Here is a 142,406-nt window from a genome sequence, read left to right as displayed (position 1 = left end):
TCTCTGCCTCTTAGTTCTTCCAGAAACAGGACCAGGAAATTCCTTTTCCTCCTCGCTTGTGGAATCTGACTCCAGCTGTTTCAGGGCCACTCCCAATAGCTGAACACCTTCCTCTGTGTCTTCTGACCCAGTTTTTGTCATCTTATGAAGTTTAACAAGGCCAAGTGCAGAGTGCTGCACATGGACCATAATAACCCCATGCAGCGCTACAGGCTGGGGGGAGACTGGCTGGAGAGCTGTCAAGGTGAGAAAGACCTGAGTTTGTTGGGTGACTGTGACTGAATATGAGTCAGCAGTTTGCCCAGGCGGCCAGGAAAGCCAATGGCATCCTTGCTTGTATCAGAAATAGTGCAGCCAGTAGGTCTGGGGAGGTGATTGTGCTCCTGTACTTGGCATTGGTGAGGCCACACCTTGAGTGCTGGGTCCAGTTCTGCGCTCCTCACCATAAGAAAAACATTGAGGTCCTGGAGTGAGTCCAGAGAAGGGCAACCAGGCTGGGGAAGGGGCTGAAGGGCAAATCCTCTGAGGAGCAGCTGAGCAAGCTGGGGGTGTTCAGCCTGGAGAAGAGGAGGCCGAGGGGAGACCTTATCACTGACTACAACTACCTGAAGGGAGGTAGTATAGAGGTGGGCGATGGTCTCTTCAGCCAGGTGACAGGTGATAGGACAAATGGAAATGGCACTAAGCTGTGCCAGGACAGGGGCAAATGAGATATTAGAAAAAAAATTGTTACTGAAAAAGATGTTGGGGCCTGGAACAGGCTGCCCAGGGAGGGGATTGTGTCACCTTCCTTGGGTGTGTTTAAAAAATGTGTAGAAGAGGTACATAGGGATATGGTTTAGCATAGGACAGAAACGGTTGGACTCGATGATCTTAAAGTTCTTTTCAACCTTGTGATTCTGTGATTCTGTGATCTTAAGGTCAACACAACAAACACACTCCTTTTTCATCTCAGAATTGTTACAACACTCCTTTCTCGGCTTATGCTCAGTACTATACAAACACTCTTGTTCCTTCTTTTCCTTATATTTCTTAGCAGTACTTAAATAATATATTCCTTTCTGGTATTCTAACTCCATCAAACCACATCGTTTTCTGACATTCAAATCAATTCTTAAATTAAAGAACAAATCCTCATATGCTATCTCATCCCATTTCTCATTTCTTGACAAAACAACATTAGTTGAAATTTAGTAGGATATTTCAAGATCCCATTTTCACACCATTTTCCACCATTATCCAGCTGATATTGCAGCCACCATTCATTACAAAACCAATATGATTTATCCCTAGTCAGAGGTATCCCCTCAAATTTCGTCCAATGTCCTAAGTTCCTCCAGAGAGGAACTTTCTTGGAAGCAGTGGAACTCATTTCAGTACCAAAAAGAAACTACATAGACTAAATTCCAAATACAGAACGAGGCATCTCTTCCCTGTGTTACTAATACCAATGTGTAGAAAAAAGCCCACGCTGCTCCTGTGTATCCCTCTGATACGTCTTATGCAGAGTTTAAACAAAACAAAGTCACACAGCTTCTGCCCCCTTTTCCTTTACAATACTTCTTTCAAGCAGCATTGCACCGTTGTGTCACTTACTGCCCGATGCAGGAGAGGGGCCAGTGAGTCCCCGATCGACAGGTCAGTGCGCACTGGATTCCAGTCGCTCTGCTTCTCCTTATAGGGTATGGCAAGAAGATCCAGGCAAGGCTGTCAGCCCTGTCCCATCTGGGTTGCCCAAGCTGTTGTCCCAAAAGTAGGGTCATTGCCCAGTGTGTAAAACACCAATAAACACACAGAGCAGCGGTGTTTGTTTTATTTCGTGTCTGCACAGGGATGGGTGCTAGGTGGTGATCCCACAAGGCTAGCACACCTCACACAGAATTTACAGCCTATTCATCTTGTACATCTTGGGCAGTAAGAAACCAGATGAGGTTCAACAAAAGCAAGTGTCAAGTCCTGCACCTGGGAAGGAACAACCGTTTGTATCAGTACAGGCTGGGGGATGACCTGCTGGAGAAGAGCTCGGTGGAGAAGGACCTGGGGGTTCTGGTGGATGACAGGGTGGCCATGAGCCAGCAGTGTGCCCTGGTGGCTAAGAGAGCCAATGGGATCCTGGGGTGCATCCGGAGGAGTGTAGCCAACAGGTCAAAGGAGGGGATCCTCCCCTTCTACTCTGCCCTGGTCAGGCCCCACCTGGAGTATTGTGTCCAGGTCTGGGCTCCTTGGTATAAAAAGGACCGGGATCTCCTGGAGAGAGTCCAGAGAAGGGCTACCAAGATGATGAAGGGCCTGGAGCATCTCCCCTGTGAGGAAAGGCTGAGTAAGTTGGGACTGTTCAGCCATAGGAAGTTCCGCACCAACATGTGGAAAAACTTTTTCCCAGTGAGGGTGCCAGAGCTCTGGGACAGGCTGCCCAGGGGGCTGGTGGAGTCTCCTCACTGGAGAGATTCAAGACCCACCTGGACACCTATCTGAGTGATATGTCCAAGGGAGCTGCTTTCGCAGGGGGGTTGGATCCAATGATCTCTTGAGGTCCCTTCCAACCCCTACAATTCTATGATTCTATGATTCTGTGATACATGATTAGGAAATGCCACCTAAATTTACACTAATTGGTTAGTAATTACATCATCATCTACTCTTGGTCAAGCATATTCAAAATAGCATGCATGCTCCTTGAAGGGCTGTGGGGGTCATTTGCATAGTCCTTGACTTGGGTGGGTGGTCGTGATCTCCCCCTGCCACCTTGACCTTTCCCTCAGTTTTTCTTGGCTTCAGGCCTCTCTGGCAATGCCTCAGCTTTGGCCCCTGCTGAGGCAGGATGTTTCCTCTTTATCAGTCTCTCAGCTCTTCTCCAAGGATACTTCTTAGCAAAGCAAGCTTCTTCTCAGTCCTTCTGCCCTTCTTCAAAAGCAGGGCTGTTTGCAAAGCAAGTTAATACATTTAACCCTAAACTATGCAGTGTCTCAGCACTGACCCAAACACACTTTTCATCCCTGTGAAAATCTTACTGTGTAGATATCAGAGAAAGGGATTCCTCTGCAGCCCATGGAGAAGACCATAGAGGAGCAAGTTGTCCCCATGATGCCCACGGAAGATGATGGGGAGCAGAGATCCCACCTGCAGCCCATGGAGAGGCCCCATAGTGAAGTTTGTGGAGGCACCTGAAGGATGCTGTGACCCCATGGGAAGCCCATCTTGAAGCAAGCTCCTGGCAAGACCTGCAGTCCATGGAGAAGGGGGCCCATGACAGAGCAGGTTTGCTGAGGGGACTTCGGAGTCAAAGGGGAACAAGCTGGAGCAGTTTGGGCCTAAGACAGTGCACTCCATGGAACTGACCCACACTGGGGCAGTTGGAAGAAGAGCTGAAGCTCCATGGGAAAGGACTAAAGTTGAAGTTTGTGGAGAACTGTCTCCCATGGGTGGGACCCAACACTGGAGCAGGGGAAGAGTGAGGAATGCCCTCTCCCCACCAAGGAAGAAAAAAACTCATGAGGAACTGACCAAAGCCCGCATTGCATTCCTCTGGCCCTGTGCCACCCTGTGAGGGAGAGGGGAGAGAAATGATGAATAAAGTCAAGTACTGGAAGGCCGCTATAAGATCTCCCCAGAGCCTACTCTACTCCAGGCTGAAAATCCCACCTCGCTTAGCCTGTCTTCATAGATGAGATGCTCCAGCCCTCAAATCATCTTCATGGCCCTCCTCTGGACCCCTTCCAACAATTCCACATCCTTCTTATGTTGGGGATTCCACAACTGGACACAGTACTCCAGGAGGTGTCTCACGAGAGCAGAGTAAAGGGGCAGAATCACCTCCCTCGACCTGTTGGCCACACTCCTTTTGATGTAGCCCAGAACAGTCTTGGCCTTCTCTACTGTGAGCATGAATTGTCAGCTCACGTAAAGCTTCTCATCCACCAGCACCCCTAAGTCCTTCTCTGCAGGGCTGTTTTCTATCATATCATGTCCCAGGCTATATGGATAAGGATTGCCCTCAGCTAGGTGCAGGATGTTGCACTTGTCCTTGTTGAACGTCATGAGGTTCACATGGGTCCAAATATCCAGGTTCTCCAGGTCCCTCTGGATGACATCCCATCCTTCCAGCATGTCAACTGCACCACTCAGCTTGGTGTCATCTGCAGACTTCCTGAGGGTGACCTCAACCTCAGTATCAATGTCATTGATGAAGACACTAAATAATACCAGTCCCAGTAGGGAACCCTGAGGGACGCCACTGTTAACAGATCTCCATCTGGACACTGAGCCACTGGCGACTACTCTCGTAGTATCTGGGTGGGACCATCCAACCAATACCGTATCCACTGAACAGTCCCCTCCTCAAATCCACATCTCTCCAGTTTCAAGAGAAGGATGTTGGTGGGGACCGTATGGAAGGCTTTACAGAAGTCCAAATAGATTACATTCATGGCCCTTCCTGTGTCTATCGATGCAGTCATCCCATCATAGAAAGCCACCAGGTTGGTCAGGCAGGACGTGCCATAGTGAAGCCATGCTCACTACCTCAAATCACATGCATATCTTCCATGTGCCTTCTTAGCATGGCTTCTAGGAGGATCTGTTCCATGATGTCCCCAGGTACACAGGTGAGGCTGACAGGTTGGCACTTCCCCAGGTCATCCTATTTACCTCAATTCCTCAGCCTCTCAATATAGATATTTTCTCCCCTCTCCAGCAGAAAAGGGGAGAGATAAAGCAACTTTTCTGGGCATCTGGCTTCCAGACACGGTTAAACCACCACACTAAAGGATTATGTGTGTAGCCACGTAGCAGAGTCAGTTTGGTCATCACAGCCCCTAAAGGACTTTCACTGAGAGAGTGAGGGGAAAGTTCAACAAGATAGCTAATTAAGGCAATAGCTATCAAAATCTAAGAATTGCCATTGGTAATAACACTCACAACAAAAGCACAAATACATGGTGATAGATCCTGCAGAATGCTATCCCAGGGATTCCTCATCAATAGGTGAATTCACAGTGCTTACCAAGAAGGCTTCCCTGTCTTAGGTGGAGGAGAAGGAGCATAGCCCACTGACTGCCACTACAAGATTTCAATCTCTTATCTGCCTTCAGGATTATTTATATTAATATTCTTTGTACCCTAAAGCTAGCGGTTCCCCTCCTGGGGTGACTGTAACATGAGCTGGTTAGAGAGTTGCGGATTACAGTCATATAGACGTATAGTGTGGATATCTTTAAGCTCATTGTCATAGACAGGCATTTCAGCTGTCATATTCATGTCAAGGATAATGAAGAAAAAGGTCTCACTCTAACACATCTGGCCTTCAGGATTCTGGGTTGAAACCATTTGTCTGTTTATTTGACATTCTTTAGCCAGAGCAGGACCATCTTGTGGCTGGTTAGACTCTGTATTTCACCACGTTGTTGTATTGAACATGAAAATTTCCATCCACATATTTCACACAAGAAATAAGCGGGCACCAGCACCTTTTACCTATTATGGTCAATTCTCACAGGGGGAGATGAAAACACTCTTTGTGCTGCGGTGTCTGAGTGTCCGGAAATGAAAGCGGGGGCTCTGCAGGGGCAGCATCCGCAGTGGGGGCTGAAGAAATGCACCTGCTCATCAGAGCCTTTCGCTGTGTGACAGGCACTGCTAGCCACAGCAAGGCAACAGGACCAGCCCAATGTGTGCTGAAAGCCACGGGCCAGGGAGCTCTTGATCTGCTGTCCCCAGCTCAGACGAGAGCAGACACTTCGAGACAGAGGTTGTTCCTGAAGAGCCCCCAAAGATGCTGGGGCAGGTGGGATGTGCCTTGCAGTCTCCTCCTTACCCTGCCTTCCTCCTTCTTCTGCTGGTTGGTGAGTTTTCTTTGCCTTGGGGCTCAGGTGTGGAGGGCTGCGAGTGGGACAGGACAGGACAGGTCCTGGGCACAAGGGAGGATGGGGAAAGCTGCATAAAGCAGCTGAGCAGCAATGAGGTGGCAGATCTGCTTTGATGATGGGAGGGAGATGATCGCTTCCTCCAGCTACCCACTGGATCGCTTCCCACTACCTCTAAGAGAGTTCATGTAGTAGCATGAAACTGGGCAGCTGCTCAAGTGCTTTAGGGAACAAGGGAAATCTCTCAGCAGTAATAAATGAACCAGAAACAAGATTGGGTAGGTGTCACTTTTAGTGACAAAAGAAAGGCAGGAGGGAGACACATGGGTGCTTCCTCACCAAGGACTCAAGAGTGGGGAGGTGGCCAGGGACACTTGGATGAACCAGCTCTCTGCCCTCTAACATAAACCTTCTCTGTCCCATGATGCAGGTGCTGGTGTGACAGTCCAGGACATCTGCAGCTCCCCAGGTGATGGTGAACACAGGATGGTCTGGACAAGGGAGGTGTGCAGGCATGGAGATGGTGTGGGAAGACTAGTTTGATCCTTAAGTGTGACACTGTCGTGTACCATCCTTGTGCCATCTCTCCAGGTCAGCTCGCTGCTCCTAAATTCTTTGTGATCCCCTTCAGTCCACAGAAGGGACAACAGATTTATTTTGAGTGCTCCATTGACCGTCAGGCTTCTGCTACTGAAATCATCTTGTGCAAGGATGGGGTGGAGATACAAAGAATGAAAGCACAAGACAGGAAGCATATCTATACTATGCAGCTGAATGTCACTGCAGAGAGTGCAGGGAACTACACCTGTGGGTACCAGCACCAGGGGAAGAAAAACGAGGTGAGAAGCTCTGCCCTCAGTGCTCCATGGCAACTGCCTCTCAAAGGTGAGACATGACAGGGGGGCATGGGAAAGCACTGACTGGGTCCACACAGAACCCAATTGAGTGTGGGGGTGCCATGACAGACTCCTGGGTGTTTCAGAGGCTCAGACCAGCTTTTCCCATGCATGGGAGAGAGTGACTAGGAGTGACTGACCAATCTAGTGGCATTCTACAATGCTGTAACTGCAACAGTAGACAAGGGAAGAGCAACAATATCATGTATATTGGTATCTGCAAGGCCTTTGACACAGCTCCCTATAACATATTTCTCTCTAAGTTGGAGAGATGCAGATTTCATGGGTGAACAATTCAGTGGATAGAGTTTTAGCTGGGTGGTCACATCAGGAGGGTGGCCATCAATGTCACGATATCCGGATTGAAAATGGTGACAATCGGTGTTCCTCAAGGGTCTGTCCTGGAACCAGTGCTGTATAACATCTTTATTAATGATATTAACAGTGGGATTGACTGCACCCTCTGTAAATCTGCCGATGACACCAAGATGGGTGTTGCACTTAACATGCCAGAGGGATGGGATGCCATCCAGAGGGACCTGGACAGGCTGGAGAAGTGGGTCCACCTGAACCTCATGAGGTTCAACAAAGCCAAGTGCAGGGTCCTGACCTGAACAAGGAAAATTGTCTTTGTCTATATAGGTGAGGAGATGATGTGCTGGAAATCAGCCCTGGGGAAAAGGGCCAGGGGTACCCATGGGTGAAAAGCTGAACATGATCAAGCAATGCTCATCTGCAACCCAGATGGCCAAGTGTATGTACAAGGGCATGTAGCAATAGGCCAAGGGGTGATTGTTTTGCATGAGACAAGGGTAGATTTAAGTTAAATATTATGAAAATTCCTCTTCAGTATGAGCATGGTAGATCTCTGGAACAGGTTTCTGAGATGTAGTGGAGGCCCCATCCCTGGAGATATTCCTGATCAGGCTTGATGGGGCTATAAGCAAACTGATCTAGTAAAGGTGTCCCTGCTTACTGCAGGGGGTTGGACTAGATGACCTTTAAAGGTCCCTTCCAACCCAATACACTCTATGATCTTGTGCTTCTACAGCCCATCTCCTGTCCCAGCAGCACAGACAATGAGAGGGCTGGTGCCAGGTGTAACTCAGAGCCACCGCTGTGCAGTTCATTCATATATTCATCACAGTGCTTGGTACATGGTGGATCAGGACCCCTCAGCTGCTTAGCCTGTGTAGTACATGCCAGAGCTGGTCACTCTCACCCTGTCCCTTTCTCCTCCCAGGCACAGAGTCCAGCTCCCAGGAAGGGCCATCAACCACCAGTGAGTGACTCCCTCCCTGTACTCCCAGTGCCCCCCAACATTGCATGGATGAGGTTAATTAACTGCAATCCAGGTTGCCTCTAAGGGCATCTCCTGCTCTCTCCTTCTCTCCATGACAGCAACATCTTCTGTCCTGCAATCTTCTGGGCCCCAGCTCCTCGACACCCTCACCACAGGCATCGTGGTGGGAGTGTCAGCTGCCTCCCTCTTCCTGCTCACTGTAGCCAGCTACTGTGCTGTGAAGAGAGGTGAGTGATTTGGGGCAATGGAGGGTAAAGTGCACTCTGCTGTGGGGCTGCTGCTCTGTGACCCCGGATGGACTCGTGTTGCCAGCTTCTTCTCCCTGTGTCAGGGAAAGCTGAACCTCTCAGCCCTTTCTCACCAGAGAGGAGTCAGGGTGCTGACAGGGGGAAGGTTCTTCCTCCAGGGTGATTGCACTGAGATTCCAGTGCAAGGATGGGGGAGCCCAAATGCATCCCTGCCCCAGGCAAAGCAGAGCTTTGCTCCCAGTCCTCTGGGAACAAGAATGGAGTCTCTGAGGTGGCCTGAACACTTGCACTGCCAAAACCTGCCAGTTTGGGAATCAGGACGTGCGCTTGCATAGGTTGGGCTCTTCTACTGCTCCTCTGAGGGAGCTGTGGATGTTCAGCCCATCATCTTCATTGTACAGCCCAGAACATGGAAAGCCAGGGCTTTTTAGTAACTCTGCCTTCCTGTCTCTCCCTTTCCTTCCCTTGTAGGGGTCTGCAGGTGAGTAGAAATTCTTCCTGACAGCCGGGCTGGTGGAGGCCCAGTGGTAGTCCATGGCCTGGGACAACATGGACAATGTCCATGGGTGGCTTCCCTGAAATGAAGGCCAGAAGAATCAGGGCTTCCCCTGGGCCCATCGCACGGTGACACAGGCCCCAGATCCCTTTCCCCCTTTGTCTCCAGGCAGCAGGACGTTCCCAACCAAGAGACCAATGAACACCATGAAATACAATGTGAGTACCACCTCCTTCCTAACAAACAGAGATTGGACCCTTTGTGTGGGCTGCCTGACCTCCAGCACCACCAGCACCCCTGTAGCCATCATTCAGCCATGACAAACTGTCAATAGCAGAAGACTTGCAGGACCATGAACCAAAATCATGTTCTATCCTCTTTATCTACTTCCATCACTGTATGGAGATGCAGGACATTCCCCAATTCCACTTGAAGCCCTAAAATTTAATTTCCAAGTGGTGTATGCAAAATAACTGCCAACTGAATTAGGACAGTTTTCTCCTGGCTGTGTTGCACCCCATAATTCCTGGCATGCACAGCCCAGATTCTGCCTGCAGAAGAAAGGTCACAATGCTCATGGGCCAACCCCATTTTCTGTCTGTAATCCAGCCCCATGGGGATTGGTGTCTTTTCATCCCTGTACTTTCATTTTACCATGATTTCTGCTTCAAAGTCAAGCCCAGCACTGGAATACACGGGTCCATTTATGGAGCCTGGTGTGGGAAACACCTCCCTGCTATCTCTGAAACTATAGGCTGCAACACAGGGTGACTGCTGTGGTAAGGGGTATGGGGACATCTCCCCACTCTCTGTGTGCCCCAGTTGATTTGCTTGGTGACTTCAGTTTCCCACACAGGCACAGAACAGTCAATAAATAAATTCCTCTTCCTACAGCTCCCAAGATTCAGCCCCACAACAACTCCCCTACAGGTCTGGAGCTGGGATTGGCATCCATCTACATCCTCCTTGCTGTTGCAGCCAGCTACTGTGCACTGATGAAAGGTGTGTTGTTTGGGGAAACTGAGGGCAAACTGTAAGGCCAAGATCACTCAGTGCTATACACCTGCTGCTGAATGAGGATTGAGAACTCATTCTGATTGAGAAACTGGCTGCAACTGGCCTGGACAAGTGGACCCTCAGCTGGGTTACAAACTGTCTGGATGGCCGGGCCCAAAGGGTGGTGGTGAATGGAACCAAATCCAGCTGGAGGCCGGTCACAAGTGGCGTCCCCCAGGGCTCAGTCCTGGGTCCAGTCTTGTTCAACATCTTTATCCATGACCTGGATGAAGGGATTGAATGCTCCCTCAGTAAGTTTGCAGATGACACTAATCTGGGAGGAAGTGTTGATCTGCCTGAGGGTAGGGAGGCTCTTTAGAGGGGTCTGAACAGACTGGACGTATGGGCTGAGACCAATGGGATGAGGTTTAACAAAGCCAAGTGTAGAATGCTGCACATGGGACAGAACAACCCCATGCAGCGCTACAGGCTGGAGCGATGTCAGGCAGAGAGGCACCTGGGGGTGTTGGTTGACTCCAGACTGAACATGAGCCAGCAGTGTGCTCAAGCAGCCAAGAAAGCCAACGGCATCCTGGCTTGTATCAGAAATCGTGTGCCCAGTAGTTCTGGGGTAATGATTGTGCCCCTGTATTGTGGTATTGGTGAGGCCACACCTCGAGTGCTGGGTCCAGTTCTGGGCTCCTCACCATCAGAAGGACATTGAGGTCCTTGAGTGAGTCCAGAGAAGGGCAACCAGGCTGGTGAAAGGGCTGGAGGGCAAATCCTCTGAGGAGCAGCTGAGGGAGCTGGGTATGTTTAGTGAGGAGAAGAGGAGGTTGAGGGGAGACCTTATCAGTATCTGTACTGTATCAGTACAGGCTGGGGGATGACCTGCTGGAGAAGAGCTCAGTGGAGAAGGACCTGGGGGTCCTGGTGGATGACAGGTTGGCCATGAGCCAGCAGTGTGCCCTGGTGGCTAAGAGAGCCGATAGGATTCTGGGGTGCATCCGGAGGAGTGTAGCCAGCAGGTCAAAGGAGGGGATCCTCCCCCTCTACTCTGCCCTGGTCAGGCCCCACCTGGAGTATTGTGTCCAGTTCTGGGCTCCTTGGTATAAAAAGGACCGGGATCTCCTGGAGAGAGTCCAGAGAAGGGCTACCAAGATGATGAAGGGCCTGGAACATCTCCCCTATGAGGAAAGGCTGAGGGAGCCGGGGCTGTTCAGCCTTGAGAAGAGAAGATTAAGGGGGGACCTAATTAAAGTCTATAATTATCTGAAGCAGAAAATGCAGGGGGAATCAGCCAGCCCCTTTTCAGTGGTCTGTGGGGACAGGACAAGGGGCAATGGCTGCAAGTTGGAGCACAGGAAGTTCCGCACCAACATGCGGAAAAACTTTTCCCCAGTGAGGGTGACAGAGCTCTGGGACAGGCTGCCCAGGGAGGTGGTGGAGTCTCCTTCTCTGGAGATATTCAAGACCTGTCTGGACACCTATCTGAGTGACATATCCTAGGGAGCTGCTTTGGCAGGGGGGTTGAACCCAATGATCTCTCGAGGTCCTTTCCAGCCCCTACAATTCTGTGAATCTATGATTATTCACCACCTACAACTACCTGAAAAGAGGTTGTGGAGACGTGGGCAATAGTCTCTTCAGCCAGGTGACAGGAGATGGGACAAGGGGAAATGGACAAAAGTTGTGCCAGGGCAGCGTCAGATTAGTTGTTTTCAAGTGTTGCCAGCTCCTTATCCCTGCTTCTCAGGCCTTTGCTTTTATAAGCTAGAGGGAGAAAAGATGTTGACATGAGGAGAATTTTTCCTGTAGGGTGATTGCATTGGGATGTCAATGCAGGGAGGGAGAGACCAAATGCATCCCTGCCCCATGCAGACATTTGATCATAGTCCTCTGGGCACAAGCAGAAAGGCTCCGAATTTGCCTGATCCCCTCAAAAGGGGCGTGGGGTTTTGTCAAGGCAGTGTCCCAACCTAGAGGAGGAGTGGCTGCTGATGAGCTCTTCCCACCATCTCCTTCTTCCTGCACATATATGTTCCATATTGTGACCTTTCTCTCTTGCAGGGCCATCCATGCCCCTCTGGGTCTCCATCCTGCGCTCTACCCTTACTTTCTTCCTCCTGGCCTCTGTCCCCATCATCACCCTCATCCTGAAGTCATGGAGCCACTCTGCCAGCAAGAGCAGCCAGACAGACATTCCCTACCCCATTGCCCACTGATGGCCTCATGGTAATGGGCTTCCTGATGTCCCCATGTCTCTTTGCCATGAGAGGAGCAAGAGCCATGCCAACCCCAGGCTCCCAGCTGGGGTCTGACCACTTAGTGTAGCTGCCCAAAGGACACGCTACCATTGTTCTGCTCTCTTTCATGTGGCCCCTGTTCTCCCCACAGATAAAGGGAATGAACCTCCCACCCTTCAGGATGCATTTCACCTCCACAGATGCCCCTCCTGCTCACAGAGCTCCGAGTCTCCATTGCCAGTTCCAGCCCTGGAAGGTGATGTTTGGATGATGGCATTGGTCTGCTCAGGAACACATGACTGTGTCCTGATTTCCAGGGATGCCTGAGCACATTCCTGCCCATGGGACGTGGTCACTGAGTTCCTGTTTTGCTTTTCTTGTGATCATGGCTTTTGCTTTACCTATTAAACTGCCTTTAACTCATGGTGTGGTTTTATATGGCAAGGTTCTGCTGGAGCGGGAATGCTGCTGTGTTGGCCTCTGCAAGAAGCTGCTAGAGGCTTCCCCTTGTTCTGACAGAGTAAATACCATCTGGGCTCAGGGGTGGACCCACCACTGACCAAGGCCGAGCCAATCAGCGATGGTGGTAGCACCTCTGTGACAACATACTTAACAAGCAGAAAACCCCAAACACACACAAGTGGTGGCTTTTTGCCTCCAGAGAAGGGAGGGAGAAGATGTAAGAATATTTGTAGAAACCAAGGTCAGTGAAGAAGAGGGGGAGGAGGCGCTCCAGAGATGTTGTCCCTCAAGTGGGGTCATTTCCTGCTGTGCAGTACCCCAATACACACACAGAGCAGAGGTGTTTGATGCTTCTGGTACAATCCTTCCCTAGCTTTCTCTAAAGCTGGCTTCCTTTCCTCATAGGCAAGCAAATGTTCCAAAAGGGCTCATATGTCTGTCCAATTAGGATCCTGATTCATCATTACAGTCTTGATAGTGCTTTACTATTAAGATCATTAATCTGGATGATTCTGGTAAACCCTGTGGGCCTGTTTCCAGTGCAGTTAGTCAGAAGTTGTGAATGATACGTGAACATACACTGGGGTTTTGTTGGATCCCACAGGCTGTCTCAGGGGAGCCTGGAGCACAGCTCTCTGTCTCTGCCTCTTAGTTCTTCCAGAAACAGGACCAGGAAATTCCTTTTCCTCCTCGCTTGTGGAATCTGACTCCAGCTGTTTCAGGGCCACTCCCAATAGCTGAACACCTTCCTCTGTGTCTTCTGACCCAGTTTTTGTCATCTTATGAAGTTTAACAAGGCCAAGTGCAGAGTGCTGCACATGGACCATAATAACCCCATGCAGCGCTACAGGCTGGGGGGAGACTGGCTGGAGAGCTGTCAAGGTGAGAAAGACCTGAGTTTGTTGGGTGACTGTGACTGAATATGAGTCAGCAGTTTGCCCAGGCAGCCAGGAAAGCCAATGGCATCCTTGCTTGTATCAGAAATAGTGCAGCCAGTAGGTCTGGGGAGGTGATTGTGCTCCTGTACTTGGCATTGGTGAGGCCACACCTTGAGTGCTGGGTCCAGTTCTGCGCTCCTCACCATAAGAAAAACATTGAGGTCCTGGAGTGAGTCCAGAGAAGGGCAACCAGGCTGGGGAAGGGGCTGCAGGGCAAATCCTCTGAGGAGCAGCTGAGTGAGCTGGGGGTGTTCAGCCTGGAGAAGAGGAGGCCGAGGGGAGACCTTATCACTGACTACAACTACCTGAAGGGAGGTAGTATAGAGGTGGGCGATGGTCTCTTCAGCCAGGTGACAGGTGATAGGACAAATGGAAATGGCACTAAGCTGTGCCAGGGCAGGGGCAAATGAGATATTAGAAAAAAAATTGTTACTGAAAAAGATGTTGGGGCCTGGAACAGGCTGCCCAGGGAGGGGATTGTGTCACCTTCCTTGGGTGTGTTTAAAAAATGTGTAGAAGAGGTACATAGGGATATGGTTTAGCATAGGACAGAAACGGTTGGACTCGATGATCTTAAAGTTCTTTTCAACCTTGTGATTCTGTGATTCTGTGATCTTAAGGTCAACACAACAAACACACTCCTTTTTCATCTCAGAATTGTTACAACACTCCTTTCTCGGCTTATGCTCAGTACTATACAAACACTCTTGTTCCTTCTTTTCCTTATATTTCTTAGCAGTACTTAAATAATATATTCCTTTCTGGTATTCTAACTCCATCAAACCACATCGTTTTCTGACATTCAAATCAATTCTTAAATTAAAGAACAAATCCTCATATGCTATCTCATCCCATTTCTCATTTCTTGACAAAACAACATTAGTTGAAATTTAGTAGGATATTTCAAGATCCCATTTTCACACCATTTTCCACCATTATCCAGCTGATATTGCAGCCACCATTCATTACAAAACCAATATGATTTATCCCTAGTCAGAGGTATCCCCTCAAATTTCGTCCAATGTCCTAAGTTCCTCCAGAGAGGAACTTTCTTGGAAGCAGTGGAACTCATTTCAGTACCAAAAAGAAACTACATAGACTAAATTCCAAATACAGAACGAGGCATCTCTTCCCTGTGTTACTAATACCAATGTGTAGAAAAAAGCCCACGCTGCTCCTGTGTATCCCTCTGATACGTCTTATGCAGAGTTTAAACAAAACAAAGTCACACAGCTTCTGCCCCCTTTTCCTTTACAATACTTCTTTCAAGCAGCATTGCACCGTTGTGTCACTTACTGCCCGATGCAGGAGAGGGGCCAGTGAGTCCCCGATCGACAGGTCAGTGCGCACTGGATTCCAGTCGCTCTGCTTCTCCTTATAGGGTATGGCAAGAAGATCCAGGCAAGGCTGTCAGCCCTGTCCCATCTGGGTTGCCCAAGCTGTTGTCCCAAAAGTAGGGTCATTGCCCAGTGTGTAAAACACCAATAAACACACAGAGCAGCGGTGTTTGTTTTATTTCGTGTCTGCACAGGGATGGGTGCTAGGTGGTGATCCCACAAGGCTAGCACACCTCACACAGAATTTACAGCCTATTCATCTTGTACATCTTGGGCAGTAAGAAACCAGATGAGGTTCAACAAAAGCAAGTGTCAAGTCCTGCACCTGGGAAGGAACAACCGTTTGTATCAGTACAGGCTGGGGGATGACCTGCTGGAGAAGAGCTCGGTGGAGAAGGACCTGGGGGTTCTGGTGGATGACAGGGTGGCCATGAGCCAGCAGTGTGCCCTGGTGGCTAAGAGAGCCAATGGGATCCTGGGGTGCATCCGGAGGAGTGTAGCCAACAGGTCAAAGGAGGGGATCCTCCCCTTCTACTCTGCCCTGGTCAGGCCCCACCTGGAGTATTGTGTCCAGGTCTGGGCTCCTTGGTATAAAAAGGACCGGGATCTCCTGGAGAGAGTCCAGAGAAGGGCTACCAAGATGATGAAGGGCCTGGAGCATCTCCCCTGTGAGGAAAGGCTGAGTAAGTTGGGACTGTTCAGCCATAGGAAGTTCCGCACCAACATGTGGAAAAACTTTTTCCCAGTGAGGGTGCCAGAGCTCTGGGACAGGCTGCCCAGGGGGCTGGTGGAGTCTCCTCACTGGAGAGATTCAAGACCCACCTGGACACCTATCTGAGTGATATGTCCAAGGGAGCTGCTTTCGCAGGGGGGTTGGACCCGATGATCTCTTGAGGTCCCTTCCAACCCCTACAATTCTATGATTCTATGATTCTGTGATACATGATTAGGAAATGCCACCTAAATTTACACTAATTGGTTAGTAATTACATCATCATCTACTCTTGGTCAAGCATATTCAAAATAGCATGCATGCTCCTTGAAGGGCTGTGGGGGTCATTTGCATAGTCCTTGACTTGGGTGGGTGGTCGTGATCTCCCCCTGCCACCTTGACCTTTCCCTCAGTTTTTCTTGGCTTCAGGCCTCTCTGGCAATGCCTCAGCTTTGGCCCCTGCTGAGGCAGGATGTTTCCTCTTTATCAGTCTCTCAGCTCTTCTCCAAGGATACTTCTTAGCAAAGCAAGCTTCTTCTCAGTCCTTCTGCCCTTCTTCAAAAGCAGGGCTGTTTGCAAAGCAAGTTAATACATTTAACCCTAAACTATGCAGTGTCTCAGCACTGACCCAAACACACTTTTCATCCCTGTGAAAATCTTACTGTGTAGATATCAGAGAAAGGGATTCCTCTGCAGCCCATGGAGAAGACCATAGAGGAGCAAGTTGTCCCCATGATGCCCACGGAAGATGATGGGGAGCAGAGATCCCACCTGTAACCCATGGAGAGGCCCCATAGTGAAGTTTGTGGAGGCACCTGAAGGATGCTGTGACCCCATGGGAAGCCCATCTTGAAGCAAGCTCCTGGCAAGACCTGCAGTCCATGGAGAAGGGGGCCCATGACAGAGCAGGTTTGCTGAGGGGACTTCGGAGTCAAAGGGGAACAAGCTGGAGCAGTTTGGGCCTAAGACAGTGCACTCCATGGAACTGACCCACACTGGGGCAGTTGGAAGAAGAGCTGAAGCCCCATGGGAAAGGACTAAAGTTGAAGTTTGTGGAGAACTGTCTCCCATGGGTGGGACCCAACACTGGAGCAGGGGAAGAGTGAGGAATGCCCTCTCCCCACCAAGGAAGAAAAAAACTCATGAGGAACTGACCAAAGCCCGCATTGCATTCCTCTGGCCCTGTGCCACCCTGTGAGGGAGAGGGGAGAGAAATGATGAATAAAGTCAAGTACTGGAAGGCCGCTATAAGATCTCCCCAGAGCCTACTCTACTCCAGGCTGAAAATCCCACCTCGCTTAGCCTGTCTTCATAGATGAGATGCTCCAGCCCTCAAATCATCTTCATGGCCCTCCTCTGGACCCCTTCCAACAATTCCACATCCTTCTTATGTTGGGGATTCCACAACTGGACACAGTACTCCAGGAGGTGTCTCACGAGAGCAGAGTAAAGGGGCAGAATCACCTCCCTCGACCTGTTGGCCACACTCCTTTTGATGTAGCCCAGAACAGTCTTGGCCTTCTCTACTGTGAGCATGAATTGTCAGCTCACGTAAAGCTTCTCATCCACCAGCACCCCTAAGTCCTTCTCTGCAGGGCTGTTTTCTATCATATCATGTCCCAGGCTATATGGATAAGGATTGCCCTCAGCTAGGTGCAGGATGTTGCACTTGTCCTTGTTGAACGTCATGAGGTTCACATGGGTCCAAATATCCAGGTTCTCCAGGTCCCTCTGGATGACATCCCATTCTTCCAGCATGTCAACTGCACCACTCAGCTTGGTGTCATCTGCAGACTTCCTGAGGGTGACCTCAACCTCAGTATCAATGTCATTGATGAAGACACTAAATAATACCAGTCCCAGTAGGGAACCCTGAGGGACGCCACTGTTAACAGATCTCCATCTGGACACTGAGCCACTGGCGACTACTCTCGTAGTATCTGGGTGGGACCATCCAACCAATACCGTATCCACTGAACAGTCCCCTCCTCAAATCCACATCTCTCCAGTTTCAAGAGAAGGATGTTGGTGGGGACTGTATGGAAGGCTTTACAGAAGTCCAAATAGATTACATTCATGGCCCTTCCTGTGTCTATCGATGCAGTCATCCCATCATAGAAAACCACCAGGTTGGTCAGGCAGGACCTGCCATAGTGAAGCCATGCTCACTACCACAAATCACATGCATATCTTCCATGTGCCTTCTTAGCATGGCTTCTAGGAGGATCTGTTCCATGATGTCCCCAGGTACACAGGTGAGGCTGACAGGTTGGCACTTCCCCAGGTCATCCTATTTACCTCAATTCCTCAGCCTCTCAATATAGATATTTTCTCCCCTCTCCAGCAGAAAAGGGGAGAGACAAAGCAACTTTTCTGGGCATCTGGCTTCCAGACACGGTTAAACCACCACACTAAAGGATTATGTGTGTAGCCACGTAGCAGAGTCAGTTTGGTCATCACAGCCCCCTAAAGGACTTTCACTGAGAGAGTGAGGGGAAAGTTCAACAAGATAGCTAATTAAGGCAATAGCTATCAAAATCTAAGAATTGCCATTGGTAATAACACTCACAACAAAAGCACAAATACATGGTGATAGATCCTGCAGAATGCTATCCCAGGGATTCCTTATCAATAGGTGAATTCACAGTGCTTACCAAGAAGGCTTCCCTGTCTTAGGTGGAGGAGAAGGAGCATAGCCCACTGACTGCCACTACAAGATTTCAATCTCTTATCTGCCTTCAGGATTATTTATATTAATATTCTTTGTACCCTAAAGCTAGCGGTTCCCCTCCTGGGGTGACTGTAACATGAGCTGGTTAGAGAGTTGCGGATTACAGTCATATAGACGTATAGTGTGGATATCTTTAAGCTCATTGTCATAGACAGGCATTTCAGCTGTCATATTCATGTCAAGGATAATGAAGAAAAAGGTCTCACTCTAACACATCTGGCCTTCAGGATTCTGGGTTGAAACCATTTGTCTGTTTATTTGACATTCTTTAGCCAGAGCAGGACCATCTTGTGGCTGGTTAGACTCTGTATTTCACCACGTTGTTGTATTGAACATGAAAATTTCCATCCACATATTTCACACAAGAAATAAGCGGGCACCAGCACCTTTTACCTATTATGGTCAATTCTCACAGGGGGAGATGAAAACACTCTTTGTGCTGCGGTGTCTGAGTGTCCGGAAATGAAAGCGGGGGCTCTGCAGGGGCAGCATCCGCAGTGGGGGCTGAAGAAATGCACCCGCTCATCACAGCCTCTTGCTGTGTGACAGGCACTGCTAGCCACAGCAAGGCAACAGGACCAGCCCAATGTGTGCTGAAAGCCACGGGCCAGGGAGCTCTTGATCTGCTGTCCCCAGCTCAGACGAGAGCAGACACTTCGAGACAGAGGTTGTTCCTGAAGAGCCCCCAAAGATGCTGGGGCAGGTGGGATGTGCCTTGCAGTCTCCTCCTTACCCTGCCTTCCTCCTTCTTCTGCTGGTTGGTGAGTTTTCTTTGCCTTGGGGCTCAGGTGTGGAGGGCTGCGAGTGGGACAGGACAGGACAGGTCCTGGGCACAAGGGAGGATGGGGAAAGCTGCATAAAGCAGCTGAGCAGCAATGAGGTGGCAGATCTGCTTTGATGATGGGAGGGAGATGATCGCTTCCTCCAGCTACCCACTGGATCGCTTCCCACTACCTCTAAGAGAGTTCATGTAGTAGCATGAAACTGGGCAGCTGCTCAAGTGCTTTAGGGAACAAGGGAAATCTCTCAGCAGTAATAAATGAACCAGAAACAAGATTGGGTAGGTGTCACTTTTAGTGACAAAAGAAAGGCAGGAGGGAGACACATGGGTGCTTCCTCACCAAGGACTCAAGAGTGGGGAGGTGGCCAGGGACACTTGGATGAACCAGCTCTCTGCCCTCTAACATAAACCTTCTCTGTCCCATGATGCAGGTGCTGGTGTGACAGTCCAGGACATCTGCAGCTCCCCAGGTGATGGTGAACACAGGATGGTCTGGACAAGGGAGGTGTGCAGGCATGGAGATGGTGTGGGAAGACTAGTTTGATCCTTAAGTGTGACACTGTCGTGTACCATCCTTGTGCCATCTCTCCAGGTCAGCTCGCTGCTCCTAAATTCTTTGTGATCCCCTTCAGTCCACAGAAGGGACAACAGATTTATTTTGAGTGCTCCATTGACCGTCAGGCTTCTGCTACTGAAATCATCTTGTGCAAGGATGGGGTGGAGATACAAAGAATGAAAGCACAAGACAGGAAGCATATCTATACTATGCAGCTGAATGTCACTGCAGAGAGTGCAGGGAACTACACCTGTGGGTACCAGCACCAGGGGAAGAAAAACGAGGTGAGAAGCTCTGCCCTCAGTGCTCCATGGCAACTGCCTCTCAAAGGTGAGACATGACAGGGGGGCATGGGAAAGCACTGACTGGGTCCACACAGAACCCAATTGAGTGTGGGGGTGCCATGACAGACTCCTGGGTGTTTCAGAGGCTCAGACCAGCTTTTCCCATGCATGGGAGAGAGTGACTAGGAGTGACTGACCAATCTAGTGGCATTCTACAATGCTGTAACTGCAACAGTAGACAAGGGAAGAGCAACAATATCATGTATATTGGTATCTGCAAGGCCTTTGACACAGCTCCCTATAACATATTTCTCTCTAAGTTGGAGAGATGCAGATTTCATGGGTGAACAATTCAGTGGATAGAGTTTTAGCTGGGTGGTCACATCAGGAGGGTGGCCATCAATGTCACGATATCCGGATTGAAAATGGTGACAATCGGTGTTCCTCAAGGGTCTGTCCTGGAACCAGTGCTGTATAACATCTTTATTAATGATATTAACAGTGGGATTGACTGCACCCTCTGTAAATCTGCCGATGACACCAAGATGGGTGTTGCACTTAACATGCCAGAGGGATGGGATGCCATCCAGAGGGACCTGGACAGGCTGGAGAAGTGGGTCCACCTGAACCTCATGAGGTTCAACAAAGCCAAGTGCAGGGTCCTGACCTGAACAAGGAAAATTGTCTTTGTCTATATAGGTGAGGAGATGATGTGCTGGAAATCAGCCCTGGGGAAAAGGGCCAGGGGTACCCATGGGTGAAAAGCTGAACATGATCAAGCAATGCTCATCTGCAACCCAGAAGGCCAAGTGTATGTACAAGGACATGTAGCAATAGGCCAAGGAGTGGTTGTTTTGCATGAGACAAGGGTAGATTTAAGTTAAATATTATGAAAATTCCTCTTCAGTATGAGCATGGTAGATCTCTGGAACAGGTTTCTGAGATGTAGTGGAGGCCCCATCCCTGGAGATATTCCTGATCAGGCTTGATGGGGCTATAAGCAAACTGATCTAGTAAAGGTGTCCCTGCTTACTGCAGGGGGTTGGACTAGATGACCTTTAAAGGTCCCTTCCAACCCAATACACTCTATGATTTTGTGCTTCTACAACCCATCTCCTGTCCCAGCAGCACAGACAATGAGAGGGCTGGTGCCAGGTGTAACTCAGAGCCACCGCTGTGCAGTTCATTCATATATTCATCACAGTGCTTGGTACATGGTGGATCAGGACCCCTCAGCTGCTTAGCCTGTGTAGTACATGCCAGAGCTGGTCACTCTCACCCTGTCCCTTTCTCCTCCCAGGCACAGAGTCCCGCTCCCAGGAAGGGCCATCAACCACCAGTGAGTGACTCCCTCCCTGTACTCCCAGTGCCCCCCAACATTGCATGGATGAGGTTAATTAACTGCAATCCAGGTTGCCTCTAAGGGCATCTCCTGCTCTCTCCTTCTCTCCATGACAGCAACATCTTCTGTCCTGCAATCTTCTGGGCCCCAGCTCCTCGACACCCTCACCACAGGCATCGTGGTGGGAGTGTCAGCTGCCTCCCTCCTCCTGCTCACTGTAGCCAGCTACTGTGCTGTGAAGAGAGGTGAGTGGTTTGGGGCAATGGAGGGTAAAGTGCACTCTGCTGTGGGGCTGCTGCTCTGTGACCCCGGATGGACTCGTGTTGCCAGCTCCTTCTCCCTGTGTCAGGGAAAGCTGAACCTCTCAGCCCTTTCTCACCAGAGAGGAGTCAGGGTGCTGACAGGGGGAAGGTTCTTCCTCCAGGGTGGTTGCACTGGAATTCCAGTGCAAGGACGGGGGAGCCCAAATGCATCCCTGCCCCAGGCAAAGCAGAGCTTTGCTCCCAGTCCTCTGGGAACAAGAATGGAGTCTGTGAGTTGGGCTGAGCATGGCAAGCACAGCTTGCAAGTTGCACACTTGCACTGCCTAAAGCTGACAGTCTGGGTAACAGAATTTGCGCTTGCATAGGCTGGGCTCTGCTACTGCTCCTCTGTGTTGGAGGTGTGGATGTTCAGCCCATCATGTTCATTGTACAGTCCAGAGTATGGGAAGCCAGGGCTGTGCTGTAACTCTGCCTTCCTGTCTCTCCCTTTCTTCCCTTGCAGGGGTCTGCAGAGAGAGATGCCAAAGGTGAGCAGCAATCCCTCCTGGCTGCTGGGCTAGTGGAGGGACAACATGGACAATGTCCATGGGTGGCTTCCCTGAAATGAAGGCCAGAAGCATCAGGGCTTCCCCTGGGCCCATCACACCATGACACAGGCCCCAGATCCCTTTCCCCCTTTGTCTCCAGGCAGCAGCACGTTCCCAGCCGTGAGACCAATGAACACCATGAAATACAGTGTGAGTACCACCTCCTACCTAATAACAGCTGTTGGAAACTCTGTGTTCAAACACCCTTTGTGTGGGCTGGGTGACCTCCAGCACCACCAGCACCCCTGTAAACATCAATCAGCCTTGACAAACTTTCAGTGGCAGAAGACTTGCAGGACCTTGAACTAAAAATACGTTCTACACTCTCCTTCCATCCCTGTATGGCCATGCAGGACATTCCCCAATTCCACATGAACTCCCAAACTTTAATTTTCCTCAACAAGAGCAGTTTTCTCCCAGATGTGTTGCACCCCATACTTCCTGGCATGCACAGTCCAGCTTCTGCCTGCAGAAGACAGGCTACAGCCTCAGAAACCTGACAGTGACCAACCCCTTTGGCTGTCAGGGTCTTTCCCTACACACTCTGGCTCCAGGCTGCAATCCAGCCCAATGGGATTGGCAGGGTTCCCCCTGCACATTTCCACTTCAATATGATTTGCGCTTCATAGTCAAGTCCAGCTTTGAAAGACACGGGTCCATTTAGTGATGCTGGATTGGAGAACAGCTCCTTTCTAACTGTGAAGCTACAGGCTGCAGTAATGGTGGGGGTTGGACTGTGAATCTGGGTAGACGAAATCTCCCCATTGTCCATGTGCCTCAAACTTTCAGCTGGGTATGGTGCACAGACACAGAGCAGCCAGTGGATGGCTGTTGGGAGGGTGAAGACAGAAAATGATGCTACAAGGTGGGAAATGCAGCCAAACCCCAGCAACCCAACTCCACACCCACAGGTCCCATGGCAGCTCACCCTGCTGCCAAGAGTGGACTGTATTTCTAGGCAGCTGCAGCAGAGCATTCAGTCTCAGCCCGGGGGATCTGCTCTCCAAAGGCAGCCTGGGGCTGTTCCTTACCACAGCAGGAAGCAAGTACTAACGTTCTGCCTTTTGCCACTCAACAGATGCCACCATTGCCCACGCTGGACATAACAGGGTGAGTTGTGGGTCAGCTACGGTGCCAAATCAGGCAGCAGGGCCAGCAGGGGTGGGATGTGTTGGAGTTGGTGTGCAGTGGTGTTTTGGGCTGGGGAGGCCCAAGGGACTGTTTCCACCAATGGATGTTCCCAGAGAAGAAATGTCTTTCTCTGTCTACACTAACAACAAAAATAATGACATAGTTTCCCCACCCATTCCTCTTTGTCTTTTTGTCTTTCCACCCATTCTTTTTCTTCATCATGTCGAATTTCAGCCTTTTGCTGGAACTGTCAATATTGCCAGGTTTACTCTCACAAGTTAGACTCACATCACCTCACACCTCAATGCCTTGTGTAGCATTTGGGAATGAGATAAACCCTTGGGGAATCAATGACAAAGAAGAAACAAGGGGCCTCAGAGACCACAGATTTATTAACATGTTTCATTCTCTCTCTGTAGCCTCGTGTGCCAGAGATGAATACCACAACGTATGCAACACTGAGCCACTCTCACAGCCAGCCCAGATAACGCTCCAGCATGGCCAGTGCACAGGGAGACTTGCCCACCTTGACCTTTTTTTCTCAGGCAGACAGATCCCACGCTGGTTAAATGGGGCTGGTGCCTCCAGTATGAGCACACTTGGGATTGGCTGTTACAAGCAAGGACAGGGAACCTTGGTGATACTTCCCCAGCCCCTCAGCCAACCATGTCCTCTACCTTTCTTCACATTCTCCACCTTTCCCTTCCCAACACCATTTCCACTCCCCAGGCAGATCAGGTTTTACAGGACCCCTTTCAGGCTCATCACCATGATCCTGCCATGTGCCATCCCCATCACTTGTCTTTACCAGTTCTCGCTGGGGTATTACCCCTGTCTAGCCTGGAAGGGCGACACCTACCCACAAGCCTTGTCCAGGACAGCATGTCCTCACCCAACTCATCTACCATGCCCACCTCTGTCCACACACATCATAGATATATTCTGGATGACCTTCAACAGATGTCTATCTATAACTGGCATGTGTGTTTACTATCTATGATGTAGAAATTTATTCTGTGTATTGTAAATCTAGATGTGAGCACCTGAAGCAGAGACATCTCCATCCCACTGTGCAAAGCCTAGGATGTCTGATGTCACATTCTGACATGTCTCTGCTAATAATGTTGTGCTATTTATGAAAACAACAGCTAATAAACATCCATGAATCTGTATCCCCAATGGCAGCTCTGTTTTATACTCTCAGCTAAGGAATGGGATTGAGCCAGAGAAACACAACACAATGGCAGTAGAGATATGAAGAGAGGATAGTGATATGCAGGGATAGAATGGGGAGCTGTCTCTTATCTTAGCACAGGTGAGATATCTACTGGTCCCTAAAAGATAACATTCACACTCCGCTACTGCCTCTCCCTTTTCATCTTGGGCCTCCTGGCTGGAAGGCTGTGAGGAAGAGAAGGACCTGGGGGTGTTGGTTGACACCAGGCTGAACATGAGCCAGCAGTGTCCTCGGGCAGCCAAGAAGGCCAATGGCATCCTGGCTTGTATCAAAACCAGTGTGGGCAGTAGGTCTAGGGAAATGATTGTGCCCCTGGACTGGGCATTGGTGAGGCCACACCTTGAGTACTGTGTGCAGTTCTGGGCTCCTCACCATAAAAAGGACACTGAGGTCCTTGAGCAAGTGCATAGAAGGGCAACCAGGCTGGGGAAGGGGCTGGAGGGCAAATCATATGAGGAACGGCTGAGGGAGCTGGGGATGTTTAGCCTGGAGAAGAGGAGGCTGAGGGGAGACCTTATCACCACCTACAACTACCTGAAGGGAGGTTGTAGAGAGGTGGGCGATGGTCCCTTCAGCCAGGTGACAGAAGATAGAACAAGGGGAAATGGCATGAAGCTGTGCCAGGGCAGGGTCAGATTGGATATTGGAACAGGCTGCCCAGGGAGGGGGTTGAGTCACCTTCCCTGGATGTGTTCAAAAAAAGGGCAGATGAGGTACTTAGGGATCTGGTTTAGCACAGGATGGGAATGGTTGGACTTGATGATCTTCAGAGGTCTCGTCCAACCTTGTGATTCTGTGAATCGTTGACTCTCTGATTCCTTTCCTTACATTGTTAAATCCCAACCCAACACTCCTTCGTTGCCCTCGTACCCAAATAAGTTCATGCCACTACAGCATTAAAATACCAGGAGGGGTATGATGCAGATCATGGTCTTGCATCTACATTTTCATCAGCTGATGGCTGCAGGTTTCCATTAATGCTGAGACTTGAGCTGGGAAGAGCTTTTCGGGTTCACAAGCTGGTTGGGTTTTGATGTCCCCATGTGAGCCCAGTGTACCCAGTGTAACAGCAACAGGGTTTCTGTTCCAAGCCTGGAGACAGACAACTGTTTGCTGGGGGAATTTCACCCAACACTTCTCCTGGGATAAGGCCAAAGCAGCTCTTCTCCTTGGGATGCCACTTCTTGCTTTTATTTACAGCTCACAGATCTTCCCTGCTTTTGCCATTTCACTCTCTCCCTCTCTCAAAGAACTTGTGTGGATCTTCACAAATATCTGTCTCAAGTGTTTCAGTGGAGACATGCAACTTCTTGGAGTCTTGCAGTCTTTTGAAAGCCATATCATGGTCATGGGAAAATCCTTGCTCCACAGAGTTTATGGAACTCAGGATCCTTCCCCAAAATACAATCACTATGGATGGGAGGGAGAGACAGCAAGGTCCCTGTGAATTCCCTGTCTTGAGTTAACTCAGAAGCTGCCTGCATGACCTCTTGCTTTCTCCTAAACTGGTATACACTGAATTTTTGGAGAAGTTTGTTTTGGATACCTTCAAAAACAAAATAACAGCATTACCCTCCTAGTGACCATCAGAGCCACAGACCTTTCAGCTGGGCTGGCACCATGGAAGGAGGACAAGGACAGCCCCAGACAAGGTAAAAGGAGGTCTTATAGCTGAGAAGAGCTTGAACAGCCTGAAAGCCTCTGTCAGAGCTGATCTCAACTCTGCCCAGTACATCAGTGTGTATATCTGGAGGGAGAACCTGAGTTAATGTCAAGCATCAGCAGGATAACATCCCAAACAAGGTTTGGAAGGGACGAGCCTCACATTTCCAGAGTAGATTTCAGAATGAGATTAGGACTATTTATCCTGAGTAAAACTAATACATAGAAAAATTGGAAGAGAAATTCTGAAGTAGCCTTTCAGCTCTGTTCATCAAAAACCCCAAGATGTGGATAAAGCAAGGCAAGACCCCTGCAACACATCACAAGGACCCTCAGTCTGGGTGGTGATCTTGTGTGCACGGCTCCATAAAACACCCCAGGCTCCAAGTGAAGAGCAGGGAGGTCTGAATGCACAACAAATCCCGCTGAGGCATCCCTCACCAGCAGAGAAGCCCAAGGACATGGTACAGGTGAGACATGCAGCCACTTTCACCCCCATCTCATCCACTCAGGGTGTCCACAGGAGCAGGTGATTGAGATGTGCTAATTTGGGTGCTGAACATCCAAAGCCTCCTATGCTTTGCTGGAAATGCTTTCCTAAATGGGGTGGAAAAGAGTAAGCCTGTCACCTTCATCATCCAGTCGAGAAGGCAGCCAACTGTGGTCACAGCCATGCAAAGATCTGCTCCAGTGTCACCCCTTCCAGGCCCTCTGCCCTCTCACACCTGTTTCCAGCCCTGGCTGGGAGATTTGCCCCCAAGATGTCAGTTAGAACTTTGCCACTGCTGGTGCTGCTGTTTTCAACTCTGCTCCAAGCCCAGCTCACGCCCTGCAAAGCCTCATGGGGACACACGTCTTCCTGTGAGAGCGGTTGGGTTGGTGCTGTTGACCAGCGAGGAAACCTCATTTCTAAACAGAAGAGCTACAACCGCCTGCACAAAGCAGTGGGCTGGGCAGGTGTTGCATGGGCGACTTCTGTGCATGCAGAGCGAGCAGGAGGGGAATACATTGCTGCTGAGAGAGCAGGGGTGCAAAAGGGAGAGCTTTTTATAGAGCAAGGTCACTGGTCAGCAAGCAGCTGCAGTGAGGAGCAGTGGCTGGGCTGTGCTCAGATGGTGCTCAGCCTGGCTGAGCATTTCCTTCATGGTGAGATCCACTGTTCTCTAAGGGGAAGTCCCAAGAGGCCAGGTCCTGAAGACCTCTTGAGATGCCAGGAGCGTCTCCCACACTCACGTCTCTGCCTATCATTTCTTCCCTGACCCCTCTCCTTTGGAGAGGAGCTCCCACATTTCCATCTGTCTTCTCCTGGGCAGTCACACGTGCCCAGGTGCAAAGCAGTTAAGAGACGGGTACATCACAAGCCCATTGTGACTGAACATATTGCCCTCTGCACATCCAGCACTGCTCCTTCTCTTCTGCACAGACAGGTGTGATCCACAGATCAATTCCCTCTGGGTAACTCCATCTTTATTGCATGCAGAGAGGCTGCTCCCATAGACATACTCCACCAACTGGACTTGGCCACCGTGTCACCTCTACAAAAGCTCCCTGTCCAATAAACACTCCTGTGGTGACACACAATGCAGCTTCTCACTGAGCTACACAACTCAGACCGTACAGCTCAGAGCTGTCCTGAATCCAGACCGTCTGACTTATCCCTCACCAAGCCACTTGGAATCCTTCAGCATCAGACCTGGACAACCAAGGAGTCCCTGCTGACTGGAGGTTAGCCACTGTGCTGCTCATCTACACTGAGTGATGGAAGGAGGATCTGTAGAACTGCAGGCCTGTCAGTCTGACATCTGTGCCCTGGGAGATTTTGAATCCTGAGTGCCACCATGTGGCAAGTACAGAACAACCAGGGGCTCAGGCCAGACAGCATGGGGTTATGAGAGGCAGGTGCTGCATGACTACCTTCACCATCTCCTCCTGTGGCAAGGTGACCTGCTTACCAGATGAGGGGAAGGTGCTCGCCCAGCAAGGACTCAGTGAACTGGGCTGTTGCTGCTGTTTTCAGTCCTGCCCCAAGCCCAGCTCAAGCCCTGCAAAGCACCATGTGGACACCCCCAAACCGTTCTATGATCCATTAGGGGCCCTTCACTGCCAAGATGCAGAGCTCTGAAATGGGTGAGGAGGGGCAGAGGCTGGACACAAAAGGGCAAAGGCACCTAGTGAATATGGGGAGTCCAGAAGGGATGTCTTGCCCGACATGGAGAGGATGTAGGCCCAGTGAGATAGAGGATGGATGTGGATGGGTGGGGAGGTGCTCTCCCAGCAAGGGCTCAGCGGTGGGATTTTGGTCAGGGGCATCTGGGTGAGCCAGGTTGCTGCTCCAGCAATTGAAATGTCTCTGCCCATGGTGCAGGTACCAGTCTGACCATCAAGGACACCTGCAGTTCCTAATGTGTTGGAGGAGAGACTGTCCCCTCCCTGATCAAGGACGTTGCATTCCTGCCCTCGTGAATACTGTACTTTATTATCCCTGCATCACTACCTTCTCCAGGTGACCTCCTGACTCCTCATCTGAGCCTTGACTTACCATCTGATCAGACTGATAAAATTTCTAGATGGTTGTGTCATCATGACGGGGTCAGCAGCTACCCAAGTCATCTTCTGCAGGGGTGAAAAAAAAAAGCCTGAAAGCTCAGCAGAGGCAGCTGAGTTACTTGGTGCTGCTGCCCATCTCCCTGGGGAGTGCAGGAACATACACATGTAGGGACCAGGGCAGGGACAAGAGCAACTGGGTGAGGAGCCCTGCCCTCAGTGTTCCCAGCACTTGGCTGTCAGAGGTGAGACAGGGCACAGCAGTGAGAGCAGAACACACAGGGCACCTGCCAACATGTGGTCCTGTTGAGGACTCACTTGTGTGCAGGCAGGCATGACATTGTTCTGGTGTCCTTCCCCCTGTTGAGATTCCCTCAGAGACCCTATGCACCCCACAGCCACCCATCTGTGGGGTAGAGGGACTGGGCTGAAAGCATCCCCCAAGAGACAGGTGTGTCATTGCGGCTGGAGAACAAATGGGGATGTGGTCTCAGCCTCAGCAGCCCCCAACATGCACCCCAGCTTCTACAAAAGCCTTGTGGAGACTCAAGCCTCCCACACAAAAGCTTCCTGTCATTCACCTGAGTTCCACAGTTTGCTTCTGAAGTGGGGGTGGGGGGGTGCTGCTTGCTACCCCCTTGGGGAACTGGGGACGTGCATCTATGGGCGACAGCCCATGCAAGAAAAAGATGGGGTAGGTCTGGCCCCAAAGATGTTTGTGGGTCTTTGTGGGACAAGGGGCAGGAGGGCTTTGCAGGAAGGATTCTGAACAGGAGGGACAAGCCAGCACAGCTTGTGCTGTCTGAGCATCCGGAAATGAGAGCGGGGGCTCTGACGGAGCAGTGTCCGCAGTGGGGGCTGAGTCAGGCCCCCCTCTCGTCACAGCCTCTCGCTGTGGAGAGGCTCTGCTGGCCACAGAAATACAACAGGAGCAGCCCAAGGGGCACTGTGAGCCCTGGGCTCTTGAACCATTATCCCCAGCTCAGAACAAAGCTGATACTTCCAGAAGAGAGGGTGTTCCTGCAGCACCCCAAAAAATGCTGGGGCAGATGGGATGGGCCATGCTGCCTCCTCTTCACCCTGCCTTCCTCCTGCTGCTGCTGCTCGGTGAGTTGGGGGATTCCTTTGCCTTGGGGATCAGGCCTGGAGGGCACAGGGGAGCATGGGGAAAGGTGTGTGGAACAGCCCTGCAGCAATGATGGGCAGATCTGCTTTGAGAAGTGGACAGAGACGGTTGCTTCCTCCAGCTAGCGTGCAGCTCTGCACATCAGGCATGCTTTTAGAATACATATAAGGGGGTCAGGTCAGGAATGAAACTCTGTAGAGGTGGCAAATGGGCCTTTTGGGATTCAGGGACATCCATCAGGAGAAACAAACCCACCCAAAACAGGCTAGGGGTGGAGTCACACAAGGAGACTGAGGTTATGCAGGATGGAGATGCACGGGTGGGAAGGTGCTAAACCAGATGGGCTTCAGCAGCGGGGACCCAGCAGGGGCTCCTGGGTGAGCTGGGTTGCTGCAACTCTAACCAAAACCCTGCCTGCCCCTTGACACAGGTGCCATTGTGACCACCCAGGACATCTGCAACTCCACAGGTGATGGTGAGCACAGGATGGGCTGGACAAGACAGATGCACAGGGGTGGAGATGGGGTGGGGGAAGAAGTTTATTCTCATGTTTTAGTTTTTAATCACAAACAACATCAACATTGTCCTGTGGAATACTTCTGCCATCTCTGCAGGTGACCTCCCAGTTCCTGAACTCTTCTTGAAAACCTCCAGTGCTCAGGAGGGGGAACAGGTTTTGTTTCACTGCTCCATCAGCAAGCTGCATCCTGCCACCCGAATTGTCACCTTCTGCAAGGATGGGCTGGAGGAGTTAAGCTTGAAAGCCCAACAGGGTCAGCTGAGCTACTCCATGGTGGTGAATGTCACCCTGAGGAGTGCAGGGACGTACACGTGTGGCTACCAGCACAGGAATGAGAGCAACTGGGTGAGGAGCTCTGCCCTCAGTGCTCCCCGGCACCTGACTGTGTCAGGGGAGACGTGGCATTGGAACACAGGCAAGTACCTTTCCCAGACCCCCAGTACAGTGTGAGGACCCTACTGTGCTCCGTGGGTGCTTGGGATTCTCATGGTCAGGGTATAGTTCAGCCCAGCCTTTGTCCCTGGGGAAATACCTCCCAGTCATGGAAGAGCATCGTGCTCCTCTCCTGCCCCTGCATCACGAAAAGGGAGAGTGGTGGTGCCAGATGTAACCCAGAGACACCACTGTGCAGAGAATTGATTTATTTATCACGACACTGGTACATGGTGAATCCTCAACTGCTTATTCTGTGCAGTACCTGCCAGAGCTGGCCACTCTCACCCTGTCCCTTTCTTCCCCCAGGCACAGAGTCCAGCTCCCAGGCAGGGCCATCAACCACAGGTGAGTGATTGCCCTGTGTCCCCCTCATCCAGTCAAGCTCACCAAAATGGGCTTGATGTTGTGTCAAGGGTGGAGACAGAGATGCTCAATGGAGAAAAACAGGTGGGAAGGTGCTAGTTCAGCAATGACCCAAAGGACAGATCTGGGCATGGGAATGAGGGTTGGATGGGTCACTGCACTTCCTATACAAAACCCTCTCAGCATTAATACCCAGGACATCAGAAACTCCTCAGCTGTTGCTGAGAACAGAATGGGAGGTGTGTGCAGATGGAATGGGATGAGGGAGCTGTTCTATTCCCTACTGGTGAGCCCCTGCAGAGGAGACTCTTCCCCTCTCACATCAAGGGTGTTTTCCAGCCCCATTATCACCAACACTGGCCTGTGCCATCATTGTGCCACCCCTCCAGGTGACATCCCAGCTCCTGTCATCTTCCATGCTCTAGAGGTGGAACAGGTTTTCTTTCACTGCACCATTGACCTGCTATCTCCTGCCACCCAAATCATCTACAAGGACTGGGTGGAGGACCCCTGGCATCCTTCCACTGGTTGAAGGTCCCATCTCCAACAAGGAATGCTCTAGTGAGAGATGCCCTCCCAAGGGGTCCTACCCTCCCTCCAAACCTTACCACTCATACAGATATGGGTATCATCTGTGCCCAGGATCAGCAAGGCAGGGTGGGGCTTGTGCAGGGATGCTGCATGGTCCTGCCTCTACATTTCTGAGAAAAGATCAGGGAATGTGGAGAGCTTTGCAAGACATGGATGGTTCCACTAGAGTCCAATGATGCAAGATGTGATCTGAAGTTGTGCTTGGTAACTGGGATGGTCCAAGTACAAGGCAGCAAGTCTCACAAGGTCTACATTTCATTTTTACCCAAGACAGTGGTCCCACCTAGGGGAGGAGTGGTTGCTGATGAGCTCTTCCCACCATCTCCTTCCTCTTAAAGCTGTCTTGTAAGTGTTGTGACTCTTCGCTTTTCCAGGGCCAACCATGCCCCTCTGGGTCTCCATCCTGCGCCCTGTCCTCACCTTGCTCCTCTTTGTCTCTGCCCCCATCATCACCCTCACCCTGAAGAGATGGAGCCACTGGGCCAGAAAAGCCAGCCAGCCTACAGACATCCACGTCCACGATAACCTCTGATGACCTCATGGCTCTGGTCTCCCTGATGTCCCCATGTCTCTGCCATGAGTGGAGCATGAGCCATTGTGGCTCCCAGTTGGGGTCTGACCACTTATTGTAGCTGCCCAGGGGATGTGCTGCCATTATTCTGCTCTCTTTTACACACACCCTGCTCTCCCCACAGATGAAGGGCAAGTGAATCCCCCAATTTTCATGGTGCATTTCACCTTCATAAATACCCCTCCTGCTCACAGAAAGCAGCGTCTCTATTGCCAGGTCCAACACTGCACCCCAGGAGGATACAGGGGTGGTTGGACAGCTCCAGCCACAGCCAGCCATGCCAGCAGCACACCCACCGTGCACATGATGCTGGGAGGGGACACAGACAGGACAGAGGACCCCAAATGACCAAAAGGATATCCCATACCTTATGACATCATGCTCAGCATATAAAGATGAGGAAAGAAGAGCAGACAGGGGTGCTGTTCAGAGTGATGGCATTTGTCTTCCCAAGGAACCGTTACACACGATGCAGCCCTGCTTACCTGGGGATGTCTGAGCACCTTGTTGCCCATGGGACACAGTGAATGGATTCCTTGGTTTGCTTTTCTTGTATGCACGGCTTTTGCTTGACCTATTAAACTGCCTCTAACACAACACACAAGTTTTCTCAATTTCACTCTTCAGTTCTCACCTTCATCCCAGTTTTAAAGTGCTTGTTATACTCTGAAACCAAAGGCAGCAGAAAAGGGGACGAGCTGTGGTTGTGGTTTGAGACTTCCCCACCGTCCGTGAGCCAGACACAAGTTGCTCAGTGCTAGTTGGCCACATGGGAACAGAGCAGCCAGGGAAGGTCAGCAGGTTGGGCAAGGGGAGAAAATGATTCCACAAGTTGGGTGTAATTCAGTCAAACCCCAGCATCCCTGCTCTGCAACCACAGATGCAATAGATGCAACCACAGATGCAACCACTGCTACCAGAAGTGGGGTGAAATTAGGGGCTAACAGGACAGGGCATTAACTTCCAGCTCCACAGGATCTGCTCTCCAAAGGCAGCCTGGGAATCATCTCTCTCATACACAGTGGCAAGTAGGGTTCTAACAGCTTTAGGTTTTGCCCCCAACAGACTCCACCATTGCCCATGCTGGACATAAAAAGGTGAGTTGTGGCACAGAGTTGGTGCCTAAAAGTGGAGCAAGGGCCCCAGGGGTGGGATGTTCTGGGTCAGGTAAGTACTCATGACTGGGCTTGGGGAGTCCCTACCAAGAATATACCTGATGCACTCAGAGGAATTGGCTGATTTGTTCCCAGCTTCTCATGCAAAGCACACAGCTCCCTTCCATGCTCCTGTAGCCCTGGGCCTGCTGCTTGTGCAGGGCTCAGTGCCCACAGATGAAGTAACATGGTTTACTCTTCTCTCTGCAGCCTCACATTGCAGAGATGAACACCGCAACGTTTGCCACGTTGAGCCACTCTCACAGCCCGCCCAGATAATGCTCCAGCCTGGCAAGGGCACAGGGAGGACTATCTACCTTGGCCTTCTCTCTCCTGAGCTGACCCAGCTCTTCAGTGGACCATGCTCTCCACCTTTCCCTTCCCAACCCCATTTCCACTCACCAGGCAGATTGGGTTTTCCAGGACCCCTTGTAGGCCAATAGCACGTTTCTCCCCATCACCATGAACCTGCCATGTGTCATTCCCATCGCTGGACTTCACCAGTTCTTGCTGGGAATTGTCATGACTCAGCCTGGGGGAGCAACACCTACCCACATGCCTTGTCCATGACAGCATGTCCACACCCAACCTGTCCACTGTGTCCACCTTTCCACAGGCATCATAAATGTATTCTGGATGTCTTTCAACCGAAATATATCTGGGTATCTGTACACATCAGCTGCATGACACAGCTCTGGGTGTGCTCTTCTATCTACACGCACCAATGCACATTTTCTAGATACAGGTACAGTCACACCTGTGCACAGATGTGCTCACCTGTCTCTGCCAATAGCTGTGTGTACTGATGATGTGGTTTTGCTCAAATGAACATTAAACAGCCATGAATTTGTACCACCTCTCTCTCATACCTCTCTCCTGACCAAAGACAGCTGTAGAGGTACAAAAAGGATGTGTGTGTGAGACACAAAGGAACAGGATATATACAGAATTTTTTTACAGAGAGAATGGTGATGTGCTGGAACAGGCTGCCCAGAGAGGGGGTGGATGCCCTGTCCCTGGAAGTGTTCAAGGCCAGGTTGGATGGGGCCCTGGGCAACCTTTTGTAGATCCAGGCTGGAGGTTGGTGTGCCTGCCTGTGGCAGGGGTGTTGGAGCTCTATGATCCTTGGGGTCCCTTCCAACCCAGACCATTCTATGATTCTGTGATACACAGGGAGCAAGACAGAGGAGCTGTCTCCTGAGCTCAGCTAAAACATCTCCCAGATCCTAAAAGATACATGTCGACACTTGGCTTCTGCCTCTCCCTTCTCATCTTGGTTCTGCTTTCCTTCCCAAGCCAAAAATCCCACCAAAAGGCAATTTGTTGCCTTTCTTGTACCTAAAATGGGCCATGTCATTGCAGTGTTAAAATACCAGGAAAGTTCATGGGGTCACCAGTGTCTTTTGGCAGCTGTATCACGGTGTAGTGTTTCAAACACCATCTCGCTGGGGCAGGAATGAGTGGCTTGTCTCAATCTGTCTTGCAAGAGAACAGAACCTGCAGAGGCAGCGTAATGGTTTTGGACTGGCTCTTGTCTCACAAGGGGCTTGATCCTGCAAGCATCTGTGGGGAGCTGGACTACGGCATCCATCCTCCAAAGGCTGCAAGAGCCTGTAAAGTCTTGATCTCAGAGCAGGAAGAGGGACAGGCAGGCGGGTCTCTGCAGAGACGGAGCCTTCTTGCTAAAATCCTGTGTGAGGCCACTGAACAGGGTCATTGCTCCATCACCCCAGTTGTAGGGGTTCAAATGACCACTCTGGACCCCCATTCCCCACCGACTCATTTCCAGAACACTCTGCAACTCAACACTGAGTCTGTGCAAGATATGCTAGGCCTCCCTGAAGGGTGGGGCCAGGAGCATCCAAGATACAGATACAGGACATCTAGTGCGTGCCTGCCATCCAAGGACTACAACTTCATGACAGTCTACCCTGGATCCCTGGATGCTGATATCTTCTTATTTATGGAGAATTAATTTATTTGGAATATCAATTCTGAAACGTGAATTTCAGCACTGTCCATCAAAAATAAAGCCAGAGGTGGAGAAGAACGAGAGGAGAGGACTTCCACAGCTCCAAAGACCCAAGGAACATCAGGCCCTGCATACAGGGCTTAAGCTAATGTCCTGGGCTGCAGGTGAAGGGGAAAGAGGTCTCCAGACAAAAAACTCTTGCTGAGGCATCCCTCATGAGCAGAGAAGGCCAAGGGCATGGTACAGGTGAGACATGCAGCCACCTTCACCTGCATCTCATGCACACAAGATGTCCACAAAGGCTTGGGAATTGAGATGTGCTAATGTGGGTGCTGACAATCCAAAGCCTCCTATGTGATGCTGAAAATGCCATCCTGAATGGGGTGGAAAGTTTCAGCCTGTCATCTTCCAGAACACACCCAACTATAGTCATAGCCATGCAAAGAGCTGTTCTGGTTTCGAGCTGGCCAGCCCTCTCCATGCCCACACCTGTTCTTGGCTGCTGCTGCTCTTTTCAGTTGTGAAACCTGTTTTCAATCCTGCTCCAAGCCCAGCTCAAGCCCTGCAAAGCATCCTGGGGACACACATCTATTTGAAAGAGCGGTTGGGCTGATGTTGAGGACGGGCAAGAAAACTTCATTTCTAACGATATGAGCCACAGCTGTCTGCACACAGGAGTGGGCTGGACAAGTGTGGTGTGGTTGACTTCTGTGCATGCAGAGCGAGCAGGAGGTGAATACATTGCTGCTGAGAGAGCAGGGGTGGAAAAGGGAAGGCTTTTTATAGAGCAAGGCTACTGGTGGCCCAGCAGCTGCAGCAAGGAGCAGCTGTTGGGCTGAAATGAGATGCTGCAGAGCCTGACTGCAAGTGTGTCCCTCACTGTGGGTTCCACTGTCCTCAAGGGGAATTCCCAAGAGGCTGTGCTGCTCAAGACCCCTTGAAAAACTGTGAGAATGCCCCTGTGCTCATCTCCCTGCTTGACATTCCTTTCCTGACCCCTCACTGGGTGGGATTGAGCCATGGGGAATCTGGGGCCATGGGTGGTCCCTGACACAGGTGTTGCCAATGCGTGGAGGGCAGAAGAGGCAGCTTGCTGTGAGTCACCATGGAAAAGGTGACCTGAGGGTTCTCAGACACAGCCCAGCAAAGGGAATGAGCCATGACAGACACAGTGAAAGGCCTGAGATGAGGAACAGGGGTCAGCAGAGGACCACCAATAGACTTCCAGGTTCCCCTATGCAGAAAGTCTCCTCTGGCCACACATGGGTTGTTTCCAGGCAAAGCAAACCCTGCAGACAACACCTCTTCAACTCTTCTGCTGCTCCTTCAGCTGCTCAGAAAGATGATCCTGTCCAGACAGGGATGGGATGCGGAAGGTGCTGTAGGATAGGGCTTGATGTAGCCCAGGGCATGGTTGGATTTGGGGCCTGCACGCATTGACGGCTCAAGTTGAGCTTTTCATTAATCAACACCCACAAGTCCTTCTCCTCAGGACACCTCTCAATCCATCCCTGCTCTGCAACCACAGACAGAAAGGCAGAGCCCTGCTACCAAGAGTGGGGTGAAATGAGGTTGAAAGGTGAAATCAGGGCAGGGCATTAGATGTGACCATGGGATTTGCTGTCCAAAGGCAGCCTGAATCCTGCCCTGTCCTACAACAGCAAGACATGGCTATATTGTGTGGGTTTCTCCCCCCTATAGACTCCACCACTTGCCCATGTTGGACATAACAGCATGAGTTGTGGAACAGCTTTGGTGCCATATCAAGGAGTGGGGTCTCCAGGGATGAGAAGTGACAGGGCCAAGGGGCAGGAGGGCTCTGCAGGGAGGATGCTGCCCAAAAGGCTGTCACGTAAAAGGCTGTGAGTCCGATGTGTGGCTGAGGGAGGCCTGACTGTCATGCTCAGGCATCTGAACAACAATTTTCATGTCAATGATAATGAAGAAAAAGGTCTCACCCCAGGACCCATGGCCTTCAGGATTCTGTGTTGAGACCATTTCTCTGTTCATTCTACATTCTTTAGACAAAACAGGACCTGTTAGACTCTGTGCTTCAGCTGCTTCATATTCTGACCTTTCAGATCTCCATGCACATAGCTCACAGAAGCAATGAGCGGACACCAGCACCTTCTACCTATTATGGTCACATCTCACAGAGGGAGATGAAAGCACCGACTGTGGTGTCTGAGTGTCCGGAAATGAAAGGGGGAGTTCTGCAGGTGCAGCATCCGCAGTGGGGGCTAAAGCAGGGACCCTGCTTGTCACAGGCACCCAGTGTGGGAAAGGCACTGGTAGCCTAGAGCAATGCAACAGGACCATCACGTGCTGAAAGACGTGAACAGGATCAGCATGTGCTGAAAGACCCAGGCAAGGGAGCTCTTGAACTGCTGTCCCCAGCTCAGAGGAGAGCAGACACTTCAAGGAGAAGGTGTTCCTGCAGCACCCGAGAAAATGTTGGGGCAGATGGGATGTGCCGGGCTGTTTCCTCCTCATCCTGCCTTCCTCCTGCTGCTGCTGCTTGGTGAGTTGTGGGATTCTTTGCCTTGGGGCTCAGGTCTGAAGGGCTGTGATAGGAGCTGGAGAGAGCAGGTCCTGGGTGCAAAATGGGGAAAGGTGTGGAGCAGCCATGCAGCAATGAGGGACAGATCTGCTTTGATGAGGGGAGGGAGATGATGCTTCCTCTAACTATGGTGTGGCTCTGAGTAAAAGGTGCATTTTTCCAACACCTGTAAGTGCTTTCATGTAGTGGCCTGAGACATAAGTGCTCTAGAGAGCCAGGAGCATGCATCTGGAACAACATTCCCACCCAGAACAACCTTGGGGAGTCTTAGTTTCAGAGACCAAGGAGATATGGGATGGAGACACAGCAGTGGGAAGGTGCTTGCACAACAAGGACTCAGCAGTGGGGAGCTGACACATGGATGATCCAGGTCGCTGCCCATCTCATCAAAACCCTCTCTGCCCCTCAACGCAGGTGCCAGAGTGACTGCCCAGGACATCTGCAGCTCCCCAGGTAATGGTGAGAAGGGTGAATAAAAAGTTGTGCAGTGGGTGGAGATGGGAAAAGAGAGGACCTTAGTTCCCTGAGACTCTTCCATCCCTGCTCCAGAACATTTTGCACCCCCATCATTGTCTATGTTCACTTGTGCTGCGCTACATCACTATCTTCCTTGCAGGTCACCTCCCAGCTCCTCAGCTGAACCTCAACTTACTTTCTGCTCAGCCTGGTGACACAGTTCAGGCCTGGTGCTCTATACTCATGGGGTCACCTGCTACCCGAATTGTCTTCTGCAAGGATGGGGTGGAGGAGTACAGCCTGAAAGCCCAGCATGGCCAAACAAGCTACTTTGTGCCACTGAATGTCACCCTGCACAGCGCAGGGACCTACACGTGTGGGTACCAGCACAGGAACGAGAGTAACTGGGTGAGGAGCTCTGCCCTCAGCGCTCCCCAGCACCTGACTGTCAGAGGTGAGATGTGCATCTGGGACAGAAGTGGGAAACTGTCTGCGGCCCAACAGTTCCCAATTGAGGGTGGGGACCCTGCTGTGCTCCATGGCTTGTCCCAAGGCAGTTGGGATGCCCGGGATCATGGTACTGTACAGCCCAGCTTTTGCTCCTGGGCCGCTCCTCCTAGTCACAGCAAAGCATCCTGCTCCTCTCCTGCCCCAGAATCATGGGAAGGGACTGAGAGGAGTGGTGGTGCCAGATCCAATCCAGAGCCTTCACTGTGCAGTGCATTGGTTTCTTTATTATGATGCTTGGATGGTGGTGGATCAGAGGAGCCTCCTCACCTGCTTGGTCTGTGCAGTACCTGCCAGAGCTGGTCACTCTCACCCTGTCTCTTTCTCTTCCCAGGCACAGAGTCCAGCTCCCAGGCAGGGAGTGATTGCTCCATGCACTCCCAGTGTCTCCAAGGCACCATTTCAAGGGATGCCAGGACACAGTTGTGTTCATCAACTGGGATCTAGCCCAGCTAGAGGCCAGGTCCTGTTCTCTTCTTCTCCCCAAGATCCTCTTTGCTTCTCTATTTCCCAACACCTTCTACCCCTCCTAGGTCTCAATCGACAGAACCCCGACTTCCCAACCAGTATTGGGCTGGGAGTGGCAGCTGTCTCCATCCTCCTCCTCATTGCAGCCAGCTTCTGTGCTGTGAAGAAAGGTGAACAATCTGGAGAAACTGAGGGTAAAACAGACCTGAAATCCAAAAGCAAGTTGAAGTGGCACACCCTTCTTTCAGAGAGCCATATATTTTCCCACTGTTTCAAAGGACCCAAGTCTCTCAGACAATTCCTTTATCATCCGGGCAGTCAAAAGGTGCTGACATGGAGAATACTATGGTAGCAGTGATTGTGTGATGAGATGCTGAGAGCTTGGGAGAAGCCAGTCTGGGAAACGGGACTCACAATTGCCTAGGCTGTGTTCTGGAACTGCTCCTCTGAGAGAGGTGTGGAGGTTCAGCCCATCATCTTCATGCTGCAGCTCAGAGCATGGAAAGGCAGGGCTGTGCAGTAACTCTGCCTCCATACCTTTCCCTTTCCTTCCCTTGCAGGGCTCTGCAGGGAGAGATGCCAAAGGTGAGCAGCAATCCTCCTTGGTGGTCGGACTGCCTGGGGTGGTTCAGTGGCCGCTTGTTTTCTATCTGTTGGTGGCTTCCCCTTGGTGGAGGCTTGGAGCATCAGGGCTTGTCCTGGGCTTGACTCCAACCATGGACATGATACAAGAAAACTGGAAGAAATCCACTGGAAGGACCCAACTGGTCCCATCACACCATGACACAGACCACAATACCTTTTCCCCTCTTGTCTTCAGGCAGCAGGCTGCAATCCAGCCCCACTGGGATTAGCATCCTTCCCCTGTTCATTTCCACTTCACCATCATTTCTGCTTCAAATTCAAGTGCAGGATGAGGAGAAGACACGAGTCCATTTATGGGCAGTGGGGGGGGAAACACCCAACTGAAACCACAGGATGCAGTAACTGGGATGGTGCTGTGGGTGGGGTAGGGGGAGATCTTCTCACTGTCTGTGTGTCTTGATGTATTTGCAGGGTGACTTCAGTTTCCCAGGCAGGCACAGAGCAGCCAGGGAAGGTCAGAAGGTTGGACAAGGGGAGAAAATGTTTCTATTCAATGTGGGGGAAATGCAGCCAAACCCCAGCATCCCTGCTCTGCAACCACAGATGGAAGGGCAGCTCACTGCTACCAAGAGTGGGGTGAAATCAGGGGCAAACAGGCCAGGGCATTAAATCCCAGCTCCACGGCATCTGCTCTCCTAAGGCAGCCTGGGGGTCATCTCTCTCACACAGTGGGAATCAGGGGCTAACAGCTTTGGTTTTGCCCCCTACAGACTCCACCATTGACCATGCTGGACGTAAAAAGGTGAGTTGTGGCACAGCTGTGGGGTCAAATCACAGAGCAGAGCCCTCAGAGATGTGATGCACTGGGTGTAGTGTGCACTGGTGGCTTGGGCTGGGAGTCCCTACCAAGAACATATCTGATGCTCTCAGAGGAATTGGCTGATTTGTTCCCAGCTTCTCATGCAAAGCACACAGCTCCCTTCCATGCTCCTGTAGCCCTGGGCCTGCTGCTTGTGCAGGGCTCAGTGCCCACAGATGAAGTAACATGGTTTAATCTTCTCTCTGCAGCCTCACGTGCCAGAGATGAACACCACAACATATGCCACGCTGAGCCACTCACGCAGCCAGCCCAGATAACGCTCCAGCATGGCACGTGCACAGGGAGGATTATCTACCTTGGCCTTTTGTCTCAGGCAGACAGCTCCTGTGCTGGTCAAATGGGGCTGGTGTCTCCAGCTTGGTCTTATTTGAGCTTGGCTGTCACGGGCAAGGGCAGTGTGTGGGAAACACTGGGTCTGTTGCCCCAGCTCCTCAGCCAACCATGTTCTTCACTTTCCTTTCCCATCCTCATTTCCAGTCACCAGGTAGAGCATGTTTTACAGACCCCCTTGCAGTCTGACACCACATCACCTATGAGGGGGCTCACTGCACAGGACCTCCCAGTTGACTGGATAGTTCTCCAAATCCTTGCTGTAACTTGGGCTCCCCAGCATCTGTAGTAATGATTAGATGCATCACCCTGGGTATTCTCTCTGCTATTTAAACTGGAGTAGAATGAGCTTATCTTCTTTTTGACTAAATGCATATCATTTTTGTAACTCTTTGAAGCTGAAAGTAAAATTAGCCTCCTTTGTTGTTCTTTCTGTCAACTCTGTTGATTGGCAAAATGTGGGAAATGAGGACCAGCCCTGGAAAAGAGACTCAGTTGTGTTTGTTGGAGGGAAGCCTTGATTGCAAGGGAAAAAACAGTAAAGCACGAGATGGAGGCTCTTGTAGAGATGTGAATTTGTGTGTGGTTTAGCAGGGGGGTGTCAGTGTGTGCTTTGTAATGTTGAGGATGGTGTAGAAAGACAGACCCCTGCCCAGCTGGGACAGCCTTTCCTTTAGATCTTGTGTTAATTAAAAAGTACTGAAACCTGACTCCAGGCTGCTGCATCAGCCATCAGGAGGGGTAAGAGTTTGCTCAGTTGTTACTAAAGTTCTCTTCCATCCAGCCCGATCGGACACCGTGATTTTCAATACACATCATCAGGCCAGAAATGTCTTTCAGTCCACAAACCTTTGGTTTGGGAGCTACTGCTGGATGTTTGGCATGATTTTAACTGAATGTGTGTGGAGCTGAGAAATGGCCATAGAGAAGTATTAGGAGGGTTCCCTGGCAAAGGAAAGGCCTGAGCCCCAGTGTCTGAGGGGCGGCTTGTGGGCTCCCTGGGGAGGTTTCAGGCCAGGTATGTCTGTCAGTCCTGGCTCCTTTGGGTGGGGAGGTATCGCTGGACCTTGAGCATTTCTGGTATTAGATGCTGACAGAACTTTCTGAGACTTCACCCCAGTGTGATGGAGTTTTTAGGGTGTCACTCTCTGTGGGACCAGGAGCTGAGGCTTTGTGCCCCGGGCACTTTGCTCTCTGCCTGTCCGGTTATAAAAACTGTCCCCCTGCAAAAAGTGACCCTTTGGCTTTTGTTCTGTGATGGTTTTGTTCCAGCTGGTTCCTCACTGAAAACCATCTGCTGGAACCAGTGACCCGTCACTTGGTTCCGTGCCACTTGGGTTCCTGCCCCTCCTGTCCTGTCACCAGGCCTGTCACTGGTACCAGCCCGGGTACACGTGGCATATTCCGGTGTTTTTCTGTAGCCGTGTAAGCTGGTAGTGGGGGTCGTCCTGGTCCCTTGTAGTCCTCCTCTACGTTGTGTTCAGTGTCTTATTTGGTTAACTCATTTAATCCTATCAGGATGTTGCTAGTGATAAAACAATGGTTCCCCTTTGACCTGGTTACCTATTCACAGCCATAGTCTACCACAGGCACCAACTCAGCAAGGTCTGAAGTTCTTTCAGGGTGTTACTAGTGATGGAACAATGGTTCCCCTTTGCCCTAGTTACTTATTTACAGTCAGAAGGTTTGAGAACAATTCCTAGTTAGTTTACTTATCACAGACCCCTCTTCCATAGTTGGTCTTCTTTTCTTTTTTAGCAGGCGTTGTACTTATTGGTTGATTTTACTACTTAGGTAAGCTCCATTAATGCTTCATCAGCAACTTCCAATACGGTTATTCTTACAAAATAAGATGTTACAACCATCAGCAACTTACAATGTAGTTATTTTTACAAAATAAGGTGTGGTGCCTCCCTGATATTAGAACTAATATTAGAAACTAAGTGGTTTCCTGTCATTCATTCCTTGTTTCAATGAACAAAATATTAACCCATTCACCACAGTGACCAAGTGAATTTGGTTCAGTCCTGTCCATCATGAAAAACGGTCTCCCCCCTGGAAACAGTATGCCTGTGACTTTAGTTCCATGTCACTTTTGTTCCACCCAGGTCATCACAAAAAATGTGTCTCCTGTGTGTCCTTTGTGTGTCCCATGTTGTGTGTCCCCCCCTTACCCTCCCCGCCCAGAAACAGTGACTGGTTCCTTTGGTTCAGTCTCACTTTGGTTCTGCCATTTCCTTCACAGAAAACGTTCCCCCAGAACTAGTGACTGAGTGACTTTGGTTCTGTGACACTTTTGTTCTCACCTGTCTGTCATGAAAAATGGTCCTCCCAGAAACTGTGACCCGGTGACTTTGGTTCCTTGTCACTTTGTTTCCAGCTTGTGCACAAGGAAAAATAGTTTCCCAGAAATAGTGACCCTGTGACTATGGTTCCTGGTTACGTTGATTCCACCTGGTGCATCACTGAAAACAATCCCCCAGAAACAATGACCATGGTACTTTGGTTCTGGATCATTTTGGAATCAGTATGTTCATTACTGGTCGCTACCCCTACTGGAAACAGTGACCTTGTGACTCTTGTTCCACATCATTTCTGATCTGGTCTTTCCCTTACTGAAACCCATCCCATGGAAACCCCTGACTCTGACTTTGTTTCCAGAACATTTAGCTTCCAGCCTGTCTGTTAGTGAAAGGGATGCTCTGGAAACATCTTTTGACATCGGCAATCACTGAGATGAGAAACCTTGAGACAATGAGGATGAGGAGCAACCCAAAGGAGAAGAGTGTTGCCAACATCAGCTGAGTGTGTGACAGACAGGTTAACCAGGATTCGAAGAAGGATACGGCAGAAGCAGTGACACAGCCTCAGGAAATGCTGGGCTCCATCAGTACCAGGAGGTGTGGTGAGTTGTGCATCTAACCAGCCCTACCATGATTCTCCAAATCCGTGGCTGCATCTTTCCAGTGAGTGGCTAGGAAAATACCTAGGGAGGTTGCAGGCCAGGTCTGTCTTTCAGTCCTCACTGCTTTGGTTTGGGAGCTACTGCTGGACGTTTGGCATGTTTGAATGTGAATGCTGGTAGAGCTGGGAAATGACACAGGGCAATGTTAGGACTATTCCCTGGGCTAGGAAAGCCCTAATGTGAGGTACTAGAGGTAAGCCTTAACAATTGCTGACAGAACCATACCCCCCTCTCTTTCTTCTCTCTATCCCTACCCCCTCTTTCCTCTCTCTCAGTCATCATAAAACCTCATCCCTATGACACCCACGCAACAAACAGAATTCTACCCATCAGGAATGGATGTGCATCTTGTTTATTTAAAGTGGCTTATCTCAAAGCATGTATCCCAAGTCGTCTACGCATGTGCCTAGATCCAGGGTCAACTGAAGGACAAAGTATGAGGGGCTTGGACTCTCTTGAGGGGGCTCAGACGCTCTTGAACTTTCAGGAACCCTCTGGAGACGCAATGGGCATACATCCTACTGCCAGGTACAAGGTGTGGCTGTGCTAAGGACTTATTTGCTATGCAATGAGATAACACTGTAAAAAGGCAAGACCAACAAAGAGAAAAGAAGACATTTCCTTGCATCAGACCTGAAGATATCAAAGGGGCATTCCCACAGTGGACCTGAAGACATCAGACTGACAGAATGCGGCAGATCCATGGTGGTAGATATTGCAATCTCTCTCTCTCTCATGTTGGAGAAGATTTTGGAGGACTGTCTCCCATGGGTGGGACCCCACGGTGCAGCAGGGGAAGAGTTTGTGGAACAGCCCCACAGCCAAGAAGGAAACTTGTGAGGAACTGACTGAAACCCCATTTCCCCAAATCCCTGCCCCTCCCCATGCGGTGATGGGGGCTGAAGAAGGGAGTGAATTCATCACTAAAGTGAAGTTTGCTAAGGAGGGGAAGGGTGGGGGGGAGGTGCTTAAAGATCTGGTCAAACTTCTCCTTACCTGACTCTGGAGTCACTGGGGGTGCAGTGCAGTGTAATAAAACAGTTTTCTTTCATATTCTGCGTTGAGTCTGTTTCACCCATGACACTGATTGTGGAATGATCTCTCCCTGCCCTCATATCGACTGCTGAGCCTCTCAATATCAATTTTCTCTTTGTGCTACGTGGAAAGAATATAATAAAGAGAGACATACGCAGACTGCAACATTAAACAATAAGCAGGAAAATTGTGGGGTGAGAATGAGGTAGGGAAGCTTGTTAGATGCCTGCAGCTTGCAGTGAAACAGGCACAGCTGTGGGGCAGTGTGGGATGAGCTGTGGGGCAGCTGGCCAAGGGTCTCGGACAGGCTGAAACAGCCTATTAGAAATGAGGTCTTTGCCCACATGGCCCCTTAATGCTTCAAGGTACTTTGGGCATTACTCCTGACTTGGACTTCTGGAGAGGTTTCTTCACTCTTCTCTTGATATCTGAAGTCTGTGGACTCAGAAGAAAAGATGCCCTGGGGCTCATTAACATCCAGAAAGCCCTTACAAGCATGGCTCTTCAAGTCATACTTCAACAACTACGTGGATTTCAGTTAGGTCCTTAGTGATGATAAAGAATTTCCCTGAAGGACCTTTTTCCACTCACGGGTATTTTCTGCCATGGCTCAGTTGATAGAAGAAGTGACAGCAGCATTCTGGGATGGATATGGGTCTGCTAAGGAGATCTGGACAGGCAGGAAAAGCAGTCTCTTCAGATCCAACCCTGCATGGAGAACCTTGCTCTTCCCCAAGCCCAGCATTTCCATCACTGGCCTCCTGGGATTCCCAACACTTTTCCTGGCATCATCTGTGCTCACAGGCACAGACAGATTTCTCTGACAACAAACAGCAGTTAAACATGACACAGTTTAATACCCATGAAATCTTTCTCCTCAGCTGCTGCTACAACCAAGCAGCGTGTGAAGGGGGTCAGCTTTCAGAGGAGATTCTCTCCCAGAACAGTTTTATTCATATACATAGAAAGGTCACTTATCAACATACTGAACTCCTGACAGAACAGTTTATTAGACTTCTGAAAGATGGGATGTTTTCCAACACTCTGTAGCACAAAGCAGAAACTGGAGAGTTGATCAGCATCTACAAGGACCAAAGAACGTGCTGAGGTGGAAACCTGTGATCAAAGTGAATTACATGTGTCAATCTATTCTGTTGAAAAGATGTCCTAAGGCATGGCCGTATCATCAGGATAGGCGGAAACACCTGGATGATGGGCAGATGAAAGAGACAGACTAACAGTAACACAGGTAGAGGGGAAGGTGAGTATTTCTTCTGTTGCCATGTATAAACTTCCTGGAAATTCCTGTCTGTCATGGTAGGAAAGCACTGCTATTTCAGACAAGTAGTGGAGAGATTCAGCTGATGAAAATCTGATTGTCATTTTTTTATAAATGTAAGAAAAAAGCAAAAGTAAGGAAGGTAGACCTGATACAAAGAGAGCACAGCTCATCATTATGCAGTCTCTGGGTAACACAAGACCTGTAGATACTGAATTAGGAATGGGATCAACGTGGAGCATGTTATTAGAGCTTGGAAAAACTAGAAGGAAAAATACCCCAAACAAAAAACTAAAAACCCTACTAAATAGCAAGTGGTCATAACATCAGTTACATGATTTTTGATATGACATTGCTGCTTAAAAACCCAGTCATCAGTTTCCACACAGCATCCTTGAGCTCCTGGTTCCTCATGCTGTAGATGAGGGGGTTCACTGCTGGTGGAAACACTGAGTAAAGAAATGCCACAACAAGGTCCATAAACAGGGAGGAGATGGAGGGGGGCTTCAGGTTGGCAAACATACCAGTGCTAAGAAACAGAGAAACCACAGCCAGGTGAGGGAGGCAGGTGGAAAAGGCTTTGTGCCGTCCCTGCTGCGAGGGGATCCTCAGCACAGCCCTGAAGATCTGCACATAGGACACCACAATGAACACAAAACACCCAAAAGCTAAACAGGCACTGACCCAAATCACCCCAGTTTCCCTGAGGTAGGCATCTGAGCAGGAGAGCTTGAGGATCTGGGGGATTTCACGGAAGAACTGGTCAACAGCATTGCCATGGCAGAGGGGCAGAGAAAATGTATTGGCTGTGTGCAGCACAGAATAGAGAAACCCACTGCCCCAGGCAGCTGCTGTCATGTGGACACAAGCTCTGCTGCCCAGGAGGGTCCCGTAGTGCAGGGGGTGGCGGATGGCAACGTAGCGGTCATAGGCCATGACAGTGAGAAGAAAGTACTATGTTGTAGCACAGAAAAAAACCCAAAAAGACCTGTGCAGAACATCACATGTAAGAGAGACGGCCCTGGTGTCCCAGAGGAAGCTGGCCATGGCTTTAGGGACAGTGGTTGAGATGTATCCCAGGTTGAGGATGGGGAGGTTTAAGAGGAAAGTGCAGGACTCTGCACTTGGCCTTGTTAAACTTCATCCCGTTGGTCTCAGCCCATTGGTCCAGTCTGTTCAGACCCCTCTGAAGAGCCTCCCTACCCTCAGGCAGATCAACACTTCCTCCCAGCTTAGTGTCATCTGCAAACTCACTGAAGGAGCATCCAATCCCTTCATCCAGGTCATGGATAAAGATGTTGAACAGAACTGGACCCAGGACTGAGCCCTGGGGGTGCCACTCGTGACCGGCCTCCAGCTGGATTTGGTTCCATTCACCACCACCCTTTGGGCCCGGCCATCCAGCCAGTTTTTAACCCAGCTGAGGGTCCACCTGTCCAGGCCAGTGGCAGCCAGTTTCTCAGTCAGAATGCTGTGAGAAACCCTGTCAAAGGCTTTACTGAAGCCCAGGTAGACACATCCACAGCCTTCCCCTTGTCCATTCAGCAGGTCACCTTGTCACAGAAGGTGATCAGGTGAGTTTGACAGGATCAACCTTTTGTAACCCTGTGTTGACTGGGCCTGATCCTCTGGCCATCACACACGTGCTGCATGACAGTTCCCAAGATGACCCTCTCCATGAACTTCCCCGGGAGTGAGGTCAGGCTGACAGGCCTGTAGTTCCCTGGATCCTCCTTCCGCCCCTTCTTGTCTATGTGTGTCACATCTGCAGCCTCCAGTCGAGTGCAACTTCCCCAGTCTGCCAGGATTGCTCGTAGATCATGGAAAGGGGTTTGGCAAGCACATCTGACAGCTCTCTCAGCACCCTTGGGTGAATCCCATCAGGTCCCATTGACCTGTGGGTATCTAACTGGCCAAGTAGGTCACTCATCATTTCCTCCTGAACCATGGGAAATTTGTTATTCTTCCCCTCCCTGTCAGCCAGTTCCTGAGGATGAGTACTCAGGGAACATCCTACTTTACTATTATAGACTGAGGTAAAGAAGGAATGAAGGACCTCAGCCTTGTCCTCATCCCTTGTCACTAATGTTCCCTCTGCATCCAATAAGGGCTGGAGATTCTCCTTGACCCTCCTTTTACTGTTAAAATACCTATAGAAGGACTTTTTATTCTCTTTTACAGAACTTCTAGCTGCTTTTTACAGCAGCTATTTTCTGCAGGCCTCCCCTCACCCCAGCCCTGTTCTCTGCCAGTGCCCAGCTATGCAGAACTGCGGCACTCCTGCTCTTTCCCACCACCAAAAAAATATGCAGTCATCTCTGAAAGCCACTTTCAAGCTTTCTCCAGCCACTGCAGTAATTCTATGAGCTTTGAACATGCAAAAAACCCCCATGTCTCTCACCCTTTCCACAAGTATGATGGCAATGGAAGTGATGTGAAGTTACCGTCGAGTTTACTGAAGAGCAGACAGTAGGGTGTGAAGTAATGTCCCTGATTGGACCCCATGGCCATGGGCTCGGTGCAGAGCAGCCCTGTGCATCAGAGGGGCATCACACGGCTCAGGAGCTGCAGCCCTGGCTGGAGCAGTGGGGCTGGGGGTGTCTCAGGGCACTGCAGGGATGTGCCTGGGCACGGTGCCAGCAGGAAACCACAGGCTGCTGCCCGGGGGGAGCAGGGCGAGCGCTGCGAGGCCACGTGGGCTGTGGTTTGTGCACCTGCAGGCTCCAGCTCCCGCTCTGCCCGGGGGGAATAACGGCCCCTGAGTGACACGCTGAGAGCTAGGGGCATGGCTGAGCCCCTGGGCTGCGTCTCTGCTGCCAGGGCAGGGACATGGTCCAGCCCGGGCTCCTGCGAGGGACCCACCGTGGGGCTCTGTGGGGAGGAAGGGGCCAGCCAGCACTCCTGGGCTGGAGCTCTGCCCCTGGCCAAGGGCTTTTCCCAGCTGCTGCTCCCAGCACAGCAGGGCTGGAGCAGGAGCAGGGGCTGTTTCCTTTCCAGCCTGACACAGACCTGGAGCAGTCCCAGCTCCATGGCTCCCACGGCATGGCGGTGCCTGGACGTTCTTGGCCTTGGGTTCTTGGATGAGCCCAGCAGAGGAGATGCTCATTGATCCCAGTGCCCCCAGCAGGGACCAAGGGGGCACAGACCTATTTCTCCTCCACACCCAGCTTGTCCCATGACGATCCCCTGCCACAATGACCGTGACATGCGCAGTGGGACCTCTGTGTCCCTCATATATGGTCATGAATGGAGCTGAAGGAGTTCATTGGAGGGCTGGGCTGTGTCAGAGGGGAGATAGCTCCAGATAATGTCTAAAAAGGTGCTGCTGCTTTGATTGGCTCCTCATGCAGCTGGGTCGGCATCTACAGAGATATATTACCCTTTCATCACCATCATCCCTGTGGGTCCCCAGGAGCTATGACGGGGAGTAGGGTGCTGCAGAGCTGTGCCAGCAGGGCAGGAGGCTGAGGCTGAGGCTGGGGATGGAGGGACTCCTGTCCCCTCAGGTGCTGTGGCTGCTTGTCTGGGTTCATCTGTGCAGGGGTAAGTGCAGGACCCTTGTCCCACAGACAGGGCCAGCAGGCACCACTGGGAACATCAAGATATCCCTGGGAATGGAGTATCTTTGGTGGTGTCACTTGAGCCGAGGGGCAGATGTATCCCAAGTCAACTGAACATGTTCCTTTCCCTGTGATTCTCTGGGTCTAGAGGAAGCGGTGGGCCTGGGGGCACGAGGCCATGCAGAGGGGTCTGGGCATGTGGGGAGATGGTGCCCTGTGGAAGCCCCGGAGAGAAAAAGAACCCTCCACACTGCCCTGAAGACAGTGTGGAAGAACCCTGAGGGCAGTGTGGAAGGGGCGATGGCTCACACTGGTACCTATGACTTGGCCTGGGCAGGAGGGACCTCCAGACATGTGGTCTAGGGCTCAATGCTCTCCTGAAGGTTCCCATCTTTGTGTTTCAGGGGCTGCAGAGGTGAGGCTGGAAAATGGTGGTGGACGCTGTGCTGGAAGAGTGGAGGTGAAACAACAGGGACAGTGGGGCACTGTGTGTGGTTACCTATGGGACAAGACCGATGCTGCAGTGGTTTGCAAGCAGCTGCGCTGTGGGGATGCTGTTGCACCTCATTGGTATGCACACTTTGGGCCAGGATCTGGCCCCATTTGGATGTATGGTGTTCAGTGTCGTGGCACCGAGTCTGCCCTGTCTGACTGCACAAACAGAGGCTCAGGTCAAGGGCGCTGTAGTCACAGACGGGATGCTGGAGTGACATGTTCAGGTAAGGATGCAGCCCATTCCCCACTTTTGCGGCCAGGATGGGGGAAGGGACCTGGCTGTGCTCTCAGGGAAACAAGGGGGGACTGGAGAAGGGCTCAGTGTGGCCAGTCACACTGCCGAGATGGGATTGTCATTCCTCATCCCCAAGGAAAGCCCAGCAGGAACCTGAAACAGGCTGACCCTTGATGTGGCTCAGCCCACCCTCTGTGGGTGCCTAAAGCAGGGAGATGGGTGCTGTGCACACCTGCAGTACACTCTTGCCCTGGATGAGGACCCCTCCCTGGGTGGGTGCTGGAGCTGGGGGCTGGTGCAGACAGCAGCTGTGGGTACACCCACACTGCAGAACCTTCTGGGACTGGGGGGCATTTCTGGTGGCTCCAAGGGGTTCCTGGGCCTGGCCCTGAGCTCGGTGGTGCAGAGCAGGCTGCCACTGACAACAGCACTTGGGCCCATCTCCTTGGGCCCATCACCAGGGTCTGGGGCCTGTGCCCTGCAGCCCAGGGTCTCCAGAAGAGCAGCAGTTTATCTGAGCAGTGCCTGTGTCTGTGGCTGTGGGAGAACAGCCAGCCCCCAGTGCTGTGCTGATTTCTGGAGAGCAGGGAGGGTGTCTGGTGGGTTTGTGCCATCAGCACCCACTGGGAGCTGCTGGGATTGTTGTGAGGCTCTTGGTCTGTAGCCACCTGAGAGATGGGGTGAGACATGCTCAGGATGTTGCCAGAGGGCTCTGGGAACTCACAGGGATCTTTGATTCCTCCAGGGTTTGTGAGGCTGGTTGGAGGGGACAGCCCCTGCTCAGGACGAGTGGAGATCCATGATAAGAACCAGTGGAAAACTGTCTGTGACTCTGACTTTGGTCCCAAAGCCGCTGACGTGGTCTGTGAAGAGCTGCAGTGTGGGGTAGCCCTGTCCGTCCCTGGGGCAGCTCCTTTTGGAGAAGGTGTTGGTTCCATCTGGGACAGAGAGCTGCAGTGTTTGGGGAATGAATCCTCTCTCACCTTCTGCCCCACAGGGTCCCCCAGACATCCACCCTGCACCCACGCCAATGATGCTGGAGTCACATGCACAAGTAAGGGGTCTGGGCACACTGCTGGGTATGAAAGCAGGAGGGATGATGTCTTTTTCTGCAGCCCTAAGAGAATGCAGAAGGAGGAGAAAGGAAGGCTGTCCATCTGGTCAGTCCTCCAACTGCCAAAAGTGAAGAGAACCAATGCCCCTTTTCTCCTCTTCCTCTGTCCCCAGAGTACACAGGGTTCAGGCTGGTGAATGGCAGCACAGCTTGTGATGGGCGGGTGGAGGTCCAGGTGCTGGGGACCTGGGGCACCCTCTGTGACTCCCACTGGGACTTCTTGGACGCCCACGTTCTCTGTCGCCACCTCGGCTGCGGGTTTGCTGAGTCCCTTCCTAGAGGAGGGCGTTTTGGGAGAGGCACCGGCCCCACCTGGAGAGACTCATTCCACTGTGATGGGACGGAAGCCCAGCTGGGACAGTGCCCAGTGACTGCCCTGGGAGCCTCCCCATGCTCCCACGACAGGGACGCTGCTGTCATTTGCTCAGGTGAGTGCTGGGAAAACAGCGTCTGACCCCCATTTACCCTGGGGTGTGACATGGCCACCCAAGGCAAGGGATCCCAAGGCAGCCACAGGGTGAGCTTTTCCCTGGAGAAAACCTGCCTTCACCTGGAGTGATCTGGAGAGTTTGATCTGCTCTGACTGAACGCTCTGAGGTGGGAGAGCTGACACTGAACGTCTCTGTCCTCCTGGGTCAGGGATCAGGCCCTGGAGCTATCAGCACACTTGGGGTCAAACCAGCTCCCAGTCCCTGATCCCCAGGGGTGCAGAGGGGCAGAGATGTGTGGGGTGTCCCATGTATCAGCAGTGCCAGGGCAGAGGATGAGCAAGGCTTCTCCTGGCGCTGCCCATCCCCAGCCCATCCCACCATCTGCTGCTCCCTCCTGCAGGAGCTGCCCCATCTGCCTCAGCAGGGACATGTTGGGTGGCTCTGCCCCACCAAGAGCTAAGAGAGTGTCTTGCCCAGCAGGGCTCAGTCCCTGGGAAACCAACCATGAGAAAAGCTGCTCCTGAAGATCAATGTAGAGTGTTTGGGCAGGCAATGGATTTCAAGGGTGCCATCAGGCTTCCAGAGCCTGGAGAGGCACTGCAGGTCTCTGGGCTCTCTGGTGCTGCTGAGGCTGGGCCATGGCTGCTCTCCCCAGGCTCAGACAGCTCCGGGGCCCTGCGGCTGGTGGGTGGAGGCAGCCGGTGTGACGGGCGAGTGGAGATCTTCCAGCGTGGGACCTGGGGCAGAGTCCTGGATGACCAGTGGGACGTGCAGGAGGCCAGCGTGGTGTGCCGGCAGCTGCGGTGTGGAGAGGCAGAGAGAGCCTACAACCCCCCAAAGCCTGAGAGAGGGACGGGTCCTGTGGGGCTGCGAGGGGTGCGGTGTGCAGGGCATGAGCCCAGCCTGACCCTCTGCAACACCTCCCTGCCCGAGAGCGCGCTGGCAGCTGGGATTGCCGAGGATGTGGGGGTCGTTTGCCGGGGTGAGTGGCACTGCAGGGACCCCCAGGCTCTGGGCTGGGTGGGCTCCATCCCCTGACAGCAGCTGGGCTTCTTCCTGCTGCAGGGAGCCGTCAGGTGCGGCTGGTGAACGGGCCCGGGCGCTGTGCAGGCAGAGTGGAGATCTACTACCGGGGCAGCTGGGGGAGCGTCTGCGATGACGGCTGGGACCTGCCCGACGCCACCGTCGTCTGCCAGCAGCTGGGCTGCGGAGGGGCGGTGGAGGCCGTTGGCTCTGCTGGCTTCGGGGAAGGCGCCGGGCAGGTCTGGCTGGGCAACGTGAGCTGCTCGGGGACCGAAGCTGCTCTCTGGGACTGTCCGGCAGGGCCCTGGGGGCAGCCCGACTGCGGGCACAAAGAGGACGCCGGAGTCGTCTGCTCAGGTCTGTGCTGGGAGCTGTGCTGGGAGCCCAGGGACAGGGGAGAGCGGGACAAGGGGAGAGCCGGCAGTGGCCGAGTCTGTCCCTGGCTGCTGCTGAGCCCCTGCCCGAGCCCATCGTGGGGACACCCACGTACAGGTCCTCTCTGTCCCACACGGCATCTCTGCAGAGTTTTCACCAAGGGTTAGCGGGGAGGAGAGGGTTGTCTGTCTGTCAGGGGCTGCCAGGGGGACTGTCTGGCCATGCATTTTCCTGTCTGAGGGCTTCAGGAGCACCCCTGATCCTACATCCCTGCACCATCCTGTTCCTTTTGGTGTCTCTCCTCCCAGAGTTTGTGGCCCTGAGGCTGGAGAACAACGGCAGCTGCTCCGGGCGCCTGCAGGTTTTCTATAACGGGACCTGGGGGACCGTTTGCTCCAACTCAATGACTCCCCAGACAGTGTCTCTGGCGTGCAAGGAGCTGGGCTGTGGGGATGCAGTATCCTTGGATCCATTCCCAGCTTCTGGAACACTGCCTGGCCCTGCCTGGCTGGATCGTGTGGAGTGTGGGAAGAGTCACAGCTCCTTCTGGCAGTGTCTCTCCGCTCCCTGGCACCCACAGTCCTGCACTGACCTGCGCGATGAGACCCACATCACCTGCCAGGGTAAGTCTGAGCCACCCGGGCACCAGCATCCCCAGCTCCTGCTCCCTTCTGGGCACTGTCAGACACAGACAGAGCCCACAGGGGTTTTCCTTTCCATGCCTGACCCTTCTGCTGCTGGTGGTGGCACAAAGGAGCCTTCAGCTCTCAGACCCCACACATTCAGCAGCAGTGGGCAGCCAGGCTGCCAGCAGTGCCTGGGGGAGGCAGAGGTGTCTGCAGGAGAGGTCTCAAAGGAGACCCATCAGGTCTCTTTCTCCAAAGAGACACTCTCCAAAGAGTGTCCCCCATCCTGCCCTCTGTGAACCAGGCTCCCTTTGGGGCTGGGCAGTCAAGGTCCCCCACACTGCCGGGTGTGTCCCCTGAGTGACCGGGGTTCAGCTGCTCCCTTGAGCAAGGTGGCACAGGGATGCACAGGCAGAACTCAGCCCCGCTCTCTGCCACACGACCCCCCTGCTGCAGCCCCTCACCATGGCATTTCCTTCTACAGGCAGACAGCCACGAACGGCCCCAGCCCTGGATCCCATGTGCCCAAACTCCACGAGCTGCACAGGTAGCTGCTCCTCTGCAGGCTTCTCTCCCCTGGCCGGGCTCTGCCTGCTGCCCTGGTGCCCTGAGGGGTCTCTGCCTTCTCCAGACAGGGAGAAGATCCGTGTGGTGGGAGGCGAGAGCGGGTGCTGGGGCAGAGTGGAGGTCTGGCACCGCGGCTCCTGGGGGACGGTGTGCGACGACTCCTGGGACATGCTGGACGCGGCAGTGGCGTGCCGGCAGCTGGGCTGTGGCCCCGCAGTGTCTGCCCTGGGCCAGGCGGCATTTGGGAAGGGGACGGGCCCCATCTGGCTGGAGCAGGTGGAGTGCCGGGGCACAGAGCCGTCTCTGCAGCACTGCTGGGCCCGGCCCGGGGACAGCGGCGCCTGCCGGCATAAGGAGGACGCTGCCGTGAACTGCTCGGGTGAGCATCTCCCGGGGGCTGCACTGTCCTGCCCGTGGCCCCGAGCAGGGCCCTGGGCTCCTGCCTGGCCACCCCTGAAGGAGCAGCCCCACAGGAGGGCCAGTGTGGGTGGGATGTGCCAGGGATGTCTGCACACGTGCACACACCCCCGGGGTGTCTGAGAGGAGGCTCCCCAAGACCTGCACACCCAGCCTCTCAGCACAGCTCTCCTTCTCCTCCTCTGCAGCTGTTTTTCAGGGTTCTATACTGGTTTGAGGGGTGCTATACTGGTTTTGGGGTGTTTGTACTGGTCTGAGAGGTACATACTGGTTTTCAGGGGGGTCTATACTGGTTTGAGGGGATTCTGTACTGGTTTTATTGGGGGTTCATATGGGCTTGAGGGCGTTGTGTTTGGTGTTCTATACTGATTTGGGAGATTCTATACTGATTTTGGTGGTCCATACTGGTTTAGGGGAATTCATACTGGTTTGTGAGTTTTTATACTGGTCTTGGGAGTTCTATACTGGCTTCTGGGGTTTCATACTTGTTTTGGGGGTTTTACTGGTTTTAGGGTGTCTATACTGGGTTTGGGTAGTTCTGTACTGGTTTGGAGGGTTCATACTAGTTTTGGGTGGCATATAATGGTTTTTTGGGGGTTCATATTGGTTTGGGGGCGGGTTCATACTGGTTGGGGGACCCCCATGGCAGCCCCACCAGTATTGCCAGAAACCACCCCACCAGTGTCCCCAGTAACAAGCCCCTCAGTATTCCCATTACCCAGCACTGCAGTATCCCAGTTAACCCACAGCTCTCCTTCTCTTCCTCTGCAGCTGCACCCAGGACCACAGCACCAACCGCCTGAGCAGGTAACCTGTCCTGTGTGTCAGCGCTGGCTCTTCCCAGGGCCAGGCTGTGACCCACAGCCAGGGGGAAGAGACCCCTTGCTGGGGTGGGAAACTCCCAAGAGGTGTCAGCAGTGAGGGGGGGGGGGTTAGGGGGTGCTGTCAGTCCCCAGAAGTGTGGGACCTTCCCCATCACTCACCCCTGGGGTCCCTTACCCCGGTGTCATGGGGTCAGGACTGCGGTGTCACAGCCCCCCACCTCTCCCAGGCCTGGGGCTGCTATTTCTGGCTTCCTGCCTGTGCAGATGCCACCCGGGGCCATCCGACCAGCAGCAGGAGAGAGTCCTTGCTTGTCATCATCTGCATCATCCTGGGAGCCCTTCTCTGCTTGCTCCTGGCCCTCCTGGCTGGGCAAGCGTGGAGCGCCAGGGCTGGGCGCAGAGGTGGGTTTGTTCTCCACGGTCTCAGGTGAAGATGTGTGTTGGCAAGGCCAGGGGTGCTGTGGGGTGTCAGTGAGTGGTACAGGCAGAGCTGGGGGACAGGAGTCTGTGCTGCCCACAGTCCCAGGTATCACCCCATTGACTGACTGACCACGGGCAACCAGCAGGAAGGGGGAGAGAGAGTCCAGACATGGGGGGAGTCAGGGATGGGGCCAAAAGAGAAATGGCACAGCTGAGCTGGGGAGATGGGATAAAGGGGGGATAGATGAGGATGTGCCACGGGTAGTGCTCTGCGTATATGGGGAGGGGGCTCTGGGGGTGCGAGATGCTGGGAGACCCATTGGACAGCACCTCCCATCCTTTCAGCATCAGGATCCCTGTCTGTTCCTCCATCCAACCCTTACCTCCCCCCAGCAGGGCAGGGGCTGTGTAATGGATCCATTGGGCAGAGAGTGGACAGCTCCAGGGGAGAGGAAAGGGAGGAGCTGCTCCAAGCTCAGCACCAGGAACAGGATTCAGGGTCCAGAGGGGCACAAGGGCTGTCTCTGAGGGATGGTGTGAGGGTGTTGCTGCCCATGACCATCTCCATGGGGACATTGCCCTTCCTGAGGAAGTGGCAGCAGTGACTGGAGAGCGCAGTGGGGCTCTGCTGTGGGGACAGCCCTGGGCTGAGCTGGGGGAACAGGGCTGGGGGAACAGAGCAGGATCTATCCCTTCTCTGCCCATCCCTGAGCCAGCCCTGCCTCTGTCTGCAGCCTCTGAGCAAGCCCGGGAGCCCTTCCCTGAGGCCCTGTACGAGGAGATTGCGTACAGCCCAGCGTGGGAGAACCAGACGAGGTTCAGCTTCTCAGGTGGGTGTGGGTCCCTCACTGGGGCCATATCTCCAAGGCTCTTTCCCTTGGCCCCCACCTAAAACTGACCCCCTGCAGCTCCATGGCCCGAGGTCCCCGCAGCACTGGGGCTGTGGGGTTCTGTGGGGAGAGCAGACAGGTCTTGGCATTGGAGAAGAGCTTCATCCTCACCAGCTCATCCTGTCCCAGCCAGTGCACAGCCTCTTCTCTGTGTGTCCCTACATCCCATTGTCACCTGAGGGGTGAGGGAAGGGGCTGTCCCAAGGCAGCTCTGGGAGCCCCTGTGAGTTGGGGTTTTTCCCAGGAGAGCAAGGGAACTTCTGAGCCCTGGTCCAATGCAGCCCGGGCTCGGTGGGTCCCCTGTCCCCAGCAGCACTGAGCACAAGCTGGGTCAGCAAAACGCACCCCATAAAACTTCCATCATTCTCTCCAGGATCCTATTCAGAGGGGTCCCTGACCAAGATGCAGGCTCACTATGAGGACATTGAGGAGGAGGATGGTCCAGGATCAGCACCAGGTAACGGGGGGCAGGAAGGGGTGGATCATTCCTCCCTGCACACTGGTGATGGACACCAGTGTCACCGTGAGCAGCAGGGGAGGAAATGGGCAGGGATCTCCTCTGGTGCTGCCAAGTCCAGTGTCTAAGGCCCATGTCCCTGCCCTTCCTCCCTGCCCATGTCGAAGGCCCTTCCTCTGCTCCGCAGGATGTGTCTTCTCACTGTCAGCATCTCCCCTCCCCTTTCAGACACGCCTGTCCTGCCCAGAGGTGACCCAGCAGATGGCTATGATGATGCCAGGGAGGTTTCTGACCCTGAGGAGGATCCTGTGTCTGGGCAAGGAGACTGGGAAATGCCCAGGGCACCAGAGGATGGAGCTGGTCCCAGGGATGCACCTGCAGGTGAGAGGGACAGACAGCACTGTGGGTTCCTGGGGTGCCAGATGAATTGCTGCCATATTGAGACCCCACAGTCTGGCAATAGACTAACGTGCCCCAGGAGTTTTCTGGGGGGGACCCTTGGTGGAAGAGGGAGGTAAACATTTTTCCACTGGTGAGAAGGGAGGAAAAGTGATGTACAGGTCAGGACGGGCACCTCATGGGACAATCACTCAGTGGGCTGCCTTGCTGCTTGCAGGGACACACCTGAGCCCCCAGAGACGTGCTGAGGCCCCTGGAGCTGAGGAAGATGCCTGGTCCCCTCCCCAGGACAGCACAGGCTATGACGATGCTGAAGAGGTGTCTCTGGCACATCCCCCTGAGGACACCAAGGCTGTGACACCAGAGATCAGTGCACAGCAGCCCCTGAGCCCTGGGCCAGCACAGCCCATCCTGGCCATGCAACTGGGTGCAGCCAGGAGGGAGGAGAGGTCTGTGCAGCTGGGAGAGCCCTGAGCACCAGGCAACCATCTCCTTTCTCCCAGGGGTAGCAGAAACAGCCCGGGGTTTCCTCTCTGTTTATTCTCCTGTGGTTACTCTGTGCCTCCCCACTTGTTCCTATTAAAAGTCTTTGGGGTATGAAGGGGTATTTTTCTCTCCTTCTTAACTCTGTGGGAGGGAACTCCTCTTCCCCCTCCTTCCTCACTGACCCTGAGGCACATAGCAATAGGACAAGGGGTAATGGATTTAAACACAAAAAGGGGAGATTTAGGTGGGATATTAGGAAAAAGTTCTTCAATATGAGGGTAGTAGATCACTGGAACTGGTAGCCCAGAGATTTAGGTTCCATCCCTGGAGATATTCAAGGTCAGGCTTGAAGAGACTCTGAACAACCTGTTCTACGGAAGAGGTTGCTGCTCACTGTAGGGAGTTGGACTAGGTGACCTCTAAAAGTCATTTCCAAACTTACAGATTCTATGATCTAAGTGCAAGCAATACCTGCTGATCTCTGCCTTCCGCAAGGACAATCCATACAAGGACACCTTGAGACAGACAGAGAGAGGACAGGACAGCTATAAATGCAAGGCAAGAACACAAGAGTTGGTTAAAGAGCCGTTGAGACAGACTACTGGAAGATGGGAGAGTTTTTAAATTCCTGACACTGAAATCAACAGCTCCACCGTTTCTTCAGTTTCCTCAGTGTGTCTTTGATCTCCTGGTTCCTCATGCTGTAGATGAGGGTGTTCACTGCTGGAGGCACCACCGAGTACAGCACAGTCACTACCAGGTTGAGAGGTGGGGAGGACATGGAGGGGGGCTTCAGGTAGGCAAAGAAGGCAGTGCTGACAAACAGGGAGACAACGGCCAGGTGAGGGAGGCAGGTGGAAAAGGCTTTGTGCCGTCCCTGCTCTGAGGGGATCCTCAGCACAGCCCTGAAGATCTGCACATAGGACATCAGAATTACCATAAACCACACAAAGAACAAACAGGCACTAAGTACATTAGGCCCAACTTCCCTGGGGTAGGAGTCTGAGCAGGAGAGCTTGAGGATCTAGGGAAGTTCACAGAAGAACTGGTGCACAGCATTGCCATGGCAGAGAGGTATTGAAAATGTATTGGCTGTGTGCAGCACAGCATGGAGAAACCCACTGCCCCAGGCAGCTGCTGCCATGTGGACACAAGCTCTGCTGCCCAGGAGGGTCCCGTAGTGCAGGGGGTGGCAGATGGCAACATAGCGGTCATAGGCCATGACAGTGAGTAGATAAAACTCAGCTGAAGCAAAAAAGACAAAGAGAAAGGCCTGTGCAGCACGTCCTGTGTAGGAGATGGCCATGGCTTCCCACAGCGAATTAATCATCGATTTGGGGAGGGTGGTGGAGATGGAGGACAGGTCAAGGAAGGAGAGGTTGAGGAGGAAGAAGTACATGGGGGTGTGGAGGTGGTGGTCACAGGCTATGGTGATGATGATGAGGCCATTGCCCAGGAGAGCAGCCAGGTAGATGCCCAGGAAGAGCCAGAAGTGCAGGAGCTGCAGCTCCCGTGTGTTTGTGAATACCACGAGGTGTAGCTGGGTGATAGAGCTGTCGTTCACCATTTCCTATTTCTAGGCATGGGGTACTGCTCAAGGAGCAAAACACAGTAAGTTAGGGGAGACTTCTCTGAGCAAACTCAAAGCCATGTCCTACAAATACTCCCCCTGCTACACACACCTGCTTTTATTTTCCCAGCATTTTCCTCACCTCTACAGCTGGAGTCCTGATTGATGCTGGCTGAGTGTGCCATGGGGAGCAGGGTCTCTGCCCTCAAGATGGCAAGGAGTCAGCCCTTGGTTTGGGGCCTTGGCTGCAGAGGAGATGGTTCATGTCTTGGAACCCACTGCCCTGAGGGCAGAGGCTTTGCTTGGAGGAATGGGGCTTTCTCACAGAAAGGGGTCTGCAGTGGAGGCAATGATACAGGGTTTTCTGCATTCTCCCACCCACAACATTTCTGGGTTTGGTTTCCTCTCATTCCCTCACATTATCCCTGCTGCCTGGAGATTTTCCTCCTGGCAGATGTTTCCCTGTCAGGTGGCTTTTCCCTGTCATCTCTCACAGACCCCATCACAAGCTCTGTGGACTCACCTTGGCCCTACACAAACACGTCAGGTTTCAGGGCACTGGCAGTGCACAAGTTCTTGTTGGCATGTGGAAAAGATCCAGTCAGAACAACCCTGATGAATCCTGTAATGGCGATGTGGGTTCTGTCCATGGGAAGAGGAGTGGCTGAAGGCGCTTTAGGAGGCTCTTGGTAGAGTCAGTGATCACTCAAAGTGATGGTTCAAGAGTCTCACAGACGTGTTCATACTGGAGAACTCCTTTTACATATCTTCCCTCCCATTGTTCAAGAGTAGGAAATGGAAAAGTCAGAGGCAGGAAATCTCCTTGTCTTTATCCTGCCTTGACCTTCCCCTTGAAGCACCTCCTCAAAAATGTCCTTGGGTGATCTGGAGGTGTGAACAGTTCTTACCCACACAGTGCCCCCTGAACAGCAAAGACTCTGTTCTTCTGAAGATCAGTCCATCCACCCACAGCCTCTCCCCCAGTGCTGTAGCAGGTTCTCCAGGAAGCTTACCCTGCAGGCATCAGAGTCCTTTCCCCACCACACAGCCCCCAGTGGCACAGGAAACCTGATGAGGACAGCCCTGACCCCCCTGGGGATACACCCAGCTTCACACTCCTGCAGCCTTTCCCAGGAGAAGGAAAAGGTCATGGCCTTGGTCCCTCTAATAGCGAAGCAGAAATTCCTTCATCCAGAGCATGTCCTTCTCCTCTACACCAACTGCTGGATGTGCCAGCTCTGGGACATCCCTTCAGGATACTCTTGTTTATTGCCCTACAGCCAGAGACATAACATGTGCACAGCCATGAAGATTTCTCTATGAGCTCTGGGCATCCTCCCATCCAGATTGCCTTTATCCCCTCTCTGTCTGCCTTGGAGCCTGCAGGCAGTGCCCTCAGCCCCGCTGTGCTTGGCAGAGGAGCTGCTCTTGGCAGAGCTGTGTCTCTTCAGCACTGCCTGCTTGTCAGGAGCTCCCTCAGAGAGGAGTCTAGGTGCGCCTAGACTGTGCTGTCTATTTGGAGCAATGGATAACAACTAGTGGAACTTGGATAAACTCAAAACATGGTGTAGTTTTGTAGTAGTAGTAGTTCAGCCCCAAACAGTGGCTGGGCACCACACAGGAGAAACAGACAGACCCTCCTTGTGTCACTGCCTGACTCTCCCGTTGATGAATCAGTTTCTGAATGGGGACCAGGGATTCTCTGTTGTATTGTCACATGTGCACCATCATGGAAGCAGTTTGTACCTGTGTGATGTGATTGGCATGGAATACCCCCTTTGGCCAGTTTGGGTCACCTGTCCTGGCTGCATCCCCTCGTTTCTCATTAGTAGGGAAATGTGAACAACTGCAAAAGTCCTTGATTACTTGGCAACAACTGGAAACATCAGGGTGCTCTCAGCACTGCTCTCATCCTAATTCCTAAACACAGCATTCTATCCACTGTAAGAAAAGAAATTAACTCCATCCCAACCGAAACCAAGTGCTGGCAGGGGCTGGCTCCAACGTGGGTCACAGCATCTCCTGTCTGTCTCCACCTGCTCCATCCAGCGTGGGGCCTCTCCACGGGCTGCAGGTGGGGTCTGGGCTTTTTCCATGGGCTGCAGTGGGACACCCGCTCCACCATGGGTTTCTCCCCAGGCTGCAGGGGCATCTTTCACTCTGGCACATTGGGCACATCCTCCCTCCTCTTCCCGGCCTTGGTGTCTGCACAGCTCATTACATCTTCTCACTCCCTTCTCTGGTGGAAAAAGGCAGCTGCTTTGTTTATGTTTTCCTAAATGTGATTCCCAGAGGCGCTGTGACCATCACTGATGGGCTCGGCCTTGGTCAGCAGGGACTCTGCCCTTGAATCAACCAATGTTTGCTCTGCAGGGCCTGCAGAGAACTTCTAGCTGCTTCTTGCAGGAGCCATCTCTGCAGCCCCCATCCTCTCCCAGCACCCAGCTACGCCAGACTGCAACAATAACTGACCTTTCTATGTATCTGAATAAAACTGTTCTGGGGGAGAATCTCCTCCAAAAGCTGACCCCCTTCACACGCTGCTTGGCCGTAGCAGGCAGCTGAGGAGAGAGATTTCATGGTTATTAAACTGGATCATGTGTAACTGCTGTTTGTGGTCAGAGAAATCTGTCTGTGCCTGTGAGCACAGATGATGCCAGGAAAAGTGTTGGGAGTCCTAGGAGGCCAGTGAGGGAACTGCTGGGCTTGGGGAAGAGCAAGGTTCTCCAGACAGGGTTGGATCTCAAGGGACTGCTTTTCCTGCCTGTCCAGACCTCCTTAGCAGACCCATATCCATCCCAGAATGCTGCTGTCACTTCTATCAACTGAGCCATGACAGAAAAAAACCTGTGACTAGAAAAAGGTCCTCCATGGGAAATTCCTTTGAAACCTGTATCACTAAGGACCCAACTAAAATCCAAGTATTTGCAGGAGTTTTGAGATCTTTAATGAAACTGAGTTGAAGAGCCATGCTTGTAAGGGATTTCTGGATGTTAACGAGCCCCATGGTGTCTTTTCTTCTGAATACCCAGACCTCAGATAGCAAGATGAGAGAGAAGAAACCTCTCAAGACGTCAAAGTCAGGAGTAATGCCCAAAGAACCTTGAAGCACTAACAGGCCCCACTGGGAGCCATTCCTGACAAAGCCTCCCCATGGGCTCGTTAGAGCAGACGACTGGAGGCCATGAGGACAAACACAGGCACAGTGCAGGCAGCTCTGATGCTGAGGACACCGTGGCTTGGTCTGATGAAGCAGCAATGCCAAGTGCTGACCCCCAGCCCCTGGGCAGGGATATCCTGAGAATGTCAGAGATGAGATCATGGAACAATCCCTATGAAGCCTGAGACACCAGCAGGGAGCCTACAAGAACTGGTCTTCTCTTGATGACCTGGGCCAGGCTTCAGGGATGGAGGGAGCTCATGGCATCCCAGCAGCGCTGCAGAGAGACAGCTCTGCCCAGGAGCAGCTCCTCTGCCAAGCACACAGTGCTGGGGACACTGCCTGTAGGCAAGAAGGGGAGACCTGTGAGGCTGAGAGAGCTGATGGATGCTGAGAGCTCACTGGAGGAGAAATCTGCACAGCCTCTCCCAGGTATGTCTGTGGGTGCAGGGCAATGCAGGTTCTGTTCCTGGAGGGATCTCCTAAAGCTGGGACATGGGGCAATGTGTGGGGTCTGTCAGGAGGACAGGTTCTCTATAGGACCAGAAAGTGCTGCCTGGAAGGGATGCCCTTGTGCCCCATCAGGGAGACAGGGCAGAACAGCTGTCTTCTCCTGGGCATGTTTGATGGGTGCTCAGGGCTGTCCTTGAGAGCAGGGTCCATGCACCCTGGGGTCTGTGTGCTGGGGCAGGGACTCTGCTGCTGCCAGGGTCAGCACTCATCCTCCCTGCTGGGCTTCCATCAGCACCGCTGCAGAAAGAAGCTGTGGGTGGCAAGTGTGACCCATGGAAGGACAGTGTAGGGTCCTTCTGCTGTCTAAGTGTGCTGTTTAGGACAGGTTTGCTCCAAGCTGCAGTTGATCCCAGGGAACTTCCCAGAGACTTTTTAAGAACACCGGGGATGCATTTTCCACTCCAGGTGCAAACTCATTTGTCATTGGGACTTGTCAGAGCATCTCCTGAGCCCTGGACACACACAGGTTCCCCTGGGCAGTGTCCTGATGCCAGGAGGAGTCTGCAGACCAGAGCGGAGTACAGGGCAGGTTGGATGAGGTGTGTGAGTACAGAGCTGGAGAGAAATAGTCAAAAAGAAGCAGGTAGAGTGACATCTTCAGGCAGCAGAGTGTCCAGCACAGGGCACCTGAGAGCAGGCCTGATGGACAGAGCAGGTCTCCACACTCTGCACTCAAGGTTTTACTGGAACTGCAGCAGCAATGTCAGGCAGTTCTGACAGAAAAACTCTCCTCAGGTACAGGCAGGAAAAAAAACAAAGCTCTAAATATTTCTTCTGCCTTTGGGTGAAATTGGAGTGACAGTGCTGAAAAGCTCATTGCTATCCACAGGGGATTTAGTCTGAGATCACACCATCCTTCTATTTACTGACTGCTGCAAGGCAGGATTGAGTTCTCAAGAACCCACAGCCACCCCTCCTCCCAGCAGTGACACACTCAAGCCAGCACAAAGCAGACCTCTCAAAAGGGACCTGACAAAAGTCTTCCTGAATGTAGAAAGACAATGTGAATTGGAAGAGGTTTTCCTCAAAGAACAGTTCCCTAATTTCTCATTGTGCCTCTTCCTCCTTGGACAGGTCTCCACACTTGATGGCAGCAGATGTCCAACAGCAGCAGCTCCATCAGCCAGTTCCTCCTCCTGCCCTTTGCAGACACACGGGAGCTGCAGCTCCTGCACTTCTGCCTCTTCCTGGGCATCTACCTGGCTGCTCTCCTGGGCAATGGCCTCATCATCATCACCATAGCCTGTGACCACCACCTCCACACACCCATGTACTTCTTTCTCCTCAACCTCTCTATTACTGACCTTGCCTATATCTCTACCACCATTCCCAAATCCATGTCCAATTCCTTGTGGGACACCAGGGCCATTTCCTACACAGGGTGTGTGGCTCAACTCTTTTTCTTCCTATTTTTAATCTCCACAGAGTACTATATTCTCACAGTCATGGCCTATGACTGCTACATTGCCATCTGCCACCCCCTGCACTACGGGACCCTCCTGGGCAGCAGAGCTTGTGTCCACATGGCAGCAGCTGCCTGGGCTGGTGGGTTTCTCAGTGCTGTGCTGCACACATCCTGTACATTTTCACTGCCCCTCTGCAAGGGCAATGTCATTGACCAGTTCTTCTGTGAAATCCCCCAGATCCTCAAGCTCTCCTGCTCAGATGCCTACCTCAGGGAAATTGGGGTCATTGTGGTCAGTGCTTGTTTAGATTTTGGCTGTTTTGTGTTCATTGTGGTGTCCTATGTGCAGATCTTCAGGGCTGTGCTGAGGATCCCCTCAGAGCAGGGACGGCACAAAGCCTTTTCCACCTGCCTCCCTCACCTCGCCGTGGTCTCCCTGTTTCTCAGCACTGTTCTTTTTGCCTACCTGAAGCCCCCCTCCATCTCCTCCCTATTTCTGGACCTTGTAGTGTCATTTCTGTACTCGGTTTTTCCACCAGCAGTGAACCCCCTCATCTACAGCTTGAGGAACCAGGAGCTCAAGGATGCCATGTGGAAACTGAGGACTGGATGTTTCTAAGCAGTGACGAACTGCTCATCTGTTTCTGCTGTCACTGGCCATGTAACTCACGTTAGGATCAGCTGTATTTTGAAGGGTTTGTTTCCTTCTGTTTTCTCTGTGCTGTAATGACATGGTGCATGTTCATCCCATTCCTAATGTAGTACCCCCTGGTCTTTTGTGACGCAGCCACTTTGTGATGTCGAGCTGTGCTCTCTTTGCATCATGTGTGCCTGGAAGGGTGCACAGTTTTTTCTTTACTTTTCTCCTGATATTTCTAAAAAAATTATTAGAACATTTTCATTGGCTGAATCACTTGTCTACTTGTCTGAAATGGCAATGCTTTCCCCCCATGACAGAACCAGAATTTCCTGGAAGTCTACCATAGAATCATAGAACCACTTATGTTGGTAGAGATCTTTAACATAGTCGAGTCCACAACTACAACCTAACCTTGTCTAGTCCACCTCTAGACCATGTCTTCAAGCACAACATCTACACACCTTTTAAATACCTCTAGGGATGGTGAGTCCACCACTTCCCTGGGCAGCCTCTTCCAACACTTGACTACCCTTTCAGTAAAGAAATTTTTCCTTATATCTAACCAAAATCTCCCATGGTGCAATCTGACACCATTTTTTCTTATCCCATCCCTGTCTATTGAGATAAGAAACTGGACCCCAACACCCTACACCCTCCTTGCAGGTAGTTGTAGAGAGCGATAAGGTCTCTGCTCAGCCTCCTTTTCTTAACACTAAAAAGCCCCAGTTCCCTCAGCTGGTCCTCATAGGACTTGTGCTCCAATACTTCTAGAGATTTGTCGCCCTTCTCTGGACACGGCCCAGCATCTCAACGTCCTTCTTGCACTGAGGGGCCCAAAACTGGACACGGTACTCGAGGTGAAGCCTCACCAGAGCTGAGGACAACAGAACTATAACTGCCCTACTCCTGCTAGTCACAATACTCCTGATCCAGGCCAGGATGCTGTTGACATTCTTGGCCACCTGGGCACAGTGCTGGCTCATGTTCATCTGCCTGTCCACTAACATCCCCAGATCCTTTTCCTCCAGGCAGCTCTCCAGCCTCTCTGCCACAGGCCTGTAGCATTGCCTGGGGGGATTGTGACCAAAGTGCACCTGGCCTTGTTGAACTCCTTAAAACTGGCCTCTGCTCATGGATCCAGTCTGTCCAGGTCTCTCTGCAGAGCCTTTCTGCCTTACAGCAGGGTGACCTGCCACCAGCTGGATTCAGCTCCGTTCACAACAACTCTCTGGCCTTCAGCCAGCTTCTAACCCAGCAAAGAGTATACCCATCTAATCCATGAGTGGCTTGTTTCTCCTGCAGGATGCTGTGGCAAACAGTGATAAAGGCTTCACTGAAGTCCATGTAGATCACATCGACAGCCTTCCCCTCCTCCACTAAGTAGGTCACCTTGTCATAGAGGGAGATCAGCTTCCTCAAGCACAATCTGCCTTTCCTAAAGCCATGCTTACACGGCCTCACCCCGAGTGTCCTGCATGTGCTGCATGATGGTACTCAAGATGATTAGTTCCATCCCCTTCCCCAGCACTGAGGTCAGGCTGACAGTCCTGTAGTTCCCTTAATCCTCCTTCTGGTCTTTCTTTCTGTCACATTTGCCAGTTTCCAGTCAGGTGGAACCACCCTGATCAGCCAGGACTGCTGGTAAATAAGGGAAAGTGGCTTGGGGAGCACTTCTGCCAGCTCCCTCAGTGCTCTCACCCTGATCCATCGACCTGTGTGGATCTGAGCTGCTGAGCAGGTGTCCTGCTTTTGTTAGTGGTCACAATCGTGAAGAACCATCTACACAGAGCAGAGAAGCAGGCATTTCTTTATATTCCAGCGCTGGGGAACACGGGGGATGGCTCCACCAAAGACCTGTTCACCCAAAGGTACAAAGCACAACACATTTATTCAATTCTTAGCAAAAATCATTGCCCATCATGCTCACTTCTTAGCTTGACCTTTGCAATGATTGGCTTTTGATTGCTTCACTTTATCTGTATTCTTATTCTATAAAAATCATTGGTTAGCTGTGCTGATTGTTTTAAATACATAGAGGGGAGGGTAATGATTAGCATAGTCATGGTATTTCCTGGAAATCATTATCATACATAATGTCCTCCCCACATGCATAGTTATGTTGAGCGGGGTCCTCTGGTGGCCGTCGATCGTCTTCCTCACTGTGTCCGCGAGTGAACCCCATCCTTGTGCTTGCTCATTTCATCTCCAGCTGATCTTTCGTAGCCATAGCCAGTTTCTTCTGGCATCTGTTGTTTTAGCTCAAGGTCCATAACCAGTACCCACTGTTTTAATGCAGAGTCCATACCGATTTTTCATAGTGCTAAGGGCACACAACATCTTGTTCCTAAAAGTCTGAACATGCTGTATATTCTCATAACTATTATTTTTTCTTACAATCAAAATCATATCTTAGACTGAATCAAAATCAATTGTTTAATTTATAACATTTCCCCCCTTTCAAAGTATTGATGATCATTCTCAATACTTTCACACCTTATTTTTCACACAGTTGAATTATCAAAAGCCAAATTGTCAGATGGTGGTGGATTCTCCATTTGTTCATCATTTGTCTCCATAGTACTTTTATACTTGTTTTGATTCCATGCTGGTTTTTGACCTAATTCACTTTTCAAACAATAATACGCCAAACCAAGCACAAAGAATGTCACAGTTAAAATGAATAAAGTTTCAGTTAATGACTTTACCCCAGAACTCAGATTCAGCCCCAAGCCTTTAAAAATTTTATCTATCCAACTTTCTGACACATCTTTTATTTTATGTGTTTCTCTTTCAATTTTACCTAACAATTCCCGGTCATGTTCTACATCTTCAGCTACATTTGGGATGTGTATACAACAATGATCTATTTTGTCTCTCAAAAATCCACATACTCCATGTTCCTTCAACAACAGCATATCTAGTGCCAGTCTACTCTGTATGGCCATTCCTGATGTGGCTTGTAACTGTACATTTATTTGTCTGAATCCTTACATGTTACATTGGCCAGATGTTCAACCTGTCCAGTCAATCGGTATAACCATGCCCTATTTCTGTATGATGCCATGGGATTTAGAAGAGATTCTAGTGCCCAACCAACTTTTACTCCAGCTTCTGGCTCATTCCAATCATCTTCATCTAACATTGATCTTTTCACTTGTAGCAAGTGTAATTTTTCTTGACCTCCTTTAGAGGGAGATTTTTTCCAAATCGGGCATAATGTGGGTAGTCCCAAAGTAATTTGTTTGAGTTTTCCACCTATTGGTAGATGAGATGTCCAAGTACCATCACTTGTTGCCCAAATTAAATATGCAGGACTTGGAATCAAGCTCCAGCAGCTAACTTTCCAATAGGTTGTTACATTTAAAGTGCTTTTCAGTCCTCGACATAAACAGCCACATTTTAAAGCTGCTGCCAATGGGGGGTTCAGGTTGGATTGCTTGAATTACTGCACTACAATTATATCTCTGCTCGCATTGCCACCAGGGGACTATTTTCTCCTTTGCTCATGTACTGGCACTTTTATCTGTTACTGTGGGATCTACTGTAAATTCCAACCCATCCCACCTAAAACACGATGGGATCTTTGCCATATATTGAAACCTTAGAAGTATGCTCATGGACCAAATTTTGGTGCATTCTCCTTCGTTTTTGGAAGTTCGTTCAGTCTGCCCACATTCCCATTCCACAGTTATTTGGGATACGTTTTGTTTTACAGGCTCATCATATCTGCACCACCCAACATTTTTAACTCTGCCTATGTGGGGGAATTGATAATTCAACAGTTTTTCGTAGTCGGCTCTGCTCCCTGGGGATTTCCATTGTTTTCTAATGTACTCTCTTCTTTCTTGCCACCCTGGTATTGGCTCCTGTTCTCAATGGGCAGTTTCATTTCTTCTTTCTACAGTAGTGTCGTGGTTTCACCCCGGCTGAGAGCCAAGATCCACGCAGCTGCCTGCTCCTTAAAGGAAAAAAAGCAGGGAAAAGGGAAGGGGGGGGGGGGGGGGGGGAGGGAAAGGAAGGGAAGGGAAAAAGAAGAGGAAGGGGCAAATAACCCCAAAACCAAGAAATTAAGAGGCCCGTGGGTTGGGATAAGGACAGTTTACTAAGATAACAGAAAGATACAATATAACAATGCTGACAGGACTTTAGAGCAAAAATCTATGAAGCTGTTGATACCCAATGCAGTTTCTCACCAAACCCACAGCTCAGGCCGTGCCACCCAGAGTCGTCCCAGAACCCGACCGTTCCCCAAGAACAGCGCGTCCCGGAGCCGCCTTAGGCCTTCCTCCCATCAGCCCCCCAATATCCTGGGCAGGACGTAATTGGCATGGAATACTCTCTTTGGGCAGTTGGGTCACCTGTCCTGGCTTCGCCCCTACTTTCTCATGAAGAGCTGAGAAAGTCCTTGACTGTCTGACAGCAACTAGAAACATCAGGGTGTTATCAGCACTACTCCCATTTTTACTCTCAAACACAGCATTCCATCCGCTGCTACAAATGAAATTAACTCCATCCTGGCCAAAACCAGGACATTATCCACCCTTTATTCCATACCATTTACGTCATGACCAGATCCAACCATTTATTTTGGGTACAACCTTGTTTCAGGCACAAATATATATATGTACCCATGTATACGCACACATGCATACAGGTATTATTCCCTTAGTCCATGGACCTTTCCTCTGAGTTTGTTGAGTGAATGAACATTTAGTCCATGATGATCTTCAGGCTTCATTCGTCGTAACAGTCTCTCATGGTGTCAGTATGCACCGTTGGATCGTTGCATGCTGCATCTCGGGCTCTCGACCGATACACCTGACATGGTCCATGTTCACAGTCTGTGAATCAAAGATGTTCATTTTCAAAGGGAAGGAGGAAAAAGTTCTTGGAACACCAGGTCTTGGTCCCGTCATCGCGGCACTCTTCCTTCATTGACTTGTATGACTCCGGCTGTAACTCCATTGGTACAACATGCAACAACATACAGCAATAGTAGCAATAATGAATGTACAGTAATGGGTTATTTAGTAATTACTGTAATACAATTTCTACCTTTTTAATTATATTGGCTATTCTCACCTAAAATCAAATCCCTTTGAGGTACACATCGAACTTCTCCATCCTTCTGCATTACCCACCAAGTACAACCAGGTCCTTGAGCAAAAACAATACCAGACATTGGTTTACCTTTGCCTGAAGCAGGGATGACCCAAACCATCTTCCCTAATATACTCTTCATATGCACCACTGGAACTCTGTCTCCTTCTACAGTGCGTGGAAATTTTGACTGGGCAGGACTCAATTCTTCTGGGGTGCCGTGTCACCATAGGACTTGCCTTTCCAGGCCCAGGATTGTATTCCGGGCAGTGGCATGGGGTATGGGATATGTTTCTAGCCAGCCAGTGGTTGCCTCCACCATCGTAAGCACGTAACGCTTGCCATGGCGGGTGTGTGGGAGGGTGATGTAATCAATCTGCCAAGCCTCCCCATATTTATATTTCATCCACCGTCCTCCATACCAAAGGGGCTTCAACCGCTTCGCTTGCTTGATTGCGGCACACGTCTCACATTCATGGATAACTTGTGCAATAGCATCCATGGTCAAGTCCACCCCTCGATCTCGAGCCCATCTATATGTTGCATCTCTCCCTTGATGACCTGAGGAATCATGAGCCCATCGAGCTAGGAATAATTCACCTTTACGTTGCCAGTCTAGATCTACCTGAGCCACTTCAATCCTAGCAGCCTTATCTACCTGATGGTTGTCTTGATGTTCCTCCACGGCCCGACTCTTAGGCACATGGGCATCAACATGACGTACCTTTACAACGAGCTTCTCTAACCGGGCAGCAATATCTTGCCATAAGTCAGCAGCCCATATGGGTTTGCCTCTACGCTGCCTGTTGTTCTTTTTCCACTGCTGCAACCAACCCCACAGGGCATTGGCTACCATCCATGAATCAGTATAAAGGTAGAGCATTGGCCACTTTTCTCTCTCAGTAATGTCCAGGGCTAACTGAATGGCCTTCACCTCAGTGAACTGGCTTGATTCACCTTTTCCTTCAGTGGCTTCTGCTACTCGTCTTGTAGGACTCCATACAGCAGCTTTCCATCTTCGATGCTTTCCCATAATGCGACAGGGCCCATCAGTGAACAGGGCATATGGCTTCTTATTCTCTGGCAGTTTGTTCTAAGGTGGGGCTTCTTCAGCATGTGTTACCTCCTCATCCTCCAGTGACATCCCAAAATGTTTGCCTTCTGGACAGTCTGTGATCACTTCCATGATTCTTGGGTGATTGGGGTTTCCTATGCAAGCCCGCTGTGTAATCAGTGCAACCCACTTGGCTCCACGTAGCATCAGTGGCATGGTGTGTAAAAGGGACCTTCCCTTTGAACATCCAGCCCATCACCGGCAGTTGGGGTGCCAGGAGGAGCTGGGCTTCAGTTCCAAACACTTCTGAAGCGGCTCACACCCCTTCATATGCTGCCAGTATTTCCTTTTCTGTTGGAGTGTAAGTGGCCTCAGATCCTTTGTAGCTCTGACTCCAAAACCCCAGTGGTCGACCTCGAGTCTGCCCTGGTGCTTTCTGCATCACCCCAGTCCAGTACTGACAGTGAATTGGTGTGCCCTGATGGTGCATTTTGTACAACCTTATGCCCTATGGCTGGTGTACATTGGACTTCATCAGGATCAGCGGGTAACTGTGAGCTCTCCAGATGATAATAAATCAGCTCCTGTACAGTTAGTTCTCTCAGGTGCTGGACAGCTGCCTTTGTGGTGTTACACTTGGGTGTCTGACATAATATATTCCTTTATGGGATCCCTTTTCTTCACACTTGACAGTAGTCGCCTCCAGAGGCTGAGGATTTCCGGCTTTTTCCCAATTGCCTTGTCAATGCCTCCTTCCCTAGCTAGGGATCCCAAGTGCTTGGCCTCCCTGCCATCTAATTCCAGACTACTGGCCCCGTGATCCCAGCATCGGAGCAGCCAAGTGATGATGTGCTCACTTGGGTGGCGGCTGAAATCTTTCCGAACCTCAGGCAGCTCACTCAGGGTCAGGGATCGTGTGACAACCTCTGGTTCTGCCTCATCCTGACATGCTCGAGATGGCCCCAGTTCATCATCATCAATCATCATCATCATCATCATCATCATCATCATCATCATCATCATCATCTGTCACTACGCGAACTGATTTCTTTGTGTGTTTCCTCTTTTGTATGGGAGCAACAGACACTGGTGTGGGTTAGTTTTTTGAATCATCAGCAATGTCTGTTGTGGGAGTTGCAGCAGCTACAGTATCTGCCAGTCTGTTTTCCTTCCCTTCCCCCTGACAGTGCTGCCTGCTGTCAAGCAGTGTTCAGTGGCCAGGGCCCAGCACGGGGCAGTAAGTGAGCGTCTTTGGAAAAACTACAGCAATTTTTTTCAGATATGCAGTCATTTTATCAGGGTCCTGTAGCTTTTCAGGAGTGAAGTTCCAAACCATTGGGTGTGAGAAAGTGCCTAGGTACTTGCCCATACTCAGCCACATGCCCTGCCATTCCTGAAGATCCAGCCTCAGGGAAAATTCCTGAGTGGTAATCTTAAACCTTTGCTTAATGCATAACAAAACTTGGACCATCTGCAACAAACCTAGTGATAGCACAATGCTATTTTGAGTATCCCAGAGATATTGAAAAATTTCAAAAACTGTTATAAGATCTGTTGTATTCAGCCCAAAGGAAAAGAAAGCAGTGTAGTTATTCCCCTCTGTGCCCCCTGCATACTGGCTGCTGTTAGTAATCCCTCCCTGTCCGAGGAATGGACAGGACAGCAAAACCCCATACAAATACCAGCTTAAGCTCATGGTCATTGATGTTACCATATCATAGACTGATATCATAAACTGCACTAAAGTGAAGTACAAGAGCCCCAGCCCCGAGATGGCTAAGAACCCTGCCAGGAGTGCATGCAGCAAACAGTGGTTTGAGTACCACAACCATGACCACAGTCATGTGAATAAATACCAAAGCATAATGACCAGAGACTGCTTAAATAACAGTGCTTATCACAGCTTTATCATAAATGTATTTGGGTCAGATCTACCGTTATCCCAGCTCTTTGTGCCCCACGTTGGGCACCCAACAGGACTGTTGTGGTTTTGCCCCAGCTGAGAGCTCAGCACCACAAAATCACTTGTTCTTTTAAAGGAAGAGGGGGGAAGGGGGTGAAGGGAAGGGAAAGGGAAAAAATCCCCAAAACCAAGAAACCAAAACCCCACAGGTTGGGATAAGGAGAGTTAACTAGAATAGCAGAAAGATAAAGTATAACAATGCTAACAGGACTTCAGAGCACAAAATATATGAACCTGGTGATACACAATGCAGTTTCTCACCAAACTACACAACTCAGGCTGTGCAGCCCAGAGCTGTCCCAGAACCAGACCGTCCCCCAAAACCGTGCGTCCTGGAGCCGCCCACTCCTCCTCCCCCCAGTCCCTCTTTATACTGAGCATGACGTAATTGGCATGGAATACTCTCTTTGGCCAGTTTGGGTTACCTGTCCTGGCTGTGTCCCCTGCCTTCTTATTAGTAGGGAAATATGAACAACTGGAAAAGTCCTTGATTGCTTGGCAACACCTAGAAACATCAGGGTGCTCTCAGCACTGCTTTCACCCTAACTCCCAAACATGGCATTCCATCTGCTGCTAGAAAAGAAGTTAACTCCATCCTAGATGAAACCAGGACAGTCTGTTGGGGAGGGATGTGCTTGGCCAACTAGGAGCAAGGCTGGTTACTAAGCAAAAGGATTTTTGATGGCAGCCATTGAAAGTGGGAAACCCCCTTTAAAACTAACCTGGAAAACAGAAACCGTCATTTGGGTCGATCAGTGGCCGCTTACTCAAGAAAAGCTTGCCCACCCACAGGATTTAATACAGGAGCAACTGACTAAGTGACATATCCAGCCTTCCAGAAGTCCGTGGAACTTGCCTATTTTTGCCATTCCCAAAAAGGACGGTAGATGGCGCGTGTTGCATGATTTAAGAAAAGTCAATGAAGTAATAGAAGATAGGGGAGCTTTGCAACCCGGTCTGCCATCTTCAAACATGATACCTAAAAATTGGGACGTTTTAATAATTGATTTAAAAGATTGTTTTTTCACTATTCCTTTACACCCTGATGATTATGAAAAAATTGTTTTTTCAGTCCCTACTATAAAAAAAAATGAACCCATGGAAAGGTATCATTGGGTAGTGCTCCCCCAAGGCATGAAAAAGTCACCAGCTATGTGCCAGACTTATGCAGCTTGGGCACTTGCTCCAGTATGAAAAGTGCATCTTGATCTAATCTTTTATCATGACATGGATGATATACTGATTGTGGGAAAAAACTTGAACTTTGAAAGTTTGATTCATGAGTTAACAGTGCATTTGAAAAGCAAGGGGTTACAGATTGCTCCAGAGAAAATTCAAAAGAAGTCAGTGTGTAAATATCTGGGGTGGCAGCTTGATAAAAGTACTGTAACACCCCAAAAGATTGAGATCTGAGCTGAGATCAGCACGTTCAATGATGTTCAAAAGCTGCTCGAAGGTATTAACTGGGTTAGACTATTGTGTGGCATTACAAATAGGGAATTGAAATCTTTAGTGGCATTGCTAAAGGGAGGAGATGGTGCAGGAGCACCCAGAATCCTGTCAGAAGAAGCTAAAAAGGCCCTGGAAATTATTAGTAACAAAATCAAAACTACATATACCCATTGATGGAATTCTGACTGGGACAGAGGAGTCACAGTCCTTAATCAAACAGAGCATGTGCTTGCTATTATAATGCAGTGGACTAATGACAAAGACCCCTTAAGGTTGTTAGAATGGGCGTTCTTGCCAATGCAGCCAAAACCAGAACCTGCATTTCAGAGTATTTAACTTGGGCCTTGGGGAACAGCACTGCCCTGCAAATAGCTTTATTAGACTATGCAGGGAAAGTGAAAGTGCATTACCCACCACATAGAATCTTTACAGTAGTACATAACTGCCAAATAGAAGAAAAGCCCTTGTTGTCTGGGCGTCCTGTTCGGGGTATTACAGTATTTACTGATGGGGGAGGTAGAACTCAGAAGGCTGCAATGACATGGCAAGAGAATGGGAAATGGTGGATTTTATATTAAAAGGAGCCCAAGCCTCAGCTCAGCAGTTGGAGTTGCAGGCAGTTGTAAAAGTGTTTGACAAGTGGAAAGCCGAACCGGTTCATCTAGTCTGTGATTTACTGTGGGAATAGTGACCCGAATGGAACGGGCACTATTGAAAGGGGTTTCAGACCAGAGATTGTACAGGTTGGTGAAGGAATTCTGGCTCCTCCCGTCTAACCAACAGCATCAGTACTTTATTACCCACATTCACAGCCACACGGGACTAACTCAGGGTCTGGCAGAAGGCAATCAGAGAGCAGACAGGCTGGGAGCACCAGCGTGGGCTGCTCCCTCAGCAGAGCGCTGTGCACAGGCTCGGAGATCACATGAATCCTTTCATCAATCTGCCAAGGTGCTTCAACCACACCACCACCTGTTGGTTGCTGAGGCTAAAGGGCTTGTACAGTCGTGCCTGGCCTGTCAGCAGTTCACCAGTGGCCTTGCCCCTGGCATCAGTCCTTGTGGCACAGGCCCATTAGAAGTCTGGTAAATGGACGTTACACACCTCCCAGAATATGGTGGGCAAAAGTATGTCCATGTTTGTCTAGATCCCTTTTCTCTGGCAGTGTGGGGCTACTGCACAAAGGGGGATCTAGTAAACATGTCCAATGCCATGTGCGCTCTGCCATAGCAGCACTTGGGGTACCCCGTGAAATCAAAGCCAACAACTGCCCAGGATATAGAGCACAGGCAACACAAACCTTCTTCCAGTTATGGGATATTACCCATGTCACAGGGACACCACATTCACCCACAGGCCAGGCCATGGTGAAATGTATGAATCAAACTCTCAAGTGTTTGCTTCACAAACAAAAGGGGGGAGAGAAGGACATGTCTCCAGCTGATTCGTTAAACAAAGCTCGGCATGTTTTGGACGATTTAAGTCTGCCAGAGGACAGTTTGGTATCTCCACTTGCAGTAGGTTTAAAAGGAGGTTTGGAAGGGATCAAAGAAAGTCAGTGTCAGGTGTGAGGAAGACATAAAGCTACAGGTACTAACTTGGGGAAGGAGATCTGCCTGTGTCATTACAGATACAGGAATCAAGTGGGTACCAGCCAAGTGGATAAAGCCGAGGATCCAGAAGAAAGCAAGCCTGCCTGAACTAGGAGATCCTGATCCCAGTAACTGAAGTCAAGTGTTCCAAGTGCAGCCACAGTGAAAGGGCCTGTTTGATCTTTGTCTCTTTGGCTATGGCTGATGTCCCTGACACAAAAGTCTCAGGGGAGGCACATTGTCCTCACGGCCATGGAGCATCCCTGCCTCATTGCACTGACCCCAGGGGAGGCCACAGGTGTCCTACCCTGACCTTCCCTAGGTGTCACAGACCCAAAGAAGATGACACAGATGAGGGCCAGGGGCTGGGGGTCAGCGCTTGGCATTTCTACATCATCAGACTAAGCCAGGGTGTCGTCAGCATCAGAGCTGCCCGTGCTTTGTCTGTGTTTGTCCTCATGGCCTCCAGTTCTCTGCTCTAATGAGCCCATGGTGAGGCTTTGTCAGGAATGGCTCCCAGTAGGGCTCATAAATGCACCAAGGTGCTTTGGCATTAGTGCTGACTTAAATTCTTGAGAGGTTTCTTCATTCTACTCTTGGTGTCTGAGGTCTTGGACTCAGTAGAAAGCACACCATGGGGCTCACTAACAGCAGAATGCCCTTACAAGCATGGCTCTTCAAGTCATTTTCATGAAAAAACCCAAGACATCTACAACTACTTGGATTTATTTAGGTACTTAGCGATGAAGATTTCAAAGGAATTTCACAATACCCAGCCATGGGTATTTCCTGTCATGGCTCAGTTGATAGAAGAAGTAACACCAGCATTCTGCAACAGATATTGGTATCCTAAAGAGATCTGGACATGAAACAGACAGACTAGAAGTAATGTAGGCACAGTGAAAGTAAGTATTTATTCTGATACCATCGGTACACTTCCTGAAAATTCCCAGTGAGTCAAGTGATTCAGCTGATGAAGACTGTAAATTGTAAGTAAATGCAAGGAAAAAAAAAGAAAAAAAGAAAAATTTTGGACCTTTGCAGGCAGATATGATGTAAAGAGAGCACAGCTCATCGTTAAACACTGTCTGGGTCACAGAAGACCAAGAGATGCTACACTAAGAATGACATGAACGTACATCCCATTAAATACCCAGTCTGTAACTAGAAACAGGACCTAACATGAGTCACATGGCTAACGCTATGCGGAAGATAAGAAGTTTATTGCTGATTAGAAACATCCAGTCCTCAGTTTCCACATGGCATCCTTAAGGTCCTGGTTCCTCATGCTGTAGATGAGGGGGTTCACTGCTGGTGGAAAAACTGAGTAAAGAAATGACAATACCAGGTCCACAAATAGGGAGGAGATGTTGGGGGGCTTCAGGTAGGCAAAGAAGGAAGTGCTGACAAACAAGGAGACCACAGCCAGGTGAGGGAGGCAGGTGGAAAATGCTTTGTGCCGTCCCCGCTGTGAGGGGATCCTCAGCACAGCCCTGAAGATCTGCACATAGGACACCACAATGAACACAAAACACCCGAAATCTAAACAGATATCGACAACAATGACTCCAATCTCCCTGATGTAGGCATCTGAGCAGGAGAGCTTGAGGATCTGGGGGATTTCACAGAAGAACTGGTCAAGGGCATTGCCATGGCAGAGGGGAAGGGAAAATGTAATGTCTGTGTGTAGCACAGCATGGAGAAACCCACTGCCCCAGGCAGCTGCTGCCATGTGGACACAAGCTCTGCTGCCCAGGAGGGTCCCGTAGTGCAGGGGGTGGCAGATGGCAATGTAGCGGTCATAGGCCATGACAGTGAGAAGACAGAGCTCTGTGACGATGAAAAATATAAAGAAAAATATTTGAGCCCCACATCCTTTGTAGGAAATGGCCCTGGTGCCCCAAAGGAAATTGGTCAAAGATTTTGGGATTGTGGTGGAGATGCAGCCAAGGTCAGTAACAGCGAGGTTGAGGAGGAAGAAGTACATGGGTGTGTGGAGGTGGTGGTCACAGGCTATGGTGATGATGATGAGGCCATTGCCCAGGAGAGCAGCCAGGTAGATGCCCAGGAAGAGACAGAAGTGCAGGAGCTGCAGCTCCCATGTGTCTGCAAAGGGCAGGAGGAGGAACTGGCTGATGGAGCTGCTGTTGGGCATCTGCTGCTGTCAAGTGTGGAGTCCTGTCAGAGGATGAAAAGGCAGTGAGAATTTAGGGAATGTGACTTTAAGGAAAAACTGTTCCAATTCTTAGGGAATACACTGAGATTGACTCTGTATTCAGGAAGAGTTTTGGCAGGTCCCTTTTAGAGATGTCTGCTCTGTGCTCACTGCTAAGAGAGGTGGGCTCTCCCTGGGTTTGCTGCTGCAGTGCCAGTGAAACCTTCCCCTGAGTGCAGAGTGGGGAGAGCTGCTCTGTCCATCAGCCCTGCTCTCAGCATCCCTGTGCTGGATGCTCTCTGATAACACCCTGCTGTTCCCTGTAGAAGAAAATGGACCCCTCAGAGAGCTGAGGAATCCAGTCTCGCAGGGCAGAGCTCCAAAGCCCTCCTGCGGTCTCATCCTACCCAAGGAGGATGTTACATCCCCAATTCCATCTAGGGACACACAGGGCTAATTACACCAGCCCACATACAGGCCATGAGTGGCATTGTCTTCTGCATGGGGCTCCTCTCTGGGGCACAAGAGTCCTTGTGAGAGCGGTGCCATTGTGGGAGGCAGCTGCAGCCCAGCTGGAGCCCCTGTGAAGTCCTCAGTCCTACAGATGGGGGTTCTGAAGTGAGGGTCAGCTCAGTGCCAACCCCACCAATGGAATTGCCCAGAGCCCCAGGAAACAGTGGGAGAAAGGCAACAAGAACAGGAGGGGAAACAGCAAGAAACATTCCCCAAAAGGCTAGAAGGACAGGCACTCGGAGGTTTCTTCTCTCTGGGACAAGGACCCTGCACCATATTTCCATGCGTCAGACTTTACATCCACCACTTCTTTCCACAGTGGAAACGCAGCCATGCCCAGGAGAAGACAGCTGTCCTGCCCTATCCCTCTGATGGGGCAGAAGGGCATCCCTTCCAGGCAGCACCTTCTGGTCCTATGGAGAACCTGTCCTCCTGACAGACCCCACACACTGTCCCGTGTCCCAGCTTTAGGAGATCCCTCCAGGAACAGAATCTGCATTGCCCTGCACCCACAGACATACCAGGCAGAGGCTGTGCAGATTTCTCTTCCAGTGAGCTCTCAGCATCCATCAGCTCTCTCAGCCTCACAGGTCTCACCTCGGTGCCTACAGGCAGTGTCCCCAGCCCTGTGTGCTGGGCAGAGGAGCTGCTCCTGGGCAGAGCTGTCTCTCTGCAGTGCTGCCGGGTTGCCATGAGCTCCCTTCATCCCAGGAGCCTGGCCCAGGTCATCAAGAGAAGACCAGTTTTTCTAGACTCCCTCCTGGTGTCTCAGGCTTCATAGGGATTGTTCCATGATCTCATCTCTGACATTCTCAGGATATCCCTGCCCAGGGGCTGGGGGTCAGCACTGGCATTGCTGCTTCGTTAGACCAAGCCAGGGTGTCCTCAGCATCAGAGCTGCCTGCACTGTGCCTGTGTTTGTCCTCATGGCCTCCAGTTGTCTGCTCTAACGAGCCTTTGGGGAGACTTTGTCAGTAATGGCTCCCAGTGGGGCCTGTTAGTGCTTCAAGGTACTTTGGGCATTACTCCTGCCTTGAACTTCTTGAGAGTTTTCTTCACTCTCATCTTGGTATCTGAAGTCTGGGGATTCAGAACAAAAGACACCATGGGGCTCATTAACATCCAGAAAGCCCTTACAAGCATGGCTCTTCAACTCAGTTTCATTAAAGAGCTCAAAACTCCTCCTACTACTTGGATTATAGTTGGGTCCTTAGTAATACAGGTTTCAAAGGAATTTCCCATGGAGGACGTTTCTCCAGTCACAGGTATTTTCTGTCATGGCTCAGTTGATAGAAGAAGTGACAGCAGCATTCTGTGATGGATATGGGTCTGCTAAGGAGATCTGGACAGGCAGGAAAAGCAGTCCCTTGAGATCCAACCCAGCATGGAGAACCTTGCTCTTCCTCAAGACCAGCAGTTCCCTCACTGGCCTCCTGGGACTCCCAACACTTTTCCCGGCATCATCTGTGCTCACAGGCACAGACAGATTTCTCTGACAACAAACAGCAGTTCAACATGACACAGTTGAATAACCATGAAATCTCTCTCCTCAGCTGCTGCTACGGCCAAGCAGCGTGTGAAGGGGGGCAGCTTTCAGAGGAGATTCTCTCCCAGAACAGTTTTATTCAGATACATAGAAAGGTCAGTTATTGTTGCAGTATGGTGTAGCTGGGTTCTGGGAGAGGATGGGGGCTGCAGAGATGGCTCCTGCAAGAAGCAGCTAGAAGTTCTCTGCAGGCCCTGCAGAGCAAACATTGATTGATTCAAGGGCAGAGTCCCTGCTGACCAAGGCCAAGCCCATCAGTGATGGTCACAGCACCTCTGGGAATCACATATAGGAAAACATAAACAAAGCAGCTGCCTTTTTCCACCAGAGAAGGGAGTGAGAAGATGTAATGAGCTGTGCAGACACCAAGGCCGGGAAGAGGGGGGAGGATGTGCCCAATGTGCCAGAGTGAAAGATGCCCCTGCAGCCTGGGGAGAAACCCATGGTGGAGCGGGTGTCCCACCGCAGCCCATGGAAAAAGCCCAGACCCCACCTGCAGCCCGTGGAGAGGCCCCACGCTGGATGGAGCAGGTGGAGACAGACAGGAGATGCTGTGACCCACGTTGGAGCCAGCCCCTGCCAGCACTTGGTTTCGGTTGGGATGGAGTTAATTTCTTTTCTTACAGTGGATAGAATGCTGTGTTTAGGAATTAGGATGAGAGCAGTGCTGAGAGCACCCTGATGTTTCCAGTTGTTGCCAAGTAATCAAGGACTTTTGCAGTTGTTCACATTTCCCTACTAATGAGAAACGAGGGGACGCAGCCAGGACAGGTGACCCAAACTGGCCAAAGGGGGTATTCCATGCCAATCACATCACACAGGTACAAACTGCTTCCATGATGGTGCACATGTGACAATACAACAGAGAATCCCTGGTCCCCATTCAGAAACTGATTCATCAACGGGAGAGTCAGGCAGTGACACAAGGAGGGTCTGTCTGTTTCTCCTGTGTGGTGCCCAGCCACTGTTTGGGGCTGAACTACTACTACTACAAAACTACACCATGTTTTGAGTTTATCCAAGTTCCACTAGTTGTTATCCATTGCTCCAAATAGACAGCACAGTCTAGGCGCACCTAGACTCCTCTCTGAGGGAGCTCCTGACAAGCAGGCAGTGCTGAAGAGACACAGCTCTGCCAAGAGCAGCTCCTCTGCCAAGCACAGCGGGGCTGAGGGCACTGCCTGCAGGCTCCAAGGCAGACAGAGAGGGGATAAAGGCAATCTGGATGGGAGGATGCCCAGAGCTCATAGAGAAATCTTCACGGCTGTGCACATGTTATGTCTCTGGCTAGTAGGGCAATAAACAAGAGTCTCCTGAAGGGATGTCCCAGAGCTGGCACATACAGCAGTTGGTGTAGAGGAGAAGGACATGCTCTGGATGAAGGAATTTCTGCTTCGCTATTAGAGGGACCAAGGCCATGACCTTTTCCTTCTCCTGGGAAAGGCTGCAGGAGTGTGAAGCTGGGTGTATCCCCAGGGGGGTCAGGGCTGTCCTCATCAGGTTTCCTGTGCCACTGGGGGCTGTGTGGTGGGGAAAGGACTCTGATGCCTGCAGGGTAAGCTTCCTGGAGAACCTTCTATAGCACTGGGGGAGAGGCTGTGGGTGGATGGACTGATCTTCAGAAGAACAGAGTCTTTGCTGTTCAGGGGGCACTGCGTGGGTGAGAACTGTTCACACCTCCAGATCACCCAAGGACATTTTTGAGGAGGTGCTTCAAGGGGAAGGTCAAGGCAGGATAAAGACAAGGAGATTTCCTGCCTCTGACTTTTCCATTTCCTACTCTTGAACAATGGGAGGGGAGATATGTAAAAGGAGTTCTCCAGTATGAACACGTCTGTGAGACTCTTGAACCATCACTTTGAGTGATCACTGACTCTACCAAGAGCCTCCTAAAGCGCCTTCAGCCACTCCTCTTCCCATGGACAGAACCCACATCGCCATTACAGGATTCATCAGGGTTGTTCTGACTGGATCTTTTCCACATGCCAACAAGAACTTGTGCACTGCCAGTGCCCTGAAACCTGACGTGTTTGTGTAGGGCCAAGGTGAGTCCACAGAGCTTGTGATGGGGTCTGTGAGAGATGACAGGGAAAAGCCACCTGACAGGGAAACATCTGCCAGGAGGAAAATCTCCAGGCAGCAGGGATAATGTGAGGGAATGAGAGGAAACCAAACCCAGAAATGTTGTGGGTGGGAGAATGCAGAAAACCCTGTATCATTGCCTCCACTGCAGACCCCTTTCTGTGAGAAAGCCCCATTCCTCCAAGCAAAGCCTCTGCCCTCAGGGCAGTGGGTTCCAAGACATGAACCATCTCCTCTGCAGCCAAGGCCCCAAACCAAGGGCTGACTCCTTGCCATCTTGAGGGCAGAGACCCTGCTCCCCATGGCACACTCAGCCAGCATCAATCAGGACTCCAGCTGTAGAGGTGAGGAAAATGCTGGGAAAATAAAAGCAGGTGTGTGTAGCAGGGGGAGTATTTGTAGGACATGGCTTTGAGTTTGCTCAGAGAAGTCTCCCCTAACTTACTGTGTTTTGCTCCTTGAGCAGTACCCCATGCCTAGAAATAGGAAATGGTGAATGACAGCTCTATCACCCAGCTACACCTCGTGGTATTCACAAACACACGGGAGCTGCAGCTCCTGCACTTCTGGCTCTTCCTGGGCATCTACCTGGCTGCTCTCCTGGGCAATGGCCTCATCATCATCACCATAGCCTGTGACCACCACCTCCACACCCCCATGTACTTCTTCCTCCTCAACCTCTCCTTCCTTGACCTGTCCTCCATCTCCACCACCCTCCCCAAATCGATGATTAATTCGCTGTGGGAAGCCATGGCCATCTCCTACACAGGACGTGCTGCACAGGCCTTTCTCTTTGTCTTTTTTGCTTCAGCTGAGTTTTATCTACTCACTGTCATGGCCTATGACCGCTATGTTGCCATCTGCCACCCCCTGCACTACGGGACCCTCCTGGGCAGCAGAGCTTGTGTCCACATGGCAGCAGCTGCCTGGGGCAGTGGGTTTCTCCATGCTGTGCTGCACACAGCCAATACATTTTCAATACCTCTCTGCCATGGCAATGCTGTGCACCAGTTCTTCTGTGAACTTCCCTAGATCCTCAAGCTCTCCTGCTCAGACTCCTACCCCAGGGAAGTTGGGCCTAATGTACTTAGTGCCTGTTTGTTCTTTGTCTGGTTTATGGTAATTTTGATGTCCTATGTGCAGATCTTCAGGGCTGTGCTGAGGATCCCCTCGCAGCAGGGACGGCACAAACCCTTTTCCACCTGCCTCCCTCACCTGGCCGTTGTCTCCCTGTTTGTCAGCACTGCCTTCTTTGCCTACCTGAAGCCCCCCTCCATGTCCTCCCCACCTCTCAACCTGGTAGTGACTGTGCTGTACTCGGTGGTGCCTCCAGCAGTGAACACCCTCATCTACAGCATGAGGAACCAGGAGATCAAAGACACACTGAGGGAACTGAAGAAATGGTGGAGCTGTTGATTTCAGTGTCAGGAATTTAAAAACTCTCCCATCTTCCAGTAGTCTGTCTCAACGGCTCTTTAACCATCTCTTGTGTTCTTGCCTTGCCTTTATAGCTGTCCTGTCCTCTCTCTGTCTGTCTCAAGGTGTCCTTGTATGGATTGTCCTTGCGGAAGGCAGAGATCAGCAGGTATTGCTTGCACTTAGATCATAGAATCATAGAATCTGTAAGTTTGGAAATGACTTTTAGAGGTCACCTAGTCCAACTCCCTACAGTGAGCAGCAACCTCTTCCGTAGAACAGGTTGTTCAGAGTCTCTTCAAGCCTGACCTTGAATATCTCCAGGGATGGAACCTAAATCTCTGGGCAACCAGTTCCAGTGATCTACTACCCTCATATTGAAGAACTTTTTCCTAATATCCCACCTAAATCTCCCCTTTTTGTGTTTAAATCCATTACCCATTGTCCTATTGCTATGTGCCTCAGGGTTAGTGAGAAGGAGGGGGAAGAGGAGTTCCCTCCCACAGAGTTAAGAAGGAGAGAAAAATACCCCTTCATACCCCAAAGACTTTTAATAGGAACAAGTGGGGAGGCACAGAGTAACCACAGGAGAATAAATATAGAGGAAACCCCAGGCTGTTTCTGCTACCCCTGGGAGAAAGGAGATGGTTGCCTGGTGCTCAGGGCTCTCCCAGCTGCACAGACCTCTCCTCCCTCCTGGCTGCACCTAGCTGCACGTCCTGGATGGGCTGTGCTGGCCCAGGTCTCAGGGGCTGCTGTGCACTGAGCTCTGGTGTCACAGCCTTGGTGTCCTCAGGGGGATGTGCCAGAGACACCTCTTCAGCATCATCATAGCCTGTGCTGTCCTGGGGAGGGGACCAGGCATCTTCCTCAGCTCCAGGGGCCTCAGCACTTCTCTGGGGGCACAGGTGTGTCCCTGCAAGCAGCAAGGCAGCCCACTGAGTGATCGTCCCAAGAGGTGTCCATCCTGACCTGTACATCACCTTCCTCCCTTCTCACCAGTGAAGAAATATTTACCTCCCTCTTCCACCAAGGGTCCCCCCCAAAGGAAAACTCCTGGGGCACGTTGGTCTGTATCCAGATTGTGGGCTCTTAATATGGCAGCAATTCATCTGGCACCCCAGGAACCCTCAGCACTGTCTGTCCCTCTCACCTGCAGGTGCATCCCTGGGACCCGCTCCCTCCTCTGGTGCCCTGGGCATTTCCCAGTCTCCTTGCCCAGACACAGGATCCTCCCCAGGCTCAGAAACCTCCCTGGCATCGTCATAGCCATCTGCTGGGTCACCTCTGGGCAGGACAGACACGTCTGAAAGGGGAGGGGAGATGCTGACAGTGAGAAGACACATCCTGCGGAGCAGAGGAAGGGCCTTCGACATGGGCAGGGAGGAAGGGCAGGGACATGGGCCTTAGAAACTGGACTTGGCAGCATCAGAGGATTCCCCTGCCCATTTCCTCCCCTGCTGCTCAGGGTGACACTGGTGTCCATCATCAGTGTGCAGAGAGGAGAGATCCACCCCTTCCTGCTCCCCATTACCTGGTGCTGATCCTGGACCATCCTCCTCCTCAATGTCCTCATAGTGGGTCTGCATCTTGTTCAGGGACCCCTCTGAATAGGAGCCTGGAGAGAATGATGGAAGTTTTATGGGGGTGAGTTCTGCTGACCCAGCTTGTGCTCAGTGCTGCTGGGGACAGGGGACCCACTGAGCCCGGGCTGCATTGGACCAGGGCTCAGGAGTTCCCTTGCTCTCCTGGGAAAAACCCCAACTCACAGGGGCTCCCAGAGCTGCCCCGGGACAGCCCCTTCCCTCACCCCTCAGGTGACAATGGGATGTAGGGACACACAGAGAAGAGGCTGTGCACTGGCTGGGACAGGATGAGCTGGTGAGGATGAAGCTCTTCTCCAATGCCAAGACCTGTCTGCTCTCCCCACAGAACCCCACAGCCCCAGTGCTGCAGGGACCATGGGCCAGGGAGCTGCAGGGGGTCAGTCTTAGGTGGAGGGCAGGGGAAAGAGCCTTGAAGATATGGCCCCAGTGAGGGACCCACACCCACCTGAGAAGCTGAACCTTGCCTGCTTCTCCAATGCTGGGCTGTACCCGATCTCCTCGTACAGGGCCTCAGGGAAGGGCTCCCAGGCTCGCTCAGAGGCTGCAGACAGAGGCAGGGCTGGCTCAGGGATGTGGCTCAGGGGTGGGCAGAGACGGGATGGATCCTGATCTGCTCCCCCTTCCCTGTTCCCCTGGCTCAGCCCAGGGCTGTCCCTACAGCAGAGCGCCACTGTGCTCTCCAGTCACTGCTGCCACTTCCTCAGGAAGGGCAATGTCCCCATGGAGATGGTCATGGGCAGCAACACCCTCATACCATCCCTCAGAGACAGCCCTTGTTCCCATCTGGACCCTGGATCCTGTTCCTGGTGCTGAGCTTGGAGCAGCTCCTCCCTTTCCTCTGCCCTGGATCTGTCCACTCTCTGCCCAAAGGATCCATTACACAGCCCCTGCCCTGCTGGGGGGAGGTAAGGGTTGGGTGGAGGAACAGACAGGGGTCCTGATGCTGAAAGGATGGGAGGTGCTGTCCAATGGTTCTCCCAGCATCTCGCACCCCCAGAGCCCCCTCCCCATATACCCAGAGCACTACCCATGGCACATCCTCATCTATCCCCCCTTTATCCCATCTCCCCAGCTCAGCTGTGCCATTTCTCTCCTGGTCCCATCCCTGACTCCCCCCATGTCTGGATTCGCTCTCCCCCTTCCTGCTGGTTGCCCGTGGTCAGTCAGTCAATGGGGTGACACATGGGACTGTGGGCAGCACACACTCTTGTCCCCCAGCTCTGCCTGTACCACTCACTGACACCCCACAGCACCCCTGGCCTTGCCAACACACATCTTCACCTGGGACCACGGAGAACAAACCCACCTCTGCGCCCAGCCCTGGCGCTCCACGCTTGCCCAGCCAGGAGGGCCAGGAGCAAGCAGAGAAGGGCTCCCAGGATGATGCAGATCATGACAAGCAAGGACTCTCTCCTGCTGCTGGTCAGACGGTCCCGGATGGCATCTGCACAGGCAGGAAGCCAGAAATAGCAGCCCCAGGCCTGGGAGAGGTTGGGGGCTGTGACACCACAGTCCTGACCCCGTGACACAGGGGTAAGGGACCCCAGGGGTGAGTGATGGGGAAGGTCCCACCCTTCTGGGGACTGGCAGCCCTCCCTAACCACACGCCCCCCCACCCCCCACTGCTGACCCAGTGACACCTCTTGGGAGTTTCCCACCCCAGCAAGGGGTCCCTTCCCCCTGGCTGTGGGTCACAGCCCAGCCCTGGGAAGAGCCAGCGCTGACACACAGGACAGGTTACCTGCTCGGGGGGTTGGTGCTGTTGTCCTGGGTGCAGCTGCAGAGGAAGAGAAGGAGAGCTGTGGGTTAACTGGGATACTGCAGCGCTGGGTAATGGGAATACTGAGGGGCTGGTTACTGGGGACACTGCTGGGGTGGTTTCTGGCAATACTTGTGGGGCTGCCATGGGGGTCCCCCAACCAGTATGAACCCACCCCCAAACCAATATTAACCCCCCCAAAAAAATTATATACCCCCCGAAACTAGTATGAACCTTCCAAACCAGTACAGAACTACCCAAACCCAGTATAGACATCCGAAAAACCAGTAAAACCCCCAAAACAAGTATGAAACCCGAGAAACCAGTATAGAACTCCCAAGACCAGTATAAAACCTCACAAACCAGTATGAATTCCCCTAAACCAGTATGGGCCGCCAAAAGCAGTATAGAATCTCCCAAATCAGTATAGAACACCAAACCAGTACACAACACCCTCAAACCCGTATGAACCCCCAATAAAACCAGTACAGAATCCCCTCAAACCAGTATAGACCCCCCTGAAAACCAGTACGTACCCCCCAGACCAGTACAAACACCCTAAAACCAGTATAGCACCCCTCAAACCAGTATAGAACCCTAAAAAACAGCTGCAGAGGAGGAGAAGGAGAGCTGTGCTGAGAGGCTGGGTGTGCAGGTCCCAGGGAACCTCCTCTCTGACACCCCGGGGGTGTGTGCACGTGTGCAGACATCTCTGGCACATCCCACCCACACTGGCCCTCCTGTGGGGCTGCTCCTTCAGGGGTGGCCAGGCAGGAGCCCAGGGCCCTGCTCGGGGCCACGGGCAGGACAGTGCAGCCCCCGGGAGATGCTCACCCGAGCAGTTCACGGCAGCGTCCTCCTTATGCCGGCAGGCGCCGCTGTCCCCGGGCCGGGCCCAGCAGTGCTGCAGAGACGGCTCTGTGCCCCGGCACTCCACCTGCTCCAGCCAGATGGGGCCCGTCCCCTTCCCAAACGCCGCCTGGCCCAGGGCAGACACTGCGGGGCCACAGCCCAGCTGCCGGCACGCCACTGCCGCGTCCAGCATGTCCCAGGAGTCGTCGCACACCGTCCCCCAGGAGCCGCGGTGCCAGACCTCCACTCTGCCCCAGCACCCGCTCTCGCCTCCCACCACACGGATCTTCTCCCTGTCTGGAGAAGGCAGAGACCCCTCAGGGCACCAGGGCAGCAGGCAGAGCCCGGCCAGGGGAGAGAGGCCTGCAGAGGAGCAGCTACCTGTGCAGCTCCTGGAGTTTGGGCACGTGGGATCCAGGGCCGGGGCTGTTTCTGGCTCTCTGTCTGTAGAAGGAAATGCCATAGTGAGGGGCTGCAGCAGGGGGGTCATGTGGCAGAGAGCGGGGCTGAGTTCTGCCTGTGCATCCCTGAGTCACCTTGCTCAAGGGAGCAGCTGAACCCCAGTCACTCAGGGGACACACCCAGCAAAGTGGGGGACCCTGACTGCTCAGCCCCCAAGGGAGCCTGGTTCACAGAGGGCAGGATGGGGGACACTGTTTGGAGCCCTGATGGGTCTCCTGCAGACACTTCTGCCTCCCCCAGGCTCTGCTGGCAGCCTGGCTGCCCACTGCTGCTGAATGTGTGGGATCTGAGAGCTGAAGGCTCCTTTTTGCCACCACCAGCAGCAGAAGGGTCTGGCATGGAAAGGAAAAGCCCCTGTGGGCTCTGTCTGTGTCTGACAGTGCCCAGAAGGGAGCAGGAGCTGGGGATGCTGGTGCCCGGGTGGCTGAGACTTACCCTGGCAGGTGATGTGGGTCTCATCGCGCAGGTCAGTGCAGGACTGTGGGTGCCAGGGAGCGGAGGGACACTGCCAGAAGGAGCTGTCACTCTCCCCACACTCCACACGATCCACCCAGGCAGGGCCACGCAGCGTTCCAGAAGCTGGGAATAGATCCAAGGATACTGCATCCCCGCAGCCCAGCTCCTTGCACGCCAGAGACACCGTTTGGAAAGGCATGGAGTTGGAGCAAACGCTGCCCCAGGTCCCATTATAGAAAACCTGCAGGCGCCCAGAGCAGCTGCCGTTGTTCTCCAGCCTCAGGGCCACAAACTCTGGGAGGAGAGAGACCAAAAGTATCAGGATGGTGCAGGGATGTGGGATCAGGGGTGTCCATCTAGTCCTCAGGTCCTCAACATGAAAAGACACGGCCAGACAGTCTCCCTGGCAGCCCCTGACAGACAGACAGACAACCCTTCCCTCCATTGTCTCCCCAGAGATGCCATGTGGGACAGAGAGGACCTGTGTGTGGGTGTCCCCACCATGGGCTTGGGCAGGGGCTCAGCAGCAGCCAGGGACAGCCTCGGCCATTGCCAGCTCTCCCCTTGTCCCAACCTCCCCTGTCCCTGGGCTCCCAGCACAGCTCCCAGCACAGACCTGAGCAGACGACTCCGGCGTCCTCTTTGTGCCCGCAGTCAGGCTGCCCCCAGGGCTGTGCCGGACAGTCCCAGAGAGCAGCTTCGGCCCCCGAGCAGCTCACGTTGCCCAGCCAGACCTGCCCAGCGCCTTCCCCGAAGGCAGCAGAGCCAACGGCCTCCACCGCCCCTCCGCAGCCCAGCTGCTGGCAGACGACGGTGGCGTCGGGCAGGTCCCAGCCGTCATCGCAGACGCTCCCCCAGCTGCCCCGGTAGTAGATCTCCACTCTGCCTGCACAGCGCCCGGTTCCGTTCACCAGCCGCACCTGACGGCTCCCTGCAGCAGGAAGAAGCCCAGCTGCTGTCAGGGGATGGAGCCCACCCAGCCCAGAGCCCGGGGGTCCCTGCAGTGCCACTCACCCCAGCAAACGACCCCCACATCCTCAGCAATCCCAGCTGCCAGCGCGCTCTCGGGCAGGGAGGTGTTGCAGAGGGTCAGGTGGGGCTCATGCCCTGCACACCGCACCCCTCGCAGCCCCACAGGACCCGTCCCTCTCTCAGGCTTTGGGGGGTTGTAGGCTCTCTCTGCCTCTCCACACCGCAGCTGCCGGCACACCACGCTGGCCTCCTGCACGTCCCACTGGTCATCCAGGACTCTGCCCCAGGTCCCGCGCTGGAAGATCTCCACTCGCTCGTCACACCGGCTGCCTCCACCCACCAGCCGCAGGGCCCCGGAGCTGTCTGAGCCTGGGGAGAGCAGCCATGGCCCAGCCTCAGCAGCACCAGAGAGCCCAGAGACCTGCAGTGCCTCTCCAAGCTCTAGAAACCTCACAGTACTTTAGAGCTTTGCTACCTGCCCCAGGGCTGTGCAGTGACCTTTAGGAGCAGGTTTGCCCATGGCCCTTGAGCTCTCCTGGGCAAGACAATACCCAAAACCTCCCTGCTGAGGCAGATGGAGCAGCTCCCACAGGAGGGAGGACCAGATGGTACAACGGGGATGGGCAGAAGTAGGACAAAACTTGTTCATCCTCAGGAGTAGCATTGCCACTGCTGAGCCATGGAGCACCCCACACATCTCTGCCCCCCTGCACCCCTGGGTTCAGGGACTGGGAGCTGGTTTGACTCTGAGCCTGCCAGTTTCCCAGGAGGACAGAGATGTCTGACCCTGTTCAGTGTCAGCTCTCCCACCTCAGAGCATTCAGTCGGAGCAGATCAAACTCTCCAGATCACTCCAGGTGAAGGCAGGTTTTCTCCAGGGAAAAGCTCACCCTGTGGCTGCCTTGGGATCCCTTGCTTTGGGTGGCCATGTCACACCCCAGGGGAAAATGGGGGTCAGACGCTGTTTTCCCAGCACTCACCTGAGCAAATGACAGCAGCGTCCCTGTCGTGGGAGCATGGGGAGGCTCCCAGGGCAGTCACTGGGCAGTGTCTCAGGTTGGCTTCAGTCCCGTCACAGTGGAATGACTCTCTCCAGGTGGGGCCGGTGCCTCTCCCAAAACGCCCTCCTCCAGGAAGGGACTCAGCAAACCCGCAGCCGAGGTGGCGACAGAGAACGTGGGCGTCCAAGAGGTCCCAGTGGGAGTCACAGAGGGTGCCCCAGGTCCCCAGCACCTGGACCTCCACCCGCCCATCACAAGCTGTGCTGCCATTCACCAGCCTGAACCCTGTGTACTCTGGGGACAGAGGAAGAGGAGAAAAGGGGCATTGGTTCTCTTCATCTATGGCAGTTGGAGGACTGGCCAGATGGACAGCCTTCCTTTCTCCTCCTTCTGCATTCTCTTAGGGCTGCAGAAAAAGACATCATCCCTCCTGCTTTCATACCCAGCAGTGTGCCCAGACCCCTTACTTGTGCATGTGACACCAGCATCGTTGGTGTGGGTGCAGGGTGGATGTCTGGGGGACCTTGTAGGGCAGAAGACAAGAGAAGATTCATTCCCCAAACACTGCAGCTCTCTGTCCCAGATGGAACCAACACCTTCTCCAAAATGAGCTGCCCCAGGGATGGACAGGGCTACCCCACACTGCAGCTCTTCACAGACCACGTCAGCAGCTTTGGGACCAAAGTCTGAGTCACAGACAGTTTTCCACTGGTTCTCATCATGGATCTCCACTCGTCCTGAGCAGGGGCTGCCCCCTCCAACCAGCCTCACAAACCCTGGAGGAATCAAAGATCCCTGTGAGTTCCCAGAGCCCTCTGGCAACGTCCTGAGCATGTTTCACCTCATCTCTCAGGTGGCTACAGGCCAAGAGCCTCACAACCATCCCAGCAGCTCCCAGTGGGTGCTGATGGCACAAACCCACCAGACACCCTCCTTGCTCTCCAGAAATCAGCACAGCACTGGGAGCTGGCTGTTCTCCCACAGCCACAGCCACAGGCTCTGCTCAGATAAACTGCTGCTCTTCTGGAGACCCTGGGCTGCTGGGCACGGGCCCCAGGCCCTGAAGCACCCATTGGTGTTGGGCCCAAGGAGATGGGCCCAGGTGCTGTTGGCTGTGACAGCCTGCTCTGCACCACCAAGATCACAGCCAGGCACTGGAACCCTACCAGAAATGCCCCTAGATGCAGAGGGTTCTGCAGTGTGGGTGTACCCACAACCACTGTCTGCACCAGCCCCCAGCTCCACCCCCACCTAGGGAGGGGTCCTCATCCAAGGTAAGGGTGTATTGTATGTGTGCACAGCACCCATCTCCCTGCTTTAGGCACCTAAAGAGGTTGGGCTGAGTCACCTCAGGGGTCAGGCTGTTACAGGTTCCTGCTGGGCTTTCCTCAGGGATCAGGGAAATCAACAATGACAATCCCAGCTCAGCAGTGTGACTGGCCACACTGGGCCCTTCTCCAGTACCCCTTATTGACCTGAGGGCACAGCTAAGTCCCTTCCCCCATCCTGGCCACAAAAGTGGGGAATAGGCTGCACCCTTACCTGAACACGTCACTCCAGCATCCTCTGTATGATCACAGTACTCTTCACCTGAGCCTTCGCTTATGCACTCAGACAGGGCGGACTCGGTGCCATCACACTCAACATCAGACATCCAAATGCGGCCAGTTCCTGGCTTAAAGTGTGCAATGCCATGAGCTTCAACAGCAGGCCCACAGCCCAGCTGCTTGCAAACCACTGCAGCATCGTTAATGTCCCATTCATCATCGCACACAGTGCCCCACTGTCCCTGTTGTTTCACCTCCACTCTTCCAGCACAGCGTCCACCACCATTTTCCAGCCTCACCTCTGCAGCCCCTGAAACACAAACATGGGAACCTTCAGGAGAGCACTGAGCCCTAGAACACAGGTCTGGAGATGCCTCCTTCCCAGGTACCAGTGTGTATGATGTACCCTTCCATGCTGTCCTCAGGGCAGTGTCAGGCTCCCATTTCTCCCCATGGGCTGCAAAGGGCAGGAGGGGGCCAGTTCTAACCTTGATGGGTTATTCACCACCCAACAGCCAACAGTACCTCCTCCCACCTCAACTGTTCCCTGCCTAGACTGACCCAAACATAGTGCCTGGATCTTCACAAGGCACCACCTCTCTACATGCCCAGACCCCCCTGCACGACCCCATGCCCCCAGACCCACAGCTCCCTCTACACCCAGAGAGGAACAAGGAAGGACACAAGTTCAGTTGACTCATGGAACATCTGCATCTCATCTCAGTGGATCCTCCAAAGTTACCCCATTCCCAGAGATACATCAATGATCCCACTGATGCTCGTTGACCCTGTCTGTGGGACAAGGGTGCTGCACTTACCCCTGCACAGCTGAACCCAGAGGAGCAGCCACAGCACCTGAGGGGACAAGAATCCCTTCATCCCCAACCTCAGCCTCCTGTCTTGCTGGAACAGCCCTGCAGCACCCTACTCCCTTTCACGGCTCCTGGGGACCCACAGGGACGACAGTGATGAAAGGGTAATATATCTCTGAAGATGCCGACCCAGCTGCATGAGGAGCCAATCAAAGCAGCAGCACCTTTTTAGACATTATCTGGAGCTATCTCCCCTCCGACACAGCCCAGCCCTCCAATGAACTCCTCCAGCTCCGTTCATGACCATATATGAGGGACACAGAGGTCCCACTGCGCATGTCACAGTCACTGTGGCAGGGGATCGTCATGGGACAAGCTGGGTGTGGAGGAGAAATGGGTCTGTCCCCCCTTGGTCCCTGCTGGGGGCACTGGGAGCAATGAGCATCTCCTCTGCTGGGCTCATCCAAGAACCCAAGGCCTAGAATGTCCACGCACCGCCAAGCCGTGGGAGCCACGGAGCTGGGACTGCTCTGGGTCTGTGTCAGGCTGGAAAGGAAACAGCCCCTGCTCCTGCTCCAGCCCCGCTGTGCTGGGAGCAGCAGCTGGGAAAAGCCCTTGGCCAGGGGCAGAGCTCCACCCCAGGAGTGCTGGCTGGCCCCTTCCTCCCCACAGAGCCCCACGGTGGGTCCCTCGCAGGAGCCCGGGCTGGGCCATGTCCCTGCCCTGGCAGCAGAGACGCAGCCCAGGGGCTCAGCCGTGTCCCTGGCTCTCAGCGTGTCACCCAGGGGCCGTTATTCCCCCCGGGCAGAGCGGGAGCTGGAGCCTGCAGGTGCACAAACCACAGCCCACGTGGCCTCGCAGCGCTCGCCCTGCTCCCCCCGGGCAGCAGCCTGTGGTTTCCTGCTGGCACCGTGCCCAGGCACATCCCTGCAGTGCCCTGAGACACCCCCAGCCCCACTGCTCCAGCCAGGGCTGCAGCTCCTGAGCCCTGTGATGCCCCTCTGATGCACAGGGCTGCTCTGCACTGAGCCCATGGCCATGGGGTCCAATCAGGGACATTACTTCACACCCTACTGCTGCCACCACTGTCTGCTCTTCAGTAAACTCCATGGTAACCTCACATCACTTCCATTGCTGAGAGACATGGGGGTTTTTTTGCATGTTGAAAGCTCATAGAATTACTGCAGTGGCTGAAGAAAGCTTGAAATTGGCTTTCAGAGTTGACTGCACATTTCTTTGGTGGTGGGAAAGAGCAGGAGTGCCGCACTTCTGCATAGCTGGGTACTGGCAGAGAACAGGGCTGGGGCAAGGGGAGGGCAGCAGAAAATAGCTGCTGTAAAAAGCAGCTAGAAGTTCTGTAAAAGAGAATAAAAAGTCTTTCTATAGGTATTTTAACAGCAAAAGGAGTGTCAAGGAGAATCTCCAGCCCTTATTGGATGCAGGGGAACATTAGTGATAAGGGATGAGGACAAGGCTGAGGTCCTTCATTCCTTCTTTACCTCAGTCTTTAATAGTAAAGTTGGATGCTCCCTGAGTGCTCATCCTCAGGAACTGGCTGACAGGGAGGGGAAGAATAGCAAAGTTCCCATGGTTCAGGAGGAAACAATTAGTGCCCTACTTGTCCAGTTAGACACCCACAAGTCAATGGGGCCAGATGGGATTCACCCGAGGGTGCTGAGAGAGCTGTCAGATGTGCTTGCCAAACCCCTTTCCATCATCTACCAGCAATACTGGCAGACTGGGGAAGTTCCATCTTGGGAGCTGTCATGCAGCACATGTGTGATGGCCAGGGGATCAGGCCCAGTCAACATGGGTTTACAAAAGGTAGATCCTGTCAAACTCACCTGATCACCTTCTGTGACAAGGTCACCCGCCTAATGGACAGGGGAAGTCTGCGGATGTGTCTACCTGGGCTTCAGTAAAGCCTCTGACAGGGTTTCTCACAGCATTCTGACTGAGAAACTGGCTGCCACTGGCCTGGACAGATGGATCCTCTGCTGGGTTAAAAACTGGCTGGACGGCCGGGCCCAAAGGGTGAATGGAACCAAATCCAGCTGGAGGACGGTCACGAGTGGTGTCCCCCAGGGCTCAGTCCTGAGTCCAGCTGTGTTCAACATCTTTATCAATGACCTGGATGAAGGGATTGAATGCTCCCTCAGTGAGTTTGTAGATGACACTAAGCTGGGAGGAAGTGTTGATCTGCCTGAGGGTAGGGAGGCTCTTCAGAGGGGTCTGAACAGACTGGACCGATGGGCTGAGACCAACAGGATGAAGTTTAACAAGGCCAAGTGCAGAGTCCTGCACTTTCCTCCTAAATGTCTCCATCCTCAACCTGGGATACATCTCAACCACTGTCCCTAAAGCCATGGCCAACTTCCTCTGGGACATCAGGGCCATCTCTCTTACATGTAATGTTCAGCACAGGTCTTTTGGGTATTTTTTCTGTGCTACAGCAAAGTACTATATTCTCACTGTCATGGCCTATGACCACTACGTTGCCATCTGCCACCCCCTGCATTATGGGACCCCTCTGGGCAGCAGAGCTTGTGTCCACATGGCAGCAGCTGCCTGGGGCAGTGGGTTTCTCTATTCTGTGCTGCGAACAACCAACACATTTTCACTGCCCCTCTGCAAGGTAAATGATCTGGACCAGTTCTTCTGTGAAATCCCCCAGATCCTCAAGCTCTCCTGCTCAGATGCCTACCTCAGGGAAACTGGGACTCATTGTGGTCAGTGTCTGTTTAGTTATAGGTTGTTTTGTGTTCATTGTGGTGCCCTATGTGCAGATCTTTAGGGCCATGCTAGGATCCCCTCAGAGCATGGACAGTACAAAGCCTTTTCCACCTGCCTCCCTCACCTGGCCATGGTGTCCCACTTTATCAGCACTGGCGTGTTTGCCTACCTGAATCATGCCTCTGTCTCTTCCGCACCAATGAACATGGTGGTTCCTGTTCTGTACTCAGTAGTGCCCCCAGCAATGAACCCCCTCATCTTCAGCATGAGGAACAAGGAGCTCCAGGTTGCACTATGGAATCCATCCCAATGTTGTTGATGTTGCTTCATCAACAATAACCTGTCTCCCATCCTCTGCACTTCTACCAGAATTTATCTTAGGCCAGGAGTCTTCTGCTTTCCCTTCCAATAATCCCACTCACAGAGAATTCTTTGCTTTACACTGCTTGTTCTGAGGTTTGATTCTGTGATTCTGACCATTGGATAACACTCTCTCAGATGTTGCATTTGCAAGACCTGCTCTGCAATCAAAGGGGATGTATTGCACCCTGTGCCTGAAGGGTGGGCTTTTCATCCTGTGTTGCTTCCAAGGAAACATCCAAAGAATTGGTTTTTAAGTACTCCATTCCCCTTCTGTTCTCCCTGTGTTTTCACCATGGTACAAGAGGGGCACAAAAGCTATTGGAGAGTGACCAGAAGAGGGCAGTGAGAATGGTGAAGGGTCTGGAGAGGCAATCTTACGAGGAGAGGCTGAAGTCCTTAGGTTTGTACAGCCTGGAGAAGTAGAGGCTGAGGGGAGACCTCATCACGGCCTGTGGCTTCCTGATGAGGTGGAGTGAAGGGCCAGGCCTGGATCCCCTCTCTTTGGTGACCAGTGACAGAACCTGAGGGAACAGCATGAAGCTGGGACAGGAGAGGTTTAGGTTGGTTGTTAGGAAGAAGTTCTTTACTGAGAGGGTGGTTGGGCACTGGAACAGGTTCCCCAGGGAAGTGGCCACAACACTGAGCTTGACTGAGTTCAAGAAGCGTCTGGACAATGCACTGAGTCACATACTCTGAATTGGCTGGTCCTGTGGGGAGCCAAGAGCTGCACTCAATGATCCTTATGGGTCCAATCCAACTCAGGAGATTCTATGATTCAGTCTCCAGAGGCGGATGGCTTGTACCCCTTTCCCAGCCACTAACATGAGTCCCTCCACGGGCTACAGTTCTTCCCAAACTTCCCAAGGTGGATCTGTTCCACAGGGTGCAGACCTTCAGGAACAGACTGCTCCAGTGTGAGTGTCTCATGGGGTCAAAAGTCCTGACAGAGAGATTGCTCCAGTGTTGGTTCTTTTCTCTATGGGCTGCAGGTCCTGCCAGGAGCTTGTTCCAGCATGGACTTCCCACTGAGTCACAGCTGCTTTCAGGTGTCACCACCTGCTCTTGCATGGGCTCTTCCACGGGCTATAGGTGGAATCTCTACTCCCCACCATCTTCCATGGGCTTCAGAAGTACAGCCTACCTCACCATAGTCTTTTCCACAGACTGCTAATGCCTGGAGTGCCTCCTCCCCCTTCTGCTTTACTGACCTTGGTTTCTGCAGGGTTTCTCACATCTTCTCACTTCTCTCTCTAGCAGCAAAAAGTGTCCACTTCTGGGGTTTCTTTTGGTTTCCTTCTTAACTATTTCTTCACAGAGGTGCTACACCGTTGCCCATTGGCTCATCCTGGGTTAGTGGTGGGTTCATCTTGGAGCCAGCTTGTATTGGCTCTGTTGGACCTAGGGGAAGCTTCTAGCAGCTTCTTGCAAAAACCACCCTTGTAGCCCCCCGCTACCAAAACTCTACTCCAGTTCATGGAAGACTGTCTCTTCAAGAGGGATCCCACACTGGAGCAGGGGAAGCGTGTGAGGGCTCCTCCCCGTGAGGAGGAAGGAGCAGCAGAGACCACATGTGATTAATGGACCACAACCCCCATTCCATGTACCCCTGTGTCAGTCTGGGGCAGGAGGAAGAGAAATTGGAAATAAAGATGGGCCAGGGAAGAAGGAATGGGTTGGGGGAAGTGTTTTAACATTTGGCTTTATTTCTCATTACCCTACTCTGTTTTGATGGGGTAATAAACAAGATGAATTTTATTCCTCTCTGAGTCTCTTTTGCCTGTGATGATAATTGCTGAATGATCTCTCCCTGCCCTTACCTCGCCCCATGAGCATCTTGTTAGATTTTGTGTCTCCTGTCAGACTGAAGAGGGGGACTGGCAGAGTGGCTTTGGTGGGCATCTGCTCCAGCCAGGGTCAACCCACCACACCTGGCTGTGACAGTTGTCTCCACCCCCAAAGCCTGAAAGGAGACATATTCATCTCATGGAACTGGGGCCTCACTGCTTCCTTGCGCCCCTCAGGATGCTGGGAGCTGTGGTACCCTTGTACCACACTCTGCATCACACCCCCCATGTGACACTGGCCCAGGAGGAGCCCTGGGGCAGTGCAGGGGGCAGAATCCCACTTCTGTGGGGCTGGCTGTTCTGCTTGATAAAATACATCAAGGCTTTACTCAGCATCAGAACCACGTGCACAGCACCTCAGTCTACCTTTAATCACAGCCTGCAATTTTCTGCTCTAACCCATCCACGGGCAGACTTTGTCAGTAATGGGCCCCAGTGGGGCCAATTAACACTCTAAGGCACTTGAGCTGCTTCTTCTGACCTTAACTCTTGGAGAGACTGCTTCAACCTCCTCACAGGATCTGCAGTTCATGGAACCAGCACCAAATGCACCACGGGGCTCATTAAAATTGAACAAGCCCTAACGAGCTTTGTGTCTTCCCATCATTTTCTTCAGGGTGTCAAGACTTGTACAGCTAATTGGAGAGGTTTCAGGACTCTGCTTAAAGTGGAAGATTTCAATGAGCACTTAATTAAAAAACAAGAAAGAGGTTTTAATATTCTCAGGCTTTTTAGGTTTTCAAGTTACAGAACTGACAGGAGCTTCCTCCAACTGATACTGAACCAGAGGATCTCCTGTGGAAAGGTCACAACAGCTGTCTTCCTGAGTTCCCACACCGCATAGACAACATTCCTCTACACCTCCCCAACCCCACCATGTTTCCAGGGCATGCTTGGAAGCTTCACTCTTTTCCTCCATCAGGCTTCTGCACTGAGCCTGCAGCTGAATGTTGCAGCCTCTTTGCTGCAATTCCCACCCCGTTTACCCTGAGGACTGGCTGTAAAGAGGAACAGAATTCTGCCTCATTTTGAAAAGAATGATAAAAACTGTCCAGGAGTTGAGAGGCAAAAATAAACTGATGATAGTGGTTGCACACTAACAAGCTCCCAGCTGAAAGTCCCTGAGTGTGAAGGGCCATGGGAGGAATGAAGATTCCTGGAGGTTTAGTAGAAGCTGCTAAGGGCTGTGGGTGATGAAACTCCTGCAGAACACTGATGTGTGACTCCCTGAACGCTGATTAGAGCAGGGAATCAGAGGGAGCAATTTCAAGATTACAAAGTGAAAAGATATAGACATCCTGTGTCATGGAGCCACTTAGATGTGCCCTGACATGCCACAGGTCCCAGTGCTAATACCCATCACAGTAAAATGGGGAGGCTTTTGGTCATCACCAACTGAGGTTACTCTCTGGTCACCATGAGGGTGGAAGCTCGCAGAGTCCCTACAGACCCTGTCCCCTCCAACCTAGTACTGCCCCAAGCCTGATGTCTGACCTTGAGATCTCATCTACCCCCTTACTTTAAATGCCAATGTCAAAGCTGAAACACTCCCCAGAGGCCTGAAGTTTAATCAATCCCTAATCACAGAATCACAGAACCATAGGGATTGGAAGGGACTCCAATTTGCAGCCCTTGCCCCTTATCCTGTCTCCACAGACCACTGAGAAGAGAATGCCCCTTATCCTGTCTCCACAGACCACTGAGAAGAGAATGGCCATTTCCCCCTGCATCCCATACTTAAGATATTTATAAAAAAGATCCCCTTTCAATCTTCTGGGCAGATTGAAAGTCTTCTTCAGTCCCAGCTCGCTCAGCCTATCTTCATAGGGCAGATACTCCAGGCCTTTAATCACCTTTGTAGCCTCTACTGGACTCTCTCCAGGAGATCCCCGGCATTTTGTCCTGGGGAGCCTAAAACTGGGCACAATACTCCAGGTGGGGCCTGACCAGGGCAGAGTAGAGGGGGAGGATCCCCTCCTGTGACCTGCTGCCCACACTCCTCCGGATGCACCCCAGGATCCCATTGGCTCTCTTAGCCACCGAGGCACACTGCTGGCTCATGGCCAACCTGTCATCAACCAGGACCCCCAGGTCCTTCTCCACTGAGCTCTTCTCCAGCAGGTCATCCCCCAGCCTGTACTGATATAAACGATTGTTCCTTCCCAGGTGCCAGACTCTCCACTTGCTTTTGTTGAATTTCACCTGGTTTCTCCCTGCCCAGCTCTCCAGCCTGTCAAGGTCTCGCTGGATGGCAGCGCAGTGTTGCTGCGTGTCAGCCACTCCTCCCAGCTTTGTACCATCGGCGTACTTGCTGAGGGTGGATGCTGTTCCCTCATCAAGGTCATCGATGAAGATATTTGTCGTGGTTTTACCCCAGCTGAGAGCTGAGATCCAGGCAGCTGCCTGCTCTTTAAAGGAAAAGAGCAGGGGGAAAAAGTGGGGGGGGGGGGGGGGGGAAGGGAAGGGAAGGGAAGGGAAGGGAAGGGAAGGGAAGGGAAGGGAAGGGAAGGGAAGGGAAGGGAAGGGAAGGGAAGGGAAGGGAAGGGAAGGGAAGGGAAGGGAAGGGAAGGGAAGGGAAGGGAAGGGAAGGGAAGGGAAGGGAAGGGAAGGGAAGGGAAGGGAAGGGAAGGGAAGGGAAGGGAAGGGAAGGGAAAAGGAAGGGGCAAGTAACAACCCCAAAGCCATGAAACCAAAAGCCCGTGGGTTGGGATAAGGACAGTTTACTAAAACAGCAGAAAGATAAAATATAACAATGCTGACAGGACTTTAGAGCAAAAAATATATGAAGCTGTTGATACACAATGCAGTTTCTCACCGAACCCACAGCTCAGGCCGTGCCACCCAGAGCTGTCCCAGAACCCGACCGTCCCCCAAGAACCGCGCGTCCCAGAGCCGCCCCTCTGCTCCTCCTCCCATCAGCCCCCCGATATCCTGGGCAGGATGTAATTGGTGTGGAATACTCTCTTTGGCCAGTTGGGTCACCTGTCCTGGCTTTGTCCCTCCTTTCTCATGAATAGAGAAATATGAAGAGCTGAGAAAGTCCCTTGACTGTCTGACAGCAACTAAAATCATCAGGGTGTTACCAGCACCGCTTTCATTTTAACTCCCAAACACAGCATTCCATCCGCTGCTGCAAAAGAAGTTAACTCCATCCTGACAAAAAACAGGACAAGTTTCTTCAGCTCATGGCTTTTTACTGCACTGAGGAAAGCTTCGGGAGCAGTGATGCCTGGCGAAGGCGCCCGTTTGATCCCAAAACATACACAGTCACGGCAGCAACCCCCCCTTTCCCCCCCGCAGACGGGTTCCGAGGGGATGAGCTCTGGTTCACAGCAGCAGCAAAAGTCCGGGGCACAAGTTTGCCATTTCCCAGGAGGGCAACCAGGAAGGATCAGGGATCCCAGAGCTGGCAGCTCTGACTACTTCTTGCAGCAGCCATCTCTGCAGCCCCCCCTTCTCCACCAGAACCCAAAACTGCAACAACCCTCTTAGAGAGAGTGGCTGCGTGGTGCTCAGCTCTCAGCTGGGGCCAAACCGTGACAGTGGGGAGAGCAACTGGGCAAAGGGCACAAGGAGTAGGGATGAGGCTGTCCCCAAACCTAGCTCTGCACCCCTCAGGGTTTGCACGCCCCATGTCCCAGACAGCAGATTTGATCCAGGCCCCCACCCCCATTACAGCTTCACCACAGGCTTGTGAGAAACAAAACATCTCTGTTCTATTAAACCTGGTGGGGAGGGGTACAAGGGGATCTGCGGGAGCCAGAGAACAAGAGGGGGGTCTGCAGGAGCCAGAGAACAAAGGGGGGGTCTGAGGGAGCCAGAAAACAAGGGGGGGTCTGCAGGAGCCAGAGAACAAGAGGGGGGTCTGCAGGAGCCAGAGAACAAAGGGGGGCTCTGCAGGAGCCATAGAATAAGTGGGGGCGTCTGCAGGATCAAAGCGTCCAAGTGGGCAGCTTCTTCCGCCGGCTCTTCTTGTTGCTCTCGACCAGGCGCAGCCCCTGCCTCTTGATGTCTTCACGGCTGAGGACAACGCCGGGGTCTTTCTCCTCAAAATCGAAGAGGTCTGGACAGAGAGGAGAGAAGCGGGCTGAGGAGAGGCAGTGGGGCCACCTCCGCTCAGCCCATGTCCCCAGGGAGAGCTGGCATGTTTTGGAGGGCTGGTGGCATCACGGTGACCCTCGGGCCGAGCCCTCTGCCACAGGCAATACTGACTAGTGAGGCTCTTTCTCCTTAGCATCCCAGGCTGACCTGCCCTGTCTCAGACACTATTGGGGTTTCCCATAATGGTCTGGAGCCCATGAGGTGGTGGGTACAGCTTCGGCTTCGTTAAAAAGAGGGGGCAAGCTGCCAAAACCTCAGTGGTTCCTCCAAGAGCATCCAACAGGAGGAGGGCAAAGCCAGACCTGAGCGCTGGTTCTTCTTCACCACAAGGATTTCTAAGATGAGGGTCTCCCTCCTTGCCCCACACAACCCTCTTTGTTCCTGCTGTGCTCCAACACACACCACCCCACTGGCTGCCTTTCATCTCCCACATCCCCACCTAAAATCATCACCCAAGCTCAAAGCCTTGGAGACAGCCAAGGTCAGCCCCAAGGTGGATGGACACCCAGTAATCGCAGCGGGCAGGGGCTGGAACAGTCGCTGTGGGACGTGTCCTGGCTGTGCTCTCCTACCTTGGACACTGCTGCCTGTGGCATCCAAGGAGATTTTCAGGTTCTGGGGATCGCTGGCGGTGGCCTTCTCCAGAAGATTCCTGACCTTGACCAAAGCCTGTGAAAGACACCCTGGGTCAACTGAGGAACGAACGGTTGGTGGGTGGAACAACCCCGGGGTGCCCCACCTGGATGTCCCTGGGGGAGACACCCTGCAGTGCCCAGGGATGAAACCCCCACGCACCTTGTTGCTCTCACTGGGGCTGTGGCTGTCGGGGGACAAGTCACACACCCGCTGCACCAGGTACTGCAGCTTCTGCTGGCAGTGCTGGAGCTTCTCTTCCAGCCCCAGGGCCTTGACATAATCCTCCTGGAGCAGGAGAGAAGAACCACCTTAGCAGGGTAAAAAAGCCCCTTGGAGAGATGGTGGCTGCCCCAGGTGTCCTCACACCGTGCCGCTGCCACACCAAGTACTGGAGGGGCCTGTGCTCACCCAGTGCTGCACAGGTACCTGTCCGGGCACAGTGATGTCGTGCAGGCGGATGAAGAGGTTGTCAAGGCCATCTTCAAACTGGAGCAGGACCTTCTGGTTCCTCAGCAGATGGGCTTTCATCTGCTCCAGCTTCTCTTCTTCACGCTGCAGGCTCATCAACAGCTCCTCCTCCAACATCCTGCAGCCAACCCCATTCACATCCATACAACTGCACAGGGGTGCAGAGACACCCCAAATCTGGCGTGAAGGCTACTCAAGTTGCCCCCCTGCCACCCCTCCCAGAACTGCAAAGCATAGGTGCTGCCTGCAGCCCATCTGCACCCCTGGTGCCACTGCCAATGACAGGCAAGGAGGGAGAGGCCTCCCGGTGCCGCAGCAGGAGCTTTGGGGACTCTGCCAGGACCAGAGCTGGGGGAGCACCCTGCTCAGGAACCTCCAGGACAGGAGGGGTGGGTGGCTGCAGTGGGACAGGGGAAGGGGTGCCCTGTTTGGACATCCAGAACACACGTGTCCCCGCCAAAGGAGGTGGCCCAGTCGCATGTCTGCCCTGACGCCAGCCGCACCTGGTTGTGTCGGGGGGCTGGCGAAACTTCAGCTGGGCGTGCTTCAGTTCCAGCTCCTTCAGCCTCTTCCTCAGCGCCTGCACCTTCTCCTTGTACTCCTTGATGCAGTTCCCCAGGTCCAGCGAGGACTCCTGCTGTTCCAGGAGCCTGCTGGGGATGTCCTGTCCAGGGGAGAGCACAGAGACTCAGGCCCCGGTGCTCCAACACCATAGGGACGTGGCCTCAGGGACATTTCTGCACCCTGGGCCGCTGACAGCTCACAGGATGGAGAAAAGCAGGTCCATCCCTGCCCTCAGGAGCCGGGCTTTGGGGGCACCAGGGGCAGAGGAGAGCAGGTGACCCCACAAAGCAAGCAGCAAGGGCTCCCCTGCCCATGGCTCCAGCAGCCCCCCGTTTTACCAGGGACAGGTCCTGACGTTACCCAGAGGAGGCAGCACTGCACCGCAGCCTTGGCCTTCTCCAGCTTCTCGGTCAGCCCGGCCTCGCGCTCCAGCTGGGCCTCGGCGGCCTCCGTCTCGGTGTCTGGGTTGGGGGGAAGCGTGAGGGGTCCTTCCTGCCTGTGGCCGTGCCCGCATCCCACCCCCCCGCGCCCCGCCAGGCACTCACCCACCAGCAGGTCCTGCGAGTTCTGGGGCAGGGAGTCCGTGCTGAGCTGGTAGGCGGCTCGCTGCAAGGATGGTCATCGTCACCCCTGAGCTCCCTGCAGCCCCCTGTCCCACCTCCCATGGGGGCTCAGCACCGATGCCTGCTGTCTGCCCACAGCCCGTCCCGCAGCCCGTGCCCCAGCTCACCTCTTTGGGATGCTTTGTGCTGGCTTCCTTCAGCCAGTGCCTGTCCCTGGGCACCTTCTGGGCGGCCAGGGAGCGGTGCCTGAGCTCGCTCTGCGCAAGGAACCAGCTTCTCCTCTCCGCCATGTGTGCCTGCAGCGTATCGGGGAAGGGAGAAGCTGCTGCCGGAGCTGGGAGGGACCTTAGGGAGCCAGCTGAGCTTCTGGAACGGCCAGGGTCAAAAATGGCCCCCTGCACCCCTCTGTAAATGGGCTGAGAAGGAAACTGGGCGAGGATGGATCGGGCTGCTTTCACCATGGCCAGGGCTTCTTCAATTGGGCTGTGCCCAGCCCTAGGGCAGGCTGGCCCAAGTGCAGGATGCAGGAGGAGCTATGGGGGTATCTGGGTGCTATGGGCAAGCCCAGCCCAGTCTCTTGCTCTTTAGAGCAGGAGTACTCACCAGTGTGGTGCCATCTGCGGGCTCTGGAGGGTGGGAGAGGGCCCCAGGGTGCCCTGTACCATCTCACCTTGGCTACCTCGGCGGCTCTGAGGGCATGCGAGGCCACAGGCTCCATGTCTTCCAGCTCCCTCTGGTAACTCTCGGCCATCCCGCTCAGGAGGTCCAGGTGCTGAGGCACCTGGGCCAGCTCCTGGGACACAGGGAGCCACAGCTCGTCACCCCACCGAGCCCCAGGGGTGCCCTGCACGCTGTGACAGGGGATGGAGGAGCAGGCAGGGTGGGAGGATAGCACGGTGAGGAGGAGCTCACCTTCTTCAGGACATCCCGCACAGCCAGGTACTGGGTGGTCACCTTCTGTGCGGCACGGACCTTCACCAGCATCTTCTCAATGTTGTTCTCCAGCTGGTGAATCACCTGGGGCAGAGATGGGATGCGAGCTGGGGGTTACCCTGCAAACCAAGCCCAGCACTGCCCCCGGGGGCACCGGGTTGGGAATAAAGCTCCCTGTGGGTGCTGTCACCCCGAAAAGGGGTCCTGGGTACCCGCATCTGCTGCTGGTGCTGCCTGTCGTCTGCCGCAGCAACACTCTCCAGCTGCTGCAGCCGCCTCTGCAGCTCCCCCAGGACCTGGCGCCGCCGCCGCACCTCGTACTGCAGCGCGTTGTACGTGTTGGTGCGGCCATGGATTTCAGCCTGCACCTTCTCCACGGCCAGCTGGAAGGGGACACGAAGGTTTGCCAGGCTGCAGACACGGCTCAACGGGCACCCTGGGGAGAAGTGGGGCTGCCTCCAAAACTCCCCCCCTCCCAGGGTAGAGCAGGGAAGCTGGGACGTTGCTCAGCACATTGTCACTCCCTTGGCAGTGTGGGGTGTGGGAGAGCTTTGCTCTGGGGGGGCTGGTTGGGGTAAGGCAGAGCTGGGCACCTGCTGGTGACAGCAACGGGACGGGCTCAGGGCCTGTGCATAAGGCAGACCCTGGGCTGAGCCTCCATCAATCCATCAGTGGCCCAGAGGCGGCTGCTGGCGGAGAGCGGTGGCACCGTTCCCTCCCTGCCAGAGGTCCCTGGGCAAAGGCAGCTCGGTGGGGCCAAGCGCCTCTATCCCCAGGGGCTTTATAGCCAGGCCAGAACCTTGGGACAGGCAGTAGAGGGAAGCACCAGCACCTCTCTCTCTTCCAGGGATGTGGCTGGACCCCACAGGAAGCCAGGCAGCCCTGGGGACCTGCCAGCTGGGACAGCCAGCAGCTCTGCTGGGGCCAAGGAAGCTCAGGGTGCCAGAGGAGGACCTGCACAGATGGGGATGAGCTGCAAGGGGACCCATGGGACCACAAGCGAACACCCCAGGTCTTGCTGCACCAGCCCTGCTGTGCTGCCCTCGCGCAAGCACCACGTCCATGTGCCATGCACCCTGTTCTTCTGAGCACCCCTGGGGCCCCAGTCCCTGCCAGCAGTCCCTGCCTGCCCACCCCTCCTGTTACCTCGACCACCTTCCTGGCCATAAGGACTCCCATGGGCCTCTCTGCTCTACATGCCTCCGAGAAGGTGACCTTGCTGCGCTGTGGGCGGCAGAGGGAAAGCAAGAGCATCACTGCCAGCCTGGGCACGGGCACGTCCTGCTCCCGGACAGGAGCTGGCTCTGCAGGGACAGCACCAGGGGGTCCAGCACCTACCGGGGACGCTCGGATGGTGTCCAGGGTGTGGATGTCATCCCGCACCGTCTTGCGCAGGGGGAGCAGACGCTGCCTGGTCTCAGTCAGCTTTTCCTCACACAGATGAGTGAAAATCTTCTGCCCTTGCTCTGGAGGACAATAAGGCACCCTGAGTCCCACGCGGGTACAGGCAGCGCGGCTCAAGACAGCGGGACACCCCCCAACCGCCCTGCCAAGCCCAAGGGGCAGCACCTCGCAAGGCAGCGATGTCCTGCAGCTCCTGGATGCGCTGGCTGAGTCTGGTCTTCTGACCCTGCACCACACGGGCGCTCCTGCCCCGGCCCTGCAGCCCTACGGCAGTCATTGTGGCACCGCTGCCGGGTGGACACGCAGCCAGGACGAGACCACAGATGGAGCTGAGCTCCTGGTGCCCGTGGAGCCTTCACCACGGTGCCTTCCAACTGCTGGAACCCCCCTGCTCGCCTACCGACTCCCACAGACCCTTCCTCTTCGCTCGGGCGGGTGAGATGAGCCACGAGTACTGAGCTCCCCACGGCAGCAGAGGGCCGGGTGGGCAGCTGGGATACGGGTTCTGTTTCCCATCAATCACCATGGTTACAGCACTTGCCCCCTGCCCAGCCGGGCAACCCCCCACACCCCAACAGGAACGGGGCCAGGACAAGTTCCAGAATATGAGAAACTTCATAATATTGGTTAATATGATATTACAATATGATGTCTGGTGTTATAAATGGCGGTGACAAATTGCTCCCTCTAGTTTAGAGTTTCCAAATACGATTTATTTGAGCAAGTAAGAAGCAGCCAAACCAGCCCTGGGCGGCCAGGGACTCTCCACTCGACCAACGGCGTGCACCCAAGCAGCAGCCCGACACAACATTTATGCAGTAAAACAATGAATATTCTATTAATGCCTCTACGTAATTATTACCTAAACCCACCTACTCTGGCTTCACATGTTCATGAGCTTATCAGTCCTTTGCGCTTGTGCAGATCCTTCCAAGAACTCTGAGCGAGGGTCTCTGGTGGGCCTTGGAAGAAGGCCATGAGTCCTCACCATGTACTTTTCAACTTTCACCTAGAATGTGAGGGTCTTGCAAGCTTGCAGTGTTCTTTTTTTGTAGCAAGGGGATAAACAATGTATCAGTGGTGGATGCCATCCCGCCCTCGAATCCTTGTTCCTAGAGATAGTGTGAGACTGTCACAAGTAAGTCCTTTGTTATGAAAAAGAAAGGAAAAGAAACAGACTCTCTTGTCCTTCACAAGCCGTTAGTTCCCAGAGCTGCTTCCCATAACTACACTGCATACCTACACTACCTGTATATCGTGATCCTGTACCCTCACATCAATTGCCATTAATAACAGCTCAGTTACAAAGGTTAACATAGTTTAACTGCCTACTGGTTTGATTAACACATTGATTATACGAGGTTTATTACAAAGCCATCCAACACTTTGCTGCAATTTCTATCTTTGTTGGATATGACAGAAAATACAGAAAGCCACAGAATGATCAAATTGCAGCAAATCTGTACATTTGCACTACCCACTTAACACATGCCATTCATAGGAGTCCTGTTTTATAACACAGAGAATAAATGTCCACTGGATGTTCAAAGTTTTTGCTTTTTCATTTCTACAGAAAATCCCCCATGAATGTTAAGATTGGAAGGAAGACCCTCAAGAACATGCCCACACAACTCCCAGTATATTCCTACCCATTAGATGAGCAGCAAGCTGCAGATTCCGTGTTTTAGTTGTTGCATTTCAGGGGTCGGATATAAACATCTGTGTTGGCATTCAGTAACAAAGGCATGTGTGTGCCCAGGGGTTGGTATCACTCATAACAAACCTATGGTTCTGACCTAAAAGCAATGGATATAAAATACACTGTACCATTGCTGAGGACAAAACCACTATGAACAAGCCAGAAAAATCATCTGACTGGTGCAGTAAATACACAGCAGCTTCTTTTCAGTGTCCTGATCATCAACTGCCTAAGCACAGAGGTGACATGTGATTACGGAGGACTGAGCTATGAGGACAGCTCAGACTGGTTATTACTGGCATCACAAAGTGGTTACAAACCAGAGGAAACACACTATGATTCCCTGAATTTAGATATTTATTCCCTGAGAATCTAGTACTTCTTTCTCCCAGTTGTAGACTTTTGCACCAAATGGACTTTCCTTCTTACCTAGCCAAGCTCTGCCTGCTCTGGAGGCTCTGTGCTCACCACGAAGGAACAGAAATGCCCAAAACCCATCAGCCTGGATAAATAGGTTTTTTCATATCTAATACTCCAAACCACACAAAAGAGAGCCAAACCAGGTCAAACCCTCCTTCACTATAAAACCATCAATACACAAGACATTCACTAATAGATTTTATTTCTTCACGCTTTTTCTATAGATTTTTTCTTCTCCAGTTCCCTCAACTCTGTCACATCTTCCTCTCCAGGTCTGAACAAATAAATCTGCTTTAGGGAATATCCTGGTTACAGTGATGACCCATCCAGCGTCAGTGCGCCTCCTGCATGGAATCCAACATTTCCTCAGCTTGTAAACCTCAGTGTGACCTGAGAAAGTATAGCTTCAAGAAATAGATACTGTGTCTCCAAAATACCAGTTCTCCCTCCACACCAGTCTTAGTTACAAGAAAAGCTCCCTGGCAGAAGGTGCACAGAGCAGCCTCAGCCTGCAGAAGAACCACTGCAGGCACAGCTATGATGGCAGATGGGTGGGACGTTTCAGGCTGTCTGCTTGCCTCCAGACAGGGCTCTAATGCCACCTGAGATGTTCTGAGGCATTCACACAGCCTTTAAGCCAGACTTAAAAGACAGCCTTAAAAGTCTCTCACTGAATCCGCATGTGTGGGAAGGAAGGACAGAAAACCTTCAATGGGATTAACCACCTTTTGCTTCCATGACCAAATGGAGCTCCTTTATTTACACAGATTTGCTTGTCAGTGTCCAGGCAGCCCAGCCTTGAGTTTGTTATTGTTCTTTTGCAGGTAAAGGGATGTTGATTAAGTCTCATACCAAGTGCCTCACATCTAAAAGTACCTGTTTATAGGACTATTGCCCACAGATTGGTTATGTCAGTAGCTGCTGGTTTCCTTTCCTCTTCATCCTTACCTAGAAAGCCCATCCTAAATTATTGCCTGATCCTTCTGCACTGAGACACTCCTGGTTTTCACAGGGAAATTAACCTCAAAGTCCAGGAACACCACTTAGTAAATCAATGGGAAAGACTGGGCTTTGGATCACATGAAACACCCTCCTACCAAAACACACAAGCGCTGTCTCAAGTCCCAGTCTGGGAAACCAGGAACAGATTTGCCTCCCAGAATCCCAACTGCAGTTTATGACTGATCCTCACTGCAAGCCCAGCAGGCACCAGTGCAGAACAGAGATCAAAGACTGACTGGGAAATATATTCCTACTGCTAGGAAAGGAAGGGCACTCCTAAGCCAAGTCCTACTAGGGGATGTGGGTCTCAGGATTGACTGGTGGGGATGAAACTTACACCAACTCCAGTGTCCAGAAACACAAAATTTAAATGCATTTTAAAGCTCTTCAATGCCACATAATTTGTCAACCTTCAGGTAACAGCATCTCTGGAGCAACTTTGCCATTCTGCTTTCCCTTGAATAACTTTTACACACCAACTTGTCCATAATTTTGTACATTTAAATCTAAAGTGGTGTCATTTACCAAAAAACACCTCTTTATAATATGAAAAAAAAAGGATTACTAATTCTGAAAATCAACAGAACCTTTCCTATATACAAAACCCATCTGTGAGTTCCCAGTCTGGGTAAAAAGTTTCCTTGCTAAGCATTACTTCACCAGTTGCACTCAGGTCCTACTTAACCCTTGAAATGTAAGCTTTTACGGAGGCAAAAAAATAGAATTTAAATCTTTAAGAAAGCCTCTAGAATAAATCACCAGGAACATGCCCCGTCAGAGCTGACTCCCTGGTGCCGAGCAGGCAAACTCCATGTCTTCAACTGGTCAGTCTGACAATAGAACACACACAATAGCACCATTCCAGTCCCTCAGGGGCTCAGGCTGGTCCCCACCCTGTCACTCAAGCCCTCCCATTAGACTGGGATGAGAGCCAGCCACGTGTCAGGCAGGAATCCAGGAGTGGGGTTCATGGCAGCGCCAGGATGCTCGTGCTCTTCTACCTGAATAATTGGATTTCTCTGGAGTTCCTATCAATGCCTACACCAGATCTGTCACCCTGCTGCCCTCTTCCTGCAGTGCCCTGGTTCCTGAGCTGAGATCTGTCACTCAAGCCTTCTCCTGACATCTAATACCCTATCAATGCTTTTCCAGAGTCCTAACGAATCCTACTGCCCATCTCTACCAACACACACAGGGGCAGGACACAGGTAACACCATGTTACCTAAGGGAGAGGGGACACCTACAAATAAACATGGCAGGAGAAGCACAACAGTTGAATTTCTAAAGTAGAGGAGAAGTTCCTAGTCCCAATTTCTGGTTTTCCATTGTCAGAGTCCAGAGTCAGTTCAACTGTAACAGGCACAAATGCATTAACTTGTTCTTGGAACAGAACAGAGAAAAATCACCTCTAACACCCTGGAAGAACTTTCCTGCCACACTGGTAGAGTGCTGAAAATCTCTTCTCGTGGCACACCTCTGGAATTAGGGCAAAGCAATTTACTGCTGGCAAAGCTTCACCTTGCCCTGAAACCTCTGGGCTGACATTGCAACTTCCCCATAGCTGCTGTGCACGGGCAAATCCCTCCCTGCCCAGACACACGTGAAAAACACTATCACTCTTTGCAACAGAAAGCCTCTCCTGTCAGTCCATACAGAGTGGGAAGGGCAAAGAGCCACCACTGTATTTGTCATAAAAACCCCTCTCCCCCTTTCCCTGGGAACTGAGCAAAGGGAACCACAGCAGCACCTGCACTGAAAGGATCAAGTAACTGTATCGACCCCACTGCTCAGACAGGTCATCACCAGGCAGAGTCATTAACCTGTGTCAGCACCACAAATACCTGTCTCCAGCCTTCGCTGGGAGATAGATGATCCACACTCTGTTAGGTGGTTTTATTTGCTACAGGAGTGGTACAAACCAGAAAACTTTGGGACAAATGGACCCCTTTAAAACCCCACTTTATCTGTACAATGCTCTGAAGCTTTCTGTGACTGAACTCTTCCAACTGTTATCTACCTACACCATAAGTCACCATCCTTGGTATTGCCTCTGTACTGGGCAGGGAAGAAAGATCATCAGAAAAGCAGAAGAAAAAAGCTAGAGCAGGGAAAGCAGCAGTGCCACTGCGTTCAAATGGCTTTTCCTTCCTGAATTCCATACCAGTCAACTTGACCTTGGTTTCCAGAGCTATGGAATATTAAGGCTTGAGACAACAACTTCATGTAACTGGACACAATGGGATTTTGGCCACACACACAAATCTGATTTAGTCCAAGTAACTGGGAAAAGATTCTTGCCAAAACACGTGGGAGAAAACTACTACCCAAACCTCCTCTCACCCCAAATGACGTGGGCCTTTCCACCCTGGCAAACTGAGATTATTATTGGAGATGTTAAATTTTAAGACAATGTGGGGGCTTATTGCTTCCAACGTGCCCGGATCTGTCACTCTTTCTCCCAACGAGCATCCACACCCCAGAAAGGCTGATCAGGTGTTTGACTACAGAATCTATAGTGCAGATCTGCAAGACTGAGACCTTCTGACCACTGCACAGTGTCACCTAAGAAAAATACATCTCATATAATGTTTCAGGTTTTAATCCAGATTCTCATCTTCAAAAGGTAATTTTCTTGTAATGAAACCAAACCTCCTGGAACAGGAAGGCAAAGTCTACTGACCCTGCACACGCTGAGCAAACACATCCCGGTATCAGGGGAGGAAAATCAGTGAAAGCTCCCTGTACACATCTTTCAGATCACTAAGTAATATGGTATCTAACTGAACTTTCAAAGGTTCAGAGTCCAGTCAGTAGCAGGGGGAAAAATGTCTTGCACAATCCACTATTTATTAATGGACTAAAGCTACTGAATCCCATCAGCAGGAGCTCATTTTGTCCTTGATATTAAATCTCTCTCTGTGCTCCATCTGCCCCAGTCTGCAGCTCTGGCCTCACTGCTGGAGCTCTACATGCAAATGATTTTATGGGTATGAACTGTTGCCCTAAGCTCAGCAGGATTATTCACAGCTACAAAGTCAAGCATGCAGATACACACACACAGGTATTTTCAAACCAGATGGGAAGTTCCAGGACAGGATTCTCATTGCCCTGGTTGCTGGTAGGGTTGGTACTTAACAGCAATCATGCCTAAGAACACAGCTGTGTTCAGTATCACCCTTTCTGGAACAATCAACAGTCTGAAGCCAAACACAACTGTTATATTGCCTACTTTATCCTCTTCTTAGAAACAGGAATATTCTTTTACTCAGATCAGCTGCTTTCATGTGAGCAAAATAGCCCATATACAAAAAAAGCCAATCTAGCTCTAAAGACACCAAAAGGTACAAGAATCCTTCTTTTCCAAAGTAATTTGCTCTGATGTTTCAGTGTCCTCACTCTTCAAATACTGCTTCAGGGAACATGTGAATTTGCAGCTGTTTGTTTGACAGTTTTTAACTCTGATGCTCCCTTTTATGTTTCACCATTCACATACTCTGAGAGCTGCAATTTTATACCCACTCAATAAAGCAGGTGGTGACTGGGGCTGAATCCAGCACTGCCACCTGAAATAATGTCGGTAGGAAACCCTCCCTTCAGTGATGACTCTTCACTGACAGACAATACTTGTGAAGATCTATCAGTCAGCTTCCCTGGATTTATAATCCACGTGATGAACTACGATCCTATGGCCCTGCTTTTACTGTGAGTTCCATGGAGTGCCACACAGGATGTGCCATAAAAATCTCTGCTGCTGCCTTTACAAAATAGACCTATTATTCCTTCCAAAGAGTAAAAATATCCAAAAGCTTCATGACAGAGAGATGTGTTCTTTGGAAAAAATTCTGAGTGGCACTAATGACAGTCCTTCCTCTAAATCCTGTGGAAATCTGTCATCTCTCTCCTTTCCTTATCTGGGGTATTATCCAAATTAATCAATCTGCATCTACACAGGTCACTGCACTTCTCCTTTGTGTCACCAATTCAGCTTTAGCACTTTCAGCTTCTGGAACACCCTCAGTCAAGTAAAATCTGACCCAAAACTCTGCTGCCCCTTTCAACTGCTTTCTTTTAGAATACTACGAATCTGAGACTGCCCTTTTTAGGAGCCACAGGAGGAGGAACAGCAGCAACAGGAGGAGGAAGACCTCCCCAAAAACCAGAGCAGAGCAGGAGGAAGCGGCAAAAGGGGAAAAGAAACAACCTAAACCACGAGAAGAGTACAGAAGGCAATGACAAAAGGGGAAGAAAAAGAACCCAAATGGAGTAAAGAGCAGAAAGAAGCAATGAGAGAGGGTAAAAAAGCCTCAAAACAAGAAGAGAGCAGAACAAAGAGATAGGAGAGGGAAAAGACACCACACAATGAATTAAAGACTTCAGAAGGAAGTGATGAAATGGGAAAACACAACCAAAGGAACCAGAAAAGAAGGAAGCCACCAAAGGGGAAAGAACAACCCCAAAAAAGAGAAGACAGCAGAAGACAAGAAAAGGGGAAATAATGAGGAAGTTACTTAGGAAGTGACTAAAAGGGGAAAATCCAAAAAAATCTGGAAGAGAGCAGAAGGAAGAAACAAAAGGGGAAAAACTCCCAAAGAAACTGAGAGTGGAGAGAAACAATTGAAAGGGGAACATTCCCTCCCATCCCCCCAAAAAAGCCAGGAGAGAGCAGAAAGAAGCAACAAAAATGGAATAAGAAAATACCCAAAAGAAACCCCCAGCAGAGAGGAACGATGAAATAGGAAAAAAACACCAAATAAGATGACAACAGAATGAAGCAACAAAATGGGGAAAATAAACAACCCAAAAAAATGAGAAGAGAGAAGAATGAAGCGATGAAAGGGCAAAAATTAAAAAAGCAAACAATGAAAACAGAGAGAAGGAAGTGACCACAGGAGAAACAAAAGCCCAGGAGACAGCAGAAAGAAAGGATGAACAAGGAAACACGTCCAGCTAAAATCTAGAGTGTCAGGACATCAAAGCCATCGCATGGCACAGTCAGGAATGCCTGCTTTCTACAGTTCAGTCTCTAGATTTAAGTCACAAGAGAGTTTTTTAAGCGACTCTTCTGGTAACATTCGCACCCATGTCAAAGAGAGGGACAGATCTATTCCTAAGGCAGCTCAGCCCAACTCACTTTCCCTTGAACAACGCTGTGCAGCTCCAAGGAAGAAACCTGCCTGTGGCACTGGGATGCACACGTAGGTCAGAGCTGGGATCTGCAACAGCAGCACAGCCTTGACACGGCTCCTTTTTGCTTTCCTGGACCCCGTGTGCGTGCTGGGACGTCCTCGTTTCCCTCAAGTCCTCCCAGACAGACAGGGAAGTGGCTTCTGTCCAGTCCATGGGCTATGAAGAGAAGTTCACAAGGTTGAGGATTTGCTCTCCTAAACCAGGCACTCAAAATACACCCCTACCAGGCTCAGCCCAGTGTCAGCAATGACTGAGGCATCACGCCAGTGTCCCTTCCACAGCGCACCACGCCGCAGCAAGTGACCTGGGGCCATTCCAAAGTTTCTCTTGCCCAGCCAAGGGGCTGGCTGCCTCACAGGGTCCCCGGCCCCCACCTCCCCTTGCCGTGTCCCCAGCGGTCACTGCCGCTGTGGGGAAGCTGCTGGCATCTTTTCCCAGAAACCACCTCTGCAGCAGCCCCACTAGCAAAACCCTGCCATGCCAACCCAAAACGCACTGAAACTCACACCCATTAATGTCATTCCACACCCCCAAAGATGTGCTGCTCTCCTACGGTTACCACAACCAAAGCACCAAAGTGGAAAAAGCTCTGTCCAGAAAACAGCCCTGTGTGGATTGCCAAACTCTTCAGTTTCCATACCAGACTTCAACGTGCAAAATTTCAGAGCCATCAGGCGTTAAGAACTTTCCTGGGCTTTCGCTGCCTCCTGCAGACCTGTGAGCTGTGACCAGGCCAAAGTTTGCAGCCCCTTCCCGACTGCTGCCTGCTCTCCCACAAAGTTAAGAGCCAAAAAGCCACACAGCCCTAGGGAAACCCTTGTCTTTTCCAGCACCTGGGGTCTTCCCATCACTCTTCCTTAAGCAGGAGAAATGACCCTGTATTTGGAAGCGCCCCTGCATTCACAAGTACCCTCAGTCCTCTGGCAGATGCTCCCTATGGGCCAAAAGCCCTCTCACCCTTCACAAGCTGGCTGTCGCTCACCTGGCAGTTACTCCATCCAGGAGCCTTGTCATTTCCCTGAGTTGGCCTACTGACTCAATCCATCCCCGGAGCTGCAAAGATCTGGCACAGAAGGAGAATGGAGCATCTGACCTTCCTTCCAAGTGGCTACAAGGAAAAGATAGGCCTTGTTTCTTAGGAAGAAGAAGAAACTCTTTGGAAGCTCGCTCCAGGCTAAACTCCAAAACTTTTACAAGACTCAGAAGCAAGAAAGCTCGCAGACAGTAAGCACAACTGACACCAGCTGCATCAAAGCAACCCAGAAACAGCAACTGGGAGGAGTAGGGATTCCACAGCATCCTTCTGTACAGGCAGAGAAGACCCGTTTTGCCACAAAACAGTTAAAGAATCAAAACCCCCTTCTAGCCAAGGACAGAACTGCTGACTGCTCAGCCAGTCATCTGGGCTCTTAGGTACCATTGATGTCTTCTGCTGCTCTAGTTTGCCTTTCGGAAGAAAAGGCAGCTTCAAAACCTGCAAAAAAAAAAAAGAAACCAAGTGGAGGAGATATTTTGGCATTCAAGAGTTCCAGGAGCTTCTCCAGGTGCAAAGTTTTGTTGTATGGTTCACTGGAAGCACTTGAAGTTACCTATTTAGCTTATAGACTTAGACTGGGAACAAAGGCAGAGGATTCATCTGCACTTGCCTGGGTGCCTTTTGCATCAATTCCCACAACAAAATCAACCTCCAGTTCCCCAAAGGCAGGAAACAAGTCATAACCAAGCCTTGACAAGCAAATCCAACGCTGTCTCCCCATACACAGCTAGGAACAAAAAGCTGTCCTGGTTCTGCTCCAGCCGAGCACCACGCAGCTGCCTCTCTGAGGGGGTGTGAGGGGGGAATTTGCCAGGGCTGGGGGGGCGAAATGGAGAAGAAAACCAAAACCACCCCAAACCTCCTGTGTTGGGATAAGGACAGTTTACTGGACAGCAGGAGATAAGAAGAACAGACTTTACAGCAAAGTATCGCTCACTGGCACAGAATGCCCTATTGGGCCAGTTTCAGGCACCTGCCCTGGCTGTGTCCCCTCCAAGCTTTCTGGGTGCCCCCCAGCCGCCTTCTCCTTACCAGGCCAGCCTGAACAACAGAAAAGTCCTTGACTGCTGGGCAGCAACTCAAACCAGCAGTGTGGTATCAGTGCTGCTCTCATCCCAACTCCCAAAAACGGCGTTACACCAGAGGCTGGAAAGGACATTCTCTCTATCCTAGCTGAAACCAGGACAAAAGCCTTTCTCTCCATTGCTCCCCAAAACACCATTCAACCCAGAACTGGAGGCTTTTCCCTCATCTGATGTTTTAACAGCCCAGACACATTCTGCAGCACAGATGAGTCACTTGGGGTCACACCAGGATGAACACACGAGACCCAGCAGTCACAGAAGAGCAGAGATGCTGGAGGAAAAACACCAGGTACTGACACACTTGTAAGAAAATAATAAAAACTCAGGATGGACTCCCTAAAACTGTGTGTGTGTCTGTGTGTATGCGCAAAGACTCAGTGACAGAAAGGGGTCAGCCCTTCCTAGAGTCCTTTCAGCTAGAAATGGCCTTATCCCCACTCAGCTCCTTGGGGGCATAAAACCACCTTGCCAGGCAGCGGTTACATCCTGCTGCATCAGCTGTCAAGTATTCCTGCTGAACGAGACAGCCAGCAGACTGGGGTACAAAAGACAACGCTCCATGGAAAGACAGCTTCACAGACAGATGCACAAGACAGCTGGATGGACCACGACCTTGCCCAGACACGTGGCTCTCTTGGAGGAAGAACCCCGCCGAGAGGCACCTTCATGGCTGGCAACAGAAAGGGGGTCAGCTCATGTGTACCTCGGCTTTGTTCTTTCCTTCCAAGCAAGAACCAAAAAGCCACAGAGCAGGAGAAATGACCCTGGCTCTGGAAGCGCACGGACATTCCCAGCTACACTGAGTCCTCTGGCAATTGCCACCCATGGGCCAGAAGCCCTCTCACCCCTCCCGGACCCGGCTCTGGCTCACCTGGCACTCATTCTCCATGGACCACAAGTGCACCAGACCTACTGACTGCCCAGAAAGGAGTCACACTGTGCCACAAGGGACACTGCCCAGCCTGCAGCAGACATATTACACTCTGGGGGGGGGGGGGGGGGGCTTTGTTCATGCAGCTCCTCAAGTGTCACGGTACCTTTGTGTCAATGTTTTCTGCCTCCAGGCTGTGAACAACTTCTGCAACGGAACCAGCTACACCAAAAGGCTACAGAAAAATGCAGAAGCATCTGCAGCAGCTTGTTTTAGTCACCCTAAAAGAATTCTAGTCTTTTGCTTGTAGCTTAGAAGATGATTTTGATCTTAAAGGAGTTACAGCAGCTCTGAGAGTATAAAGCCCCTTCAGGCCATTAGCTATAGGTAACTAGGACGGTGTGTGCCTTGATCTCTGGGGGAAGCTTTATGGGCTCTGTATTAAAACAGTGGCTACTGGCTATGGACCTGGACTCTAAAAAACATGATAAGGACTTTCAGGAAAGAACATATATACGCTGAGCATTACTCTCCCTTCTTTATATTCAAAGGAATCAATAAAGTTAACCAACGATTTTTGTACAATAAGGATATAGGTAAGGTGAGACAACTGAAAGCCAATCTGTACTTCAAGAAACAAAGCCTGAGCCACACAGTAAACCCCTACACTGCTGTCAATTTGGTCCCATTATCTCCCCCCCGCAAATGACCTTCATCACCTGAGGAGGAAGTTGTGGTCCCATAAATGCAGCCAGCTCACTAGTAGCCACCCGCTGACCAAGGAAGGAACAGGGATCAGACGGTGCTGGGAACTAAGGAGCACGTTCTCCAGGTCTCCAATCACAGCACCTTGGGAAAAGGGCTGTGATCTTGGTTTGGAGTTTTTCCTTCAGCCAACTCTTGGATTAAACCCCGTGGTACAATTCTCTGGGAACAGGTGACATGGCACAAAGACACAGGCGGAGACTTCACCAAGACTACTGACCGGACACCAGGTAAGGGTCTTCCTACAGTGACTGTCCTCTTCACAGCAGGAACTCATCCTCCCACCATCGATGGCTCCTCTCAGGTTCTCAGATAGCTAGAGGCAGAGAGCAGACAACCAGCAGCAGCTGAAGGCCAAGCACTGAAAGGGAATAAATGACACTGAGACTGTCAGGTTTCACAGCACTGAATCACCCCAACAGCAACCTGCTCCTAGGACAAAAGGAAAACACTTGGCAAGAAGGGAGATGTGAAGACTGGAAAGGAAATATATTCTAAACACATCTGGTATTTGTTCTTCCCTGATCAAATACAGTACCTGAGCTCGCTGACTGGGAGCTGTTTGGGTATCAGAGATGTGAACTGAGGCATCGTTCATTTTATAGCAAAGTTCATTAGTGCCTGTTGTAGTTTTGCGTGGCTGGGTTCAGGTGGAGCAGGGGGTCTGCAGGAGGGGCTGCTGCAGGAAGCAGCCAGAAGCTCTCTGCAGGCTCCACAGAGCAAACACCACCCAGCTCAAGGCTGGAGTCAATGCTGATGGAGGCTGAGCCCATCAGTGATGGTCAGGGTTCCTCTGGGAATCACACTTAGGAGGGAAAAACCCACAAGCAGCTGCTTTGTACCCCCAGAAAAAGGGAGTGAGAAGATGTAAGAAAATGTGTAGACACCAAAGCCAGTGAGGGGGGTGGAAGGAGGCACCCCAGGTGCTGGAGAGAATGATGCCCCTGCAGCCCCTGCAGAAACCCATGGTGGAACGGGTGTCCCCCCACAGCCCAGGGAAAAGGCCCAGACCCCACCTGCAGCCCGTGGAGAGGCCCCACGCTGGAGCAGGGGCAGACAGACAGGAGCTGCTGTGACCCACGTTGGATCCAGCCCCTGGCAGCACTTGCAGCCTGTGGGGAGAGACAGAGACAGAGAGATGAGTGAGGGACAGAGAGATCGAAGCTGGAGCAGGTTTGCTGAGCGGGGGTGGGGGGGGGAGGGTTGTGGCCCTTTGGAGGACAGGATGGGCCTGATAAATATTCTGGGATTTTATGACTGCACCCATAGCAGTGACCCATGCTGGGGCAGCTGGGGAACAGCTGGAGTCCCATGGGAAAGGACTCACGTTGGAGAGGTTGGGGAACTCCAAACAAAAATAGAGAAAAGAGATAAAGGAAGGGACAGGGAAAGGGGAAATGGGGAAAAAAATGCCAAACACAAAAAAAAACACACCCCAAGGAAAAACAAGGAGAAGGGGTGGGTAGGGAGAAGAAAAAGAGAAGAAGGAAGAGCCAGAGGAAGGGGCTGAAGGCAGGTGAGTAAAAAGATCCCAGCCAAAGAGAAACAGAAAGAGCAAGAGGAAGAGGTGGGTCGGTGGAGGGTGTAAAGAGGAAAAGACAAAAGGAACGATCAGGAGAGAAGGCGGATGTAGGGGGTCAAAGGGCTTTGTGGGGTCCCCTCGAGCAGCTCTGGGTGGCCAGGCCTCTTTGGCTGCACAGCGAGGAGAAGCTCTGTGTCAGGGAGCCTTGGGAGCCCCTCAAGCAGTCTGCCTGAGACTCCTGGAGAGACCCCAGAGCTCCCAGAACATGCCAGCCAGCTGCTCGAGCGGCTCCAGAAAAGCTGCATGGCTGCTGGGAGCCCCACAGGGCTTTTTGGAGCCCCCGAGAACCTCCTCACTGCTGGGAATATTCTGATGCCCCTCGAGCAGTCTGCCCCAGGACCTGGAGAGACCCCAGAGTTCCCCAACAGCTCCAGCCGGCTGCTCAAGGGGCTCCCAAAAAGCCACAGGGATGGGATTTTTGGGATCCTGGCGAGGGACACCGGTACATCGTGACATTTCTGAGCCATCTGAGCAGTCCCTGCACTTTTAAAAGGCTGGAGTGACAAGGGCTTTGGTCTGATCTTCAGGCACCTCGCCTGTTTGCCTGGACCTTTCTTTCCCCTCACAGCCCCCAAGAGCTGCTGGGGGGGGCTGAGGGCACCCCCAAGCCGCTGCCCTGTCTGGGAGGGGTTGGGAGGCGGTTGGGGCGGGGCAGAGCACAGGCAGCCCCTACGTCACTTCCTGCAGACTCCAGAGAGTCCTTAGCAACCAACCATCACCAGGGACCATGGTGCTGCCACAGCCCGGCCCAGGGGCCCCCCGGCCCCTGCAGACTTCTGTCCTTCCCCACAGCGTCTACCCCCAGGGAAGGACCCAGCCCGAGCCTTCAGCCCAGGGACACTGCGCTCCTGGGGGCTGAAGCAGAGCTGCCCACCGCCCAGCGCTCCTGTCTCTTTCTCAGGCTCAGCCAACCTGTGCCCACCGCCTGCCCAGCAGCAGCAGCAGCCCTTCCCTGCAGCCCAGGCACCCTTAGTGGGGGGCACCCCAGGGCCCCCAGCCACCACCAGCAGCTATGGCACCCTGCTCTGCTCTGGCCCCCAGGCACCTTCCGCATCGCCCACCCCGGGCGCTGCCAGAATCCCCCTCACCCCTGTCCCCAGGGCGCTTTTGGCACAGGGCTTCAGCAAGCCCGGGCAGCGTGCCGGCTCTCGCCTGGCTGACGCCTGACCAGGGAATCCACAGCATTTCCCAGCTCCTTGTGCCCAGCTCTCCTGGGTCACCTCACACAAACAAGGCTCCTCCCTGCTTTTCAAGCCCGTCCTGCTGTGGCAGCAGCTCAGCGGGTACCCAGAGCCAAGACACAAATTCCCAGCGTGCTCAGGAAAGAGCTGGGGGCCTTTGGCCATCGGGACCCGCTTGCTGGTGGCCTTGCGAGTCTCCCCAGCCAGTCACCGCTCCCTCTCCCTTGCACAGGTCTGGAAAAAGCTCCAGGCAGCTGCTTCTTCCATCCCACGGGGGAGTGGACAAGCAAAAACCTGCCTCCACCGGGCAGCTCCACCTTTGGCCACGGCACCACCCAAGTTCTGTCATCACCGGAAAGGTACCAGGGGAAAACCAAAGAGAGAACAGAAACAGCAGGAAACAGGGGGGGTTGGCAGGGGAAAAATGAACATGAAACAGCAATTCCAAAGAAAAAGAAAAGAGCAGGAAGAATCAGGCAAAGAAATATGAAAACAAATCCAAAACCAAACAAGACAAGAAAAGTAGGAGGGGGCGGGCAGTGCAGGAAGTGAAAAATGAACCACACAAAACCAGAAATGAGAAGGAAACTCCTGGAAAGGGGGTTGGATGGGGAAGTGAAAAAATAGGAATAAACAGAAGGAAGGAAGTAAAAAGTAAAAGGCAAAAGAAAGCGGGTGGGTGGAAAGCAAGAGTAAGAAGTGGAGGTGTGAGCAGGGAGCTGCCAGCAGAAAATAAAGGAGATGAAGAGGCGGCAAAAAGGAAAAATCATTGGAGGTGGAAGCGGTGGGAGGGAAACCCAAAGAAACAGCAGATGGCAACAGCAGGCTGGAAGAAAAATAGAAGGGTTTAAAGAAGCACAGGGCAGGAAGCAATAAAAGAGGCAGGTGGAAGGGGCAAGCTGGAATCTAAAAACCAGCGGATTAAGAAAAAACAGCTGAAAACTGGAAAAACGAAACCTGAGGAGACAGCAGAAGGCATCGATGACATGCGGGGGGCGTGTACCACTGGGCCCAAATATGTGTTGCTGTCTAATTGCCTGATACTTCATAGTTTTATATATATATTTATATTATTATTTAAATGCATATATAGACATCTTTTTATATTTATGTTATTGTCAGGTAGGCACGGTATAGGCAGCAGGGCCTGTATTGCCCTGGACAGTGTGCACTGTCCTGTCTGCACTGTGCTGTGTCACACGGTGTTCATTTCTCCATCCTATTGCTCAGTGTATTTTGTGTTGCTCCCCAGGGGACTTTCTGTTGTAGTTTCCATCATTCTGTTGCCTGTATTTTTTAGTGCTCTGTACAGTCTCTTGTGGGCACTGTCTGGTGTGATGTGTCTGACACGTGTGGTCCCGCAGTGGGGGTGTTTTGTTGTTTCCTTTCACAGTCAGGGAGAAAAAGTTCCCAAACCAAAACAGTCCTAAAAGCCCAAGGAAAGACAAGGAGAAAGGAGTGGGTAGGGAGGGAAAAAGAAATAACCCAAGAAAAAGAGAAGAAGGAAGAGCCAGAGGAAGGGGCTGGAAGGGGGGTGGCGGAAGGAAGAAAAAATCAGAAATAAGAGAAACAGAAAGAGCAAGAGGAAGAGGTGGGTGGGTGGAGGGTGTGGAGAGAAAAAGACAAAAGGAACGATCAGGAGAGAAGGTGGATGTGGGGAGTCGATTGCTTATGGGTGTGTCAAAGGGCTTTGTGGGGGCCACTCGAGCAGCTCTGGGTGGCCAGGCCTCTTTGGTTGCACAGCGAGGAGAAGCTCTGTGTCGGGGAGCTTTGGGAGCCCCTCAAGCAGTCTGCCTGAGACTCCTGGAGAGACCCCAGAGTTCCCCAACAGCTCCGGTGATCTGCTCCAGGGGGTCCCAAAAAGCCACAGGGATGGGATTTTTGGGATCCTGGTGAGGGACAGTAATGTGTCCAGACATTTCTCGGCCATCTGAGCAGCCCCTGCACTTTTTAAAGGCTGGAGCGACAAGGGCTTTGGTCTGATCTTCAGGCACCTCGCCTGTTTGCCAGGACATTTCTTTCCCCTCACAGCCCCCAAGAGCTGCTGGGGGGGGCTGAGGGCACCCCCAAGCCCCTGCCCTGCTCGGGAGGGGCTGGGAGGCATATGGGGCGGGGCAGAGCACAGACAGCCCCTACGTCACTTCCTGGAGACTCCAGAGAGTCCTTAGCAACCAACCATCACCAGGGACCATGGTGCTGCCACAGCCCGGCCCAGGGGCCCCCCGGCCCCTGCAGACTTCTGTCCTTCCCCACAGCGTCTACCCCAGGGAAGGACCCAGCCCGAGCCTTCAGCCCAGGGACACTGCGCTCCTGGGGCTGAAGCAGAGCTGCCCACCGCCCAGCGCTCCTGTCTCTCTCTCAGGCTCAGCCAACCTGTGCCCACCGCCTGCCCAGCAGCAGCAGCCCTTCCCTGCAGCCCAGGCACCCTTAGTGGGGGGCACCCCAGGGCCTCCAGGCACCACCGGCAGCTACGGCAGGCGCCGCTTGTGCCATAGGGACCCATAAGGACCCATAGAAACAGACAGAGAACCACAGAGACACGTAGGGACCCATAGGGACCCACAGGGACTAATAGCGACCCATAGAGACTCATAGAGACCCATAGAGAGCCAGAGCGACCCTTAGGGACGCAGAGAGACCCTTAGAGACATAGAAGGACACACAGAGACACATAAAGACCCACAGAGACCCATAGGGAGCCATAGAGACCTACAGAGACTCTTAGGGACCCACAGAGATACATAGAGGCTCATAGAAACCCAAAGAAACCCAAAGAGACCCACAGAGACCCACAGAGACCCATAGAGACACACAGAGACCCATAGGGACCCATAGAGACGCTCAGAGACCCACAGGGACCCATAGAGACCCACAGACAGCCATAGGAACACATATTGACACATGGGGACCCATAGAGACCCACAGGGATCCATAGGGACCCATAGAGACCCATATGGACCTATAGAGGCCCATAGACACTCATTGAGAACCACAGAGACCAATGGAGAACAATACGGACACACAGGGACCCACAGGGACCATCAGAGACCTACAGGGACCCACAGAGACCTATAGGGACCCATAGAGACCCGTAGGGACACATAGAGACCAACAGATACTTAGAGCAACTCATAGGAGCCCACAGAGACCTACAGAGACCCATAGAGATCCAGATGGACCCACTGAGATCCACAGGAACCCACAGAGAAGCATAAAGCCTCATAAAGACCCATAGAGACCTATAGAGAACCACAGGGACACATAGAGACCGATAGGGACCCACAGAGATGCACAGAGACACATAGGGACCCATAGAGACCCATACAGAGACATAGCAACCCAGAGAGACACACAGGGACACACAGAGACCCATAGGAATGCACAGGGACACCTTAAAGACCCACAGAGAACCACATGGACCCACAGAAACCCATAGGGACCTTTATGGACCTATAGAGACTCATAGAGACACATAGAGACTCATAGAGACACATAGGGATCCACAGGGATCCATAGAGATCCATAGAGATCTACAGAGTCAGAGGGGGACCCATAGAGACCCACAGGGACTCATAGAGACCCATAGAGACCTAAAGGAACCCGTAGAGATTGAAAGAGACCCACATCGACCCAGAAAGACCCATAGAGATTCATAGGGGCCCACAGAGACCCATAGAGTCCTATAGGGAACCATATAGAAATATAAGGAACCACAGAAACCCATACAGAACAAAAGAGATCCACAGAGACCCATAGGGACCCATAGACAACCACAGAGACCCATGGACACTCATAAAGACCCATAGCGACCCATAGAGACACACAGGGATTCATAGAGACCCATACGGACAAATAGGGACACAGAGACACACAGAGAACCATGGTGACCCACAGGGGACCACAGAGACCCGTAGAGCCCCACAGAGACCTACAGAGACCCATAAAGACCCACAGAGACCTACAGGGGCCCATAGCAACCCATAGAGACCCACAGAGACACATGAAGACCCATAGAGACCCATAGAAAACCACAGGGTCACATAGGGACAAATTCGGGGGAAAGGGCTGGGCGAGGGGTCGGGAAGCACAAACAAAGGGAAGGGCAAAAGGCACGGGGGGAATCGAATAAAAAGCAAAACAAGAGAAAGGAAACAGCAAGTGGAAGGGGCAGGAAAGGGGGAAGTAAAAACCCAAAACCAAGAAAAAGGGAAAAGGAGAGAACAGGAGGTGGGGACAGGGACTGGAAAAGTCCCAACTACAACAGAAGAAAAAGCAGGAAGCAGCGGGGGGGGGGGGGACGACATGGAAACACCCACCAAAACCCACCACCACCAAAGAAGGAAAGAGCGTGAAGAAGGGTGTGGAGGAGGGGGTGAAGAAAGGAAAATAAAAGAGGAGAAAGGGGGAAGGAAGCAAAGGAACCCCCTGCCAAAAGAGCAGATGAAGAGCATGATCAAGTTTCGTGCAAGGGGAAGGGGGGTTATGGGGGGGAGAAGTAGGGAAAAAACCACCAAAGAGAAATGAAAAGGAGTGAGTGGAAGGGAAGGATTCTGGGGTGGGGGGGAGAATCTGGAAGCACTTGGAACACCTCAGTGCTGGGGGTATTTGGTTGCCCCTCCAGCAGTCTGCGCGAGGACACTGAGAGACCCCAGAGATAACCAACAGCTCCAATAATCTGCTCAAGGGGCTCCCAAAAAGCCACAGGGATGGGATTTTTGGGATCCTGGTGAGGGACACTGGTACATCATGACATTATTGACCATCTGAGCAGTCCCTGCACTTTTTAAAGGCTGGAGTGACAAGGGCTTTGGTCTGATCTTCAGGCCCCTCGCCTGTTTGCCAGGACCTTTCTTTCCCCTCACAGCCCCCAAGAGCTGCTGGGGGGGGGCTGAGGGCACCCCCAAGCCCCTGCCCTGCTCGGGAGGGGTTGGGAGGCGGTTGGGGTGGGGCAGAGCACAGGCAGCCCCTACGTCACTTCCTGGAGACTCCAGAGAGTCCTTAGCAACCAACGGATGCCAGGGACCATGGCACTGCCACAAGGGCAGCCCAAGTGCCCGGCCCACGGGCCCCCAGACCCCTGCAGACTTCTGTCCTTCCCCACAGCGTCTACCCCCAGGGAAGGACCCAGCCCGAGCCTTCAGCCCAGGGACACTGCGCTCCTGGGGGCTGAAGCAGAGCTGCCCACCGCCCAGCTGTCTCTCTCTCAGGCTCAGCCAACCTGTGCCCACCGCCTGCCCAGCAGCAGCAGCCCTTCCCTGCAGCCCAGGCACCCTTAGTGGGGGGCACCCCAGGGCCCCCAGCCACCACCAGCAGCTATGGCACCCCGCTCTGCTCTGGCCCCCAGGCACCTTCCGCATCGCCCACCCCGGGCGCTACCAGAATCCCCCTCACCCCTGTCCCCAGGGCGCTTTTGGCACAGGGCTTCAGCAAGCCCGGGCAGCGTGCCGGCTCTCGCCTGGCTGACGCCTGACCAGGGAATCCACAGCATTTCCCAGCTCCTTGTGCCCAGCTCTCCCGGGTCACCTCACACAAACAAGGCTCCTCCCTGCTTTTCAAGCCCGTCCTGCTGTGGCAGCAGCTCAGTGGGTACCCAGAGCCAAGACACAAATTCCCAGTGTGCTCAGGAAAGAGCTGGGGGCCTTTGGCCATCGGGACCCGCTTGCTGGTGGCCTTGCGAGTCTCCCCAGCCAGTCACCGCTCCCTCTCCCTCACACAGGTCTGGAGAAGGCTCCAGGCAGCTGCTTCTTCCATCCCACGGGGGAGTGGACAAGCAAAAACCTGCCTCCATAGGCAGCTCCACCTTTGGCCACGGCACCACCCAAGTTCTGTCATCACCGGAAAGGTACCAGGGGAAAACCAAAGAGAGAACAGAAACAGCAGGAAACAGGGGGGGTTTGGCAGGGGAAAAAATGAACATGAAACAGCAATTCCAAAGAAAAAGAAAAGAGCAGGAAGAATCAGGCAAAGAAATATGAAAACAAATCCAAAACCAAACAAGACAAGAAAAGTAGGAGGGGGCGGGCAGGGGAGGAAGTGAAAAATGAACCACACAAAACCAGAAATGAGAAGGAAACTCCTGGAAAGGGGGTTGGATGGGGAAGTGAAAAAATAGGAATAAACAGAAGGAAGGAAGTAAAAAGTAAAAGGCAAAAGAAAGTGGGTGGGTGGAAAGCAAGAGTAAGAAGTGGAGGTGTGAGCAGGGAGCTGCCAGCAGAAAATAAAGGAGATGGAAAGGCAGGAAAAAACATTGGAGCTGGAAGCGGTGGGAGGGAAACCCAAAGAAACAGCTGATGGCAACAGCAGGCTGGAAGACAAATAGAAGGGTTTAAAGAAGCACAGGGCAGGAAGCAATAAAAGAGGCAGGTGGAAGGGGCAAGCTGGAATCTAAAAACCAGCGGATTAAGAAAAAACAGCTGAAAACTGGAAAAACAAAACCTGAGGAGACAGCAGAAGGCATCGATGACATGCGGGTGGCGTGTACCACTGGGCCCAAATATGTGGTGCTGTCTAATTGCCTGATGCTTCATAGTTTTATAAATATATTTATATCACTCTTTAAATGCATATATAGACATCTTTTTATATTTATGTTATTGTCAGGTAGGCACGGTATAGGCAGCAGGGCCTGTATTGCCCTGGACAGTGTGCACTGTCCTGTCTGAACTGTGCTGTGTCACACGCTGTTCATTTCTCCATCCTATTGCTCAGTGTATTTTGTGTTGCTCCCCAGGGGACTTTCTGTTGTAGTTTCCATCATTCTGTTGCCTGTATTTTTTAGTGCTCTGTACAGTCTCTTGTGGGCACTGTCTGGTGTGATGTGTCTGACACGTGTGGTCCCGCAGTGGGGGTGTTTTGTTGTTTCCTTTCACAGTCAGGGAGAAAAAGTTCCCAAACCAAAACAGTCCTAAAAGCCCAAGGAAAGACAAGGAGAAAGGAGTGGGTAGGGAGGGAAAAAGAAATAACCCTAGAAAAAGAGAAGAAGGAAGAGCCAGAGGAAAGGGGCTGGAAGGGGGGTGGGAGAAGGAAGAAAAAATCAGAAGTAAGAGAAACAGAAAGAGCAAGAGGAAGAGGTGGGTGGGTGGAGGGTGTAAAGAGAAAAAGACAAAAGGAACAATCAGGAGAGAAGGCGGATGTGGGGGGTTGGTTGATTTTGGTTGGTCAAATGGCTTTATGGGGGCACCTCGAGCAGCTCTTGGTGGCCAGGCCTCTTTGATTGGACAGTGAGGAGAAGCTCTGTGTCGGGGAGCCTTGGGAGCCCCTCAAGCAGTCTTCCCAAGGCTCCTGGAGAGACCCCAGAGCTCCCAGAAATCGCCAGCAGGCTGCTTGAGTGGCTCCAGAAAAACTGCATGGCTGCTGGGAGGCTCACAGGGCTTTTTGGAGCCCCCCGAGAAGCTCCTCACTGCTGGGGATATTCTGATGCCCCTCGAGCAGTCTGCCCCAGGACCTGGAGAGACCCCAGAGTTCCCCAACATCTCCGGTGATCTCCTCAAGGGGCTCCCAAAAAGCCACAGGGATGGGATTCTTGGGATCCTGGTGAGGGACACCGGTACGTCATGGAATTTCTGGGCCATCTGAGCAGTCCCTGCACTTTTTAAAGGCTGGAGCGACAAGGGCTTTGGTCTGATCTTCAGGCACCTCGCCTGTTTGCCAGGACCCTTCTTTCCCCTCACAGCCCCCAAGAGCTGCTGGGGGGGGCTGAGGGCACCCCTAAGCCCCTGCCCTGCTCGGGAGGGGCTGGGAGGCAGATGGGGCGGGGCAGAGCACAGGCAGCCCCTACGTCACTTCCTGGAGACTCCAGAGAGTCCTTAGCAACCAACCATCACCAGGGACCATGGTGCTGCCACAGCCCGGCCCAGGGCCCCCCCGGCCCCTGCAGACTTCTGTCCTTCCCCACAGCGTCTACCCCCAGGGAAGGACCCAGCCCGAGCCTTCAGCCCAGGGACACTGCGCTCCTGGGGGCTGAAGCAGAGCTGCCCACCGCCCAGCGCTCCTGTCTCTCTCTCAGGCTCAGCCAACCTGTGCCCACCGCCTGCCCAGCAGCAGCAGCCCTTCCCTGCAGCCCAGGCACCCTTAGTGGGGGGCACCCCAGGGCCCCCAGCCACCACCAGCAGCTATGGCACCCCGCTCTGCTCTGGCCCCCAGGCACCTTCCACATCGCCCAACCCAGGCGCTGCCAGAATCCCCCTCACCCCTGTCCCCAGGGCGCTTTTGGCACAGGGCTTCAGCAAGCCCGGGCAGCGTGCCGGCTCTCGCCTGGCTGACGCCTGACCAGGGAATCCACAGCATTTCCCAGCTCCTTGTGCCCAGCTCTCCCGGGTCACCTCACACAAACAAGGCTCCTCCCTGCTTTTCAAGCCCGTCCTCCTGTGGCAGCAGCTCAGCGGGTACCCAGAGCCCAGACACAAATTCCCAGCGTGCTCAGGAAAGAGCTGGGGCCCTTTGGCCATCGGGACCCACTTGCTGGTGGGGGCCTTGCGAGTCTCCCCAGCCAGTCACCGCTCCCTCTCCCTCACACAGGTCTGGAGAAGGCTCCAGGCAGCTGCTTCTTCCATCCCACGGGGGAGTGGACAACCACAAACCTTCCTCCATAGGCAGCTCCACCTTTGGCCACGGCACCACCCAAGTTCTGTCATCACCGCAAAGGTACCAGGGGAAAACAAAGAGAGAACAGAAACAGCAGGAAACAGGGGGTTTGGCAGGGGAAAAAATGAACATGAAACAACAATTCCAAAGAAAAAGAAAAGAGCAGGAAGCATCAGGCAAAGAAATATGAAAACAAATCCAAAACCAAACAAGACAAGAAAAGTAGGAGGGGGCGGGCAGTGCAGGAAGTGAAAAATGAACCACACAAAACCAGAAATGAGAAGGAAACTCCTGGAAAGGGGGTTGGATGGGGAAGTAAAACAATAGGAATAAACAGAAGGAAGGAACTAAAAAGTAAAAGGCAAAAGAAAGCGGGTGGGTGGAAAGCAAAAGTAAGAAGTGGAGGTGTGAGCAGGGAGCTGCCAGCAGAAAATAAAGGAGATGAAGAGGCGGCAAAAAGGAAAAATCATTGGAGGTGGAAGCGGTGGGAGGGAAACCCAAAGAAACAGCTGATGGCAACAGCAGGCTGGAAGACAAATAGAAGGGTTTAAAGAAGCACAGGGCAGGAAGCAATAAAAGAAGCAGGTGGAAGGGGCAAGCTGGAATCTAAAAACCAGCAGATTAAAAAAAACAACTGAAAACTGGAAAAACAAAACCTGAGGAGACAGCAGAAGGCATTGATGACATGCGGGTGGCGTGTACCACTGAGCCCAAATATGTGTTGCTGTCTAATTGCCTGATGCTTCATGGTTTTATATATATATTTATATCACTCTTTAAATGTAGCAGCCCTTCCCTGCAGCCCAGGCACCCTTAGTGGGGGGCACCCCAGGGCCCCCAGGCACCACTGGCAGCTACAGCATCCGCCGTTTGTGCCATAGGGACCCATAAGGACCCATAGAAACAGACAGAGAACCACAGAGACACATAGAGACCCATAGGGACCCACAGCAACTAATAGCGACCCATACAGAGCCAGAGGGACCCTTAGGGACCCATAGAGACCTGTAGAGACCCATAGAGACACAGAATGACACATAAAGATTCATAGGGATCTTTAGAGGCCCATAGACACCCGGAGGGACACATAAAAACCTTTAGAAACACATAAGGAAACGCAGAGACCCATAGAGACCCATAAGGACCCATAGGGACCCCTAAAACCACATATAGACACATATGGACCCATAGATACCCACAGGGACTGATAGATATCCACAGGGACTCATAGGGACCTATAGACACCCATACAGACCTATAGAGACCCACAGGGACCCATAGAGACACAGAGAGACACACAGAAACACATAAGGATGCAAAGGGACCCATAAAGACCCAGAGATCCATAGAGACCCATAAAGAACCACAGGGACCCAGAGAGACCCAGAGAGACCCACAGAGACACATAGAGACCAATAGAAACCCTTAGGGACACACAGGGACCCACAGGGACTCATAGATACTCGTAGAGACTCATAGAAACCCATAGGGAACCATAGAGACGAATAGGGATATATGAAGACCCATAGAAACCCCTAGATACCCATAGGGAGCCACAGAGAGCCATAGAGACACATAGAAACCCACAGAGACCCATATGGACACATATATGAGATAAATGGGAAACCACAGACACACATAGGGACACGTAGAGACCCATAGAGACCCACAGAGACCCACAGGGACTCTTAGGGACGCATAGAGACCCACGGAGATTCCCTGAAACCCATGAAGATTCATAGAGACCCATAACAACCCACACAGCCCCATAGAGACCTACAGAGAACCACAGAGACCCAGACAGACTCACAAACACCCATAGGGAGCCACAGAGACACATAGAGGCTCATAGAGACCCACAGGGACCCACAAAGAACCACAGAAAACTACAGGGAACCATAGAGACCCATAGAGACACATAGGGACACAGAGAGACCCATAGGGACCCACAGAGATGCATAGAGACCCATAAAGAGCCATAGAGATCCATAGAGTCCCATAGACAGCCACAGGAACACACACAGACATATAAGAACCTATAGAAACCTATAGAGACTCACAGGGACCCCTCAGAGACCCATAGAGACCCACAAGGACCCACAGAAACCCATAGAGACCCATAGGGACCTATAGAGAAACATAGTAACCCATAGAGTCCCAGAGGGACCCACAGAGAGCCACAGGGACTCACAGAGAGCCACAGAGACCTATAGGCACCATAGAGACCAAAAGAGACCCATATGGACCCGTAGAGACCAATAGAGACTCATAGAGCACCATAGAGCCCCATAGGGACCCACAGAGACGCACAGAAAACAATGGGGACACACAGGGACCCACAGAGACCAATAGAGACCCACAGGGAATCATAAAGACCCTTAAAGACCCATAGAGACCCAGGGGGACTCATAGAGACCCATAGCGACTCAGAGGGACCCACAGGGACCCATAGAGACCCATAGGGACACAAAGAGACCAATAGAGACTTAAAGAGACACACAGAGAGACACAGGGAAACTTAGGGAACCATAGAGACCCACAGGGAGACACAGGGATCGATAGAGACCCATAGAGACCAACAGGGACATACAGACACCCATAGAGACTCATAGAGACCTACAGCAGCCCATAGCGACACCTGGGGAACCACAGGGACACATAGGGACAAATTCGGGAAAAAGGGCTGGGCGAGGGGTCGGGAAGCACAAACAAAGGGAAGGGCAAAAGGCACGGGGGGAATCGAATAAAAAGCAAAACAAGAGAAAGGAAACAGCAAGTGGAAGGGGCAGGAAAGAGGGAAGGAAAAACCCAAAACCAAGAAAAAGGGAAAAGGAGAGGACAGGAGGTGGGGACAGGGACGGGAAGAGAAAAAGTCCCAACAACAACAGAAGAAAAAGCAGGAAGCGGGGGGGGGACACGACATGGAAACACCCCCAACAACCACCACCACCAAAGAAGGAAAGAGCGTGAAGAAGGGTGTGGAGGAGGGGGTGAAGAAAGGAAAATAAAAGAGGAGAAAGGGGGGAGGAAGCAAAGGAACCCCCTGCCAAAAGAGCAAATAAAGAGCACAATCAAGTTTCGTGCGGGGGGGGGGGGTTGGGGGGAGAAGTAGGGAAAAAACACCAAAGAGAAATGAAAAGGAGTGGAAGGGAGGGATTCTGGGGTGGGGGGGAGAATCTGGAAGCAGTTGGAAACTTCAGTGCTGGGTGTATTTGTTGCCCCTCCAGCAGTCTGCACAAGGATGCTGAGAGACCCCAGAGTTCCCCAACAGCTCCAGTGACCTGCTCAAGGGGCTCCCAAAAAGCCACAGGGATGGGATTTTTAGGATCCTGGTGAGGGACACCGGTACATCGTGACATTTCTGAGCCATCTGAGCAGTCCCTGCACTTTTTAAAGGCTGGAGCAACAAGGGCTTTGGTCTGATCTTCAGGCACTTCGCCTGTCTGCCAGGACCCTTCTTTCCCCTCACAGCCCCCAAGAGCTGCTGGGGGGGGCTGAGGGCACCCCCAAGCCCCTTCCATGCCCGGGAGGGGCTGGGAGGCAGATGGGATGGGGCAGAACACAGGCAGTCCCTACGTCACTTCCTGGAGACTCCAGAGAGTCCTTAGCAACCAACCATCACCAGGGACCATGGTGCTGCCACAGCTCGACCCAGGGGCCCCCCGGCCCCTGCAGACTTCTGTCCTTCCCCACAGCGTCTACCCCCAGGGAAGGACCCAGCCCGAGCCTTCAGCCCAGGGACACTGCGCTCCTGGGGGCTGAAGCAGAGCTGCCCACCGCCCAGCGCTCCTGTCTCTCTCTCAGGCTCAGCCAACCTGTGCCCACCGCCTGCCCAGCAGCAGCAGCCCTTCAATGCAGCCCAGGCACCCTTAGTGGGGGGCACCCCAGGGCCCCCAGGCACCACTGGCAGCTACGGCACCAATCTCTGCTCTGGCATATATACACATATACACACACAGTGTGAGAGTATTGGAAGGTTGATGCCCGGCACTGTGTGCACTGCACACATCACCTTGTCTGTGTTGTGGGGCTTTAGTGTATTTCCCATTGGGTGTAGCCTTGCCCTGTCTGTATGTTACGGGCTGGGACTGCACTGTAAGTCCCGTGCTGTCCTCTTGCTCTCTGCAGTGCACTTTGTGTTGTATTCCAGGCGCTGCACTGCACTGGATGAGTTGCACTGTACAATGTACAGCGCGGGTACGTCCGGAAGCGCACTGTGCACTGCACGCTGGGTGCTCTCCTGCACGCTGCAGGGCTGCCTGTCACACAGCTTGTGCCTATTTGATCCAAAAGTTGGAAAGAGCAGTTGGAATCCAAATAGAAAGACTGAAAAAAGCACAGGGCTGGAAGAAATAAGAGAGGCAGGTGGAAGGGACCGACAAAGAAGAGAATGAGAAAGAGGAAGAAGAGGACGAAAAGAAAGAAGATTCCAGAAAGCAATACAGAGAAGAGTAAGAGGAGGAGGAGGAGGGGGAGTAGGAGGAGGACGATGAGACAAAGAAGAGGACGAGGAGAAAGAAGAATCCAAGAATGAACACAGGGAGGAATATGAGGAAGAGCAGGAATAGGAGGTGGATTTGGAGGAGGACTGACAATGAACAGTATGAGGAGGAGGAAGACAGACAGTGAACAGTGTGAGGAGGAATACTAAGGAAGAATACAGGTAAGTGGAGTAAAATCCAAAGAGCAGAATGAGACAGAGGAAGAAGAGGTTGAGAAAGAGAAAGAAGACGATGAGGAGAAAGAAGAATCCAAGAATGAACACAGGGAGGAACATGAAGAAGAGGAGGAGGATGAGGAGAAGTTGTGGACGACGGAGAATGAAGAGTATGAGGAAGAATACTAAGGAAGAAAACAGGTAAGTAGAGGACGACGAGGAAGAGGATGAGATGGAGGAAGATGAGATCAAGGTGGAAGAAGAATCCAAGAAGGAATACGAAAAGGAGGAGGAGGTGCAACTGGAGGTGAAGGAGAAGGTGGAGAAGGAGAAAGACGGACAATGAACAGTAGGAGGTGGAATATTAAGGAAGAAAACAGGTAAGTGGAGGAAGAATTCGAGAATGAGACAGACGAAGAAGAGGTTGAGAAAGAGGAAGAAGAGGACGAGGGGAAAGAAGATTCCAGAAAGGAATACAAAAAATATTATGAGGAGGAAGAGGAGGTGGAGGTGCACAGACAATGAACAGTATTAGGAAGAATACTAAGGACGAATAGAGGTAAGTGGAGGAGGATGAAGTGGAGGATGAGGAGGAGGATGAGATGCAGGAAGAAGAGAAAGAAGAGGAAGAAGAATCTAAGAAGGAATATGAGGAGGAGAAGCAGGTAGAGGTGGTGGAGGATGAAGACAGAAAATGAACACTGTGAGGAGGAATACTAAGGAAGAATACACCTAAGTGGAGGAGGAGAATGAGGAGGAGATAAAGGAAGAAGAGGAAGAGGAGGAAGAAGAATCCAAGAAGGAATACAGGGAGGAACATGAAGAAGAGGAGGAGGAAGTTGTGGACGACGGAGAATGAAGAGTATGAGGAAGAATACTAAGGAAGAAAGCAGGTAAGTAGAGGACGACGAGGAAGAGGATGAGATGGAGGAAGATGAGATCAAGAAGGAAGAAAAATCCAAGAAGGAATACGAAAAGGAGGAGGAGGTGCAACTGGAGGTGAAGGAGAAGGTGGAGAAGGAGAAAGACGGACAATGAACAGTAGGAGGCGGAATATTAAGGAAGAAAAGAGGTAAGTAGAGGACGACGAGGAAGAGGATGAGATGGAGGAAGATGAGATCAAGGAGGAAGAAGAATCCAAGAAGGAATACGAAAAGGAGGAGGAGGTGCAACTGGAGGTGAAGGAGAAGGTGGAGAAGGAGAAAGACGGATAATGAACAGTAGGAGGTGGAATATTAAGGAATACAGGTAAGTGGAGGAAGAATTCGAGAATGAGACAGACGAAGAAGAGGTTGAGAAAGAGGAAGAAGAGGACGAGGAGAAAGAAGATTCCAGAAAGGAATAGAAAAAATATTATGAGGAGGAAGAGGAGGTGGAGGAGCACAGACAATGAACAGTATTAGGAGGAATACTAAGGACGAATAGAGGTAAGTGGAGGAGGATGGAGGATGAGGAGGAGGATGAGATGCAGGAAGAAGAGAAAGAAGAGGAAGAAGAATCTAAGAAGGAATATGAGGAGGAGAAGCAGGTGGAGGTGGTGGAGGATGAAGACAGAAAATGAACACTGTGAGGAGGAATACTAAGGAAGAATACACCTAAGTGGAGGTGGAGAATGAGGAGGAGATAAAGGAAGAAGAGGAAGAGGAGGAAGAAGAATCCAAGAAGGAATACAACGAGGAGGAGGAGGTGGAGGTGGAGGTGGAGGAGGAGGTGGAGGACAAGGAAGACAGACTATGAAGAATAAGAGGTGAAATACTAAGGAGGAAGCCAGGTAAGAGAAAGAAGAAATATGAGGAGGAGGAGGAGTATGAAGCAGAGGAAGAAGAAGTGGAGCAGCAGGAAGAAAAGGACGAGGAGGAAGAAGATTCCAAAAAGGAATACAGTGAAGAATATGAGGATGAGGAGGAAGAGGAGGTGGAGGAGCACAGACAATGAACAGTATGAGGAGCAATACTAAGGAAGAACACAGGTAAGTGGAGGAGAATGAAGAGGAGGATGAGACAGAGGAAGAAGAGGACGAGGAGAAAGAAGAATCCAAGAATGATCACAGGGAGGAATATGAGGAAGAGCAGCATCAGGAAGCAGATTTGGAGGAGAACTGACAAAGAACAGTATGAAAAGGAGGAGGTGGATGGACAATGAACACTATGAGGAGGAATACGAAGGAAGAATATAGGTAAGTGGAGGAGGAGGAAGAGGAGGAGGATGAGATGGAGGAAAATGAGGAAAAGGAGGAAGAAGAATCCAAGAAGGAATATGAAAAGGAGGAGGTGGAGCTGGAGGAGAAGGAGGAGGCGAGGAGGATGGAAGCAAACCATGAACAGTATGAGGAGGAATTTTAAGGACGAAAACAGGTAAAGTGGAGGAAGAAAACGTGGATGAGGATGAGACAGACAAAGAAGAGGCTGAGAATGAGGAAGAAGAGGACGAAAAGAAAGAAGATTCCAGAAAGGAATACAGAGAAGAGTAAGAGGCGGAGGAGGGGGAGTAGGAGGAGGACGATGAGAGAAAGAAGAGAACGAGGAGAAAGAAGAATCCAAAAATGAACACAGGGAGGAATATGAGGAAGAGCAGGATTAGGAGGTGGATTTGGAGGAGGACCGACAATGAACAGTATGAGGAGGAGGAGGAAGACAGACAGTGAACAGTGTGAGGAGGAATACTAAGGAAGAATACAGGTAAGTGGAGGAAAAATCCAAAGAGCAGAATGAGACAGAGGAAGAAGAGGTTGAGAAAGACAAAGAAGACGACGAGGAGAAAGAAGAATCCAAGAATGAACACAGGGAGGAACATGAAGAAGAGGAGGAGGATGAGGAGGAAGTTGTGGACGACGGAGAATGAAGAGTATGAGGAAGAATACTAAGGAAGAAAACAGGTAAGTAGAGGACGACGAGGAAGAGGATGAGATGGAGGAAGATGAGATCAAGGAGGAAGAAGAATCCAAGAAGGAATACGAAAAGGAGGAGGAGGTGCAACTGGAGGTGAAGGAGAAGGTGGAGAAGGAGAAAGACGGACAATGAACAGTAGGAGGTGGAATATTAAGGAAGAATCCAGGTAAGTGGAGGAAGAATTCGAGAATGAGACAGACGAAGAAGAGGTTGAGAAAGAGGAAGAAGAGGACGAGGAGAAAGAAGATTCCAGAAAGGAATACAAAAAATATTATGAGGAGGAAGAGGAGGTGGAGGTGCACAGACAATGAACAGTATTAGGAGGAATACTAAGGACGAATAGAGGTAAGTGGAGGAGGATGAAGTGGAGGATGAGGAGGAGGATGAGATGGAGGAAGAAGAGAAAGAAGAGGAAGAAGAATCTAAGAAGGAATATGAGGAGGAGAAGCAGGTGGAGGTGGTGGAGGATGAAGACAGAAAATGAACACTGTGAGGAGGAATACTAAGGAAGAATACACCTAAGTGGAGGAGGAGAATGAGGAGGAGATGGAGGAAGAAGAGGAAGAGGAGGAAGAAGAATCCAAGAAGGAATACAGGGAGGAACATGAAGAAGAGGAGGAGGAAGTTGTGGACGACGGAGAATGAAGAGTATGAGGAAGAATACTAAGGAAGAAAGCAGGTAAGAAGAGGACGACGAGGAAGAGGATGAGATGGAGGAAGATGAGATCAAGGAGGAAGAAGAATCCAAGAAGGAATACGAAAAGGAGGAGGAGGTGCAACTGGAGGTGAAGGAGAAGGTGGAGAAGGAGAAAGACGGACAATGAACAGTAGGAGGTGGAATATTAAGGAAGAAAACAGGTAAGTGAAGGAAGAATTCGAGGATGAGACTAACGAAGAAGAGGTTGAGAAAGAGGAAGAAGAGGAGAAAGAAGATTCCAGAAAGGAATACGAAAAAATATTATGAGGAGGAAGAGGAGGTGGAGGAGCAGAGACAATGAACAGTATTAGGAGGAATAATAAGGACAAATAGAGGTAAGTGGAGGAGGATGAAGAGCAGGAGGAAGATGAGATGGAGGAAGAAGAGGAAGAAAAATCCAAGACGGAATACAAGGAGGAGGAGGAGGACGTGTAGAAGGAAGACAGACTATGAAGAGTAAGAGGATGAATACGAATAAGGAACTAATTCCAAGAGGAGTAATGATATGATGATGAAAATAATACAGAGGAAGAAGAGTTTGGGAATGAGGAAGAAGAGGACGAGGAGCAGGAATTATCCAGTTATACAGGGAAGAATATGAGGAAGACTAGGAGGAGGAATACAAGGAGTTACATAGGAAGTAATACAGGAAGTAATACGAGGAGAAGGAGGAATGCAAGGAGGAACTGAGAAGGAATATGAGGAGGAATACTTGGAGGTGGAAGAGGAGGTGCAGGATGGAGAACGAACAGTATGAGGAGGTATAGGCTGAGGAAAAAGATGATGAGGAGAAATTAGAAGAATCCAAGAAGCAATACAGAGTAAGAGGAGTTGGAGGAATATGAGGAGGAACAGAAGCGGCAACAGAAGATGGAATAGGAGGAGGAACAGGAGGAGGAGTATGAGGAGGATGAGGCGCTGGAGGAGGAGGAGGAGAAATTCAAGGAGAAATAGTAGAAGAAATACAAAAAGGAAGATGAGGAAGAAGAGGAGAAGGAATACAAGATGGAATTAGAGAAGGAATACAGGAAGGAATACGAGGGGGAGCAATATCCGGTGGAGGAATATGAGGAATAGGAACAGGAGGAAGAAATGAGAACACTCAAGTAGCCACAGAAAATGTACTTGGAGAAAGAAATCTCCAAGCTGTACCTTGTCTTGGTTCCCAAAGTTGAGCTGGCTCTGGCAGGTGTCTGTAGGCATCAGCACATCCCTGGCCTCAGGCAGAACAGTCTGGGTCATGTTCAGCAGCTTTTAAGGCTCTGTCAGAGCTCAGCTCAGAGCTGCAGGGGAGGGAAACAAACTGCACATCGGGAGGGAGCAGGGAAATACTCTGCTCACACCCTCCAGACAGGTGGCACACTGCCAAATCTGCACAAGAATTTGCCAGCACAAAGAAAAGGGGGTGGAAAAGAGGGGTGAACTTACCGGGGACTGAGGGGCTGAAGCTCTGGGGCTGCCGACTCCACACGAGGCCCAGATGGCTCTGGCAGGGACTTGCTGCCCAGGCTGTGGCAGATACCAAAAGCCCCAGCTGGGCGGGGGAGCGGAGCTGCAGGGAGAGGGGCTGCCGGGGGTGGGGAGAGGCTGGAGGGGGAGAAACACTCCCCTGCTGTGGGGAATGGAACAGCCGCCCGGGAAAGGAGACACCTTGTGCTGGGGGGAGGGGAGCTGTGAGAGCCCGAGGAGCAGCAGCACAGCCCGAGACAGGGGGTGTGGCAGCCATGTTAGTAGGGGTGCTGCCTGGCAGCCGCGTCAGTGTGGGTGCTGTCTGGCAGCCCTGTCAGTGTGGGTGCTGCCTGGCAGCCATGTCAGTGTGGGTGCTGTCTGGCAGCCATGTCAGTGGGGGTGCTGTCTGGCAGCCCTGTCAGTGTGGGTGCTGCCTGGCAGCCATGTCAGTGGGGGTGCTGTCTGGCAGCAGGGTTTCAGCCACGCAGGCACTGTTACAAGCTCTGCATCTCTTCAAGGCTGCCAATTGCCAGTGATTACTATTTCCAGCCTTGAAGAGGTGCACAGCTCTCCCCATGTCCTGGTTTAGATCACACTGTACTTCAGGTCACTGGAAACACAGACTGTGGTGGCAAGGTTCAAGCATCACTTTTCTGACATGGAGAGAAGCAAGAAGCAGGATCACTGTGAACAGTCTGGGCTCATGTAAAGCCATCCAACACTTGGCTGCAATTTCTATCTTAATTCGGTGGATATGACAGAAAATACAGAAAGCCACAGAATGATCAAATTGCAGCAAATCTGTATTTACACCACCCACTGAATACATGCCATTCTTAGGAGTCCTGTTTTATAGCAGAATAAATGTGCACTGGATGTTCAAAGTTCCTGCTCCTTCACTTCTACAGAAAATCCCCCATGAAGATTTAAAATGTCTAGAGTCCCTTTTCCTGAGGGACATCGTAATTGCAGAAGCCCGGGCACTGTCCCTGCCAATACAGGCTCTGCTCCTGTCCTGCGCTGTGACACACACCTTCCCTCTTGGCTCCTCTGGCCAGAAAAGCCCAGCAGCTACCCACAGGAGCACACGCAGCGAGGGAGTTTTGATCCAAAAGCCCTGAGGAACTAAGAGGACAGGATTGCTCACCCCTACCCACATTAAAAACCATCTCAGCTGGGAGTTTTGCAGCTCAGGGGACCCGGCACAGCCCCAGCAAGGCAGCATCACCTCTGCCACACCTCAAAAGCCACTGAAGGGGAAACCACCACGGTGTCAGCACCCCAAATATAGAACCCCGCAGGGCTGTCTGACTGGGCAAAAGGGTTTTGGCCCACT

The 142,406-nt window shown here is 52.0% G+C and overlaps 4 protein-coding genes and 1 pseudogene across 5 annotated transcripts; 2 read left to right on the top strand and 3 right to left on the bottom strand.

The window, feature by feature from the left end:
- Nucleotides 1-48,075: 48,075 nt before the first annotated feature.
- Nucleotides 48,076-65,060, top strand: LOC311202178 (scavenger receptor cysteine-rich type 1 protein M130-like; the record flags this gene model as incomplete). The annotated part of the gene is made up of 12 exons (XM_084276716.1): nt 48,076-48,103; nt 51,446-51,580; nt 51,698-51,754; nt 51,928-52,242; nt 52,907-53,227; nt 53,311-53,625; nt 53,952-54,266; nt 54,901-55,215; nt 57,232-57,327; nt 57,761-57,844; nt 58,073-58,225; nt 65,047-65,060. 12 exons carry the CDS (start codon nt 48,076-48,078, stop codon nt 65,058-65,060), a joined length of 2,148 nt encoding a protein of 715 aa, XP_084132842.1.
- A 9-nt stretch (nt 65,061-65,069) lies between these two features.
- On the top strand, nt 65,070-84,890 carry LOC311202177 (olfactory receptor 14A16-like; annotated as a pseudogene). The gene is made up of 2 exons: nt 65,070-65,394; nt 84,286-84,890. The product of its transcript is annotated as an olfactory receptor 14A16-like (transcript).
- On the bottom strand, nt 78,410-79,333 carry LOC311202091 (olfactory receptor 14C36-like; the record flags this gene model as incomplete). The annotated part of the gene is made up of 1 exon (XM_084276637.1): nt 78,410-79,333. One exon carries the CDS (start codon nt 79,331-79,333, stop codon nt 78,410-78,412), a length of 924 nt encoding a protein of 307 aa, XP_084132763.1.
- A 1,406-nt stretch (nt 84,891-86,296) lies between the features above and the next one.
- Nucleotides 86,297-94,726, bottom strand: LOC311202176 (scavenger receptor cysteine-rich type 1 protein M130-like; the record flags this gene model as incomplete). Its single annotated transcript, XM_084276715.1, has 11 exons — nt 86,297-86,508; nt 86,943-87,038; nt 87,804-87,941; nt 89,091-89,193; nt 89,287-89,405; nt 90,006-90,320; nt 90,643-90,957; nt 91,041-91,357; nt 91,975-92,293; nt 93,542-93,856; nt 94,690-94,726. The coding sequence occupies 11 exons, from the start codon at nt 94,724-94,726 to the stop codon at nt 86,297-86,299; spliced, it is 2,286 nt and encodes a 761-aa protein (XP_084132841.1).
- Nucleotides 94,727-103,230: 8,504 nt separating this feature from the next.
- Nucleotides 103,231-108,244, bottom strand: LOC311202175 (coiled-coil domain-containing protein 183-like; the record flags this gene model as incomplete). The annotated part of the gene is made up of 12 exons (XM_084276714.1): nt 103,231-103,361; nt 103,972-104,068; nt 104,462-104,651; nt 105,007-105,167; nt 105,428-105,673; nt 105,798-105,926; nt 106,301-106,423; nt 106,543-106,647; nt 106,776-106,946; nt 107,710-107,787; nt 107,902-108,029; nt 108,133-108,244. The coding sequence occupies 12 exons, from the start codon at nt 108,242-108,244 to the stop codon at nt 103,231-103,233; spliced, it is 1,671 nt and encodes a 556-aa protein (XP_084132840.1).
- Between the last annotated feature and the right edge of the window lie 34,162 nt (nt 108,245-142,406).

The sequence above is a fragment of the Gallinula chloropus genome (genome assembly GCF_964237585.1).
Source record: "Gallinula chloropus genome assembly, chromosome: 29".
Lineage (NCBI taxonomy): Eukaryota > Metazoa > Chordata > Aves > Gruiformes > Rallidae > Gallinula > Gallinula chloropus.
Note: the sequence above shows the minus strand (reverse complement) of the source record. Positions and strands in the feature narration are given on the sequence as shown.